This window comes from Balaenoptera musculus, chromosome 16 (genome assembly GCF_009873245.2).
Source record: "Balaenoptera musculus isolate JJ_BM4_2016_0621 chromosome 16, mBalMus1.pri.v3, whole genome shotgun sequence".
Taxonomy (NCBI): Eukaryota; Metazoa; Chordata; class Mammalia; order Artiodactyla; family Balaenopteridae; genus Balaenoptera; species Balaenoptera musculus.
In genome coordinates this window covers 12,350,115-12,494,293 of record NC_045800.1, presented here as the reverse complement: position 1 = coordinate 12,494,293, position 144,179 = coordinate 12,350,115, and the positions used below count along the sequence as shown (strand labels likewise).

The following is a 144,179-nucleotide window of genomic DNA, read 5'->3' as shown; positions in this document are numbered from 1 at the left end:
TTCTCTACACCTACCAGAATCCTACAGTCAGTGCAGGGCTCCAGGATGCCCCAAATAGTGCCACGGGATATAAAACAACATCTTTGCCTTAAATAAGCTTTACCTGGAACTGATCCCAACTGATCTGCTGTCATTGTAAAGGCTGGGTGAGTGAGTGTGTGTTTTCAATAAATTCTTTAGAAAAAAAACCCATCAATCAGTGGATATTAGGACTTCCCTGGTGGCACAGTGGATAACACTCCGTGCTCCCAATGCAGGGGACACGGGTTCAATCCCTGGTCAGGGAACTAGATCCCACATGCATGCTGCAACTAAGACCCAGCGCAACCAAATAAATAAATAAATTTTTTTTTTTAATCAGTGGATATTAGCTATTCAATTGCCTGCCAGTTGCTCTATTCCCATTGGCTACTTTATTCTTAATGTGTCTGAAATAAGCCTGATTCTGCATAAACTCAGTGACATGCTTATAGAGCTTAAGAAATCACTAATATGTTTCCATTTCTTCTTTATACTTTTTTGTATTGTTTAACCATAAGATTTTTGTATTATTTATAAAATCAGAAAAAAACTTTTTTAACATAATTGAAAAAGAATCACTGAAGTATATCCCTGCTGTGCCACCAACACAGGCTGTGTGGCCTGGGAAAAGCCCCACACCCTCTCTGGACTTCAGTTACCTTAACTGTTAAAGGCAGGGATGAGCCCAGATGCTCCCTCGGGGTCCCTCTCACGGTCTTGGACTCTACATGTGTTTCAGAGTCTCTCGCCCACTGGAATAGGGTATTTTCTTTTGCAGCACTACCAGCCAGTGGGCAACCCTTAGTCTTTTCCAAGTCACAGCTGGCACAGCTGTAGCCAGAGTTCTGTAATGTGGGCAGTTCTTGGACTGTCCCAGAGTGAGAGGTTGCAATCAAATCCAGAGACAAGCCTTGTTCCCGTGATGTATAAGGCTACGCCTGCCCCTTTTAGGGTCTCTTTCATCTGCTGTGGGTATCAGGCACTTGGCCTGTTCACTGAGTCTGGTTTGCTGTTGAAAGAGAGCATAACAAGCTACTGTTCTCTGAGCAGGTGTGCTGACTGGGGGAAAGGGTGATGAGTATGCTTTGTGAGTATTAAATGCACTCAAAACAAAATCACCCTTAATGAATGGATTCATTAAGACGCAGGTCTGAACTGCCTTGACAATAAGCATGAGAAATGAACAAATACTTCCTTGCCACCATCTTTCCTCTCTTAATCCAGGAAGGCTGTTTTCTATTCAGGCTTCAGCTACAGTCCCAGAGTGTCATTACCTCTTGATTAGCATAATGAGCACCTGAGTAGTAATGGCCTGACAAATTGCTCTTGTACTTTTGTATTTAGTAGGGCACCCATTCAAGCAGCCAAAGCAACCTCCATCCTCGCATCCAAGTAGAAAATCACCAGTATCAGAAGAACAAAAATATGGGCAATAAATGTTTGCAGGCAGGTGGGAAGGATGGAAGGGAGGGAGGGAGAGAGGAAGGGAGGGAGGGAGGGAGGAAGGGAGAAAGGAAGGAAGGAAGGAAGGAAGGGAGGGAGGAAGGAAGGGAGGAAGGAAACAAGGGAATTCCATCCCATGATAAAATTTCAGACCTCACTTGGTCAGCATCCAAAGAGGGCATGAGTTTGCTTGGAAGACCCACTGTGGGTTTGGGCTTTGTCTCAAAGCCAGCCTCTGCACAACAAGAGAACAGTTATCTGAGTGTCAAAGAATACTGCAAACTTGGAGCAACATGGATGGACCTAGAGATTGTCATACTGAGTGAAGTAAGTCAGACAGAGAAAGACAAATATCATATGATATCGCTTATATGTGGAATCTTAAAAAATGGTGCAAATGAACTTTTATAAAACAGAAATAGAGTCACAAGATGTAGAAAACAAACTTATGGTTACTGGGGGGAAGTGGGGGAGGGATAAACTGGGAGATTGGGATTGACATATACACACTATTATACATAAAATAGAGAACTAAAAAGGACCTACTGTATAGCACAGGAAACTCTACTCAATACTCTAATGGCCTATATGGGAAAATAATCTAAAAAAGAGTGGATATATGTATATGTATAACTGATTCACTTTGCTGCACACCTGAAACTAACACAACATTGTAAACCAGCTACTATACTCCAATAAAAATTGAAAAAAAGAGAATATGGCAAACACAGCGCTAATGGGGGCAGAGAGAGAGCATGTTCAGGACAACCTGTCACCCTGTCGGGAAACACCTGCTTCTTGAGAGCGAGCACAGTTTAGTGAGGAAAGAATCCGGGCTTTGGAGCAGTCTGCCTGAGTTTGAGTCTCAGCTTTGTGACTGACTGACAAGCCGTGTGATCTTGGACGAGCTACCTAGCCTCTCCGGGACTTACTTTCCTGCCCTATAAAATGCGGAGTAGGTAGACTGCAAATGGCCATGAACACCCTGTAGCTCCTTCCATCAGGAGGTGGGGATTTTCATGCCTCCTGTCTCACGGTGTTACTATCTAGCTATAAAATTCTAGGCTACCTGGCACAAAGAAAACTTTCCATAAAATGTAGCAATAGTTATTATTATCATACTGTTATTTGTCATTATCATGTCACCTGTGTGGTGCAAGACAATGTGACAGGAAGGGGCTTTGGAACCAGACAGGCATGGATTCAATGCCAGTGCCACTCACCGACTTTGGGTAAATGACTTCTCTGAGCTTTAGTTTCTTCACCTGTAAAACTGGGACAAGCAATGCCAGCCTTGCAGGGCTGCGGTGAGCTTGGCACAGAGCGGGAATCTCACGGAAGAACACGACTGCCACCACGCCTGCTGCTTGGAATACCCAGGGCGGCAGGACCTGAGCGCCCGCTGTGGGCACCTCCCCAGGCCCACCTGGAGCTCCGAGGGACCTGGAGAAAACACAGGTGCACTGAGGCCCCTGTGGGGCTGCCTTCACCCTGATAGAGTCCTCATTTCTTGCTAGAAGTTGGACGCAGAAAATAATCAAAGGAGACAGTACCTCACATGTTCAAGGCACCTGAGAAGCACCCTCCCCGATCTCAGCCGATTGACTACGAATTTCAGTTCAACAACAGAGGGATGTGTTTCCTAGCAAGATTTTTTCTTTTTAACACGTCTACCAGAGCAACACTTTTCTTTAACTGATTCCCAAACACCATTTTTTAAATATATGGTTCCACACCAAGAGGCTCTAATACAGTAGGTCTCAAGTAGGGACCGGGCCCTGTGTTTTCTAAGAGCTGTGCAGTGATGCTGAGAAGTGCCGTAGCTGGCTGAAGGCAGAGGCAAAGGGAGGGGTGATCCTCCACCAGGCCTTCTAAACCGTTAAGGGCAGCATGGCGTGGCGGGTGAGGGCCTAACTTGGAACCAGGGGATCTGGATTTGAATCCCAGGTCCCCACTGCTCACCTTGGACCAGGTGAGTCACTTCCCTTGCTGCCTTCACTAATGAGGATAACCCCTGCCCTACTCACCTCCAGGTGCTGTGGTGCAGGTCAGATAAAACCATTCTCGGGCTTCCCTGGTGGCGCAGTGGTTAAGAATCCTCCTGCCAATGCAGAGGACACGGGTTCAAGCCCTGGTCCGGGAAGATCCCACATGCCGCGGAGCAACGAAGCCCGTGTGCCACAACTACTGAGCCTGCGCTCTAGAGCCCATGAGCCACAACTACTGAGCCCGTGTGCCACAACTACTGAAGCCCGCGCGCCTAGAGCCCATAGCTCTGCAACAAGAGAGGCCACTGCAATGAGAAGCCCGCACACCAAAATGAAGAGTAGCCCCCGCTCGCTGCAACTAGAGAAAGCCCGTGCACAGCAAAGAAGACCCAAGACAGCCATAAATGAAAAATAAATAAAAATTTTAAAAATATATATATATAAAGAGGAGACTGTCCTTTGCTTTTTCTGGCTCAGGTTTCCTCGCTATAGCCCCAAACATCAAAATGAAACACATTTGACCTTTCGTTATTAGGGCCCTCTTGAAAGCTCTGCATGAGATTTATCATGTCTGGGGCCCTGCGGAGATTCTGTGCAAACTCCTGTTATCCACCTTTGCCTGGCGCTTGTCTGTGAAATATTAATTGTATGAGCTCCAAGACCCCACAGTGAGCAGGAAATTCAACAAGCAGCTGCCCTTGCCTCATTTGTTGCAGCCTGCCCCCCACAAGGGGATTAACCAGGGTGTCTCCCCAACATGATTCACCAGAAAATAGACGCTTGAATCCCACCACCTCCCCTTCACTGGGGTGGAGGGAGCTTCAGATCAGAGGTATTTATAGATGATAAGGAAAAATAGAACTAAAAAAAGGCAGCATAGAAACAGTGGGAAATGAAGAGGAATTGACTCGGAAAACAGAGAAGAACAATTCAAAACCTGTTAGAAGTGTACACGTTCAATTTTCAAAATAAGGCTTTCTACTTCCAAAGACTGACTGAGAATGTACAGTCTTTTAACAAATCAAGATTGCAACTTTCATCCATCCAAATAAATATTTTACATTTTCAACATCTGTATACTGTCTTCTCTCACTTTGCAAAAAAAAATCCCTGGAAAGGTATGCATAATCCATTTTTAAGTCTTAGTTTAGATGTACCAGAAAATTCTGTTTACGATGTTATCATGAAGGTTTTGGAATGTACATGATTAAATTTTGTTTATAGACCCACGTGTTCAATGTTTTTAAATTTCTCAAGTCGTAGGTGGAAGTGGGTGATTAAATGCTAACATTTAAATGATTCAGATTTATGATGATATAGAAATTAAGCATGAAATTCTCCACTCTCCCTCTGATGGACCATCGGATTTAGACACCTGCAGTCTTGGAGAACACAGAGCTTGGTGCGATGTACAGAAATGCTATCACTACTTAGATTGGGGCCAGGGGGTCACAGGCCCCAAATGAACAGTTCGTTCTTGGAATTAGCTGGAATTGACAAATTTAGATTGAGTAGCATGTTTTCCTTGGCATGATTTATCCTTGCTTTGATCCTGGCCATCCTAAGGTTGTGTGGTTACACTGTGTGTGTAGCTGGCTTAGTTTATTAATCCCACAGCTGGAGACTGTTCTACTGATTTAATGTTTATTGAGAACCCACAATGTGTGAAACACAGTACAAGCCCCAGCCTGAAGAGCTTCACACAGTGAGTCAGCCACAGATACATCTCATGCACATAACAAAGACATCAGTGCCTGAGGGGAAATCAATCAGGGACTTACCTTGGGGAATAAAGGTGCTCCTAACCTTTCATCTGGGGCGGATGGACCCTGGGTTCACTCCCAGATCTAGCCACACTCTTGCCTGGGTCCCCTTGATGTCAGCTCCGTGCCTTATATTTGCCAGACTACTAGGTGTTCAGGAATGCAAGCCACAGGACAGAGGTGGTGAACTAGCCTACCTGAGGAAATAAACCTGGAACTTAGCACCCCCAGTAGAAGAGAAAACTGAAAATCCACAAGAACAAAAATATTCAGGAACGTTACATCAATTGGTATTGTTACCTTAGCATCTCTCACAGTTGCTATTTCCAGGTAACTGTGGCCAACACATATTGAAACAGCCCCCAGCCGATTTAGTGAGATAAATCTTTTGGTTGACTGCCAAAAGTAAGACTTGGTGACAACACTTGCAAAGAGGAGTACAGAACCTCCCATCAGCCTCAGAAAGGGCTAGTGCCAAGTACCAGGCTGGCTCCATTCCCAGCTTTACGACTCCTTGCAGGAAAAGGGCTGGATACTTGGTATTAACTAAAATGAACTACTATATTAAATTAAAAGTTCTAGGGCTTCCCTGGTGGCGCAGTGGTTGAGAGTCTGCCTGCCAATGCAGGGGACACGGGTTCAAGCCCTGGTCTGGGAAGATCCCACATGCCGCAGAGCGACTCGGCCCGTGAGCCACAATTGCTGAGCCTGCGCGTCTGGAGCCTGTGCTCCGCAATAAGAGAGGCCGCAATGGTGAGAGGCCCGCGCACCGTGATGAAGAGTGGCCCCCACTTGCCGCAACTAGAGAAAGTCCTTGCACAGAAACGAAGACCCAACACAGCCATAAATAAATAAATAAATAAATAAAATTAAAAAAAAAAAAAAAAATGCTCTAAAATTAAAAGTTCTACCTCAACCCTCTGCAGATTTCTCTAGGACTCACTTCTGAGAGATTTGTTTGATCAGTTCGTTTTGTAGTCAGACAAGTCCCAAATAGATTTCAGATAGGGTAAGAATTAATTAGTTGCTGTTCAGTTGCCAACTTGCATAATTTGTAAAGATGTTTATAAACACAATTCTCCAGCCTCTTTAGGCTCTCCATAAAGTCCACATAAATGTTAAAAAAAAATTTTTTTTTAACTTAAGCTGTAGGCATGATAGAAACTGCTGGGAGCTTTTCTAGTAATTAATGGGGACGCTTTCCTCTCACGGTTGACTTAAATCAAACTATCAGGGAACATTTCAATTTTTTTAACATGCCAGCAACCAGGATTTGGAATAATTCATGGTGTATAACTTTATAACGCCATTGACCTAAAACTGAATGACAATACTTTCAAAAAAACAAAAACTGATTGGACTCATACAGAGCCTTACACGTAGATGTGTAAGGAAACTGTTGAATGGATACCTATATATTCTGATTATAGGATTTACCTCTATGTGCTCCACCAGGTATTGTCTAAAGGCTAATAGAGTATTCCCAAAGCTTCATTCAGATGTTTCTGAGGTTCATTAGAAAGAAAATAATTCTTAAGACATTTAACCTTGGATGCATGTTAAAATCACCTGAAGTGCTTTGAAAAATGCTGATGCCCAGTCCCCATCTCAAATCAATTGGACTCTCTGGGGATAGGTAGGACCTAGGCACTGATGGTTTTTGAAAGCTCCCCAGGTAATTCAAGGAGCAGCCAGGGCTGAGAACCAGTGACTTAAACCCTCCAGTGAAGAGACCACAATTAATCAGATTCCTCCCCCACCTACTTCCACCCCTTCCCCCAATCCCTCCCGTCTCCACACACACCCATCCAAAGAATGATCTGAGGAAACAGGAAATGTCTAGCCTTGAGTCTCCCAAACAGTAGAGCTGCTGGAAGCACAGGAACCAGTCCCTGGGATGCTGGGAGATGAGCTCATTTGGGGCGGGGGAGTGACATCAATAATGTGCGTGGGCCACATTATTAGAGCACAGGCTCTTTGTTCTCTAAATCCACAGACGAAGCTGAAAGTTAGTTTTAGCGCCATTGCCAGAGGTAATGGCATCTCCCAAGTTCACCTGCCTTTTCCTTTCTCCAGCCTTTTCCTGCCCTTCCCCATGCTGTGAAAAATCTACTCATATAAGTACTAAAGACTCATATTGCTAAATAGCCCAGCGATGAATGGAACCACTCTTCCATTGTGGTTACTGACATCAGGGTAAAAGGATATAATCCTTGTCATCCCCAAATCACCCCCTCTTTCCCTTCCTTTCAGGGCACACTTTAACGAGTGAATGAGCTCACTGAGAGTAAGAGAAGGGGAGAGATGGGAAAACACTGCTTCTGCTGTTTAGTGCTGGAGTAGTACTGGAATCTTCCAGTTGGTAACTGAATGGCTGCAGACACCAGTCCATGGCTTATATGCCACAAGGGCTAATCTGACAGCTGCATATCATGTGTCATTTCCCAAGACTCCTGCCTTCACTGCCACTGTCATTATTGCAACATCAATGTGGAAACCCTTGTCCCAGGGCTCTTCTCCTCATTTAATGAGCTCTTGGGATGTTAAGGTAAGGATTAGCAGCCTGGTATCATGGCCCAACAGTCTTCACCTCTTCCCTTCACCCTGAAAGGAATTAAGTGCTTGATCTGTGCATCCTGTAGGTGGCAGTTTATTTTTCTGTTCTGGATTTAAATAAGCTTCTCCCAGTCCTTATATTCTGAGCTGATTGTGTTCCAAGTGTGTCACCACAGAGCAGGTGCTGAGCAGTCAGTTGACAGCTGTTGATCTGTTGCGAGATCGTGAAAGAGCATGCTATGGCACACAGCTTACACTGAGTATCCAGAAAATCAAATATTTGAGTGCCTGCCTTGTGGCAAACACTGGGTGTGTATATACAAACATGCACACGGATAGGATGTCTGTCCTATGCAGTTATGTATCCCCTTAAACGATTTGAACCTTTTCCCCTTTATTCCTGTTTATCTGTATCTTCATTGACTAACTCATCTCATCATTTTCAAATAGAAATTGGGGGATAAGGAGGAGGGAAAACAGTAGCAAAACCTCTTGAAAGGTGGTTTGTAAGTATTTTTGTACTATACATTCAAGTGGATTTAAAATTAAAACCCCTTTGGCATATAAAGGTCTTATTCAGGAAGTGCTGAAATCCTAGATGTAGATTTGTAGTACATATTTCCCTGGAATCCCAGAAATTAATGGGTTCAAATTGACTAAGCAATTGTATCTCGGCTGCGCCCCTTTTAAAAGGCAACCTGAAAAGCTCTACCAACCCCAACAAAGCCATTTTAAACCCCCTGTTCATTGTTCCTTCATCTCCCCATTGAGCAAGCAGAAGAGAAAGCAAGGAAGACAGCTACGGTTCTGAAATACTGTTCTGAACCAGGAGAAAGAGCTTTGTTTGGCCTTCAAGGGCAAACGGAGGAAATAATAAATCCTCCTTTCCTCGCCCCGGCCTCCTCCAAGCAAAGCACAAGACTCTCAACAAAGCCCACTTGGCATTTTACAAAGACACAGGACAAGGAAAGACAGCTGGACGAGAAGGCTGGGCTGGAAGCTTTGCCCCTTCTTGGCTTAGCATTAGCTTAGCTCTGGAAGAAGCTCTCCAGTCCGGCCTCGGGTAGGCATCCTTGGAGACAAGCGGACATGGAGCTCCCCCAGGCCTGGCGCAGCGGCATCAGATGACCACGCTGACTGTCATGCTCTGGCCGCGCGGCGCGATCTTGCGGGGCCAGGTGAGCAACAGCTTGCGTAGCTCCTCGCGGAAGCTGTCGTGCAGCCAGGCGTAGATGAAGGGGTTGTAGCAGGCCGAGCTCATGGCGAGCCAGTGGCACAGCAGCTGCACTAACCCGAAGGCATAGGGGTCTATGGCGCGCGGGTCGAGATCCCGCAGCAGGTTGAAGACGTGCAGGGGCAGCCAGCAGACGGCGAACACCACCACCACCACCACCAGCAGGCAGAAGGTGCGGCGGCGGCGCGCGCGATCCCAGTCCGCTTGGCTCGGGGTCACGCAGCCCGGCACCACGCGGTTGCGGAGCTTCACCGACACCCGGACGTAAGACAAGAGAATGACCAGCAGGGGGAGCAGGTAGGTGACGAGCAGCAGCCCCCAAGCGTAGAGCTGGCGTTGGCGCTCCTGGGACCCCCAGAACTCCTCGCAGAGGCGCACGCGGTGTGGCTTGAGCTCGACGTGGTAGGTGTGCACGGCGGCCGGCAGCGCCAGCACCGCGGACAGCGCCCAGATGGCCAGCACCGCGTAGGCGCTGAGGCGCAGCGAGATGCGCCGGCGCAGAGGGTGCACCAGCACGACGTAGCGGTCCACCGCGATGGTGGTGAGCGTGAACACAGACACATAGACGGTGACGGGCTGCAGGAAGAAGACCAGGTGGCACAGGCCGCCGCCGAACACCCAGCCGCGTGGCTCGAAAGCGTAGGCCAGCGTGAGCGGCACGCAGGCGGTGCACATGAGCACGTCCGACAAGGCCAGGTTGCCGATCAGGAAGTTGGTCACGTTGTGCAGCCGACGCACCCGTGCGATCACCAGCACCAGCAGGCAGTTGCCCACCAGCCCCACGACCACCACGATGCTGTAGAGCAGCACAATCAGCCCCTTCAGCTGATGCACCAGCTGCAGGCTCTGGAATGGCGTGATGGCCTGAGCGCCCGGACCAGCCGCCGACCCATTGCCCACCAAGGCTTCGGAGCTCTGGTTGGCCGGCGTTGAAGCCGCCGGCAGCAGCCCAGAAAAGAAGTCAGGGGCCCCGGGACCCTGAGTCGGCAGTGAGGCCATGGCCACCTGTCCAAAGAGAATCAAAGTCCGTCACTTCCCATTCTCTCTCCGCCCCCTCCTACACCAGCTGCGCCCCCCAACACACACACACACACACTTCAGTGACCCAAGTATTTCTCTGGAATGACTGGCCACAATAAATAACAACAAAATTGTAAGTGCCGTCACCCCTACCTCTGTAAAATTAAATCTATGAGTTAGATGTGCACAGGTTATTTAAATGCCTTCTACTGTATTTAGAGCCCTCGCTGTCCCCACAGGCCAGATCCAGGAGCACAGTCCTACCTGGTGACTGGGGCTTGGCGGATGGAAAAGCGCTCCGGGGAACGAGGGGAAGAATTCTGGCTGTCCCTAGAGGTCCTCCACCCAAGACGGCCGTGCAAGCTTCTCCGCTTCTCCGCGGAGCTGAAGAGATTCAAGCGTTCCCAGTGGGCTCGCGGCGCCTCCCCTCCGCCCCGCCCCCCACTCCATCGTGCCCTTGTACGGAAAATAGGGGCGGAGCACGCACCTCCCGACTTGGTGCTTAAGAGAACTAGAGGGATGGATAGTGTGGGGAGAATAGAAACAGAAGAGGAAGGAGCGGCCGGAAACCTGGGCCGGAGGGGCGAGGGAGACCCTCTGCTGCGGGAGCTTGCCGCGCCCTGGGAGAGTCCCGCTCTGGAGGAGAGCGCAGTGGACTAGGGAGAGGAGGGGCGTGAAGCCCCGGGCTCTCGGCAGGACCTGGTGCTGTTTGAACAAGGAAGGCGCAGGGGAGGAAGTGGGTGGGAGTTGAGATCCACGACGGGATGCAGGGGAAAGATGAGGGACTCGCCCTTAAGCGCTGGATCCTGCGTGGAGTCCTGGCTTGCGCTAACAGGGTCGCACAGAGGGTTCTGTCAGGGATCTAAATCTTAGAGCTTGGAGCTCGCCGCAGGCCTTCGGGCGCTCGCGCTCCCCGGGATCCACTGAGCCCTCCCTCCGCCTAGGCTGGCGACGCGATTCGAGAGTCGCGGGTCCGACCAAACCCAAGAAAGTGTTCAGCACCACGGACAGCTCCCACGGCCCGGGCTGCGCCGCGCGTGAGTGCCTGCCAGCGGACGATTAGGGAGTGCAGCCCCTCTCTGTGTCCTATGCATTTGGAGAAGGAACCTGGTCCCTGGCCTGGTTCAAAGAGCTGCCTCGCCGCCTGCTTCCTGGGTCGGAGCTGCAGACTTCAAGAGCTGTAGGGCGGAGTGGAGGAAGATGGGCCGGGGTCTCTGGGGGTCGGAGGGTGGTGACTTGTTCTCCTGCTACGGGTCACCGCACATAATGCCAAGGACGGCGCTGTCTTTTATCTCCCTGGGTCAGAAAATGCAGCCTTCGTGCCATTTACCTTAGACAGGCACACTTCAATACCTGCTCCCTGCTACTCCCTTTTTCTCTCCCTCTTTCTGGGCTACCAAGCTCTAACCCGTATCTGCCTGACAATACCAGTAAGGAATGTCAGTTCTGAGACCCTACCCTCTCCTTCCTTAAATAAACACCCTTAGGCCGCCTCACCACACATACACACACACACACACACACACACACACACACAGATATGCAGGATTTCTACCAGGATAACAAACATTTGAAAAACTTAAAAGTTACATACAATCTTTAGTAGTATTAAGTCATCATTGAAATGTAAATTTAACCTGGACCAAGTTGGGGAAGGCAGGAAGGAGACTTTGTAGCCTCCCTCCTTTGAAGCTATCTCCTCCCTTCACATTTTCTTTCCTTTTCCCAGAGGATGGAGCTTCATTGTGCCCTCTCTCATAAGCCCTTGTACTTTGTCTTCTGGCTGCAGATATTCCAGTTAGGCTGGAAAGAAGTAAAACGATTCTACTCTCCAAATTTAAGTGATTCACCACTCATACAGGGAGAAAAGTCAACACTGGAACAAAAGCAATCCAATATTATGCACCTGTATTTATTCTAAACCCACGTGTTCTGGGTTATAATCACTTTAGCTAAAGCAAGTATGATATTAAAAAAAAAAAAACCTCAAAATAAAATACAATCTGTGCCTGCCTAATCCCTTACCCAGTGATTTTTCTCATCATGTTCACCAACAGGGTTATATGTACCCAAGAGTAGAGGCACTCTTTTGCTTCAAAATATCTTTAACAGTGGCGCAGTGGTTAAGAATCCGCCTGCCAATGCAGGGGTCACGGGTTCTTGCCCTGGGCCGGGAAGGTCCCACATGCCACGGAGCAACTAAGCCCGTGCACCACAACTACTGAGCCTGCGCTCTAGAGCCCGTGAGCCACAGCTACCGAGCCGGCGAGCTGCAACTACTGAAGCCTGCGCGCCTAGAGCCCGTGCTCTGCAACAAGAGAAGCCACCGCAATGAGAAGCCTGCGCAGCGCAGCGAAGAGTAGCCCCCGCTCGCTGCAACGAGAGAAAGCCTGCCCGCAGCAACGAAGACCCAACACAGCCAAAAATGAAATAAATAAATTTTTTTAAAAAAAGAATTCTTTAAGAAAAATATCTTTAGCAGAGGAAATTGTGGTAACATAGTTGAAAAGGATTCGGGATGTGCAGTTAGGCCTATAACTAGAGCCATCACTCTAGTCAATATCATTGATTATATAATATTAAAAATAGTAACAAGACAAACTTATCAACAACTAGAGGCCATGTAAATGTCAGTATTTGAAAGTTCAATATTGGGGTACCCTCCAGAGAAGAAAGTTGACCATTTGCCAAGCTCCTGATAAAATCTGGTAAGGGTTTCAATGTTTTGAGCTTTTGCAAGATGGAAAGAAAGTGAACATCTCAGAATAGAATAGCCCATTTTAGATCGCTATTCTCTCTGGTCCTCACTGGAGTTAAGGCTAGTGTCCCTCTCAGCTAAGACATCACAATTAAACCATACTAATGTTCAGACTTTCCTGTACTAAGAGTGCTCCAGAAACCTGAGAGATCATGAATAAACAAAAGACTTTTAGGACAAATGAAGGAAAGATAGTACTTCACATAGTAAATAGCAAACTACAGGATTGTATTACGTCCTCTACCCCCAAAGTCTTCAATAGCCCATCAAACAAAGACCAGAGCCTTTAGCATGGCATTTCCAATCCCATGCCCCCCATTCTGATCCTCCCTCTTTTTTTTTTTTTTTTTTTGGTCTGTCTTCCCACCTCTGTCTCAATCCTTATATTCAGGCCACACTAGACTGTTGGACACAGACATGTCCTCAACATCCAACATCTCTCTTGGGGTTTATTCCCTTTCTCTAGAATACTGGTTGCTTCATCCCCACGCAACTTACATTCTTCACATCCTACGGGGCCCAACTCAAAGATTACCCTGTCTTCAAAGCCTTTTCCCTTTCATGATATTTCTGTCCTTTATTACATTCTACCTTTGAAATTCTGGAAGTGTTTCCTCCGGAGCCTCCACCAACCATGATGTAAACTCTTTACAGGTAAGAGCCAATGTCTTGAAGCATTTTTGTACCTACAACATGCCTGAACCCAGCAGATACCAAATAAATGTCCCTTTTGATTGAATGGATAAAAATAGCCCCCATTTATTGAGGGCATTTTACATGCCGGGCACTGTGCTAAGTACTTCACACACATTATCACATTTGATCCCCTCAAAACTATTGTGTTGTTTTTGGCTGCGCCACAGGGCTTGTGGAATCTTAGCTCCCCAACCAGGGATTGAACCCAGGCCCTCGGCAGTCAAAGTGTGGAGTCCTAACCACTGGACTGCCAGGAAATTCCCCTCAAAACTATTATTATGCTTATTTTACAAATGAGGAAAGTGGTACTTCAAGGCTAAGTAACTAACCATAATGGCACAACTAATAAGCAGTGGGGCTGGAATCTCAACTTAGATTTGCCTGATTCTGCAAGCAAACACTCCACTACTGTACTTTACTGCCTCTGAATCCATGACAGATGCACTGAAAAATACAAGTAGGTTCTGATGGGGTTGAATAAATATAGGGAACCCCTCCCCCACAGTGGTTTATTACAGGAAGCTCTAACAAATTTGGTTACAACTCTACCTTTATTGTATTTAAGCTAAACAGATCTTTAGGAACTTCCCTGGTGGTGCAGTGATTAAGAATCTGCCTGCCAATGCAGGGGACATGGGTTCGAGCCCTGGTATGGGAAGATCCCACATGCAGGGGACATGGGTTCAAGCCCTGGTCCGGGAAGATCCCACATGCCGCAGAGCAACTAAGCCCGTGCGCCACAACTACTGAAGCCCGCGTGCCTAGAGCCTGTGCTCCGCAACAAGAGAATCCGCTGCAATGAGAAGCCCGTGCACTGAAACGAAGAACAGCCCCCGCTCGCCGTAACTAGAGAAAGCCCGTGCGCAGCAACAAAGACCCAACGCGGCCAAAAATAAAAATAAATAAAATTTTAAAAATAAATAAATAAATAAACAGATCTTTATGCCTCACCCAAATGTCCCTTGCTTATATCCCATGTAGGAGACAAAACCTTGGGCTGTATGAACTTCAGGAGGTGGTATTATGCTTTATGAGGACAATAAGCAACAGGACGTAGAGAACAGAAGACAGAGACAACAGAGGTAAAGACTGCAGTTAGGAGTCTGAGAAAACTGCTTAAGGTCTCTGAAGATTTTATGACAGCTAAGTGCATGCTGATACTTGGCAATGAGCCCAAACTTATGAGAAACCACTAGACGTCATATTTTTAATTACTAGGGAGGAGAGAGCAGTTTTTGAAACTTACGTCCAGGCAATGACAGAATAGATGCTCCCCCAGACATGAGTTTTGTCTTCTAAGCCTGCCCTGTGTGTGTTGCAAAAGCCAGGCACCCCCTGGCTTCTCAGACTGAGCCAACTCAGTGTGGCAGGCTGGCCACCTACGGGAGAGGAGAGCCAGTGACAGGCAGTGTGAGAACGGACACGGCATCACAAGCAAACACGAAGAAAACCCCATATGCTTCCCTTAGACGACTTTGGGAAAATGCTTTATTTCATCTCATACTCCAGACATACTAATTATTGCTTCCAGCTCTGTCACACACACACTACTTGTTTTTTAACTCTTCAATTCAGCTTTGCCCAAACACAGAGTGGAGGCTTCAATGCTATTATTCTGACCAGAAATCATCTTTCTTTGGTTGGACTTTTCTTCTCACCCCATCAAAAATCAAAAGGGAGGGAATTCCCTGGTGGTCCAGTGGTTAAGACTCCACCCTTCCACTGCAGGGGCGCCGGGTTCAATCCCTGGTTGGGGAAATAAGATCCCACATGCCACGTTGCGCTGCCAAAAAAAAAAAAAAACTCAGAAGGGAGCCCCAAATGGCCTTGTCTTCTCTAACCCAGATCATCTCTGAAGCAGCATGCAGGGTATACATCTTGCATCTGTCTCATTTTAATCTGAGCCCCATTGTGGGTCCCCACTCTTGGGCCTGGATACCTAGGCAACCTCTGGGCTTTCTCTAGTCAACCTTGTGTGAAAGCTCTTGACCATGCTCTTAGCTCTGGAAGGGTGAGAAGGCACAGAAACTTGCTAGAAAGAAAACTTACTATTAGATGATCTCACACACACGTGGAGTTCAGAGGATAGGGTAAGGCAGCCCTTTATTTTTCTCACTCGTCACCTGTCAGGCCATACTTATTTCGGGCAGACTTTGGACGGGTCCCAGGGAATCACTAGATGACAGTGGTGATCCTTGCTGGCAAGGTCTCAGAGTAGAACATCTACAAGTCAAATACACTTTCCTTTTACAGTGTAGATTCCTGCTAATTACATAACTTTTGTAACCAGACTAACAAAGTCTTGTCTTTTCTCTACCTTCACCGATCCAGAAGTTAGGCTATCTCCCCAGGAAAGGAGTGGGTAACCCCCCAGAGTAACATGAGGAGTTGGGGTGTGGTAGGAAACTTCCCTGCCACATGAGAAAAGGGAATAATAAAACCTGCTAATTCAACAGCTATTTGTGATTCATCTATATGTGACAAGTCCTGGACAAGGTGCATTGAGTGAAAGATGAGTGAGTATGACACACTCCCTGCCCTCAAAGAGCTCACAGTCTGGGGCAGAATTTTCTAGAAACAGAGTCAGCTAGCAGAAGGAACTATGAAAATAATCTCAGGGTGCTGCTACTCTAAAAAACCCAATGTTAAAACTGAAAAGCCCTGTGGCTTTAGTAAGTTAGCAATCTCTAGGAGTCTTGATTTCCAATTCTTTTCAGACTTATATATTTCATTAGAGCTGTTTCTCTAATTTCTTTTTCCTTTTTTTTTTTCATAATGGTTTATACATGAATTACCCACTCAGCTAGAAATAAGGAAATAATACCTTGAGTTAGCAGTCAGGGTATTAAGAATAAAGAGGTGCACACAAGCACTCTATATTGATGGGCACATTTGCATCAATCCTGGCTGGTCTATTCCTACACCCATCTCTGGACAAGTTTCTTCAGTATCCAAACACTTAATGAAATAAACACAAAAGATGTTTTCAAACACAAAGCTCCCCACCTCCAACACACATTGAAAAGGTGATCAATATGTTAAAATAAAACATAAAAGTATTCTCTAAGCCAATCTTCTGTCACAGCAAACCAAATGTTAATCTGCTTGCTCTTGGCTGGAGTGGAGCAGGTGCCCTCAATCCTTCCTGTTCTCTTTTAACCTCTTCTAGGCCCAGAATGTAAAGCCTTCCAGTTGCCTCAGGGAAGAGCTGCCTGATGTGATCTCCCTCTGCCCGGTCTTTTCCCTGCTCCCAGAAGTTCTAAAGCCCCGCACCTAGAGCCTGGAAAGAAAGGAGGACCTTCAGTCTTTGGTTCTAGACTGAATATGCACAATGTTACTAGATGAAAGGAGACTTTTTAAAGGACTCTAGGTTTTAAAGAACTTCACCACTGATAAACCTCGTGCATCAGTTAGAGCTCTTCCTTGCAAACAACAGAACCCACTCTGGCTGGTTTAAGTAGAAGAGAATGGCAGCTCACCCCTGTAACTGCCGAGAGGACTGCGGGATCAGCCTCAAGACCCAGCTTCCAAAACCATCCTTGATGAAGAAGTCTCCACCCCACATGCAAAGTTGCTGCCGCTGCTGTCACCTCCACCAACGTCATTTTGCATCAGGAACTCGATCTTGCAGCCATCACTGTTCCCCAAAGCCAGGCACCTCTGCAGCCACTGTGTCCAACAAAATGGGGCCCCCATTTCCTGAGGTGTCCTCAGGTCCTGCATTTCTTTTTTTTTTTTTTTTTTAATATTTATTTATTTATTTGGCTGCTCCGGGTCTTAGTTGCAACACGTGGGATCCTCGTTTCAGCATGCGGGATCTTTTAGTTGAGGCATGCGGGATCTTTTAGTTGAGGCATGCGGGCTCCAGTTCCCCGACCAGGGATTGCTTCCCCTGCATTGGGAGCACAAAGTCTTAGCCACTGGACCATGAGGGAGGTCCAGGTCCCTCATTTCTAAATGAAAGTTTCACTCAGGTGTATCTGAGGGGCAGAGCCTGGATCCCATACCTGAGTTCTAATTGCAAAATATGCTGGGAATTTGGGTTCTGACTTCCACTTTGATGGAAGATGATAAGGAATTTCTCCAAACAAGAGCAGATGACAACCAGCCATGAGTTATAACAAATATTCACTGTACCCTATTATCAGTCTTGAACATCAGTTTTAAAGACCAAAAGCTATGAGGAGACCCATATGCTCTCTTAATTTGCTACCCTGCTTCTCCATCATTTTGAATGAAAATGTCAGAAAAAGACATGAGAGAATTAAGGATGTAAAAGTATTATGTATATTTTAGAGCATATTAATTTAGTTTACCCTAATATATGTAATAACTGTGCCCCAATTTATGAGAAAAACTCCCCCCAAAAAACAGCTTCCAAAGATATAAGAAATGTAGCAACACCTTATAGCAGGGTTTCTCACGTTCGGCACTAGTGACATTTTGGACAGGATAAATCCTGTGTCGTGGGAGGCTGTCCTTTACATTATGAGATGTTTAGCAGCATCCCAGGCCTCTTCCCTCTAGATGTCAGTTGTACACACACCTAGTTGCAACAACCAAAAATGTTTCTAGCGTTACCAAATATCCCCTGTGGTGGGGATAGGAGACAAAATCACCCCTGGTTGCAAAGCAGTGCCCTACACCAATACAGCACTTTTAAAATTCCCAAAGTACTCTGCTTGGGAGTGCTACCAGCCTTCGTAGTTGGCTCTCTTCAGACAGCAAGACCCCAGAGTTGTGTTTCAAAAACATTGAATTTTCTCAGCTTGTCCTCTTACTGCTTCTTAAAATAGCAACAGGGCAAATGGAGAAAGATGATGTTTAAGACAAAAAGAAATCCCTACGATAAGCACAAGTTGATTGCCAACAGGAGGACAGAAATGGTCCCAAAGTCCAAATAAGGAAGAGCATACAGCTCTCGGGCTTGTGTAACGGCGCCGCCACTACTAAGCGTGAGTTGTCCTAATCCCAGAAGAATCCCAGTTTTGGAAAATATAAGAAATTCATAATAATGCCCATCTCTGAAGAACGTTGAGAAGATCCAATACGTGTGAACAAACTGGCACACAGCTGGCTCACAGTAATGGGGGCTACTTTGGGAGAACCCTTTGTCCTGCCTTATGTCACCACCTCTTGTCAAGAGGTTTCTGGCGTGCAATTCCAACTCTTTCACTTGAATGTTACTCTGGAAGATGTCTTTGTAATGAGAAGAATTTGCTAGTTTTTAGTCTAAAGGCTTTCCTTCATTTCATCCTTGTTTACCAGGCATGCAAAGCCCAGGGTGAGATATTGCAAGAGGAATCAGAGACCCCAAGAAAAGGACAACATTGTCTAGAATTTTGCAGTCTAGTAAGAGAGAAGTCTACAAAAATCACTATGCTGTATGATCATGATAAATGCTACTACCACCACCTGCTGTGAAAGGGGGACATGAATGCTCACTGGGAAATTTACTAATTGCTTTAGTAAATTAGAACTGTGTTTACCCTTATAGATCATATTTATTTTAATGCACAAGAGTCTTCAAAGTGTTCACAACATTTGTTACTCAACCATATCAACATTGCACAGGTTGCTTAAACCTGTCCCCTTTCTTATGTTTATGTCAAACATACACAACAACTTAGGGACCATTATGAATGTTAAGTGTTCAGGTGGCAGGAACTGAACAAGAAGTGAGTGTTCACTATGTCTTTCTAATTATCAAAATGTTCTTCAGGCTGAAGCTTTGTGTCAGGAATCCATCCCCCTTCTTTCCCCAGCCACCGCTCAGCATCATTTCTTCCCAGGGGAGGTGCTCCCAGTGATCCCTGCATCCCTAGCAGGCCCTGGTGTGGAGCACCTGGGTGAGGCTGCTGCATGGCACAGCTCCTTCCTCCTCCCTCTGATCGTGTATGTCTTTGAAATGTATGTCTTTAACAATATCCCAAGAGGTCCATGACTGATGCTGCCAGGGCTGCCTATTTTTGATGTGATTATCCAGGGCTGCAGGGAGGTCCAGGCTGGCTGAGTTGCTGGACCTGAACTCTCTGAGACATTCTAGGGCAGCTGTAGTACCTGCCCTTGACTTATCTAGGGTCTCTTGCCACAGGCAGTCTCACTGCAACCATCCCTGGACTTCACTGAATTCCTGAAGATCCAGGATACAGTCAGGCCACCTTCTTTAGTGACACTCTGTACAAAAACCCCCTTAAAAGACATAAGGCTTGGGGCTTCCCTGGTGGCTCAGTGGTTGAGAATCCGCCTGCCAATGCAGGGGACACGGGTTCGAGCCCTGGTCTGGGAGGATCCCACATGCCGCGGAGCAGCTGGGCCCGTGAGCCACAATTACTGAGCCTGCGCGTCTGAAGCCTGTGCTCCGCAACAAGAGAGGCCGCGATAGTGAGAGGCCCGCGCACCGTGATGAAGAGTGGTCCCCACTTGCCGCAACTAGAGAAAGCCCTCGCACAGAAACGAAGACCCAACACAGCCATAAATAAAAATAAAATAAAATAAAATAAAAATAAATTTTAAAAAAAAGACATAAGGCTTGGCCAACCTGCCCAAGTCAGGATCTCAGCCCATTTTATTTTTCAACTTTTGATTGGACTCTTACCAATAGCCAGATATTAGCAACATGGATGGCATACCTAATCCTAGTCTATTAGAAGTAGAAAATATATACAAGTGCATAGATAGATAGATAGATAAATGATAGATAGATAGATAGATAGATAGATAAACATGGAGACCAAAACAAAACACTTGAAAGCCATTTCTATTACATTCTTTTCCTAAGGCAGGGACAAGACAATTTGCTTTCCCATTTTGATTCCTATCCCATTTCATTATTGACTAGAAATGGCTTTTATGGATGGTAAAAATCATCTCACATCTGCATTGTGCCATTTAGCAGTGAAGGGCTCTTTGTGGTCACATTTACATGGAAACCATGACCTTATAGAAGCCCCTCATTTGGGTTTCCATTAATATATGTCTCCTGACAAAACACACTGATGAGCCTAACTGCCGTCCACCTCCGAATTATTACGTACACATATCTAAGTTCGTTCTGGTGTCGCTGTCTAACGTGATGGCCCCTTCTTGTGTTTTTTTTACACAAAGCACAGAACTGCTATGGTCCTCGCAGTGTTTTTCAAGTGCATTGTTCATGTGCGCTCGTGTGCGCGCGCACACACACACACAGCTTTTAGGGATGGCAGTCTAGCAGTTAGAATGTCTAGGATGGGTGTGCCTTCCCTGTGTTCTATCTTAGCAAGTGGGTCCTTGTCACCAGGGAAACAGCCCTGGCTTTCATCTGTGAGGACATCATGAGCAGTGTCTCAGCAAAGGGGGAAGAACAGAAATGTATTATTCTCCTCCCAAAGACTACCTTCATCAGAATCAACTCTGGCCCTTATTAAAAATGCAGATTGCGGGAATTCCCTGGTGGTCCAGTGGTTTGGACTCAGTACTTTCACTGCCTTGGGCCGGAGTTTGACCCCTGGTCGGGGAACTAAGATCCCGCAAGCCCGGAGGCAGGGCCAAAAAACAAAAACAAACAAAAAATGCAGATTGATGGACCAAAAGACAGACCCATTAAATCAGAATTGTTGATGGTGAGACCTGGGAAAAAGAAGCTATCACAAGTACTGCGGGTTCTTCTGATGCACACTCAAGTGTGAGAACCACTGCCCCACAATCTGCCATTAGTAATCCTGGCTCCCTACTTCCCCAAACTTGATGAAGCAGCTGCCAAATGCAGCCTGGCTTTCTGCCACAGAAGCCCAACACTGGATTTCAGCCCTCACACTCTCCTTATATGACAGATACTGGAAGACAATTGTATTGTACTAGCTCAGTGGTTCCTCTATATCACATCTTTTTCAAGTTACTTTTAATGACATAAGTAGCATCTGAACACATTCTCCTGTTTAACAGACATAAAACAGAGAAGCCTAAAATCCCACTCTCTCCCTCAGAGGTTATACGTGTCCTTTCTCTGTGCATTTACATGCATATATCTGAACCTGGAGAAAAGTATTGATGGACATTTAGGTTGTTTGCCACTTTTTGTTATTACAAACCTCACTATAATAAAGATAATAAAGATGTTCCAGATGTTGGTCAAAGAGTACAAACTTCCAGCTATAAGATGAATAAATTCTGGGTGTCTGATGTACAGCATGGTGATTATAGTTAACAATACTGTATTATATACTTGACAGTTGATAAGAGGCTAGATCTTAAATTTGTTCTCACCACAAAAAAGAAAGGGTAATTATGTGACGTGATGGAGGCGTTAGCTAACACTATAGTGGTAATCATTTTGCGATATAGGAGTATAGCAAATCAACTAGTTGTGCACCTTAAACTTACACAAGGCTGTATGTCAGTTATATCTCAATGATGCTAGAAAAAAGATTCCATATACTTATATTTGGGTTGAGAATAAGGCACCTTGTCAGTGATGATGTTTTCTAGCTGACCAACGTATTCTTATATTGCTCTATATTCATTAGTTATTTCGCAAAAACTCGAGATTCAAATTCAGAGAAATTAAAGTAAAATAAAATAAAATAAACATGTTCCCATATACCATCTTAGAGAGATTTCTCCAAGGGGCCATTCAGCAAAGGGAAATTTATAAGTCACAAGATATGACCCAACTCAAACTTATCAGCACTGCAGGGGACTCTCTTTTGCTTCATGAATTGTAACAGCTTATTAACTACAGCATGAGTTCTTATAATGGCCAGGTGAGGGTGGAAAGGAAATGCAGCATTTTTCATGGATGTTGGGAAAACCCCCAAACACCCCAACCTGGTTTTTCCTGCATGTTCCCCTTCCTACAGCCCATGGCCAACAAGGGCCTCACGGTGACTGCTGGGAAGGACAAATTCTCCTGGGGCGGGGGCGTGGTTGGGGGAACACTGGCTCAGCCGGCAGGAGCTGTGTAAAGTGCACACATTGGCCTAAGTAAGGTACTGCTTTCCACTTGGGTCTGGGCTCAGCAGAGGGACCTCTATTTTAATATGTTGTTGAAATGAGGCACCCGTGGGGTACATCACTGAAGCTCATAACCCCATGACGAATAAAATGTCTGAGGCCAAAATCTCAGCCAGTGGACCCCTGGACCTGATGGAGTCCTGGTGGAGGGACCAGGTGGAGGGACCATCACCAGCCAGGATTTTGTAGGAGTGAGCTAGGATGAGGAGGAGCAGACAGCTTGAAGAGATATAAGAGGAAAGCCTTATGTTCCTGGACCCACGAATCAGGACACTGGGTGCAAATTCCCGCACTGAAAATAACTGCCGGAGTCACCCAGAGCAAGCCCTACCCAACTCGGGATCTCCGTGTCCTCATCGGTAAAGCAGGTTGGGGAAGGAGAACTAGACAATCCCAAAGGTCTCCACAAGCTCTGAGAGTCCAGGAGCCCAAGTCTGTGGTCCTGAGAGAGTCATGTCAACTATCTACACACCTGGATGCCATCACTCACTTGTCTGCACACACCTGGATGACATTATCTGTCCACACATCTGGATGACACCACTTGTCCCTGGTTCCTCCTTAATGAAAGATGGTCTACCTTCTAGCCAATGCACCTGGACATCCTTTTACAGCTTCACTTTAGTTTTCCTCTCCACCCACTGGTCTTACAAATCTAGGAAATAACCTTAGGCCCTTGGAGTCAAACTTCCCTGAGGGAAGATTCTCTGAAGGAAATAATTTAGTCCATGTGTACCCCTCACAACATTTCAGCTCTCAAGACGTAAGCAGCATGAGGAAAGTCAGCCTGTGTAATTGCTGCAGGCTTCAGAGTTTAGGAAGTTGCGTTTTGTTTGATTCTCATGATTCACCAGATCCAATCAAAAGAATTACGTATTCATTCTCACTCTTCATGCGTTTTCCGGCCGTGTGAAGGCTCTGCCGGTTACGATCACGCTTTTGCATGCAAGAGTTTTTAACAATCGTAATAGTCTGTCTACTGTTCTCCCCGCTACTTCCCTTTCTTATCACAAATTTCAAAAACACACTTAAGGGATATGCTGGGCTTTTTTCCCTTAAACCAAACCCACAAAATTAAACATAGTTGGAGAGGTCCCTGAGATATTTCTTATGCAAGTCTCCTCATTACCAAAAAACAGAAAACACACAGGACACAAGGCAATAAGGTGTTTTCCTAGAAACTGTCCTGCCATAAATCAAATGCTCAAGCAGCTGACAATCCTGGGAAAATATTAGGACTTGAGACCTTCTTGCTTTCATTTCTTTGTTTTATTTTTTTCAGTTCTATTTACTGATCTGTCAGACATGGGTTTAACTATTTTGGAGGCTTTGCTACTCAAAGTGTGGTCCATGCACCAGCAGTGGCAGCCTCACTTGGGATTTGTTAGAATTAGAATCTCAGGCCCCACCCCAGACCTCCCGAATCGGAATTGCATTTTAACAAGGTCCCAGGTGATCGGTGTGCACGTTTCAGTTTGAGAAGCACTGTGCTAGAAGCTTCTCCATCTTGCCTTCAGTTGGGTTCTCAGAATCATATCCCTCATTCTGCATCTGAGCAGATACACCAGTACCATTTAGGAAAACCCCTCTATGTAGCTCAGGCCAGTAATCAGGCCCTGAAAAGACCGGAACTGTTTAGAGTTTCCCCTGACTTTGTCCTGGTCTTTTGAAGGGAAATGTCTCACCCGCTGCAGATCCCACACAGCATTTTGTGTCTCACTGCTGACAGCACCATGTCCCTGGGTCACCGACTCCACTCAACCAAGCTCTGGTACCGCAAAATCCATCCAGGGCACCCAGGTGCTTCCCAAGGAGCCCAGGAAAAAAGACAAACATGGAACTCAGGGTAAAAGGGGTTTTTACAGGTGAGGAGACTGAGGCCAGGCTGAAGGACAGGCCAAGATCGCCCACTCAGTAGCACAGCGAGGCCATGCCCCAGCTCTCTGGAACTCACACTCAGTGCTTTTTCCTCCGGGTGGAGGGAGTTCTCGTGACACTAATGACCACCTGAAAGAGGAACCAATTCATCTGGTTTTCCAGAACTTTCTGATCTGTCTCTTCATTCAAAATTGAAAACCACGCTGGCTGTGCAGACACAGTAATAAAAATAGAGAAAATGAGCTGTGCTCAGAGGCCAAGTTTGTTCACTCCCAACTCATCGCCTTTGCCTGGGCTGTGCCCTGCTCCCCGCGCCCCCCCCCGCCCCCCCCCCATAAGTAAGGGCATCCTCAACCATGTTTATCTTCTAAAATCCTGTTTATTTTATAAAACCAAGAAAAAATGGACCCCTTTTCCCCATTTCAAGCCCACACTGACCTCTTCCTCTTCCCAACTCCTGCAGCTCCAGCTGCCCCTCCAGTTCTGGGTCCCGCTCTCGCTTGCACGCGCTGCTTTCTCCTTCCCCCGGGTTTCATTTGTTGGGCTGATTGCTCCCGTGAGACCAGCCAGGGACGATGATTCATCCTTCCGCTCCCCACGGCATGTGGTAGGTTCTGGTTAAGTTACATCCAGATGAAGGAGACTGACAACTTCCCAAATCAGCTGAAGCAGCGTGAACAGGAGCAGACCGGTAAGACACGATGTTGGTTCCAGCCAGTGGGGATGAGACAAGAAAAAAAGTTCTCCCTGGAGATAGAGTGAGACAGGATCTTGTCTGCTTTATAAATTTGATCTTTGCCTTTTTTCCTTCGATTCCTCGAAGGCAGAGCATTGACTTTACAGGAGAAAGAATGGATTTGTACAATGTCTGTTCACCTTCCTTTTTTTTTTTTTCACTGAAAATGGCCTTTGAGCTGAAACACACTACTGGGGAGGAGTCCAACCTGGAGCAGAGAGCAGGTGGGCTTTGCTTTCCCTGAGACATTTAAAGAGAAACTAGAGAAAGCCTGCGTGCAGCAACGAAGACCCAATGCAGCCAAAAATAAATAAAATCAATTAATTAATTTTTTTTAAATCCCTCATTTAATTCCTTCATAAATTGAAAGGATAACTGCTCTCATGCTGTACAGTTTGGGGTTAAGAGTGTAGATTATGGGGCTTCCCTGGTGGCGCAGTGGTTGAGAATCTGCCTGCCAATGCAGGGGACACGGGTTCGAGCCCTGGTCCGGGAAGATCCCACATGCCACGGAGCAACTAGGCCCATGAGCCACAATTACTGAGCCTGCGCGTCTGGAGCCTGTGCTCCCCAACAAGAGAGGCCGCGATAGTGAGAGGCCCGCGCACTGTGATGAAGAGTGGCCCCCGCTTGCCACAACTAGAGAAAGCCCTCGCACAGAAACGAAGACCCAACACAGCCATAAATAAATTTTAAAAAATTTAAAAACAAAAACAAAAAAAAAAACTGGGGCTCAGCAAGGAGGCTTCAACAATTTAAAAAAAAAAAAAAAGAGTGTAGATTATGGAGCCAGACTGCTGAGGTCAAATAGAGGCTCCACTACAGACCAGCTATGTGACTATGGGCTGTTACTTAATCTCTAGGTGGCCTCAGTTTTCCTGTCTCTAAAATGGACATAGTAATTTTTGTACCCATCTCAGAAGATTGAATGACTCAAGCGCTTAGAATAGCACCTGGCACAGAGTAAGCACTCAGTAAATATTAGCTCCGACTAGCCACAGTTTACAGATGAAGAGTGTGAGAGGGGCAGAAACTCGAAGCTCGGTTTCTAGAATTCTCCCCATCTTCCCTTAAGAGCCCAGCCCATCTGCTCAAGGCCAGATCCACCCGGCTGGAGCATCTCAGTGCCAGTGTCAGCCACCTGCCCAAACATTCAGCCACCTCCGTCTAACTCAATCCACGCATAACGCCTTCTACTATCATGGGATTCTTTTAAAAATATTAACTAGATGTATCTTTATTTCCTGAAGCCTTGTTGCTTTTTAGCACACAATCAAGAAATAAAGCCTCCGGGGTGAAGAGCAATGTAATTATGACAAAGATTAAACCAGTATTTAAAGGCTAATTTTGACGTGTACCTTGAGCAACAAAAATCAGAATAATATAAGCAGGTTGAGAGCGTGGATGAAAGCACACTCTGATTCTAGACCACAATGGGAAATACTCTCAAGTTCAGGTGAAAACACTGTCTGGAAACATAATATGCTTTTCTTTTCTGTGGTTAAATAAAAATCTAATTAAGTCATAGAACGTGCCCTGGAGATCTCCAACGATGCCATGATGTGATTTAATTAAAAAGGAAAATGTGTAAGTATGGTAGGCACACACAGATTCAAGCCATCAAGACATGGCGTTGCTGGGATTAACATAAAACTGGTAACGAGCACATTCTACACACTTTAAGACTATTGCCAAACTGTGTAAAAAGACCAATGCTTCTGGGACTTCTCTGGTGGTGCAGTGGTTAGGAACCTGCCTGCCAATGCAGGGGACACTTGTTCAAGACCTGGTCCGGGAAGATCCCACATGCCGCGGAGCAACTAAGCCCACACACCATAACTCGCCGCAACTAGAAAAAGCCCGCGCACAGCAACGAAGACCCAGTGCAGCCAAAAAATAAATTAATTAATTAATTTTAAAAACCAATGCTTCCTAAACAATTTTAAAATACCAGTAGCACAAACACTCATTTTCAAATGAGGTCAGATCTCAGTTTTGTTTCTTCCCACTCAAAGATAAGGGAACACAAATGTGGAGAAGCATATTACTTTTCAAGGCCCCCATTTCTAGGGTAGAGAATCTTTTCCTCAGGCTGGTGGCAATTTCAGAGAAAAATGTGGGAGGGGGGTTTTCTGGCTGCAAGCCCAGCCTGACTCACTGTGAGGGGTAGTTACCAAGAAAATGAACACCTGTTGGACAACATTAATAATAATTATGAGGAAGAGGAGGACGATTAGTGGAAGAACAGGGTGTGAGTTTAAGGAGATGGTTGTCCCACGAACTCACTTATTTACTTAACACTCAGCCTGACCTGGAGCCAGCCTGGAAGAAACACAGGGGGAAAAGTAGTGTTTATACGATAAAAAGAAGGCACATCTAGGAGGAAAAGTTCATGGCACTGAGGTCCTTTAGGTTAAAGAAACAAAGTAGCAATTAACAAGGCTTGGGGCAGAGAAGGGGAGAGACTGAGGGTGTTAACGGGAGTCCAAGCTCACTCTGCTTGCCACACGACAGGCCAATGTGCCAATAAATCGGAGACAAGGTGTTGAGACAAGGAATATGACTTTATCTGGAAAACCGGCAGACCCAGAAGATGGCAGACTAATGTCTCAGAATAACCATCTTCTGGGGTTTGGATGCCAGTTTCTTTTACAGCACAGAGAGGGGGAGGAGATGAGGAAGTAAAGTAAAAAGGCCATAAGTTTTGCAAATATCCCCTGGAATGGCCAGCCTTAGGGAGGGGATGTGTTAATTTCTTTTTCCTTATAGCCATCCCCAGGTGGAAAAGGGTCCGGATGTTTCCCTGAACAAAGGCACTTTGGTTTAACTTTCAGGCAGAGGGGCGGGGTTCCCTGAGGCAGGCCATTATGTACAGACAGTATCCTTTTAGTAAACAAAAGCAGCAGAAAGCAAAGGTTAAAGAAACAGATCCAACACATCGATTTGGCTCTTCCCTGTTACACGGGGTCCAAGAAAATACATTAATAAGATTATCTTGAATATGAAGGTTCCTACAAATACACTTGTCATTGACATATATTTATTCATAAGAATATAGCAAGCAGAATTCTTTTATTCAAGACTATTCCTTTTGCATGTATTTTCCTTGAATATATTTTTGAATGAGTTAATTTTATTCAATGAATAGATCATCTTAAGGCTATAGTCTTAGGAATATGTTCTTATAAATATATTCATGATTCCTCATCTTCTTGTCTTTTCCTCTGGGGTCCCCAGCTTTCTTCCCTCATCATTAGTCTCTGTTCTTCAGGCTCTGGCTTTGCTAACAGGGAGTTGAAGGCAAAAACAAACTGAATAGTCCTTAAAATACTTCCGTGAAGACAGAAAGAAAATCAGTAAATTAAAACTACCATGTTTCATCTTTCTATTTTAATTTTTCAGTCAATGTGGTGGATTGACAGTGGCCATTCAGCAAATTGGTTGTCTGTGAATTAACCTGATGGCAGGTCAGGTGGAAAAGATACAAAGATGCGAGAAGTTTCAGTCAAGTCTCAATGAACTCACTGTGTTAGCTGGTATCAAGGTCATTAGAAGTAAGTTAGTAGTGGACTAATTAAAAAGCTACATATATTTAGATGACATTATGAATAATAATAATGACCCTTCCCACTGACCACGGCTGACTGAGTCAGAGGTGACCAGCTGACCCAGCAAGGCCAATCGGAATTCTCTCCTGAGACTTTCCAAATTGAAATTGAGAAAGCGATTGCGCCCTCTTAAGATTGAGCCCTTAAGAAGTAACACAGGCGTAGGGGAAGAAGAAATTTTCCTCAACCCTCGTAGGGTCCCTGGCTGGGTCTAAAAATTAAACTGACAAAGATCAACAGGACAAAAACGTACACATTTTACTGAATTTTTACATGTACATGGGAGCCTTCGCAAGAGAACGAAGACCCAAAGAGGTGTCCAGAGCAAGAAGCTTTTATACCTTTTAGACAAAGAAACAATAAATTTGTGAACAATTGACAAGAAAAAAGGCTTGGGTTAGGGCTGATAAACCGTGAGGAAGTAGCTAGGAAGATAAGGGTTGGTTTAACAAGGTTTGTTTGTACAGATTTCTCAGCCCCAAATTCCTGTGTCGGGTGATAAGAATGTCTCCTTACTCCTGGTGCAGGGAGGGTACCTTCCACTTGGGAGATTTATTTGTTTCAGGGAAGAAGAATGAAGGTGGAAGGGGTCAGAGTGACCTTCCTGCTTCTGTCCTTTTTTTGTTTTTTAATTCCTTCAGCTTAAGATATTCAATATGCCAAGGATGCATATCTTGGGGTAGTGTGTCCTGAATGAACTCCATCACAGGGAATCCTGGGCAGGCCTGTTTCCCACTAAGTGAAATAAGACCCCAACTGAATGGAGCTGAGTGGCAGAGAGTAGCTAAGAACTTGGAGCAAGAGAGAGTCTTGACAGTGTCCAAGCACCTGGATCCCACTCTTCCTGAAGCCCAGATGCACCCTGGCCCTGCCCACAGGAGGAAGTGGCTAGTTCCAACCTGAGGGGATGGGTCAGGACATGCTTGGAATGAGACTTGGAAGATGAGAAAGACTGAGAGAGAAAGAAACATAAAGACCTGGAAGATCAGAGTCACCCAGCCCAGAAGTGCCAGTGGTGCAGGTGGCTGAGCAGAGTTTGGGCGAAGAGGGTCAGATGTACAGAAAAGGCAGGCTGGGGAGGCAGGGCCAGATCTGGAAGGAACCTTTAAGCCAGGCTAAGGAGTTGGAGCTTTATTCTCTAGGCACTGGGACCCAATGACAGGTCTTAAGTAGGGGCATGAAGCTCATTCCAGTGGGAGTACGGAGGGAAAATAGAAGGGGGGATAGGTAGGAGCTGGGGTGCCCATTGGGAGGCTGCTGCAGAGGTACAGGTGAGAGGGGAGGAGAACCCAAGCAGGGTGGGAGAGCCACTAACTCCCAGTACCAGCCCTTCAGCCCTTCCCACAACCGAGTGTGGCTGCGGCTGAGGGAAGAGGGGAATCAAAGGGACGGGGACTATGTAGCAGCCTTCTGGATTGTTCCACATGTTACCCCGGGGCACCTAGAGCACACATGCCCACCCTTTGCCCATCTTGGGTTCCTCAAATGCTAGGTTTCCTTCCAAACACACACAAGGTAGCAGGTGGGGCTCCATGACCTGATATTTATTCCATGGCCTCTATCGGGGTCCACAGGGGAAATAGCAGCTCCCAGGAAGGTGCTCCCTCTCTCTCCTGGACACACGGGCTCCTAACCTATTAATCGCCTTCATGATTCCCTCTTTTGTCTACTCCACAAACCATTCCAAATTCCTGTGCCCAGGCAGTCCTCCCAAAGTGGAGACACCCACCCACGTGGGGCCCTGCCCCTAAATACAGCTCACTTCCCTGTTTATCCTCACTTGATGCCAAGTGATAACATGGGGACCTGTTGCCAGGACGATGTAGCACGGCGTCGGGATCCATTAACTCTGGGACTTGCTCTGATTTGTGCCATGTCCTTGGCCACCGGCAGGATGCAAACCAGTGCCGCCATCCCACCAGGACCGTCTCCTCTCATTTCACCTCCACTTCCTCCAGGTTCCCTCTCTCCTTCCCCTCAAGATCTGATGGACCAGTGCATTCCTCCTGAGTTTGCTAATTCATCTCCTGTATCTACTGGCAAACCTGACTCCTCACAAACCACAGCTGCCCCCTCTCACCCATAAGTTGTACACAGCACTCCCCCCCTTTTGACAAAAGGCATTCTAAACTTACCTGTCAAAAAAGGGAGCTCAGAGGTAATTATTTCTCCCATCTGCCCTTCCTGTTTCATTTTTCCCTCATGTTGCTCTGCATGAAAACGTAACACCGATAAAATAATGCCATCCCCATTACTGTAATTCCCCTTATTATGCTATATAACCAATTCCTAGGCCCCTTCTTCTGCAGAGGGACACTCCCCTATCCAGCCCGATCGCAGCATCCAGGAGCCCCTTCTCCCCCACTGCAGATGGAGGGCTTTGACTTGCTTCTTTCTCCCTTTGTTCTGTGTAGCTGGTAACCCACCCACGTGGGGCCACTTTTTGCAATGGTTTCTTAAGTGCTGTGTTGCTCATGGTAAAGGTAAGCTTCTTTCAGGACAAAAACGCAAATTCCCTTTTTGACACAGCAATTCGGGGCCTTCTGTGATGCCAAGAGGTATATCCTTAAAAGCACCTGTCGCTCAGGACGGGAAGAGATACAGCCGATTGTACGGACGCCGACTCTGTGTCAGCTCTTCTACAAAGAACTCGTCCTCATCCCTGAAGTCCTTCCACTGGGGCCCCTTCAGGATCCCCCCAGGCGGAGTGTCGGTGGGTGTGGCGCAAAAGAACCACGGCAAACTGACCTTCGGAACAAGGGGCTTCCGTGCAGCATTGAGGAGACTTGACTGTCTGCCCTCTCAAAGGGATCTGAGCTCTCTCTCCAGAGGATGCTGTTTCAGCTCCCCATCGAAAAGCAGGATGGGCTTCCAGTTCTCCAGCAGGGACGTGGGACACAGCTTTCCCTACAGCATGCTCAGAGCTGGGCAGGACTCGGCCCCACAGCTGCTTCTGGCCCAGCTCACCAGGAATGGTCCCAGACGATTAGTGGGGACCCTGCAGCACTGCCCGCCTCAGGGCTGGCCACCAGCTCCGCGCAAGAGGCTCACAGCAAGCGCTGGACAGGTTACTCAGCGACCCTCCTCCTTTTCATGCGTCCTTCTACATTTGCACCACCCTGTTAAAAATAATCCACCGGCCTTCCCTGGTGGCGCAGTGGTTAGGAATCCGCCTGTCAATGCAGGGGACACGGGTTCGTGCCCCGGTCCGGGAAGATCCCGCATGCCGCGGGGCGGCTGGGCCCGTGAGCCACAACTACTGAGCCTGTGCGTCTGGAGCCTGTGCTCCACAACAAGAGAGGCCGCGATAGTGAGAGGCCCGCGCACCGCGATGAAGAGTGGCCCCCGCTTGCCGCAACTAGAGAAAGCCCTCGCACAGAAACGAAGACCCAACACAGCCAAAAATAAATAAATAAATTTATTTATTAAAAAAAAATAAAATCCACCTTCCCCATAAGTACTGTTTTCTTTGTTTTTGTTTTAATTTATTTATTTATGGCTGCGTTGGGTCTTCGTTGCTGCTCGCAGGCTTTCTCTAGTTGCGGCGAGCTGGGGCTACTCTTCGTTGCGGTGCGCGGGCTTCTCATTGCGGTGGTTTCTCTTGTTGCGGAGCATGGGCTCTAGGCGCTTGGGCTCCAGTAGTTGTGGCTCGCGGGCTCAGTAGTTGTGGCTCACGGGCTCAGTAGTTGTGGCTCACGGGCTCTAGAGCGCTGGCTGAGTGGTTGTGGTGCATGGGCTTAGTTGCTCTGCGGCATGTGGGATCTTCGCAGACCAGGGCTCGAACCCGTGTCCGCTGCACTGGCAGGAGGATTCCTAACCACTGCGCCACCAGGGAAGCCCCCCATAAGTATTGTTAATCTCCTAGCTAAATAAACAGAATTTGTGCTTAAATAACTGTGTTTCCTGCAGGGTTTGCAAATTTCTGTTTTTGACTCTTGGCTGAGCTTCCTGGAATTGACTGCAAAGTGTGTAGGTGTGGCCCTGCCCTGCCCTAGGGCATCACTTGAGATCCAACTGAGAATCTGAATAGAGAAACTCAAGCCTCTCCCCAGGGAAATACCAAACAGCCCTAAGGTACAGAGCACCCAGTGTCTTTTTTTTTTAATGTTTTTATACACTTAAAAAAATGATAAAAACGAAAGGGAGAGAACAACAGAAAATATTAGCTCCTGAGTGTTGTTTTTAAAGCCTCCTCTAATTTTCTCCACTGGAGTTTCATATATGAATTTGTTTTTGAATAGGAAAAAAATTCTGTTTCTCCTTTACTCTCATATGCTGCTTCTGCCATGCTCACACTTCCGTGACCAGACGCGTGGGTATTTTCCCACTCCAAGCAATTCTGTGACTCCAGCTACTCGTCCTACAATTTAACTCCATTCTGACACTGTCTACCTGAAGTTAGCCTCAGATCCCACAGGTTAAAGGCTCAGCCCCACAAGACCGTCCCCATGCTTCAGACGCCATTCACAAGTCCACGTTATCACCTGTGCTTCGGACTGACTGGCTATAAGTCAGAGGTTCCCACCATCCCCACCTTGGGTTTGATAATTTGCTAGAGCAGCTCACAGAACTCAGAGAAACAGTTCACTTACTAGATTACAGGTCTGTTATGAAAGGAACATTATACACGTCTATTATAACTCAGGAACAGCCAGATGGGAGACATGAATATGGCAAGGCATGGGGGTGAAGGCTTCGTGCTTCCATGCCCTCTCCAGGGACACCCCCAGCCCACCCCCAGCACCTCCACATATCCACCAACCGGGGATTTTTACAGAGACTTCATTATCAAGGTGTGGTTGATTAAATCATTGACTACTGGTGATTAAGTTGATCTCCAGCCCCTTTTTCCTCCCAGGAGGTGGGGCTGAAAGTTTCAGCCCTCTAATCACATAGTTGATTCCCCTGGCACCCAGCCCTCATCTTTAGGGCTTTTCCAAAAGTCATCTCATTAATATGAACTCAAGTGTGATTGAAAGAGAATTGTTATGAATAATAAAAGACACCCATTTTACCTTCATTGCCCCGGAGCTATTTCCGGAACTGGGAACAAAAGTGAAACATTGTAACAAAAGATGCCCCTATAGCTCTTATCACTTAGGAAATTACAAGGGTTCTAGGGGTTATGTACCAGGAACCCTGGAGGAGGACCAAAATAAATATACTAAGTGCTGGCCAATGGAATGCGGGAAGAATTGTTGAACACCACTTCCAGGTCTGAGCTCTAAAAATCCTCCTTCATGAGCTTTCATTTCCTTTCTGCCAGCTGAATGTAAAGAGGACAAGATCTTAGAAGATTTAAGACCCACATCATGGAAGAAACCTGGGTCCCTAAATAACAGAATAGAACAGACTAAGCCCAGCTGCCCACTTCCAGTAACCAGTATGAGACCTCATTGGACTGTGACATGAGCAAGAAGTGAAATTTTACTGTATTAAGCCATTGAGATTGAGGGGGGTTTTGGTATCAGTCTACCCCATTTGCCTAGTAAAATAATTTTAAAACTTCCACCCAGAAAGTTTACAAAACAACCTCCATATCTGATATGCCTTCCACCATATTGACTTATACTGTGCAAATCAAGAATCAACCCGTAAAAGGCAAAGACACAATTTGATTATTATGTTTCAGTTTCAAGGCCATAGTGACCTTACATTTAGATATTTCCCAGTATCATTACAAATAATTACCATATTTTTTCTCCCATCCCCAGGAGTTTGGAGAGCCATACTAAAAAATAAAATTCAACAAAATTCAACAAGTCACAACCACAGGAAGTTTTGGTGCAAATACCTAAATTTTAGCATGAATTAATACACGTTATGCGCATACTCATAATGTACCTCCATTCAGAGGCCTCCTTATTGGGAGGGGAGGGCTTTCAGCTGACACATTCTCTCCATCCAGCTCCCCTGGTCCTTTTGTTCAAGGCTGCTCAGTGGTAAGACGTCTCCCTCACCCCCCAGTCTGCACTCACCCAGCACCTTTCTGGCTTGTGCTCTCATCACAGTTAGTGAATGAACGTTGATTGGTACTTTCAGTTTGGTTCATTTTTCTAATTGACCATCTTGACACCTGGCAGCTCAACAGTTTGTTCTTAACTGCCGGACTTTGTCTCAGCTCCCACCCAAACATTCCCAGAAACTCAAAAGTGTTAGATTCGAATGCATCTTGGGGCTGAGGCCCAGCCTGCTTTTTTCTTGCCGACTCCGCCCTCCCCACCCCACCGCCCAACACACACCCTCTCTCTTTTCTTTCTCCTCCAAATCCTACTCTCCTCAAGATCTGGCTGGACCACAGAGTTTCTCCTGAATTTATCAATTGAGCTCCTATTTCTACTCGGTAATGTTGATGCCTTTCGATCATGCTATATAATGGATATCTTCCTGATCAACAGTTATGTCACAATATCACAATCGTGTACTAGATATGTGCCCAATACACATCACATACATGATATGTACTCAATCCTATTGTGAAAATAGATGATGGCCGAGGGGAGGGGAAGGATAGCAGGCAGATTCCAGGGGATCTGACTTGCGTGATGGAAAGAGAAGTGCACTTAGGGGAAGATGATTGTTTCACTTTGGGACATGCTGTGTTTGAGGTGGTGTCACCCAACCAGGTGAAGATTCGCATGGGTTTATGAATAGGTTTGCTGGGCCCTCTCCTGTGCAGATGCAAGATAAAGCCGTGGGTGTGGACCCGCTGCCAGCCATGCTGTTATAGGGGCTTCTGTACCCTGGGAGCAATTGGAGCACCTGAGTCGTGGGGATCAGCCAATTCTGGGCAAAAAAGGAAAAGAAGAAGCATTTTGCCATCCAGCAAAGCATGAGGGCGGTCAGCATGTTTTTACCAGGGAAACAAGCTCTGCATCTCACCCTGCTACCCTTTCAGGGAGGAAATACAAGCAGAAAATCGCAGGCCCCAGCTCCCCCTTGCTGAGTCAGAGTGGCCTCACTCAGGCTCTTTTTTCCCCTCCACGGTAAGGATGGAAACATAATTGCCTTCACAGGGCCAGCATGGAAACTCTGTGACAAGCCTTGGATGGGAGGAAACAGGGAGGTCACAACAGAGCCAGCTGCAGGTCAGTGGGGTCTGTGCCTTCTGCCCTCCCTGTAGCGAGAAGGAAGCTCTGAGCAATAGGGCCACTGCTCAGAGGGGAGCAGGGGGCTCAGAGCTGGCTTACAAATCAGCTGCACTGAATCGGGGAGCAGAAAAGAATCTGCTGTGGCGACAGCAACTCCCAGGACCAGTGCACTCCCTCTCACTCCTGAGAATCCCCAGGCTTGGGCTGGGTGTGGCAGAAAGGGCGGCCCAAAGAGACAGTCATTTCTGAACATGCAGCAGGAGAAGGTCAGAAAGGGATGGGGCCCACACAAGGGCTTCGGGAACCTGCACGGCCCCCTCAGCCCTCTGCTTTCTGATGCTCCCCAAAGCTAGGAGACCCTCCAAGATAGTGTAGATAGATTCCCTGCACTAAAGAAACTGGGGAGCTGACACCACATCTACTTCTGACTTGCTGTGTGACCGAGGGAAAGCACTGCCCTTCTCTGGGACTTACTTTCCTCACAAGACACATAAAAGGCGATTAGCACAGTGAGAGGCTCATAGCAAATGCTCCATGAATATTAGCTATTTTGATGATGATGATGATGATAATGTCAAATGGGGCATTTGGACGAATGACTCATCTCTAAGGTCCCTTCCTGCCTTATAGCCGAACAAGCAAAACATCTGTATTTAGGAAGCTGATGTAATAGTAATCATAGACACTGTTTACTAAACTCCTGTGTGCTGGGCACTGGAGTCACATTATTTCATTTACTTCTCAAAAACACCTTGCAAAGTAGGTAATATTAGCCACTATTTGGAAGATGACAAAATTGAGGGCCAATGAGGTGAAGTAATTTGCCCAAGGTTACACAGTTAACAAATGGGAGAGCTTGGATTGGAAACCAAATCTTTTCATTATACCACTGAAGCCACCTCTGTAAAAAGAGAGAAGACTTATCAAAACGGTGTGGTACTGGCGAAGGACACATAGACTAATGGAACAGAATAGAAAACTCAGAAATAAATCCAGGCATCAGTAGTCAACAGATCTTCAACAAGGGTGCCAAGAATACACAATGGGGAAAAGATTATCTCTTCAATAAATGGTGTTGGGAAAACTGGATGTCCACATGCAAAAGAATGAAATTGGACCCTTATCTCACACCGTATACAAAAATCAACTCAAAATGGATTAAAGCCTTAAACATAAGACCTGAAATTATAAAATTACTAAAAGAAAGCATAGAGGAAAAGCTTCTTGATACTGGTCTGGGCAATGATTTTTTTGGATATAACACCAAAAGAAGAGGTAACAAAAGCAAAAATAGACCAATGGGATTGTGTCAAGCCAAAAAGTTTCTGCACAGCAAAGATAATATTCAATAGAATAACAGGCATCCTGTGGAATGGAAGGAGATACTAGCAAACCATATATCTAATAAGAGGTTAATGTCCAAAATATATACGGAATCCATACAATTCCATAGCAAAACATTTAAAAAAATAATCCAAATGAAAAATAGGCAAAAGATATGAATACACATTTCTCAAAAGAAGTCATACAAACGGCCAAACGGCCAACAGGTATATGAAAAGGTGCTCAGCATAACTAATCATCAAGGAAATGCAAATCAAAATCACAGTGAGATAGGGACTTCCCTGGTGGTCCAGTGGTAAAGAACCCGCCTTACAATGCAGGGGAGGCTGGTTTGATCCCGGGTCAGGGAACTAAGATCCTACATGCCGCAGGTCAGCTAAGCCCGCACACCACAACTACTGAGCTCTCGCGCCTCAACTAGAGAGCCTGCATGCGGCAAACTACAGAGCCCACGCGCTCTGGAGCCTGCATGTCACAACTAGAGAGAAGCCTGTGCCGCAAGGAAGAGCCTGCACGCCGCAACGAAAGATCCCGCATGCTTCAACCAAGATCCTGCGTGCCGCAACTAAGACCCGATGCAGCCAAAAATAAAATTTAAAAATAAATAAATCTTAAAAAAAAATCACAGTGAGATATCACTCTATACCTGTTAGAATGCCTATTATCAAAAAGGCAAAAGATAAGTGTTGGGGAGGATGAGGAGAAAAGGGAATCCTTGTGCACTGTTGGCAGGAATTAAATTGGTACAGCCATTATGTAAAACAGTACGGAGCTTGCTCGGAAAATTGAAAATAGAACTGCCTTATGATCTAGCAATCCCACTTCTGGGTAAATAGCCAAAGGAAATGAAATCAGGATCTCAAAGAGATTCTGCACTCCCATATTCATTGCAGCATTATTCATGATAGCCAAGATATGGAAATAACCTCAATGTTCACCAGCAGATGAATGGATGAAGAAAATGGGAGAGAGATATAGAGTATGGAATATTATATATTATATGGACTATTATTTAGCCTAAAAAAAAGAAGGAAATCTTGCCATTTGTGACAACATGGATAAACCTGGAAGACATTATGCTAATTGAAATAAGCCAGATGCAGAAATGCAAACGCTGTGTGCCTTCACTTATATGTAGAATATAAAAGAGTCAGAGTCATAGAAGCTGAGAGTAGAATGATGGTTGCCAAGGGTTGGGGGTGGGAGTAGAAGAAACGGGCAGATGTTGGTCAAAGAATACCAGCTTTCAGTTATAAGATGAATAAGTCCGGCTATCTAATGTACAGCAATGTGACTATAGGTAACAATACTGTATTGTATACCTAAAATTTGCTGAGAGAGAAATCTTGAATTCTCACCACCCCTCCGAAAGAGGTAACTAGGTAAGGCGATGGGTATGTTAATTAGCTTGATCGTGGTAATTATTTCACACTGTATACATTATCAAAGCATCAACTCATACACCTTAAATATATAAAATTTTTATTTGCCAATTATACCTCAATAATGCTGAGAAAAAAAGACAGAGAGAGAAAAGCCCTGTATCTAAGGTGACACATAACTTATAGTCTGAACCCAAACATTTCAGTGGATGACCAACTGTCTTGGTTTGCCTGGGACTAGGAGTTTCTCAGGACACAGGACAGTTGGTCATTCTACTTTTGAAAATGAAAAGGAATGTGACCATTCATTCAATTTGTGATACTTTCTGGTTTTCCTTATGATTTCTTCTTTGATCAATGGATTTTTTTAAAGATGTGTCGCTTCATTTCCCAGTATTTGGAGATTTTCTAGATACCTTGTTTTTTTATTTCGAGTGTAATTTCATTTTGGTTAGGTAGCATTCTTTATATGATTTTATCCTTTTAAAATTTATTGAGACTTGTTTTGTAGTCCAGTATATGGTCTAACTTGGTGAATGTTCCATTTGCAGGAGAAAAGAATGTATGTTCTGCTTGTTGGGTAGGGAGTTCTACAAATACCGATTAGGTCAAGTTGGTTGATAGGTTTGTTCAGATCTTCCATATCCTTTGTCTATTTGCTCTATCAGTTACTGAGAAGGGGGTAATAAAATTTCCAACTAGAATAGTAGATTCATTTGTTTCTCCTTTTAGTTCTGTCAGGTTTGCTTCTTGTATTTTGAAGCTCTGTTATTGGGTACATTTAGGACTATGTCTTCTCAGAATTGATCTTTGCATCATTATGAAGGGCCCCTCTTTATCTCTGGCAATACCCTTTATCTTGAAGTCTAGGTTAAATAACTCATACGCTCCCTTCCAACTCAGAAAAGGAAAAAGACAAGAAAGCATGTATGACTCTGCAGCAGCCCTGACTTATTTAAAGTCAAAGATAGTCTGTGTTTTTTCCACTCCCTCTCGGAGCCTGACAGATCTCAACATTTAGAGCGTCCATTTATACAAAAAGAAATGGTCTGTTTGATTTAAACCTTCCCAGATGTAATTCCAATTCAGCTGCAGGGGAAGCAGCTGTTTATGTCAGATGGGCTGATAAGGCCCTTTGTCTTGGGAAAAAGCAGCAATTTATCATCTCTCTTGGACTTAAATCCCTGGGCTTTGGGGGGGGCAGATGCTAATTCTGCTCTTTGAAAACCTCAAGAACATAGGTGACCTTCTCAGCTAACAAACTCCTTCTCGGGGGCTTGTCTATCATTTCATCTGCACAGGGATATGCCTGGATGGGGTAGGGCCTCGGGTCATGTGGAATAAAATCAACGGTTTAAGGAAGGGCACCACAAAGCCAGATCTTACAGAGGGACCATAGGGATATGAGGGGAGTAAAAAGAGAAGCCACCGCTATATGCATAGTTTCTAGTTTAAAAGACAGGGGAATGGTGTTCCCAAAGACTGGAATAGGTGCTGGTTGGTACTGTACTGTTTCAGTTTTGTGTCTTCCATGTTCAGCACAGTGATAAGTACCTAGTAGATGCTTAATACATCTTTTTGGGTGATTCAATAAATAAATGAATGAAACTGAAGTCAGAATGTGCTCTCAGGGAAAGTAAAGGATAAGTCAGGGGTCAAACCCCCGCTTCTTTAGGGTTCTATTAGTCAGGGTTCAGTTGCAGATAACAGTAAGCATTATAGCTAGTTGAAGCAGCAATGAATTTAATGCCAGGAATCAAGTGCTTACAGAGTCATCGGAACGGATGAAAGAAAAAATGATCTCTAGTCTGAGAAGAGATTCCCCAAAATGCACAGAACTGGTCCACCAAGGGAAGGGAATTGCTACTTCTGCTACAGTCAGGAAGCTGCAGCTGCAAGAAGCACTTGCTGGCTGGAGGTCTACACCACCAGTGGTCAGGGGTCAGAAGCGGCCCCCAGCACTGCTGGCCGCAGAGCCACACCGTGCCTGCTGGGATCTGCTAAAGCAAACAGATGCTTAATGCAGCTCTGAATCCAAGTGTCAGCAAGTGCATCTGACAGTCAATGGGAATCACTTCTAGAGCCATACCCGCAGGGAGTTTGGGAAATTCAGATCTTAGCTTTCCAGTCTCTGCCATGGAGGAAGTTATCCTAGATGGAGGTTGGAACAGAAGTCTGGGGGTTCAGATTCTAAACTTTTCAAGAAAATCATGCTGGCCAGACAAGACACATCTCAGCCACACCCGCCTCTCTCTGCAAGCATGAGAGTCCTGGCAGAAACACAGATTGGAGAGGCTGGGCAGAGCCTGGGACAGGGAGAGGGGGGAGGAGAAGCCAGCCAAGGAAGCAGGAAAAGCAAGAGTGGGCATGAGGGGGAGAGAAACCAGGAAGGTGGGCGTGGTCGGTGGTCATCAGAGAAGGGGAGGCTGGTCAGTGGCCCTTGGATCTGACCCCAAGAAGCTCCTGTGAGCTTGGAGGAGGGAGCAGCAAGGGAGAGCTGGGAGGGAGGGAATAAAACAACGGTGGCCATTTGGCAGGATCTCATAAAGCTGGAGAAGCACACCCTGAACCCTTCTGGGGGAAACTCACACACATGCTCAGAGAGACAAGTACAGGCACGGGGACACGGAATTAGGGGAAATTACAGCGTGAGGGCTGCACAAAGCACTCTATCTATACAGTGAATACTTTACAGAAATGAAAAGGGAGCATGTGTGTTACCTGTCACACACACCAGTACAGATTTCAAAAACAAAATGTTGGGTGAGAGAAGCAAGAAGACAAACGACATGTATAGAACAATACCACTTATTTCATTTTTTAAAATGCACACACAAAAAGCACTGACCCTGCTTATGGACACACAAATGTATACTCACTGCAGTGCAGAAGGGTCCACAGCAATCTCGCTCGACATAACCGGGGCGTGGAAGAGTGAAAAATGGGAGAGATGGGACCCGACAAGATGGCATCACTGCTAACGTTCACTATTTTTTAAAAAAGCGTGGAAGAAAATAGGATAAGATGTTGACAGCTATTAAAGTGGTGACAATATGGTCGTTGGTATATTCTTTTTGTACTTACTTTTCTGTGCAATTTAAATTTCTCACAAAATAGATTTTTTTTTTTTTTTAAGAAAAGGAGGTGGGTGATGCTGAAGTGGTTTTGCACATTTAATGCAACTCAATGAACATTTGTTTCTCGCTGACATGTCTGGATCTGGTGATTGCTGTCCAGTGGGGCCCAGCAAATCCTGCTTCTCCGAGGTTTAGGCAAATTGATGGGGCTTCAGGCAACTCATCTCCGCATATGAAGATGCAGTTCAAAATCATCACATCTTCCTCTCCTGGTGGTGCGTCTCTCCCCACCCTGCGTAGGCTCAGCAGCCTGGGGGGAGGCGGATGGGAACCCCAGCCCCTGGAGCCCACTGCCCCCTCCAGAGCAGGAGGGAGGGACACCTCAGGATCCGTGGTCCCTCTTCAAACCCTCCCCTGAGCTTTCCCCTCACCTTAAGGAGTCAGAAAAGGATCTAAGGAAAGCAGGAGAATCGAGGCAGGGAAACAGCCTCGCAGCAGACAAATCCTCACCCGTGGGGTGCCCCCCACCTCACGTCTCAGGCTGTTTCCTCCACTTCCAGAAACTCTGCTCTCCTGGGCAGAGACTGAGTGTCCCCTGGCTGAGTACCCACCAACACCAGGCTCTGAGGCAGGCACTTAGTTATGTGAGAGACCGGCTCTCTCATCTCCCAACAAGCCTGTGGGTGACAAGGTTCTCTGGTTACAAGCAAGAGAAATTAACCCTGAAGAATGAAAGCAAAAAGGAGTCTATTGGAAGGAGATTGGTTAGCTCATGGAAGTGACAAGAAGGCTGGAGACATGGGATCAAAAGAGGACCTGGAACCCAGGCAGATCCAGGGGTCTAGGAAGCAGCTCTCGCAGGGATCTTGTCAGGGCTTGGCTGCCAGGATGAGGAGCACCGGTCATCCTGAGGGTGTCCCCATCTGGAGTCACTTTGGCCTGGTTTGGTCACGTGATCACCATGGCCGGGGGAGTGCAGGACACCTTGACTTATGTCCCTCGGAGATTTCACATGGTGGGGAGGTAATTCCCCAAAAGTAAATCAACGGGCTGTTACCAAAGAAGGGGAAAGAGATGTTGAGCAGCCAATAAACAGCTCATTTTTAGGACTGTTATAACCACATGCATTTCACAGATGAGTAGAGGTAATTCTCCAAAAGTAAATCAAGGGGCTGTTACCAAAGAAGGGGAGGTAATTCCCCAAAAGTGGGGAGGTAATTCCCCAAAAGTAAATCAAGGGGTTGTTACCAAAGAAGGGGAAAGAGATGTTGAGCAGCCAATAAACAGCTCATTTTTAGGACTGTTATAACCACATGCATTTCACAGATGAGTAGAGGTAATTCTCCAAAAGTAAATCAAGGGGCTGTTACCAAAGAAGGGGAGGTAATTCCCCAAAAGTGGGGAGGTAATTCCCCAAAAGTAAATCAAGGGGCTGTTACCAAAGAAAGGGAAAGAGATGTTGAGCAGCCAATAAACAGCTCATTTTTAGGACTGTTATAACCACATGCATTTCACAGATGAGTAGATGGAGGCCCAGGGAGGTTAAGTCACTTTCCCAGGGGCACGCGCTTAGTGCAGACTATGATTCCAGCTCCATTCTGTGGGCTCCAAAGGCCATGGCTCCCCACACTGTTCCCGTGACTCCAGAGACCACAGCAAGTCGAAGGGAACAAGCATCGCCCCCAAAGTCAAGGCCCTGCCTGTATTTCACCGCCATACACCGGTCGTCTGAAAGCTACAGCTTCTCAGAATGTCCGTGCATTCTCACCCCAGAAGGGAATTAAGGCCATGACCAAGCTCAGGACTTATTGCTGTGATGCAGCACGTTGCTGGAATAATTGTCTTATTATAGCAGGCCCAGGGATGTAATTTCTCAAACCATCTGGCTGGAGTACGTGACTGGGAAGGACAAATTAAGATGCCCTTGGAGAGACTAATCAAATAATAAATGGCAGACACGCTCCAAGAGCTCAGGTTCATGGAGAAGTAGCCCTGGAAGCTGTTAGGGACTCAGAGCCCAAGACAGCTGAGCCAGCCGGGCCTATGCGCCCGCCCCTCTCTCAGTGAGGAGGCACCACCCTCCTGGCGGGGAGCGGGGAGGGGAAGGAAACTGGGTTCCGAATGGGAAGCTTCAGGCATAAATGAAATGAGCTTGTTTCTCTCTTGAAGAGCCCAGTTGATCATACCCGGGGTAAAACATTTCAGATACAATCTTGTCAACATGATAATAACCAGTATTTAGGCTGTGCTCTTCTCCCAGAGACCCTGGGAAAAAGCAGGGATGGCTACACTTATACAAACATCTTCCATCAGAGAACTGCCTTCTGAACACGGAGCGGGCAGCTTGGAACTGGCCTGAATGTGTTTCAGATGAAGAGGTGGCATCAGGCTAAATGTGAAGGGACAGTCCTCTTCTGCCTGGCTCCCTAACTCGTGTGTGCACGTGTGTGTGTGTGTGTGTGTGTGTGTGCGTGTGCGTGTGTGTGTGTGTGTGTGTATGTCCTACAACGCACAGGACAGCCCCGAACAAGAATCATCCAGCCCAATACACAACAGGGTTTCTCCACCTTGGCACTATGACATTTGGGACTGGTTAATTCTTTGCTGTGCGTGGCCAGGGGCTGTTCTGTGCGTTGGAGGATGTCTGGCTACATCTTGGGCCTCTACCCACTGGACACAAGTAGCTCCCCACCCCTGCCTCTCTCCAGCTCCCTTATCCTTCCCAAGCCCAGTCCCACCAGCAACTCTGATAACCTAGGTCAGAAATTGCTGAATTGTGGGCCAAATTGGGCCTGTTTTGTTCAGTTTGCTAGTGTTTAATGCTTTTAATCAGCTACCTACTGGCAGAGCAAGTCAAACTTCCATCTCATCCTCAGAATTCAAAAAGCGAGAAAAAAAGCCGACTTTCCAGGCTGGAGCAGGGTGGGGAGCAGGGGCTCCAGGTGCCTTGTCACCATGGCAACCCTCCCTCCTGCCCACACTCACTTCCACTCCCCTGAGTGACGGCACCAAGTTAGTCTACACGCATTTGCGGACGTGCTCCTGGTCGGTGCAGGTGCTGCAGCTGAGACCTGGAGCTCTGGGCATCTCTGGAAATCACCTCCTCCCCACCTGAGGCGGTCTTGAGCGTTAGGGGTTCCCTAATACCACTCCCAGCTCTCCTTACCTCTCATTCCAAGGCACCTCACCATTCCCAAGGCCCTCTCACAGTCTCGAGGTCATCTTCTTCATCTTTGTAACAGTCCCAGAAAGTGAGAGGCAAAGGTACAATCTCCCTCAGAGTACAGGAGGGGAAACTGAGGACCTCAAAAAGCTCACGTCACTACACCCAAGTGACCCCACATGCGAACAGAGGAGCTGGTTGGAGCCCAGGGTTTGCTCCTTGTTATGCGCTGGATGTTTGGGTCCCCCCACCCGCCAAGTTCGCATGCTGCAACCCTAGCCCCCAGTGTGGCTGTGTTTGGAGGTGAAGCCTCTAAAGCCCTATTTAAGGTTAAATGAGGTCATGGAGGGGAGTCTGCTCTGATAGGATTAGTGCCCTTATAGGAAGAGACACCAGAGAGGACCGTCTCTCTCTCTCCCCCCTCCCCCCAGCCCCAAACTGTGAGGATCATGTGACAAGACAACCATCTGCAAGCCAGGAAGAGAGTCCTCAAAGCTACCAAATCTGCCAGCACCTTGATCTTGGACTTCCAGCCTCCAGAACTGTGAGAACATAACTATCTGTTGTATAAGCCACCCAGCCTGTGGTTCCTGAGCAGACTAAGATATACCACACACCATTTTATAAACTGCTTCTTTCACTTAATAGTGTAGAGTGGACATCTGGTGGGGTCCTTCCCCGTAAGGGCTACCTTGTCATTTTTAATGCCTATGTTCAGCTTCTACTAAGCGTTTCTGAAATCGAGGCTATTGATGTGTCAAAACAACGCCTTCTTTCTGTCTTGGGGCAGGGGCTCCCTGAGGTCAGGATCCTGAGCCTGGCTGAAGTGAGACCCAGGAAGGGCCAGGACCAGCCTCGGGCACAGAAGTGAAGGCACCACCTGGATAAGAGCCCCGTCACAGCGCCTCCTTCCAGCGGCCAGGGAGGGGCTCCCTGTCCAGTTGCCCTGCGGGCTCCCTTCTCCCCTCCCTCAGCACGCCCGTCACTCTCAAGCTGCTGCCTTGGGAACTCGCCAGGCAGAGGTTGGTGCCTTCTCAGCGTGATAGGGATAATGGTGCTGAGTCACACAAGAGGTCTGACTCTTTTTCAGCTCAATTTTTCAAATCAGGGCTGGGAGAGCGTTCTCACCACCACCCAGGCTGGCTGCTTGCAGCACCCACCCCTCCCCTCCTCCTCCAGGCACAAGTCCCCCCCTCCAGTCAGAGGGCATGAGAGGCCCAATCTGCCCGATGCCGAGGCAGGTCTGCCGAGCTCCCAGGCCACCTGCTCTCAAAGCCCTTGTGCCTATGCCTGGCCCAGCTGGGAACAGGGACCCTGCAGCCTCCAGAGGGCATGCCCGGTGTGGGGAAGGTGCGGGGGAAGAAGAGCAGGCCAGGAAACATGGGATGCAGGGCGTCCCTCTAGCTGAGTCCCTCAGTCCTTGTGATGTAGCTGAGCCGGCAGCCCTACTCCCTTCCCTCCCCTGGGGCTGCCTCTAAGATCTCCCCTTCCTCCCGGTTCCCAAAGACGGCGCGAGGACAAAGAACCACTCCCTGCACAGCTACTGTGCCCACGCATCATCCTGAGCCTTTCTCACTTAATGCTCAGCTTATCTCTGTGCGGCAGGTCCTAATGCTGTCCTCCTCCTCAATGAGGGAAAGGAGATGCAGAGAGCTTGGGGAAATTGCCCAGCGAGGAGGTGGTGGCATTGGTGGCTTTGAGCCCAGCGCACCCGCTCTCAAGCATGGTGCAGTAGAGCCTGGCCGGATGGGTGCGGTGGAGGAGGTCCTGAGGGTGGGCGAGGGCATCTCCCTGGGGTGGGAATGAGCAGCCACTGTCACCACGCCCCAACGCTGCTCTACATAACCATGTCTGACACTTTGATCAGGCCGTGGTGGCCTGAGGGGGGTCCCCACGCTCCTTGTCAGCTCTCGGAGGGCACAGGGCATCGGGCAGACTTGCCTGGTGTGGGTCTTTATACACCCCTTTGAGTTCTCGTGCCCAGATGGAGCATCTGCTGGAGAGGTCCCCAGCCTGATCTTCACTCTGCTATCCAGTGGCAACCAGGGAGGGGGAAGGGATGACGAGATGTGAAAGACACCAGGAGACACTAGTCCAGCCCCAGCCCTCCATCCCCGAATCAGAGGGCAGGAGACCAGGTTTGGGTCTGTCTCCCTCCAATCCTGATCAGCTCTGGGGTTCAGCTGCCTCATCTATGCGATGGACATGAAAGTTACTGACCCACCCGGAGGCAGAGGCCTGGACCACAGGAACCCCCAAAGGTATGTCCTGCTCCCCAACTGTCTGATGGGCTGATCCAGGGGCCTGGCACCCTCCCTCCCAGGTCACAAGTAGCACTGGGGATCTTCAGGTGCACAGAGAAGGCTGCAGGATCTAATCCTTCTCCTGATTTCCAGGGCGGGGCTTGTCTGGCCAGTCTGTGACGCTGGCCCTGGGGTGGAGTTTCAGCAGCCCCTCCCCAGCCAAGGAGGCTCCCGCATGATGAGGTGGGGCAGCCCAGCCCCACAGGAGGGAGGGCTTCTCCTCCAGGTGAGAGGCTCACCCTTGGGCTCCGGGGCGCTGCCTTCACTGCTGCTTTGACGTGCCCTTGCCGCCTTCAGTCCAGCACATGGTCCTTCATCACTGCAGGAGGATCTTCTCCTTTAGGGAACAGGCAGCAGAGGAGCAGCGGACGCAGGCCTCTGTTCTCTGACCTCCAAAGGCCATGACGTGTTCAAGTTTAAGAAAAAGTCTTTGATCCCCCTTTCTTGCCACTGCCGCGGAGGGAGATGGAGAAGGAAACCCTCAGAGGCAGACAGTCAATGCCACTAGGGGAGTAGGGGGAGTGAGGGTGCTGCGTTCAAACTCCTCCCAGGCCCCACCCTCGGTCTGGGCAGTCTGCCTGCTTAGCCACAGGCCAGGCTTTGCCCCTGAGTTGATAATGTAGGGCCTGCAGCATCTCTCTGGTCTGATGGCCTGGCTGTGCAACCTTGGGCAAGTTGCTTAACTTCTCTGAGCCTCATGCTTCTCAACTGCCAAATGCAGCATTTAGATTAAAAAGATTCTGTTTTCAAACACTTAGCAGCAGAGCCCTCCAACGTATAAGAAGTGAAGGCAGAGGCTGATAAATCTGGGGGGTTTTAGAGCAATCGGGGGCTCAACCAAAGACCTATTTTTGTGGTTCCTCTCCCCAAGGCTGGCTGAGAGACTCTTCCATGGACACTAAAAGCAGCCCATTCACCAAGAATCATTTTGCCAAATACCAAATCATCCGAAGGAATTGAAAATATCTTACATGAAAAATTAGCATAAATGCTAAAAATCTCAAACGCAATGCTGGTGATAGTCTTTCTGCTGATGAAATATCTTAAGCAAAAGCAAACTCTCCTATAATAAGCTACTAAATATTGCCTTTACCAAATCAAACAGGAAATCTGATGATGTAGACAAATCGGTCATTTGGCAAATTGATTGGTGAGTTTTCTTAGAAGGCAGATTCTTGGGCCCCACTCCAGACTCACTGAATCAGGGTCTGCATTTTTAAACAAGGTCTCCGGGATAGTCCGACTTGTCTTCAAGTTTGAGAAATGCTAATTTAGAGCAACGATTTTCAGCCTTGGTTACACATTAGAATCATGAAATCATGATCTTGAAGAGATATCTGCATCCCCATGTTCACTGCAGCATTAATCACAATAGCCAAGACATGGAAACAACCTAAGTATCCATCACTGACAGATGAATGGATAAAGAAAATGTGAGATATATATGTATATCTATATACTATACTATACTATACTATACTATATAATATATATAATATATTCAGCCATAAAAAAAGCAGGACATTCTGCCATTTGCGACAACATTGATGGGCCTTGGGGGCATTATGCTAAGTGAAGTAAGTCAGATAAGTCAGCCAGAGAATGAAAAATACTGTATGATACTTATATGTGGAATCTAAAAAAGCTGAACTCGTAGAAACTGAGTATAGATTGGTGGATGCCAGGGGCCGAGAGATGGGGGAAAGGAGATGTCAGTCAAAGGGTACAAACTTACAGTTATAAGATGGATACGTTCCGGGAATCTAGTGTACAGCATGGTGACTACAGTTAACAATACTGTATTGTACACTTGAAGGTTGCTGAGAGAGTAGGTCTTAAATGTTCTCGCCACCACAACAAAAAATAGCATGTGAAGTGATGGACTCGTTAACTACCCTTATTGTGGTACTCACTTTGTGATATGTACATGCATCAGACCATCACACTGCACACCTTAAACTTACACAATGTTGTGTGTCAATTATATCTAGATAAAGCTAAGGGGGAAAAAAAGCAATCATCCGAGGAGGTTTTAAAAACCGTCAGGGCCCAGGTGCCAGCTCCAGAGGGTCTGATTTCATTGGCTGGGGGTGAGGTCTGGGTTCCCTGTTTTCCAGCTCCACAGCTGTCTGGGGCCTATATTTCTCCATCTTCTCCCTCCCCTCTTGTCCTCCTGGGGATCTGGGAGCTCCAAGCCGTGGTAGATGCTCTCACGGGGACCTGATTTCTATCATCTGAAGCTGACAGTCAGTCACAACAAGCCGTCAGCCAGGGAGATGCGCCCCTTTCAAAACAACCCACGAGTTGCATGCTTGTCCACACCGCTTTCCATGGGACTAATTACTGGCAGGATAACAGTCCAAGAAGCAAGCCCTGCAGATTGCAGATCAATGAGACCCCACCAGGAGCTGCGCCAGCAGCAGCGGGGACAGAGGCAGGGCCAGCACTCCCTGACCACTTACTTCCTGGCCTGCTCTCAGGCCCATGAGTAGGTCTGGAAAGGACATAGATCAGGGAGCAGCCAGGGCCAGAGGGAGGCTGCCGGGCTGGGAGAGGGAGTCACGTGGGACCAGGGGAGAGAGCCAGAGCTGCGAGCTCCGGCACAGTTCAAAGCCAGGGTTTTGAAGGCCCCTCGAGAGCGTCTACTTTTTTCAAGCTCTAGTACCCCAGCCTCACCTGGAGGGCTTCTTAAAATGCCAGTTGCTGGCCACACCCCCAGACGACCCCCAGGTCGTCTGTCTCCTGACACAGATCCGACTCTGTTGCTCTAGGGTAAAGCCCACGAGTTTGCATTGGAAACACATTCTGAACTGATGCTGCAGCTGCTACTCCAGGGAGCACACTCGGAGAGCCACCGCCCCTGAGGATGTACTTGGAAGCAGCCCCTCCATCACAGACTGCTTGGCATAACGGTTAGTGGAGCAGTCTCAGGGGTCAACCAAACCCGGGCTGGAAGCCCAGCTCCACCACTTCCCAGCTGTGTGACCTCAGACAAGTTACTTAACCTCTCTGTGCCTATTGTTCTTTGTGCCTATCTGCCAAGTGGAGCCAAAGACAGTAGCTATGCCTTAGGGCTGTGGGGCAGAGTAAGAGAAGGAATACCTGCAAGGTACCTGGAGCACTGAGTGTCCTCCTAGCACTCCTTGCCTGAGCTGTGGCCAGGACAACTCTGGAGAAGTATGTCTACACCTCCTGTGAGCCTGGCCCCTTCCAGTGTTCAAGTGTACTTTTCCAAATTATTTCTTTTAATTTTCAAAACAACACTTAGGAACAGATGCTAGTAATACCCACCCCCACCCCCATCCTGAATTTACAGATGAGGAAATCTGCTCAGAGAGGCCAAGTAATAAGTCCAAGTTCACACAGCTAGGAAGTAGTGGGGCCTGTGTTTGAACCCTGGCTACTGACTGCCTTGCCCTCCTACCATCTGTTCAAAGGCACTGAACTGGTGTGACCTCAGCCTGTGAAGCCTTACTGGGTACAAACAAGTTGTGTCCAACAGGGTCTTAAAATACTGAGAATGGCTCAGAATCTCCTAGAACATGGGGCCCTCCCGTTGTCAGTACTTTCCTTGCTTCTAGAGCCGTGCTGCACAATACAGTAGCCACCAGCCACATTTGGCTACTGACATTTGACTTTCAATTCACTAAAATTAAAAATTCAGTTCTTCATTTGCACTAACCGCATTTCAAAGGCTCAATAGCTACACATGACCAGTGGCTACCATACTGGATAGTGCAAATCTAGAATCTTCCCACCTTCACATAAAGTTCTATTGGACAGCACTGCTCTAGAAACTTGATCTAATTATTCTCTGTACTTTCCTGTAAATTTTTTTCTAAATAAAAAGAGAAAAAGGAGGGGTTGGGGGGAGGAAAGGACAGAGGGAGGGAGGGGCACGAGTTGTGCAGTCTGCTCTGGGGGTCGTCTGTCTCCTGACACAGATCAGGCATTGCTGTGTCTCTTCCTGAGCTAGGCGAGTGGGAGGCTGTTCTGGGGAGGGTTAAGCAAGAGTCAGGCTAAGACAATGAGAGTCCTCAACAGCCCCACAAGCAAGAGCCCAAATACTGCCTGGGGGAGACTTAGAATCTCCACCAGAACAGATGAGAAGCCCATCCACCGGCCTCTGCAGGGACCAGACCTGCCTCTGCTGGTTTTCTGCCTGTCTGGCAGCCTGGCTCAGAGGGCAGCTGGGGGTGGGGCAATCAGGTCTTCCCTAGCAATTTCCCCGTCTGAGCCTGACAGGAGGCCTTTGAAGACCATTCATCTGCCGTGTTCCATAAACTGCAGTAGGGCCATTTACATCTCTGTGTGGCGCATGAGTGATGCCGGCAGAGGGACACTGCCAACCTCTCCAGGGAATGGGATGAGAGGGGTGGGGTGGGACTGACGCTAGAGTCCCAGACGTACGCTCAGAGGCTCTGGGACGCCCATGGGTTTCGAGGACAGTACCTGGCAAAAAATAAGACACTCAACAAAGAATTGCTGAATGAACAACTACCTTGATGGGTGCAGATTCTGGAGCCAGGCCACCTGAGATTGCACCACGCTTGCTGTGCCTCCTTGGACCAGTGCCTAACCTCTCTGAGCCTCACAGAGCTACGGCGAGGATGAGCCAAGAACACGCAGGCAAAGAGAGAGCGTGTGTAATATGGCGCTCAAGAAACGGCGGCAGCTGCGATAAGGGTGAAAGTCCACCTGCCCCTGGAAGATGGTTTCCACCTGACGGGCCTTTGACTTCGGCCTGGTCTTATCATCCATGCTGGGTCAGCAGCGTGTCTACAGAGAGAATTCTAGCAGCTGGTGCGGTGCCTTGACACCTGCCTGGGCTCTGCTTGCCAAAGGTCCCCTTCCCAGTGCTTCCAGGGTCCTGCCTGGCTGGTGCGTAGATGCCGCCCACACTCCCCAGCTCCTGCTCTGCGTGCCTCTCAAGCACGTAGCCTCACTACAGGGAGCCCCCAGGGTGGGGTAGCACAGAGCGAGACTCTGCCCAGGCATCCTGACTCCCGGCCAGGGCCCTTCCCTCTGCCAGGTGGCCTCAAATCCTCTCGGGGTCAGTGCTCCAGAGACAATCCCCCTGTTGTCTTCTAATGTCAGAACAACTGCTGCTGGTATTCAAGGGCCCTAGCCCACTGGCCCAGAACTCGGAGGTCATTGAGTCCACACCAGACCTGCCTTATTTCTCCTCATACCAAGAGGCCAATGGACCCCCTTGAATAACAACCCTCCTCTCGCCATCCCAGAATTTATTCACCAAGGCCGCGTGAGTAACATCCAGGGATGAGAGTTTAAACATCTCTTGGTTAATGGCTTTGGGTCTGCCATATGCAAGAGGTAAGTTCTTTGCCTCCGGTGGGGAAGGAAGCAGTCTCCTTGCTGTTTCAGGCATTGCGTAGAGAGCGCATTGACCTTAACAAATTTAGTGGTTGCAAGATTCTGTATTACCTCATCCAGGCTGGACTGAATGCTCTGCCCACCCCAGACTCACAGATTGCAAAATACAAGGGCAAGAACAGAGATCCTACCAAGCTCACTCCTTCCCCTGGATAACGAATGCAGCCAGGCCTGGTTGCCAGAGCAACAGTTCAAAATCCATTTATTAGAGGAAATCAAGAATCCTGTTTATGCCCATTAATCTATAGTAATAAAGCCTTTGATGGCAGAGGGCTCTGGAGGAAGGGGTCCAAACCAAAGCTTCCTCCCTTCCTGTCCCATCCATCCCAGCTAGCTGGGGTCATCACTCCACTCTAACTGGGCCAGCAGACAACCGGCCCCCCGGGGCTGAGCTGCAGTGGAGCTCACAGGGCTTGCTGGAGACGGGGACCCCAATCCGGGGAGGCTGAGAACGCGCAGGGAGAAAACCATCAGGAATTCCAGAAAATGTACCCTGCCTGCTGGGCCCTCGCTGAAATGCTCAGCTCCTCCCAGCTGCCACCAGGGGCTCTGTGTGTAAACCTACAACACAAGGTGCCCCATCAGCCCCCCACCCCGGGTCCTGGCACCAGCGTGGGTGCCCAGGGCACAGTGACAGAACTGAATAAAAAGATCAACTAAATCTGGGATTCTAATTTTAGCCCTAGATGAGAAACGTTGAAAGATGACTTAAGAATTAGTCTTCAATTAGAAGACTTCACAGAAGTCAGAACCTTAGACTTGGTCTAGCCTGTGTCCCCACGTGGGCTGGGCCCCAAGTGCATCCGAGTCACCTGGAGCGTGAGGCTGAAATGCAGGTTTCTGGGCCCTGCTCCAGACATACAGAATCAGAACCTCCAGGGTGGCGGGTAGCAGGGAACAATCCCCCTGGGCGATGCCGAAGTTCAGGAACGCCCTCTTCTCACCAGTGAGAAGAAGAGGGGCAGCCAGTTGGCCAGGGGCCCCCAGTAAAGTAACGTCAGGAGGAGGCCTGGGGAACAGCTCTGAGAAACGCTGCCATTGCTGAGCGGGGAGAGGGGTGGCGGCCAGGCCTTGATTCTTCGGGAGGCAGGTAGATGGAAGGTTCTGGACCTAAGGGGACTCGGGCTCTGGCAGCTCTTTCAGCCTGGCAGGTGGAGTCTCAGCCCAGGGGGTCTTCGGGAAGGAGCACATCCACTGGCTGGGCTCTGCTGCCGTGGGGCGGCCACCGGGCAGCGGAGTTGACAGTGCAGGGAGTGGCTCAGGTGGGGCTCTGCTTTGGGTCTGGCCACCTTGGCTCTGCCACCCAACAGCTGTGTGACCCTGGGTACTTCTCTGAGTCTCAGCTCCTCATCCAAAAATTGGGACTAGCTGGGGTTCCTGCTCCCTGGGGAAGCTGAGGGCGGGGGTGGGGAGGAGCGGGAGATAATGCAGCTGTTCAATTGCGTTTGCCCTCAGGTCCTTGCTGGTTCCCCGATGCCCACCCTCATCTCTCCCTGTTTCTGAGCAGACAAAGGGGAGGAGGGGCAGACGGGAGCTCCAACTCTGCTCCCAGCCCTAAGCCTCCCAAACCTCCCGCCTGGGGGCAGAGCCCCATCGCTTCCTTCCCGGTTCCTGGCCCCCACCAGACTCCTTGCTTGGGAAGAGGCTCCCCACCCTGCAGTTAAGTGCTAACTCATGCGCTGTTTTATTAATCACATCTTTAACTGCCCATCAGGATCAGTTAGACCACAGTGAGACTGCCAAGATAGCCACTGCAGTTAATAGCGCCCCAGCTGACAAATGAGCCAATCTGGGCAGCATTTTGGGGGTAAATCATTGGTTTCTAGTGAGGGTCCTAAAATGCTGAGGTGGCTCAGAGCCTCGTTCCCAAACTGGGGTCTGCAGTGTGGCCCAGGACGGAGAGCACAGCCTTTGGGGACAGACCCAGGTTGGACCATAGCTCTGTCCCCTAGTAGCTGAGGGACTTTGAATAAGTTACTGAATTTCTCTGAACCCCATTTACCCCATCTGTAAAATGGGGCTGAAAATGTTCGTAGCTCCCTCCTGGACCGCCTTGGGGATTAAATGCCACAGTGTATGTAACGTGCTTCACTCACTGCCTGATGACAATCAAGCTCAATAATTGAAAGCTACTGTTTCTACCCAAGGCCTTCCTTCCGGCTCCCGAAGCCTTGGATGCCTAGGTATGGAGGTACTAAGATGGAGCCACTTCGGATTACCGTGGAGATCGTCTAATCTAATCTGTAGAGGCTGCTCAGTGGCTGCTTATTGAGTTAAAAGAAAACAGGAATCTAATTTTAGCCCAAAGAAGAGAAAGTTAAATGGCAACTTGAGTAATGGGCTCTGGCCAGACAGCATGATAGTAACTGCGGCGGTTTCCAGCACTTACTATGTAATAACTGCTTTCCCTTAAAGAAAAAAAGTCACTTACATTCACTATAATTGTAGCTACTTTCATTTTCCCCAGGACAATTACTAGCCCCACTTCTAGTACAAGCCCAGTGTATCTACAGGTGGGGAAACGCGGAGCAGAGTCACAGCTCTAAGTGGCAGAGCTGAAATGTATCTGCCTTCCTGGAACCATGTTCCTTCCTAGCAAGCACTGTGCACTGAACATCAGGAGGAAAACCCAACGGCAGCTGGCACAGCACCAGTTCTCACACCTCTGTGTCTCCCCTGGGGAAGGCGACAGAGGGATGCAGCCCAAAGCAGCTCTCCAACATCACTTGCTAAGTGAGCGGACACCACGATACCGCCACAGCAGGCGCCGGCAGTGTCCAGGTGCGTGGATGCGGCAGCGTCGGCAGGTGATGGCCCTGTGGGAAAGTGCGGGCACTTGGGTTTATCGCCAGCTGGCTCCCCAGGGCCACCACCTGATGGAAGCCGCTGCGGAGCCAGACAGCCCCGGTCGGGACCCAGGTCTGAGCCTCACGTGGACAACAGGGGTAGTAATGGTAGCAGAGTGAGACGGGGTAGTAATAGTAGCAGAGTGAGGACACGTGACACAAAGTGTGCAAAGCGCCTGGCACAGTGCTTGGCACAAGGCAAGGGCTCGCTAAAGGGGGCTTTATTCCTCAATTGGCCTCATTTCGAGAACAGACACCAAGGCCTTCAATTCAGTGTCCTGCTCAGGACACACTGAGGCCCGGGGCCAGTGGGGTCTCCTTCCAGATCTCGCCTGGCAGAGAATGAGAGTGCCATTAGAGCCCGCTGTGTATGGGGACAACGGTCAACAAACGGTGCCTGTCACCCGCCCTCTCCATCCCCCCCCGACCTGGCTCCCACTCTCCCAGAACATCACCTGTACTCTGAAGCCCAGGGGACCCAGCGCCCGGGACCCAGCCCAGGATGTCAGGTAGTCCCTGTGAGCTCAGAAATGCTGTCATAGAAATACATACACTAATATGTATAAAATAGATAACTAATAAGAACCTGCTATATAAAAAATAAATAAAATAAAATTCAGAAAAAAAAAAAAAAAAAAAAAAAACAAATACACCTACCGCTGCCTGGAGACTGAAAATGCGTTTTTCACTCTGTCAGGCACCAGGGCAAAAGCAATTTACAAACGGTCAGCCGGAGGAGAGCGCGGGCTGGAAGTGTTTTGCAGTTTATTAAACAGTGCTGACCAGGGCTATGAGACATGCAGTGAGTGTCTGGGTGAGCCTACACCGGGGTTTCTCTGCGGGTGGGTGACCAAGGATGGGGCCTCTTAGGGACTGTGTGCCTGGTTACTCCACCCCGGGAACCTTGGATTTGGGATCAACTGAGACATCTCCCATTTCCCTCCAGAGAGGAAATGCAGAGGAGGAAGAAATCATCTCCATCTTTTAAATGTATTAATTTATTTGTTCGCCACTTTGTTTCAGAAAAGCTCCAAAGTGGGTAACAAAGACCCCATTTACAGGGAAGTGATCACACAGAAGCAAGAGCGCCCGAGAGATCTTCTGGAGGCCTTAGGGCACTTGGGCTGCAAGCAGCAAACACTGACCTTCACCCCTTACGGTGAAGGAAGGGTGGTCACCCAGTGGAAGGCAGGGCCAGCCTTCGGGAGGACAAGAGCCCAGCAGCTCCAGGAACTCACCAGCCGGAACGGCAGCCTGGTTCCTGGGGTCTCCACCCTTGGGAAGGGCCAGCTCCTGCCCCTTCAGGCCTCAAATGGCTCTATTCACAATTCCATCTTCAGGGGAGAAAGCTGATTGGCTCAGGCAACATGCCCATCCAAAGGCTGAGGAAGGCGGGACACCTTCACGTGCCCTGTCCAAACGCTGTGCTGAATGGGGAGGAGCAATTCTCTGAAGTAAATTACAGCAGAAGAGGAATGGAGGCCGAGCAAACGCATACAACGGTGGCCCACCATGAGCCAATTTCTTTGTTTTACAGATGAGCCTGGAGGTCAGAGTGGTTCAGTGACTTGCCTGGTGAATGAATGGTGGAGCCAAAATTCCCAGCTGGATCCAGATTCTGGGAAGAGGTTTCCCTACACCAGGGTTCAGCCTCCCTGAGTACCTTTGACCTTGGCCTACATCTCTCTCCCTCCAAACAGCAATGATTAGCCACTCAATTGTGTTTTCTGGTTGTGCTAGCAGGACAGTCGTTTTAGCTAGGGGAGTGTCTCTGGCCCTGCTGAGAGCGCCCACTCTTGACAGACCTGTCGGGCACCTTTCTCTCCGTGTGCCCCAAATGTCCCCCCTTCCCAAATGCTGGGGCACTAGGCCGGGGCTCTGTCTGCAGGCCCAGAGGCCACTCGGAGCTTAGGGGCAGAGAATGCTGCTGACACGGAGACGGGCTGCAGGCTGAGGGCTCAGCACCCATGACGACGATGCTGTCCGGTCTCGAGGTGGCTGAGCTCACACCCCTTGGACACCCCTGCCATCTAGGCAGCTCCCACAGGAGGAGAGGAGCACCTGCCGGGCGCCCACTCTGTACCAGGCCCTGTGTTAGGGTTCCGTCTTGAAGCCCTTACATCAACTCCTGCCGGCGTGTGATCATTAAGGACCAGCTGCTTTGTGACAGCTGGCTGGCCTTGGACAGGTCACTTCACGCCTGTGAGGTCCAGCTTTCTCACTGGAAAATGGAGCTGTCACAGGTGTCAATTGAGACAGAGGAATAGAGTACTTCCCACAGTGCCAGGCACGCAGTGATGACTGGGTCAGTGTAACAGTGGAAGCAGTGTAACAGTAGTGGATGTTGTTATTCTGAGACCTGAGGATGAGAAACATCGAAGCCATGGAAAAAGTGAAGGTGAGAGCACTTTGGTTTTACAGTAGAGGAAACTGAGGCTCAGAGAGCTGAAGTGACCTGCATGGGGACACACAACACGAAGGACGGGGAGCTACTGACCCCAAACGCATCTGAGTCCAGAGCTTATGTCATCTCTACTGCACCACACAGCCTCTCAGAAGTCCTGGTCCATGTCTGCACTTGCCCTGTAGCCAGTCTGTGTCTCCAGGTCCCCCATGTCTCTTGCCCACGAGAGCTCACCCTGGGCCCGGGCCTGAGATGGCCTAATGCGACTGGCAGTCTTGGGCCCTAAAAATGCTTTTACATCAACCCTCCCCAGAGCACCTGCCTTGCACCTGAATTTTCCCATTTCTCTTTCCACGGCCCCCGCGTACCCCCGATAAGATGGCACCCCATAGTGGAAAGCCCTTTCAACGCCTGCTTTCTTCTCTTTGATCTCCTTTCCTATATTAGCAGATGGGTCTGGTGCCTTTAACCTTCTTGCTGTACTTGTAGTTCTGAAGCAATTCCCCACTTCACACTTGATTTAGCACGATTTTCGGTAGACTCGAGAACTCCAGGTCTGTGGGAACTTGGGAGGGTCTGACTCTAACCAGGATATCCTTGGAAAGCCTGAGAGCGGAGAGTGTGAGGAACCCAGAAGAGAGGGGGTCCCTTTAGTGTCCGGGGACGACCTCCAGCTCGGAGACCGGGCGCCCAGGATGCCAACTGCCCCTCCATCAAAACTTCCTCTGATGGGTTGCAATGACATTTTCTCCAAAGTCGAGCCAGTGATACCAATGTCAATCCAATTCTCTAACCCTGATTGGAAGCCAACATTTACCATCAACGACAGCAAGAGGATGCTATGAACAAAACACAAGTGATTCACACGACAGCTTGTGAAGCTCAGACCTTTCCATTTGAAGATGAACACTTTAACTCATCTCAGAACAGACTTTTGATGACAGAGCTTAGAAATGAGCCACCAGCCCCAGTAGCCACGTGCCCATTGAAATTACTGTGGCTCCCTGCACAGCTTCTAAAAGAGGAATTAGAAGCTCAGATCCTGCAAGAACTATTATTTCATGCCCCCTTATAATTCTGAGAAACCCATGGGATTAAAAAAAAAAAAACCAAAACAACAACTCTCCTGGGGAAACAGCTTTAGATTTACATATGCAAGAGTTGCAAAGACAGTACAGCGTTTCTATAAATCCTTCCCCCAGCTTCCCCTAGGGTTAAAACCTCACATAACCAAGGTACACTTATCAAAACTGAGAAATCATCATCGGTGCAACGCCATTAACCAAACCACAGATTTTATCTGAATTTCTCCAGTTTCTCCACTCACATCCTTCTTTGACCCCAGGATCCCACATGGTGTTTAGTCACTATGACTCTGTAGTTACCTTCACCTGTGACAGCTTTTTGGTCTTCCCTGGTTTTTCATGACCTCGACACCTTAGAAGAGGAGCAGTCAGGTGTCCTGGAGAAAGTCCATTTGGATTTGTCTGACTTTTCTCATGTGTAGACTGAGGTTACGGATTTGGGAGAAAATACCACAGAGGTGAAGTGTCCTTCTCAGGGCATCATATCAGGGGGTAGGATACCAACATGACTCATTGCCGGGATGTGAACCGTGACCACTTGGTTAAGGGGCTGCCCCCAGGTGTCTCTGTGATGATGTTAGTATTTTCTCTTTTCCATACTCAGAAGTCAGTCACTGAGTCCGGCCCACCCCAGGGGAAGGGTAATTAAGCTCCATCTCCTGAAGGCAGGAATATCAAAGAATTTGTATACATGTGTTAAAATGTAACTAATAAATATTTGGGGGGTGGGATAACTTTGAACTTATTCAACTATCCTATTTCTCCTTAAACAACGTCCATCCACTAATTTAGCATCCATCAGCAGATCTTATCTATAGCAATTATTACTGCAGTTCTCTAAAGGATTTTCTATTTCCCCCATTCTATTCTATTCCCCCATTTCCCCATGGTTGGTTTAAAAAAAAAAAAAAAAAGCAAGGTATCCTGAAAGGAGCGGTGGGACTCCACAATGCGGAGGACTGACAATGACATCATTCTCTTCCAGAAAATTGTAGTCTGTGTGCTCCCACAAGGCAACCGGACTTCGATTTTATTATCTCACATAAAAGTGTCTTTACAACATTTTATGAGATGGAGAAATTTAAATCCCAAAAGAGGTTTGTTGGTTATAGCAACATTTTAAAAAGTATTGTCAATATTAAATGTTATATTTTTTAATTGATAAAAACACAAACGTCTGCAATTTGCCAACCTTTCTTGTGGTGACATGTCCCTGTCAGTAATATGCAATCAAGAAGGTATTTAAAAAACAAACAAAAGGGCTTCCCTGGTGGCGCAGTGGTTAAGAATCCGCCTGCCAACGCAGGGGACATGGGTTCCATCCCTGGTCTGGGAAGATCCCACATGCCGCGGAGCAACTAAGCCTGTGCGCCACAACTACTGAGCCTGCGCTCTAGAGCCCGCGAGCCACAACTACTAAGCCCGCGCGCCTAGAGCCCGTGCTCTGCAACAAGAGAAGCCACCGCTCCGCAACTAGAGAAAGCCTGTGCACAACAACGAAGACCCAACACGGCCAAAAATAAATAAATAAAATAAATTTATGAAAAAAAAAACAGACTTTAAAAAACAAACAAAAAAAGACTATCCGACCCTTCAAGGTAAAGATGATATACTAACTATGAGTAAGAAAGCAGCTATTTTTCCTAAAGAAATTCATGTTAAGAGCATCTTGAAAATGGCTAGACATATTTCCAGCTTTATGAAAATGTGTTGCCAAAAACTGTCACCTATAAAAACTCGTAAGTGCACACATGAACTTGGGAACTAAAATTCAAAAGTGATGTTTCAGTAGGTTTTGAACCCATTTGTTAACAATAAAAATACCACACACGCAATTATTGAGCCAGAACAAGTTAGTGACAGTGAGAAAGATGGAAATTTATTATAAAGATTTCAACAAACACTTTTTTTAAGACTAGTAGATGGAACTGAAAACTGAGTACTGCTTTTCAGAAAGCAGAGTCATCTGGATCCACAGATCTTAATGAAGTGGCTTTTTCAGCTACAATAGCCATTAAAAACTAGCATTAAAATAAACTTACCTTAGAATCAGACATTAAGTTGTTTTTATCATTAAGGGTTAAAACTAGGAGTTTCAAAAATAATGAAGCATTTTTAATCATATGGCTCTCACTAAACTTTTCAAAAAAAGTAAAAGGTTGTTTTTTTACCACAATACACACAAAAAATATTTTAAAACATTTTCACCTCATCTTTTTTCTTTTCTATTTTTTGTCTTACACGTATTAGTATAGTGCACAGACATTAATTTAAAAATATATATGTATATACAAATACTGGGGGTGGTGCTCTACCTAGTGCAGTCAGGTGACTGGTTTACACAGGGTTCTGTTTTCAGACCATTGCTTACATTCTTAGAACAAACTTCTCCCACCTCAAGAAAATATAAACTGCATCATCTTCTAGTTTTTATAACTTATTTTTCCATTTTTAGTCCATCTGGAATTTCTTTTTGGCAAATGGTGTGACTGAATTTTCTCCAGTTATATCAGCACCTTTTACTGAATAATCCATCATGATCAGAATCATTTCAAAAAGCCACCTTTAATGTACTAAAAATTCTTAAAAGCATTTGAGTCTTTCTATTTTAAACGATCTTCTATTAATTTGTCTATTTTTATACCAGTGTAAAAATTTAATTGTAATTAAAAAAATGTTTTCTTGGTACAGCAAGTTCCTCTTCTTTCCCCCCCCTTTCGATGAAGACTTTATTTTCTCATCAGCTTATACTTCCATATGAATTTTAAATTTATATGTAAAATACTTTTGGCATTTGGATTGGCTTTGTGCTGAATTTAGATATTAACTCAAGAACTGACATGTTTACAATGGTCAAAATGTTCCTATTCTCAAATGTTTATAAGCCCATGTTCCTCTCCATTCTCATTCCCCTCTACCCCATCCCCAAGGAAACCATGATCTTGAATGTTAATAATTCTTTCTTTTCTCTACAGTTTTACTACTTATGAATCCCTAAACAATATAGGCTGACTGGACTCTTCCGACTTGCTTCTTTTTAACTCAACATGATTTCTGAGACTCACCCACGTTGATGCACAAAGCTCTACACTGCACTTAGGGTTCCACAGAATCCCACTGCACACATATACTTCATCTATTCATTTCACTGTAGATGGACAGCTGGCTCTCTCTTTCCCTCCTTTTTGGTTATTGCAAATAATGCTGTTGTGACCATTCCTGGGCATGTTTCCTGGGTATATACACCTGACATGAGTTTCTCTAAAAGCAGAAATCCTGGGCTATAAGATACACCTGTTCAACTTCATTAGATAATGCTGTTTTCCAAAGTGGTAGTACTGACTGACACCAAGAGTAGCAGATGAAAGCTCCTGTTGTCATAATCTCTCCAATTTTTGGTATTTTCTGACTTTTTCCCGTTTATTTTTTTATTGTAGTTAATTTTCAATGCTGCATTACTTCTGATGTACAGCAAAGTGATTCAGATATATATATATAATATATATATATTATATATATATATATTATATATATATAATATATATATTATATATATATATATATATAATATATATATATATACTTGTTCATGTTCTTTTCCATTATGGTTTATTATAGGATAATGAATATAGTTCCCTGTGCTACACAGCAGGACCTTGCTGTTTATTTTATATATAGTAGTTTGTATCTGCTAATCCCAAACTCCTAGTTTATCCCTCCCTACTTTTCTGACTTTTTAACTGTTGCCAATTTGGTGACTAGGAAATGGTATTATATTTATGGTTTCAATGTGCGTTTCCTGTTCACTAATAAGGTTGGACATCTTTTCATGTTTATGGGCCATTTCTGTTTTTTTCTTCTGTGATATGCCTACTTGTTTTTTTTTTTTTTTCTATTTCTCTCCTGAGTTCTTGCTTTGTTACTGATTTGCATTCTGGTGCTTTTTAACAGTTATGTATACATCGTGATTATCTGTATCTTATTCCAGTTTGGGCTTATTTTTTCACTCTGTGGCATGTTTGGTAAACAAAAGTACTTACTATCAATGCAGCTAAATTATTTATCTTTTAACTCATGGTTTGCACTTTCTATCCTCCCTTCCCCAAAGTCATAAAAATATTCTTCTGTATCATCTTCTAAGTTTTATAGTTTTAACTTTAATCCAGTAAATCTTTAATCCACTTGGGACTGACTTCTGTACCTGGTGCAAGGCTGAAGTCCAATTCATTTCTTTCCTTTGTGAAGAATTACTGAAGCCCCATTTATTAAATAATCCATCCTCCTCCCCACTGCTCTGCAATGACTACCTTTAAAAAAATTAGGTTCTTGCACGTGAGTACGTCAGTTTCCGAGCTCTTTATTCCTGTCCATTCATCTACTTATAACCTCTGTGCCAACTCCACAGTGTTTTAATCACTCACAGTATTTTACAGTAAGTTTTATACTCTGGTAGTGCTAGCTCCCCTCACGCTTCACCTTTTTTAGGAATATCTTGGATATCCTTGGTCCTTTGCTCTTCCATTTATATGTTAGGATCAGCTTGTCAAGTACCATTGGGATTTTTGGCTGGAATTCCTTTAATCTATTAACAAATTTGGAGAAAGAGTTGGAGACCTAGATGATCTTCTTACCCATCTCTCCATTTATTTAGGTCAACAAAGGTGCTTCTTTAAAATTATCATTTTCTCATTAAAAGGCTTATATACATTTTATTAAGATTTTTAGGTACTTTATGACTTTTTCATTCCTACTGTAAATTCTATTTAATAACATTAAAAAAATTTAAAGCCATTACTGCTTGTGGCTGCTGCATGAAAATGTAATTAACATTTGGATATTGATTTTGTTCCAGCAACCTTGATAAACTCATAAGTCTTCTAATTTGCCTTGTAGATATTTTGGATTTTCACAGATAATCTGATCATACAACATCAATCTGTTAATAGATGAGTCACATTAATTGATTTCCTAACATTAACAAATCTGCATTCCTGAGATAAATCCAATTTGGTCATCACTGATCATCATCATCATCACACACACACACACACACACACACACACACACACACACACACACACACTCAGAGAGTTTTTTTTAATCCCTGGTACAGAGGTGAAGATGGACACTCATCCTGAGGGCTAACTGACCGTGGCAGAATACTGAGTGTCGTTATCATTTATGAGGCATCACGAATGTACTGTAAGCAAAATCATATATTCTATATTAAAACAAAGTTCTAATAAACCAGGTATCAACATAACAAGGCCAAGGACATCTGTACAAGATTTATTTCATTAACCACAATGTTTTAGAGTGATGGTATGCACCCTAATACAGAAGGAGTGATTCAAAATCCATCAAGAGTTAAAGGTCAGAGCCGAAGTCAGTGGCTTTGAATCCCCGGTCAATAAGAGTTTCATCCACCATTTTGTTTTTCTTGGATTAATAAAAGAGTTGACGTACAGAACACCCTGTTCTAAGCTCCACTATGCTTTCCAACAAACAAGGACCACCAGGGACTAGACTTCATTGCTTCATCCTTGCTCTGGCTACGCTGGTGGGCGGCAAAAGCCTCTTGTCTGCATTTGGCCTCCCGTTTATTCTTAAGCATTCCTGTCTCCAGCCACAGCTCCCCACAACATCACGTCTGAATTGCATGGCTGTGATATTGACAAACAGGACTAATGAGAGCAATTCAATTGCCATCTGTTTAACAAAACATACCCTTCTAAGAGAATATCCAGTCTTACTGCATTTAGCACATAGTCACAACATTGAAATGACATGTGAGAATCAATACAAAACATTTATTTATTTTTCAAACCACAGAATTCACCCCAGAGCCACACCAAAAATTTCCCAGAATTGTAAGCCATTAACATTGCATTTCTAAACAATGCAATCCAACCAGAAATGAAGATAACTTCCAATCAGCAGGGGTACAATATATACTAGGGTCCTAGAAGAATGTACCTCTGATTAGCATTTTCTTTAATTCTCCCACAACCACTCCACCAACATAAGTAGAAACAGTATATGTACTTGTGCCACTTGGCTCTGGAAAGAGGTTCAAAATAGGGTCTTGGCCAGTGGAGGTGGCAAAGTGTCAATGACTTAGTTAATAAACAGTGGGGACAGAAGAGGAATCATTTCCTTTGGAAAGAACAAGGGTCCTTTCATATATCTTGGTGGCCAGAAACTGGGGCAAATTTCAACAAGGTAATGAAAATAATAGGAAAGCCATTTCTCCACAAACTCCTATGACCTCTATTTTAACTTCTGATAAACATGAACTTCAACTTATGCAATCTTATTGAAAACAGTAATCACAACCAAAAAGGTCCTTATAAACCTCTTCCAGGTGTCAGTCAAGGGATTCATACTCCGATCTTAAATTTTCAAGTCCCCTTAAGAGGCCTAAACCTGGTTTAAAGTAAACATAATACTCTGAAGCTCAAAGAGACACCATAAAAAAAAAAAAAAAGGAAAAAGAAACCCAAAACATCGAAACAATGACTGGATAGCTCATGTAGGGGTTCTGTTTTGCTTTTTAATTGTAAAGTTTTTTTAATATCTCAGATTAGTGTATATTCATAAAACAATGTTATCTAATAATAGCTGCTTTATTAGACAATTGAATTTTAGCTCAAGGGCAATGCCTCTTGCATAATAATCATGGAAATAATAAACTGCAATAAAACAGAAGAAACATAGAAGAAAATAGAGCTAGTCTCAATGAGAAGATGACAAAATCTGGAAGGGTTACCCTGGGAGATTAAACAGGCTTATTTAAATACTATGATACAAGTGCTCCTGTTCACTTTTTAACTCCAGAAACCAATCGTGTTTGTCAGATCACCGTTACCTTTGCTAGTACATGGGCACAGACCACCACTCTGAAGTTCTCCTTTTGTGCTGAAAAACTTTCAAATCCCTTGTTCGGTCAGTACAGAATATTGCGAGGTGATGCATGTGCAAACTCTTCCTGAGGAATTCTTTATGTGTGCAAATTTGCAACCTGACAGAAAGCATGGCATGTAGCACGGGGAGTGACAGCTTTACGGGGCTGTAGTGCTGGAGATGCACGTGCGGTGTCCACAACCACTGGGCATCCAGTCTTCCGCAATCTCACTTACTCACAAATTGCCTTTCATCCCATGCCCCCAAAGAAAGGGAGGGGAACCTCCTCAAACTTGCAAAAGGGACAGGAAAAAAAGTAACTTTTCCACAAAATTTAATAATGCACAACTCATGCACCCAGGTTTTTGTTTCTTCTCACTAACTCTACCTAAGAACTAGCAGATTAAGAATCACAACACTAAGTTTTGCTCTCTGCCCCACAGAAAACAAAGCAGTCGGGTTAGGGTGCAGCTGTGACAACAGAGGATATGAGATGACACTGTTACTGAAGCTTAAGGCCAACCTTGAAAATAAGCACCGTCTCTCAAAACGACAATCATCTACTGACGTTACGTGTCATCACTCCAAGGTGAGTGAACTGGCTTTCTTTGGAGGGTCTGGTTTCAGGCTGCACACACACACCAGTCAGTATGGCCAAACCACCTGCATGTGTTGACTCATGAGACAATCAATCTGCTTTACAATGTTCTGCCTTCGATGATTTGGACCCCACAAAAAGCCAGTGTTTAACTGGAGTGCAGAAACTATATACTGCACTGGCAGGGAGAATACAAGTAAACACGAGAAGAAAATACTTTTAGGCAAACAGTGCTTAGTCAATACAAAATGGAGGCAAATCTTATTCCCCTCATGTTGCAAACTAAGAATTTTGTTAAGAATCCCAATTTAATAAGCAAGGTCAACAATGACTTAAAGGAATAGTTTCTTCATACTGCAATGTACCTCAAGGGGCCAAAATGAGTAAGAAGCAGGTCGAATGCACTGGGAGGATGTGTATATTCTTTCTACAGTGCCTTCCAATCACAGCTTTGTGCCACTAAGCCCTCACCCACAGCAAGCTGCAGCCACTGTGCAAAAATGTACAGAGAAACTAACTTCTGCAAACTTTACTCTGCCCACTTTGTTAACACATACATAATAATAAAAAGAAGACAATATAAAATATCTCTCCATTAACTTAATAATGCAAAAAGCATCCAAAGATTTTAATGCCTATCCATATCCTAATACAATGCTTTTAGAGGGAAAGTTCCGTTGTTGGCCAAAGAATACTCCCTTCCCAGAAAAAGCATTTGGGTATATTACTAGGATACTGAAGAATTCACCCACATTTAAAGAAACATTCCAATTTCATTCCTTTCAGAAACATTATTAAAACTGCTCAAGAGTTCAGTTGCAGGTGTTATTTATAAGCCTGCAGCAAGCATTCCATCAAGTAAAATTGAACTTCTTGATAAAATTGAATTCTTCCTTGATATCAGAATGTTACTGGTGTAGCAAGTCAAACTGTACAGGGCACAGTGAGAGCCTGTATTTATTCTTACAGTAATTCAGTGTTTCTCAGTATAACCCAAGATGCTCACAGAGTGAAATGAGCCCAATTCAAAGTCCTCCTCAAAATCCACCAACCCTGGTTGATAAGTACTTAAAAAAATAAATCTGATGACCTTACTTTTACTTCTCTGAATACTCATGTTACAAAGGACTTCTTCTATAATATGACTGACTTGCTCCTAACACTTCAAACTCGCCCCCCAGCCTGCTCCCCCCAAAAAAGGACCAAGTGAATTGGCAGAGACAACTCTATGAACAACCTGCAGATCAGAAGCGTGATGGTCGGCACCCCTGATGTGTCTTCTTTTTTTGCCCCTAGTCCTCTGAAGAGGTAAATATTAGTCTAACATAGCTGACACAGCCAAAGAGGGTCAAGCACATGCTCAATTTAGATTTACGCAAAACTGAGAAGAAAAACATTTTTCCCTTGCCACATCTTTCTATTTTACTCTGCCTTTCATAAACAACTTAGAATAAGCTTCAGAGTCTTTTACAAGGAACTAAGTAGCACTGTGGGTGTATGGAAACAGAAAATATAGCTTGGCCACAGGGGAAGGGGGCCTTAAAACAGCAGTGCTACTTTTTCTCTATTATACTCGAATATGATGTTTTAAAAGATGCAGACTGCAAACTTTTTTAAAGTACTTATCTCACCCATTAAAAATGAAATCAATCAGGACTCCCACACCATTGACTATGTTTGAATTTAATTACCATATCTGCTTCCTAGAGCATCACAGGAATCAGCTTTTACCACTGGGTAATTCTCAACAACATTAAAAAGGGAGCGTTAGTGCTAAAGTACCGGCCAGCCCTAAACTAGCGTAATGCCAACACTCCAGCAGCCGCTGAGAGCATGTTAAGTGACGGAGGGAATGGAAATGGTCTACGAGAGTTGGTCCCCAACATTAACATGAACAAGCCACGGTGAGGCAGGAGGAAATCTGACCAACGTGCAACATGTTTCTATTTTCCCACTTATTGAGCATCCTGCTATGAAGTCACACCTGACATCTTGCCAAGTTAGTCTGTGATACCATCAACTTTTTCAGGAAGCATTTGTGAGTTTGACAACATGGTCACAGAGCTGCAAAGTGCACAAAGCTCAAGGCACAGAGTAGAAAAGGATTGTGAACTGATGGTGCGGGCGGGGGTGGGGGGAGAAGTTACACTGGAAGCAGAGTTAGCGTCTTCCTGTAAGAAGACTTTCTAATGCGAAACAAAGACCAACTCTTTTAAAGGGGTTTGTTTTGGTTAGGGGTGAGAAATACTGTATTGTAATGATCTGCTTGATTTTAAAGCAAAAGATATCTTGCTGTGTGAAACCAATATGCCAAAGTGCCAGGTCCGCAAATGAACAAAACAAGTGCTTTAAAAAAAAAATAAAAAAGATTCTTCTGCTCTTATATTTTTGGAGGAAGCTGCTGACTTTGGCTGCTGGATCTCACTTAGCAAGGGTCACTCTTCATGACGCTTGTTCCTCACGGAATCTGTAGATAAAGTCATTAGAAGATTGTCCCATTTCAAAATCATCCCCAAGTCTAGCAGCAACTGTTTTGTTTTTGTTTGTTAGTTTTTTGTTTTTTAAAATTACAAACCAAAGTAAGAACTCCAACATCCTCTTCCAAGAACAGCTTGGTGACAGAGCTCCTGAGTGTCTGCAGGACCCCGCTGTGCTCTGAATACAGTCTCTGCAGCTCCAGTGTGTCCTCTTTTCAGGAAGGAAAGTACATTCAATACATTCACTATCTGTACCCTCTGGAACTTGCACATGCTGATGAGCTGTCTGAAAAAAACATCGTTAAAGTATCAACAGCAGACAGCATTTGACAATGGTAGGAATCTGTTTATTTGACACATATTTCTCACCCCTCTCCCAATCCCCCAAAAGGAGATCAGAGAAAACCTCAAAACCATGTGGTTTTGAATGAAGTGAAAGGGGACCAAATCATCAGGAGCTGAGTCTGGGCCCTTATCTCATTCTAGTGGAGACTAAAGAACTGGCAGCCTCTTGACAACTGCCTGAAAACTGCCACCAGCAACTGGGCTTCAGAGCTGCCACAGCTTACAGAACAGTCTGACCCTGACCGCACACGGTGCCCTTGGAGACCACAACCAAGAACACTGGATATCATTATAGCCAGTGGCTGCCTTACATCACAAACCCATCAAGGATGGTAAGGAACATCATTACTTACTATAAGCCAACTCATCCCCAGCTCTCTTCCGGGACTGGTCACCTCTGGGGATTAAAAAAAAGAAGAGGGAGTCAACAGAACTGACTGACAGCTTCACACAACAAAGTAGGAGAAATGAATTGGCATAATTGACAATGGAAGTAGAGCAGGTATTTCAATTCTAACAACTTATTTTAAAACAGACATTAAACTTAAGCAGTAGCTGAGTCATTTATAATGACTATTCTTAGCTAAAAGGTGCTATCTTTTAAATATAGAAAGCTATTAAATGAAGGAAGGACTATCTATAAAGATGGTTTACCCTGGGTCCTAGAAATCGATTGACTAAAACATCTTTGAAGACACATCTGGCTCTACTATCGACATCCCTGGTGACCTGCATATAACAGGGCAAATTTCAAATATGGAATAGAAAAATTCAAAATCTTCCGCTAAAAGCCGTATTACGGGACCAAAAGCTGCTTAAAGCTTTTGAAAAATCTCAGAATCTTAATGGACATGAATACCCTTCTTGCAGACAGAAGAACGTGAACCTTTACAGAGAATAACCAGTTCTTCTTAAACACCCACAGAAGTTCTAGTTCTACTTTAGAGATAATAAAATAGAGGTCTGATTAAGTCCTATGCTGTCTGTAAATCCTATTTTTGTCTCTCCAGGTTCTCAGACAAATGACTAAAATGCTTAAGTAATGAGTAATAATAACCAATCCACTAGCTTTTTCTTCCCTGGTCTCTTAGCAACATTTACACAGTTGACCTCTTCCTTCCTGAGACACTCCAAGCTCTGCCCAACACTCTGTCCTTGGCCACTTTTTCTTCTCCATGTAAAATTCTCCTTCACCTAGGACAGCAGTCATATCAGTCCTGTGACTTGAAATACGATCCATATGCCAATGGCTCCCAGATTTCTATCTCCAGCTCTGACTTCCTCCTGACACTTCGGACCTGTAGGTCCAACTGCCTCCCAGCCACTGTCACTTGGATGACTTGCATGTACTGCAAATTTACCACGGCCAGAATGCACTCCATCCCCACTCCTTCCTCAGACTTCCTCAATAAATCACACCACCACCCGTCCAATTACTCAGGCCAAAATCCTAGCTCATGCTTGATTCCTCTCTTTCTCTCACTCTGGAGCATTCTGTCCCAGCACATAATCCAAAACCAACCACTCCTCAGCCCCACGGCTACAATCCCAATCCAAACCACTATCATCTCTCCCCTACACCACTGCAAGAGTCTTAGTATTAGTCCAGACAAGAGCCAGAGCAATCTTATGTAAAAGCATACATAAGATTATTTCATGCCTCTGATTAAAGCCCTTCAGTGGCTTTCCATCATAGTTAAAAAAAATCAATTCAAATTCATTTTCCCAGGGCTTCCCTGGTGGCGCAGTGGTTAAGAATCCGCCTGCCAATGCAGGGGACATGAGTTCGAGCCCTGGTCCAGGAAGACCCCACGTGCCGCGGAGCAACTAAGCCTGTGCGCCACAACTACTGAAGCCCGCGTACCTAGAGCCCATGCTCCGCAACAAGAGAAGCCACTGCAATGAGAAGCCCGCGCACCTCAGTGAAGAGTAGCCCCCGCTCGCCGGAACTAGAGAAAGCCCACGCGCAGCAACGAAGACCCAATGCAGCCAAAAATAAATAAATAAAATAAATAAATTTATATATATAAAAAAAATTCATTTTCCCAGTCCTGTGAGATATGGCTCCTGCCTACCTCTCCAAGTTCATTTTCTACCCCTGTTCATTATACTTCAGCCACTCTGGCTCTCCTTCTGTCCCTTGGACATGTTAGCACTTCTGCACTTACTACTTTCTCTGCCTGCAACACTCTTCCCCCGAGTTAGCCACATGGCTATCGCCTTACTGTTTAGCTGGAATTCTCCTCCTCAGGGGCATTACATCACCAAGTTAGCTGGGACAGCCCCTTGTGCATGCCTTGGTCACTCACTCTCTATCCCATACTCTGTTTCATTTTCTGCCTAGAATTTACTATTACTTGAAATAATCTGTTTACATGTTTGTTACTTATCTCCCAACAGCAGAGCATAAGCTCCATAAAAACAGGAACTCTGCCTGTCTTGTTCACCCAGTACCTAGAGCAGCGTCTAGCACATAGTAGAAAATACAAAATATTTGCTGAATTAACAAATAAGTAAATAATTCATAAATAGCCTCTACAGATGGACTAAAATGCAGCCCAAGTAATTATTTCACGCTTTTGTGTAATCCTCCAGATTATCAAAATTTCCTACTTTCTTTCTCTGGTTACACTCAAGACCAGGACAGAAACCTCTTGCTGAGCTGGGTGAGGAGTCTTAAGGACCGGCAGGAAGAGAACACACCAAAGGGTCTCTGCAGGGTTTTTCTCTAGGCTGAGCATTTAGAGAAAAACTTAGCACAAACTAGCTTTAGACAGCCTAAAGAGCCCTAAACAGATCCACCTTAATACCGCTTTTAAACACCTCTATTGTTAACACAGTATCTGGCCAAAGCCCGCTGAGAGTCTTACACTAGTATCATCACAGTAGCATTCACCAAATATCCTGAAACAAGTAAGTTAATGCTGAGCGAAAAAGGAAGATACAGGATGGATCTTGTATCTGGAACCTCAACTTCTACAGACAGCCTTCATTCCCACCCCCCAAAAATTTTTTTAAAATGGAACATGCAAAATTAACAGGAGAAAAATGCAGATGTGAAAACAACAGGAGGCACAAGGAATGTAAATGTGGTGTATGCATGCGAGAGGCTGCCAGAGATATTACCTAATAATGCCACAAGTCTAGAAAGCTATAAGCTGCCCTCAAAACCAGACCCCTGCTACTAAATGAAAAAGCCCCAATCCTGGAGTGACCCTCTCAGCTAAAAGACCAATAATACTCCTAACAACGTTCTATTTTGTTCCAGAAATCCAGGTAACAATCACTCAGCAAGAACATTTTACTTGCCTTTAAAAGCTATTTGGCATATCCTCTGAAGAGGCCCATAGGCTGGTTTGAATGAGGATGCTCCATCTGAGGGCCTGCACGCTAGAAGTTCCCAAATGAGCTCATCTTCCATAATGTAATCTCTGACAACAAACACCGACCTGCCCTTCCCCCAATAAGCAATTCAATTATGCAGGTAACACATAAAAAGAAAATATTGAAAATATTGCTCTTAGCTTGTATGTTACTTTTAGCTTTGAAATAACCCCACACTATATTTCCATGAACCTAAAGATGTTTCACATAAACTCCAGCCCAAACAAGAATCTGTCCATTAACTGCAAAAGAGGATATATTTGACAATATTCACATATTATTTCAAAACATTTCAAAGACTTTCTCTGTGCCATCCACATTAAAGCTGTGTGCTGCCTACTCCCTACATCACATAAACGGAACACAGCCTTGAATAAAAAAATAGTTCGCAAAGCTGAACAGGAATCATGTGATAGGCTAGACACAAACCATAAAATGACTGCTCATATCAGGACAGCCAGTAACAGAATTTTTGTTAGATAGCTTAGACTATATTTTTGCATCAGTGGACATCATTTCTTCCAAAACAATCCTAGCCAAATAATGATCAAAGGCAGCATCAAGTTTGGCAGGGCAGAATATGGAAGGTCCATACACAAGTGCTGGAAGCAGAGGCAAAATGTCTTCAGCTGCTAAGTATATGGTGCGGGCACACCCTTTCTGACCCGTCTGAGCTAGTCCAGCACGAGTCCAGAATGTCAGGTAAAGCGGGGCCTACTCTGTGCAAAGCACCCATCAGAATAAGTCATGAGGCAGCCTTTAATCCTCACAGTAAATGTATAATAATTTGTTAGCTTAATTCTAGAAATGGTTCAATTCAGTTTGTAAAATAAAACATTTTAATTTTATCAAGTTTTGGAATACTAGCATTTAAATTTCATATGAAAGAATTCCACTAAGAGAAACAAAAATTCACATTTACACCAAAAATCCAAGGCATTTCCCTGAATATGACCAACTTGGCCTTGTCAGAACAGTGCTAGGCTAGTCCTTCAAAGGCAATGTTAAATGAGACTATTTATGGAGTCAGTCATCCCAAGCAACTACACACCAAACAGTCCTGCACCCTGTTCTCTTATTCCAGTTCCAAAATTAGGATTACAAAAATATCTCTGGATATGTTTAAATAGTTCCACACACTCTTCTGGAAGGTGAATTCAAGGTGTTCAGAGAAATCTACAAGAGCTATCTTCCTACACTGCTTCACAGAAATAAAAGTTTTCAGAAGGCTGTTTATTTGTTAAAGGCATCAGTAAGCTCATCTCTAAAATTAAAAGCAAACATTCAAATAAAACATGAAAAAAAGCATAAAAGACTTCAAAATTATGGTGAGCCTAGGCAAAAACATAAGAGGTATACTCAGTCTATTCTGCATTTATTTAAAAACATTTAAGGAAAAACTTTTAACTATAATTCAAAATACATAAGCCATACAGAAAAAAACCTGATAAAGTTAGCTACATAAAGTAAAAAACTTCTGCATGACTTCAAATAAAACAAAAAACCACCATAAGCGAAGTCAAAAGAAACTGAGAAAAATAACTCTTATCTTGGGCAAACAATCAATCTCCTCACTATAGAAAGAGCTCCTAGAAACCAAGAAAAGAAGACTAACAATCAAATAGAAAAATGAGAAAACCAGAACAGTTTACAGGAAAAGAAATACAAACATGAAAATATGCTCAGCCTCACTCATATAATAAGAGAAATGCAAATGAAACCAACTCTGACTAATTATTTTTCACCTGCCAGATTGGCAAAAACTCAAAGTGTAACAACATACTCCATAGGCAAGGCCATGAAGAACAGGCACTTTTAAACTTTGCTAGTGGATATGCAAAATGGCACAATCCCCTATGGAGGGTAATTTGGCAATTTAATCAAAATTACTGCTGCATTTACTCTTGACCCAGCAATCTAACTTAAGGGAGTTACTCTCCAAACATACTGACAACAGGTACAAAGTTACGCACGCAGCGCTCTCTGTAACAGCAGAAGACTGGAAATAATTCAGGTTGCCGTCTACGGGGGACGGGTTAAATAAGTTATAGTACATCTACACAATGGAATGTGTAAGAAAGGAATAAAAATAAGAATATATACTGCGTTCGCTTATATCTGTATATAAAATAAGCACTGGAGGGAATCATAAGACAGTAATTAAAACAGTTGCCTAAAAGCTGGGAGCAGACAAGGAGACAGGTGGGAATAAAACTTCTCAGTATGTACTTTTTATACCTTTTTAAAAAAACCCTATAAATAAATATATCAGCTCTTCAAAAATGAACGAGTAAAATTACTATAACATTAAATGGCCTCATTCGGTGTATGAAAATAATTGTTAGAAATACTACAATTGATGTCAGGAGACCCCTGACCACCGGACATTGGGGAGAGAAGTCAGCTGTTTACATGCAGAATCTCCCACTGGCCTTTCCTTGCCACAGGAAAGGCACGGTTAGCAGGCCTGTCTACACAGCTTCCCTGTGATGGCTGACTGAGCCTTTCCAGTGTGAGCTGCCAGTGAGGAGGGTAATGAACCATGGATTACTCAGTGCCCCCTCTACCACATGAATAAAGATGCCACCAGGACAAAAGGGGAATAAATGCCAATCCATGGGCCAACAGAGAACAAATTATCTGCTTTCTTTCCTAACCTGTGCTGAAATTAGAAACTTAGAACAGTGATCTTGATCAAGGCTGGTATTCTGAGACTGAGCATGGCCTCAGAGTCTATGAAAGACAGTGTCCATCCTCTGCCCCAGCCAGGTAAGTGAATCAATACCCAACCCACTCCTTGTGGTCACAACTATGCCTCAGTGAGGAACCCAGGTGTCTTCCTTTCCACAACTTTCTTCCTTTAATGCGAGGGATTCAAATAAGAGAAGATAAGTAAAAGTGCTAAGTAGAGGGCCAGGATTATGAAAATATAAAGCACTACTTATTCCAATAAAGATATTAAAAAAACAAAAAAACAAAAACAAACAAAAAAAGTACTACTGTACCCTTTAATGATTTGGTGACAGAACAGGGTGCTTTCCCATAGGGAATCACAAAATTTTTACATAATTTTGGTTGAAAATATGCACTTTGAAAGATTTTCTGGGATAAAGCCATGATACTGAATTGCAAATTTTAGAAAAATTAGCAAAGTGTTTATATCAAAATCAAGGGAGGGTGGACTTCCCTGGTGGCACAGTGGTTAAGAATCCGCCTGCCAATGCAGGGGACATGGGTTCGATCCCTGGTCCGGGAAGATCCCACATGCCGCGGAGCAACTAAGTCCGTGTGCCACAACTACTGTGCGCACGTGCTGCAACTACTGAAGCCTGCGTGCCTAGAGCCCGTGCTCCACAACAAGAGAAGCCACTGCAATGAGAAGCCTGCACTCTGCAACAGAGTAGTCCCCGCTTGCTAAAACTAGAGAAAGCCCGCACGCAGCAACGAAGACCCAACGCAGCCAAAAATAAAAAATGAACAGGAGAAAATAAAAAAAAAATAAAAAATCAAGGGAGGCAAATTCTGTGGACACATGTAAGTGATAACCTACTTTTTAAGAAGAAACAGCTAGAATTTAGGGGAAAAATGGAAATATGAAAAACAGAATCTGAAGGCTCTTTACCAGTTTAGTTACAATATCATTTGTTAGTTTAGTCAAAAATCATTTGCTAGTTTAGTCATAAATGTACATCATAACCAATCATAAAATTTCTACAAGGTTTTTCCAAATATTCAAAACTAGTATAAGCAGATCAAAGTTGGAAGAGCTCTTTGGAGGCTGCCCAGCCTAACTGCCCACCCAATGAGAAATCCCTTCTTCAAACTCCACTTAAGTGAAGAGCAGCTCCCATAAAGTCAAAACCCAGCTTCAGCACTTCCACAGAAGGGAGCTCACCACCTCTCCCAGCAACACCACCTTGACTCTCACACAGCTGTCTCCCATTCTAAGAATGCTGGCATCCCTCCCCTGCCAAGTCAAAGGAAATGGACATATTTTGTCACAAAAGGAAAAGAAAACTTGCCTTGCAAAACCATTCTGTATAAGTTCTCTTTGAAGTTTCTGATCTTGAGCAGCATATTCAGAAAGTTCAGACTCCACCGCACGAGGGAGAATGTTTGGAATAAATTTAGAAAATAGAGTCGGAGCCATCTGAACCCACTCTGTGAGGGAAGGAAAAGATTCATTAAGGAGACCGTATAGACAAATTAAATTAAATAGGAAAGGGAAAGTTTTCTTCCCGAAGAACAAGATTATGTATTAAACCAAACTTAAAATGGGGATAAAAACTAGTGCAACCCCTTCTGATAAAGAGATTAAGTTTCCTTTCTAAATAGAATTTACAGAAAGTGGATATTTTTATATTTTTTATGATTTAACAACATTAACAAAAATTCCTAGAGAATTTTTGAAGGAACCTTATCAAAAATTCTAAATATGGAAGAAAACATGAATGAAATAACCAAAGAATTCTGAGCAGGAGGGGGCTTGGAGGGAAGGGATTTGGTGGAAATACTTAGCCCTATAAAGCATTAATTAAAACAATACACTAGCCTAAGAATAGAATAGTACATGTGGTAGTAAGCAGACATATAAAAAAAGTACCACAAAAATGCGGAGGGAGATGGGAGAGATAACTGGTAAGTACTTTAAAAATATAAACCTACTTTGACTCATATTAAATTATAGCAAATTAAACATATATAACAGTGAAAGAAAACAGAATTAAATGGTTATCAAATTATTAAGGAAAAGATAAAAGATCAACAGAATAATCTACAGAAAAATAAACATTCATTCATCAAAATAAAAAGACAAAGAGAAGTCTAAGGAAAATATCTGCATCAGACATGACAAAGATAAATTAGTATCTTTATTATAAAGCGTTTTAACAGATCAGATACTCTTCCCCTAGTCAGTGAACACTAAATATAAATACTGCCCATCTCTATGCCCTCTGGATTCTTTTAATCGAGCCCTTTCAAGTTTTCCCTTTTGGAAAACATCTTGGCTGTGTGTGTGTGTGTGTGTGTGTGTGTGTATATATATATATGTGTGTGTATATATATATATCTCAAAATCCATAAAATGTCAATGCTCTATGTAATCCAGCATGCTCATTTTAAAACCTGTAATCTAAGTAAATAATTCTAAATCTGAAAAAAACACATTTAATGCTATGCAATGCTGGGTCACTGGCAAGTTAAAAAAAAAAAAATGCCCAAAAGAATAGCTAAATTAAAGATGGGGAAAGAAAAAAACAAAAAAAACCCCAATACCACAAACACCACCAAGGCCAATCCACTCACCCTCTGTACAAACTCATGTCAAAATGTTCTCAGTAGTGTCCCTCCTTCAAGCTCAGTTCAAATATGGCTTTAGAAAGAGTCTCAATTCAGTGCCCTGGGGAACCACTAACCCACCAGTCAGAGTTGGCAAGGAGTCAAACCAGTCTGACATTTTGTGGAACTCCAGGCAATCATTAAAATAAAGATAAAGAAACAATGAAAAGTGTGTGTATTAAATGAAGAAATGCAGGATGGGATGATGGGAACTATTCCTAGACTGAGCTTCTAAAGACTAGGTAGAAACACATCTAAATAAGAGATGTTATCAGAATCTCCAAGGATTAGGGCCCAGGAATCTACAGTTTAACAAACTTTTTTGGGTGATTCAGATGCATTCATTATACAAAAATCAGCACTTAAGAACTACTGCAATGAAAGAAACTTTTACATTTAAAATTCAACTTTTAAAATATTTTAACCTTAATCTGTCAAGTGAATAAATCTGCTTTAACAAACTAGGAACACAATGGGTACGAGCAAGGCAAGTAAACATCAAAATATGTTTAATAGTATCTCAGAAAATAGCTAGGACAGCAAAAGGTTAGTCTGTGATAAAATTCACCTTTTCAAAAGGACAGTTCTCAAATACAGATTTCTCCTCACAAGTAGTATGAAACCTATTACAAGAGCTCAAACCTGGATAAAAATAGCATTTAGATAAAGAAGTATCTACAAGTTTTTCTACCCTTAGTGACTGGTTTTATTCTGCAATTTTGTTACTTATGATAAAAGCCAGAGCTGATAAAGCTGCCCACTTGGGAGGGAGAATTTAGAAATCTGTCATATTGTATTTGGATGTCTTCCAAAAGAAAAAGAAAAAAATCATTCATAACCCAGCACTAAAAGAAAAACTCATGAGCTATTTTCATCACATTTAGTAAAATGAAATTCAAAATTCTAAGAAACTGGAAAAAGAAATATATCAGTTTATTGGACACATGCAATATTTTTGCAACTTTATATAATTACTTTATAGGAATAATTTGTCTAAAAATTATGAAGAATAGAGCAAGAACTGATCCAAATTTAAGTAACATTACATTTGACTCCTCTAGAAGTCACTAACTGCTGAAAGAAGCCTGAGAAAGATGGTACTTCTGGGCATCACAGACTACCCCTAGTATCAGTTTTTAATTGGTTTCCATTTTAGCAAGCTAAATTCTGATATATCTTTTAAATTAAGTAAGTAAACTATCCAGACATCAATTAATTAAAATAAAATAACCACTGGACCCAAATGAATAGTAGTAACAACAGTTAATATTAGCATGCTCATTACATTATCAGGTACTACATTAAGCTCTTTAGATCACATTTTATTTCATTCAATCCCCAAATGACAAAAGAATTTCATAAAAAGATAATTGCTGTCAAAAAAGCAAACCTTAAGTTTCTACATTGAAAAACGATTTTCTACCCTGAACTTCTGCAATCTCTCTCCTATGGACATTTTTTAATTGGCTAGACAACTGTATGTTAAGTTTGAGGGTCTGGGTTAAAAACAGAAAGAAACATACAAAAGCATCTTGAGAGTCCTTTAAATTCACAATGTTTTTTTAAAATTTATTTATTTATTTATTTTTGGTTGCGTTGGGTCTTCACTGCTGTGCGCGGGCTTTTCTCTAGTTGCGTTGAGCGGGGGCTACTCTTCATTGCGGTGCGTGGGCTTCTCATTGCGGTGGCCTCTCTTGTTGCGGAGCACAGGCTCTAGGCGCGTGGGCTTCAGTAGTTGTGGCATGAGGGCTCAGTAGTTGTGGCTCGCGGGCTCTAGAACACAGGCTCAGTAGTTGTGGCACAAGGGCCCAGTTGCTCTGCAGCATGTGGAATCTTCCCGGACCAGGGCTTGAACCCGTGTCCCCTGCGTTGGCAGGCGGATTCCCAACCATTGCGTCACCAGGGAAGTCCCACAGTGTTTTTATTATAAGACAGATACATTAAGATAATTTACAAACCATGCCTTTGAATACAGTGATCTTTGATTTTTGGTTCTGCTATTCTGACTATCTTTCTCCTCAAACTATCGTTATGAAATGATTGTAACTTTACCAACACTTCTAGATTCCTTGTAAGTTACATAATAGGCCTAACAAGATGGAGTTGTGAATGTGTATGCCCGTGCATATTTGCAATATGGGGTAGAAGTGAAGAAGAACCTCACAACAAAAAAAGAGATTAAAGCCAGACATAAGATTCTACTTTATCTAAAGTGTCTCCTACAAACTATTTCTTGTATTCCCCAAACTAGTTGGTTTTCACTAGCATAGAAAGATTTCCAAGTGAGGTCCTGAGTTTACATTTCACAATGATGAGTATCTACTCAATTTTTTTGCTATAACAAATCCAAATACCATCAGGCCTCAGAAAACACAAAGAAACACTATCCTCTCGCAGATAGGGCTGGAAGTGCCATAAACAAACAAACAAGTCCAACCCCTAAAGAAATGATGAATGTTTACCTGGTCTGAGAGTGTACAGGCCTTTCACAATATTTGCCATAGTTGAAGGTGTGACCTGAAATGGTGTTGACTGGGCTTCTAAAAGTAAAGCTGAAATAGAGAGAAAATGGGTTATAAAAATGATACAACATTTTATTGATTGTCAAGGTTTCACTGTCTATCACTATTTCTCCCAAAAACTGAAGGGTAAACAAGGGCAAGAAAAGAACAACCCAAGAGGGCAAACCAAGTATTTGTACAGTAAAGATTTTTTTTTTTTTAATCCAGTGCAGTAGAGCTCAATCCAGCAAGTAGATATGTGCGTATCTGTTGAAACACTAACGGAAATGATTCAATTGATGGAGGTTCTGAAAATAAGTAAAGCTTTCTAAAAGCAACAGTATTCATGGTACTTAGTGAGTGAGCTATAAATACTTCCCATTAAGTTCACGATTCAAAAGATTTACATTTGGGGAATGAAACATTCTCTAACTCCCTCCATCATTTCCCTTTCCCCCAAATCACCCATATATGAGGCTCTTGGAATTTTTCTGAAAGACATGTTATTAGTAATTCTAGTAACTGAGATCAGAGTCAGAAACTCACTTTCCCAAATGCTACAACTGCAGGTACTTTTCCTTACTAAAGGTAAAGGCAAGACATCACACTGCCTAACCATGTGACCCTGACTAAACATGACAACAGAGTCAGTTTTCTTTTAGGTTATCTATGGTCACACAAAAAATCTTATTAAAATATGTTAAATGGATACAAATACTTCCTCTAGACAAAACATATACAAATGAACTCCATCATTTAATGAATAGGACAGATACTACTGACTCAAAACGGCTCATTTTTAATTCATCTCTCACAGACCTGTAATTTACTAACCAAATACCCATGAAACTTGGCATAATTTTCATCTAAGCCAGCTTGTAAAATTATATAAGTTGTTTTCTTCTATCCCCACCTTTTTAAAAATGGAAACACCATCTCACTTGGCCAACAATGATTTCTGTACTTTCAAACATGCAATGTGAGTTACATTTGCAATGCTAGGCATTGCAGAAAAATTTTAAATGTCATGTTTAAAAACTGAAATTCTAAATTTTAGGTTCTTAGAGGCTCTTCTACTCAAGGTTCTCTCTAATTTCAACATGTACCCCAAACCCAGGGTCTATCTCTATTAATCCATCTTCCTCCTACTCTTTGACCGATCGTTTGGTTTTCAGTAAGTGTTGTTTCCACCAACTCTTCATGTTCAATCACACATTCATTATGTGGTCAAATATATACATTTGCAAACAACTTCTACATAAGTATAACCACCTATGTCAAATTTGATAGCTATAAGGAAATGATAAATTCACAGGTTAAGTTATACATAAAATGTATATAAATTAATTTGGGATGAATTAACTGAAAAATAATCACATTCAGCAACAAAAGGTAAGGTTAAGAAGGTATAACATTTCACTAAAATCCTCTCCACTTAAAATTCGTTGTAGGAAAAGTCTTTCCTACAGGTGCTAGGTACTTTACAATATGTTTAATTCTCATATGCTTTATTTAATTTAGGATTTACTTTCTCACAAGCTTAATTGTCATCTATCTTTTTTTAGTACAAATAAGGAAACTGAGAGGATACTGTGCTACCATTTCAAAGATATTAACATTGCACTCCTAGAATTACCAGTAACTAAGTTATGGGTGAACTTCTTAATATTTCCCCCAATGTCAGAGAAAAAAAAAAAGGCAGCAAGTATCATGCCAGATACGAAGGCACTGTCCAGTGACCTGGCTGCCCCCAGCTCACTGGGTGATCTTCAAGTCACATTTTCAATTCCTCAGTGTCTCTCTCTATAGAATTGGGCTTTATGATCGCTGTAAGATTCAGAAGACATCAACATTGGGGTTTAGATGCCAATGCTCTTTGATTCAAAAAAAAAAACCCCCAAACACTGCTAGTGTTATGCCATCCCTGTAAGTTTAATTACTTACGCATTAGGCTGTAAATGTGCTTTTCTGCAACATGTTCCGTAAACAGCTTAATAAGGTCATCTTTTAAGTCTCTGTTAAGCTTGGTTTCGATGTAAAACTTATTCTGAAAAAGAAAATAAGTTATTTTTCAGTGCATCAATTAGAGAGAAATGATTAGTCTGATGAACTGAAGCACTAAAAAATAAATAATTTTAGGAAACAATTCATAAAGGCATCAATTAAAACATAAAGACCCAACATCAGAAAACAAAAGCCCTGCCACTATTAGTTATAGTCTTCCTAGCATGGGGTTAAAAGCACGTCAAGATAAAATGCTATAAATCATACAAAAGAACATGGGAAGATACTCAACATTAACTAGACAGGGATGCAATGGACCATATTGTATGACAGGCACTTAATGTGCCCTTTTAAATGACTACATCATCATCTAAAGGCAACACCAGGAAACACTAGTGAAAGGTACCCTATTTATCAATGAGCTAGGCTGAAAGCATGCAGTGGGCATGCACTGGTTGACTCCCCTACATTTCACTTTAATGATTAGTCTAAGTCATTCAGCTTATGGCATTCCTTAGGGATGGATGGTCTTTGGTTCAAAGGTAGACAAGTGATCCAAGGTAACCCAATCAGACTAAGGGAAACCTAGGCTTGAGTAAAAATCATCTCACAACCATGAGGAGAACAAGATGAAACAGATGTATAAAGCAAAGAGACAAAAAATACCTGAGACTTTGGTAACATTGTTGAACCACGGATTCAACCAACCCGGAAACTGCCGTATTTCTGGAGTTTTATTACAAGAGATAATACCTTTCTCATTTACAAATCACTTTGAATCAGGTTTTCTGTTTCTTGCAGCCAAAAGCATCCTAATTAGAATGACTGGCAAATCAAAAAGATTGAATTTGTTCATGTTTAAATGTTAACTCAATGTACAGGAGTGGAAAATACAAAGAGGAATGAATGTCAATAAGTTGCTCACTGATTCTCTCAATTCTTAACATGTTTTTTTCTCTCTAAAAAAAATCATAAGGGACTTCCCTGGTGGTGCAGTGGTTAAGAATCCGCCTGCCAATGCAGGGGACACAGGTTCATGTGCGAAGATCCCACATGCCGTAGAGCAACTAAGCCCGTGAACCACAACTACTGAGCTCACGTGCTGCAAATACTGAAGCCCGCGCGCCTAGAGCCCATGCTCCACAACAAGAGAAGCCACTGCAATGAGAAGCCCGCGCACCACAATGAAGAGTAGCCCCCTCTCGCCGCAACTAGAGAAAGCCCACGCGCAGCAATGAAGACCCAATGCAGCCAAAAAAAAAAAAAAATGATAAAACTAACATGCACATAATTACAAAATAAAACCATGCAAAAGGGTATGCAATAAAAAGGAGTCTCCCACAGAACACTTTCTGTCCCATTCCCAAAGGTCCCATTCTACACTGCAAAAACTTTTGTATACTCTTTCTAAAATGTTCTTACATTTTTTTGGATATGCTTTTTTTCCCTCTAAAATGAAGAAGAAAACACTTGCTAATGAAGAAATATAACACACACCGCTTTACATCTTGCTTTTTCACCTAACATTGTATGTTGAAAAGATTCTCTCCAAAATAACATACAGACATGTCATTATTTTTAACTGTGTATTTTTCTACCATAAATATCCTCCACAAATTATTTAAATAGTAGTCTCCCACTGATAACACAGATTCCTCCCAATGTTCTGTTTTTTTCAGTAAAGCATATCTGATGGAGAATAAATCATTTTGAAGATTGGTATTATACACATAGTTTATCTCTAGGCTACAGAATGTAGGATCAACCTAAACAACCCATTCCCTAATCTAATCAACAAAGAGAAAGTGGGACACTGGTTTCTAAGGGCTCTTCTGTTCAATAGGAACACTAACATTAAGATCCTATAGCTTTATATATTTAAAAGGTGGGGGTGGGGGACAGGGCGGGGACACCTCAACAAAGTCAACAGACTACAAGATGGCATACTCATGGCATAATTCTCCAAGTGAAAAAGATTATCACAATGAAAGCAAACTTTACTGTTCTACTTTTTATGGAGTTACTTCCTTGGCATTTATTATACATCATGTTTTTAGATACATGTCTTAAATCTCTACTTTCTGAAGGTAAGAAATCTTTCTGATATATCTTTATTTTCCAAGCACAGCATCTTCCATATGGCAGAAACAAAATAAATGTTAATTGGGTGACTGCTGATTATTAATGCCTAATTGTCTGTTTCAGCAATGGTATTTATGAAATTTTAAAACAGTGAAAGGCTAAATAAGTCTTCTATGCCAACACTATCAACACTGCTGAAATAGATTAATTTCCATTTCTAACATAAAACATAGTAAAAGAAAAATAGAATATGCTTAACTTTCTGCATCTATCTGCACTTAGACCAATAAACCGAGGTATCTGGAAAGGGGAAACAGCTCTAACTTACCATATATATGAAAAGAGGCACAATGCTCTGCAATGCTCCCATATACTGTCCAAGAGCTATATTAAATCTTTCAATATAGAGATCTGGAGGGCTGGCCTGTGAAAAAGAACATAAATGTGATCATTCCAGGAAACCAGAAGATCTTCCGGCACAATCTAAAATGCAGACTTAGAACTCAATCAAAGTTCACACTGAAATTCACAATAAAGAAAAAGAGGAGGCTTATATCCTGAAGTTTAGTTAAGATTTCTAGCTCTATTCCAATATCTGCTATGCAAAACTGAGGTTTGATTTAGCTGCCTTTAAAATGTGTGTAACCTTACCATGTCAGTTAAAAGGCTTGCTCTGTTAACAAGTAAAAAGGTAAATTTACACTTAAGATAAATGATATGATTTTTTAAATCACCACTAAACTACAGACATTTACTATGGGAATCAAACTATATTTGGGCTTGCAATAGGGGGGGAAATTCAAGGAAGTGATATAGGCTTAATATACTATGAGAATGTCTGTTGATATGTTAGAATTACCTTAGGTACAGTAATATTCTAAGTTGATACTAACTTGGTTGTACCACTCCTGTAGCTAACCAATTATAAACCTATTGGCTAGAAGGCAGGACTCAAATGGTCCATATACATCTGCAGCTCTGGAGAGCAGTTAAAATAAATACAATACATGACTGGCATTTAACTCATTGTTACCAAATACCATGTCATAAAGCCATCAAAAGAGAACACTTCCAATTTAACTGCACATCGTGGAATGAATGTGAATGTGTGTATCCCCACACACAAATCCATATGTTAAAACCCTAACCAGTGCAGCTCTATTTAGAGTAAGGAAGTAATTAAGGCTAAATGAGGTCATAGGAGTAGAGCCCTTATCCTACAGGATTAGTGTCCTTATGAGAAAAGACACCAAGGGGCTCATTCTTTTCCCCTTCCTCTCCCTCCCCTCCCCCAAAGCACACTCAGAGGAAAGGCCATGTGAGCACACTGCAAGAGGATGGCTGTCGACAAGCCAGGAAGAGAGCTCTCATCAGGAACCAAATCAGCTGGCACCTTAATCTTGGACTTCCCAGCCTCCAGAATGGTGAGAAATAAATTTCCGTTGTTTAAACCACTCAGTCTGTAGTATTTTGTTATGGCAGCCCAAGCAGATTAAGACACTGTGGTTTACAAAAACGTATCATGTACTATTTCATTTTATTCTCTAAAGCTAAATTAATTAAGTACCATTTTAATGTTGAAGAAACACACAAATGGGCAAGGATTTGCCTAAAATTAGAATGACAGATCCAAGTCTTCCAGCTATGAACTCATTCCTGGGCCAGGGAGTTGGGGGAATGGCATGGCACAAAACATCACACAAACTAAACTGATTCCACACGAGGGCTAACGCAGGAACAGTCTCCTCATCTGATAACCACATCGTATACACAAAGTCCGGCTTTCAAACGAGTATACAAAGAAACACCACGTTGAAAGACTCCTAAATATTAAATTTAAACATTGAAATATATAAAACTATTTCAGCTAAGCTGTTTTAGAAATGTCCAAATAGTCCAATAATATTTAAAAAAAAATTTTTTTTTTTAAACTTTGGGTTTATTTATTTATTTATTTTTATGGCTGTGTTGGGTCTTCGTTTCTGTGCGAGGGCTTTCTCTAGTTGCGGCAAGTGGGGGCCATTCTTCATCGCAGTGCACGGGCCTCTCATTATCGTGGCCTCTCTTGTTGCGGAGCACAGGCTCCAGATGCGCAGGCTCAGTAATTGTGGCTCACGGGCCCAGCCGCTCCGCGGCACGCGGGATCTTCCCAGACCAGGGCTCGAACCCGTATCCTCTGCATTGGCAGGCAGATTCTCAACCACTGCGCCACCAGGGAAACCCCAATAATATTTTAAAATAAAATTTAATTCATTTTTTTCGGTTCTACTTAGAAGCTTAGATATGTGCAGCAAGCTGTCCTTACTTCTAATTCATCTTTCATTACTGAGTTTTTACATACAGGTTTGGTGCACATTTGGTGCTTTTTTTTTTAACATTTATTTTTCTTAGTCCTCCTACTGCAATAAATTGAATGTTATTTCCATTTAACATCTGAGGCAACTGGGGCTCAGAAATATTTAGTCAACTGATTACAGTCCTACAGCTAATAAGCCCAAGAATTAAGATTCTAACCTTGTTCAAACTCAGTCCTTCCAACTATTTATAATCAATTTTTAGCACCCTGAAACTTTCAGAAAAAAGTTCAGACTTCCAATTTAGGCCACTATCTACCTCTCTGCTATCACATCCTGCTCCTTCTTCCATGTAGCACAGTCATCACATGGAACTACTAACAGTTCCCAAACAATGTCTGTGTGCTGCTTAGGCCTCCTTGACTGTATCTTCCACCTGACGCCTTTTATCACCACCCCCAACCAGACTCACCCTGGCTAACTTCTACTCATCCTTCAAGATCTGTGTCACTTCCTCGAAACTGAGATATATGGCCCTTCAACAGGGCACCACCACACTTATTCACTTCTCCACTGGGTAGTCTCTGTCACTAAACTTTCAGCCCCTAGAGGGCAAGATCTGTGTCTTATCTTTATATCTCTAGTGCAGACCACAGAACCCGAACATAGTAGGTATAGATAAATGCTTTTTTTTTTTTTTTTGCACTTAGGACAGTCTTGCTTAAATCTAAACTTGTTTAAATCTAAATCTAATCTAGCCTTGCTTAAATCTAAATTGCTATTTGATCATTTAACAAGGCTATACGACAATTCATTTAGCCCTCTGAATTTCGATTTCCATACATATAAAAAATAAGAAAAACACTAATTGTGCCATTTCCAAGATGTGCTGAGAATCAAAGAAAATAATGTGTGCTTAGAAAAATGTCAACTATTACACATGCACATGCAAGTAGCAAGAGTAAACTCCTTTATGAATTAACTACCTATTTGTTTAATACTTCAGAAAAACCTATTAACATTATTAAAGGCATTCTTTGTTAACTAAAAAAATTGGGGAAAATAGTTCCACATTATGGGCAAACTTTTCACTATAACTAATGAACAGAATCATATGTAATATCTTTCTCTAAACTGCTTCGAAGAACTCTGGAAATGATATTTCAATATTCAAAGAAATAAATTTTAGAAGTATGGTATGAAAAAAGAAAATCTGAAGAGTTTTTGCATTAAAATAATTTTCCTTTTTCATAAAAGGATACTGTATCTATCCAAAAGTTAAAAGTATGAACATTGATCAAAAGCCACACTTAAATTTAATAGCAGACAGAATAAATAAAATTGAATTCCTTAGTTATTCTTTTCAAGACTTCCCAAAGCCGCAAAGGTTATGAGTATTAAAAAGTACTTTTTGTACTGAATCAAATGTCAGAACATTTACTTAGCTTTTTTACTTCCACATTACATGTAGCACTTATTCAAAACCTCTTAAATGACAGACTACAAATTATAATAGTCTTCTAAAATAAATCCATTCTCTTTACTAGAAACCTAGAAATACCTGTTAGTAAAAAAGCTAATCGAATTGTTCCTCCTTAAAACTTAAGTTCAGTATACTTTGGGTCCCATTGGGGAAATTGCTACCTATTTGATTTACATAATTTCACCATGAATGTATTTGGATTGGACATTAAATGAAATTTTTTACCCCTAAAATAAGCTTCATTTTCTTCTCAAATAAAGTAAGAAAAAAGCAATTGGCCAGAAAAATAACCATTACTCCAAACATGCTCCAACTTCTCATAACAGACTTAGATTCCCTGAAATTTGTAATATAGCTGGTAGGAATGTTTTAATTTCTTCTTCTTCTTCTTTTTTAAATCAGTAATTCATTCATCTGGTTTAAAATTCAAATTAGTTCAAAAGGGTTTAGAGTAAAGAATTTACCTTTCATTCCTTCCGCACTGAACAAACCAACACTTAATTCCTTTATAACCTTCCAGAAGAATTTTACATATATACAAAAAAATAAGAATCCCATTTATATCCTTTTTCACACAAATGCTAACTTACAATCATACTAATCTGCACTTTTCCTAACAATGTATCTTGGAGACTGTTTTATTCTAGTGTTTCTCAAACATTTTGATATCAGCAACCCTTTATACTCTTAAAAATAATTGGAAATTCCAAAAAGCTTTTATTTATAATGTAGGTTGTATCTATTAATATTTACCATATTAGAAACTAAAACTGGGTTTTAAAACTATGTATTAATATATTCTAAAATGACAATAATAAGCTCATCACATTTTAACAATTTTAATGTTAAAATACAGTTAAATATTTTATATTATAAACTAAGTTATATGTAAATAACTATATTTTCCCCCAAAAAAATTAGTAAGAAGAGTGGTATTGTTTTTACAGTTTTGTAAGTCTCTTGAGAGTGGCTTAATAGAAGACAGCTGGATTCTCATATCTGCTTCTGTAATGAATCAGTTGTGATGTGATGTTTTGGTTAAAGTAAATGAAGAAAATCCACCTTCACACAGATATGTAGTCAGAAAAGGAAGGCATATTTTAATAGCCTTTTCAAATAATTGTAGATATTCTTCTCTGAAACTTGACAAGTGGTAGTTTCTTAAAGGTTAGTTGGGATATGAAATCTGAAACTATCAATGAATTCTTGATACCCTATTACATTAAAACCCATTGTTCTATCTTCTACTTTGAATGGGTCTTTTACAGATACATTTTATAGCATTACAAACCGGTCATTTGAAAAATACTGACTCACTGAGTTATGTAGATCTAAATGATGACACATTTCACTATACAACATCAAAAAAAAATTATCACCATCTATCTCATCAGAAAAGTCTTTTTAAGTATTGGGATGTTATCAAGATCATCGTTGTAGATACAGGTTTTCCAAAATTCTAATTTTCACTTCAAAGCTCAAATTTTATCATTGGCAACAAATACCATCAGTTGTTTTCCTTGAAGTGACACACTTCTTTCATTTTTCAGAAAATGTCTATTAAACACCAGTCTAAATAACCATAGTTTGTCAGTCATTCTTTCAAATAAAAGGAGTGTTTTATAGGGGAAAACACTAGCTTAATAGCTAGTTTAGCTCAAAACTCATATAACCACAGAAGTGCTATTTCTCAAAACAATCATTGTTACTTTAGTATACAGCTTCCCATTTCTTCACAAAGAATATTTTTCTAAGTATACGCAAAGTCACAATTCAATAAAATTAATATTTTTCACTGCTTCATCTAGGACATTCTTAAGTGAAATGCTTTTGTTTTCTGCTGTGAGTTTGTAGAAGTGAAGATTCATGCTAAGGCACCAAGCAGTTTTACCCACCATTGCTTTTGCACCATCAGACCAAATATCCACATAGTGAAAAGGGAAACTAAGATCTTAGTAGTATTAGAAAAACAGTTTTGATTTTACAGACCCCCTGAAAAGATTTCAGGGACCCTTAGAGGTCCTCAAACCACTTTTTAAAGAAATCTATTCTTTTAAGTACAATGTTTGAATGTACTATTTATTTAACCAGTCCCCCATTTGATAGCTTGTTGCTAATCTTTTATTACCACAAGATGTTGCAATGGATTACTTCATACAGATGCTATTTTGTAGAGAGTAATTTTAAAGAAAAATTAAGTTTAAAAAAAGTAGAATTAGATGATAATCATGTATCATCATATAAAAACAAAATAATTTTGGTACTTAAGAGTTTTATAGAACCAACCTGCTAAATATCCCTTAAAAATATATATACATATACACATATATATATATTTGCTTACTAAGTATATTCCTTAATTACCTCTAATTTTGAAAGCTAGATAAGGAAGCTTGGTCAGTTACTCTAATTAGACATATATTAATTTTTAGAACAGCATGACTTGTTTAAATAATTTTACTAGCCAACAGACAAATATACTATGGTCTAGGTCAGTACTGCCCAACAGAACTTCCTGTGATGATGGAAATGTCCTATATCTGCACTGTCCGATAAGGCAGCCGCTAGTCATGTGTGACTACTGAGCACTTGAAATGTATCTAATAAAACTAAGAAAGTGAATTTTTATGTCATTTTAAAGTCACATGTGACTAGTGGTAACCAAACTGGACACTGCAGATGTAAAATACAAATAAGTTCCACAATTTCATAATTATATCCCTCCTCTTCTATCTACACCCTATCCCCATCCCACCAAAATGAAACATGAAAAAAATTTAAGAATATATGCTTTTATGTTCACAAAAACGTTGTAGTTGTCTTTAAATAAAGAGATGACTTTCATATGTTATAATGAAATAGGGAGGAAGAAAAGACGGGAAGGAAGGATCTAATAAACATAACAAGGCCACTAACATATATCTTTGTGGAAGTAATACATGTTCACTGAAATTTTTAAAATTAACAGTGCAATTATAGGAAAACAACCACTACCAAGAATGGTAGATAACTACCATCAACATTTTCTTCTGTTCTTCTGTGTGTATGTTTTATAACAAATATGGAATTATTTTGTAATCTGCTATTATCACTCAGCTATATATATCATCGACACCTCACAGACCAAATGTATTTCAACAACGTGATTATAATGACTGTCGGGCCCCACCACTATCTACTTCATCAGTCCCTCTTCATTAGATACTTAAAACCAAGCTCTGCTGTCTGCATTATCCAGGTTTGCGTGGTACTTCTACTCCAGATTAGCACTTCAGTGGTGCAAATGTGTTGCGTGTCTTCAGCAACAATACAATCTTATGTTTAAACAAAAAATGACACCACTCGTTGCTTGAGAGAGACCAGGTTCGGGAACTATGGTACATTTGCCTAGGCCAGTGAATTTCAGAGAATGCTGCTCTCCAAGTCACCTGAAGGGCTTGTTAATGATGCAGATTCCTTTGCCACAAAGTCCAGACTCAGAAACTTTCCAGAAGTGTATATTTTTAAAGAGAACTTCAGGGGATTCTTTAAACAGCTGGCCCAGCAGCTGTTAAGCATTTAGAAGCCTGTACCTTAGACCACTTCAAAGGAAAGAGAGGTGCTCTATGGGAAGGAAGTCTAGAGGATCCAAGAGAGGGCAGAGCAGTAATTACCCACCCTATACAAGGCATTTATTGCATGACAATAGTGACACTGCAGCTGCAAACTATACTGAAATCAATAAAAATATGATACACTAACATTTTAATATTAGTGTTAAGACTATAGGTGAATTGTTCTTTTTAATTTAACAGCTTCTTGATTATTATCAACTTCAGTGATTATGAAGTTATTAAAGTGCAACGGTGAAGTTCTAACTCCATTTAGAATGCAGAAAGCCACCAGAGAACATCAGTCCTGCCCCGATGATAAGAAAAAGCTAGTTAACCTACATAATCAATTTTCTGAGCTCATCAGAGACCTGAGGTCACTACATTTTACAACTGCCATGTCCAACCAAGTGAACTGAATTCCAAAGAGTGACAAGCTCTTCTAAGGAAAGAAAGGACACGTGAACTGTTTCTCTCTGGTGACGGCAGCCATAAAAGCTGGTACAAGAACAACAGAAGCTGAAATAAACCATTAAAGGCCCAGTGTGAACTAGCAGTATAGAACCCCTGGGAGCCTCGACACAAGGGCAGTCCACACCTACTCCCCAGCTCTTTTCCATGGGTTTCCACTGGGCCTTTGAGACGAATACTTGAGGGCAGTGAAAGAGATCAGAAAGCCACCTTCTATGGCACAGATGTGCTAGGCCTGTCAAGGTTTGAGGGTGGGGCAGGAGTCCCTAAGGAAACCCAAGCACACTTCGGGGCCCATCAAGAGTAAACAGCTGCTGATTAGCTGCCAATGGAAGACATGAATGAAAACTGCCTGTGCGCTGGACCCTACTCGCCTACAAAGCAAAAGCCATTTGTTGAAGGGAAGGGGTAAGAGATCCACCTGCACCCTGGTGACCCTTCTTTTACCTGAGGCAAAAACTGTCTACTATGGGGGGATGGACAGGGAATCCTCTAGCCCTCCTGTCACAGGCAAAGGTCAGCAATCAGCGGGGAGGGAGCAGAAAATCCATTCACGCCCAGGTTTCTGCACTACTACAAAACAGAAGCATCCTGCTGCTGAGGGAAGTGCAGGAAACCTGCTCACTCCCAAAGCCCCCCATGGATGCAAGGCGAAATTTGGCTGCCACAGGGTGTGGGGGACAAGAGGTGCAGGAGTAGGGAGAAAGCAAGAAGCCCTCCGGAGCTCTAGACCAGGGGTCAGCAAACCAGAGCCTGCAGGCCAAATCCAGCCCACCACCTGTGTTTATAAATAAAGTCTGACCGGAACACAGTCATGTCCATTCATGTATGGATTGTCCACAGCTGCTTCCATGCTGCAACAGCAGAGTTAAAGATGCTGCAATAGAGACCACAAGGCCCGTGAGGGTAACTACTACCTGGCCCTTGGCAGCAAAAGTTTACCAACCCCAGTTCTAGACCTTGAACTGAGAAGGACAAGGCTATCTGCAAATGGGGTGAGGAAGAGGGAGACGAGAACGCTGAGAAAGCCCCACTTCCGAGGGTTCAGGTGCACGGGGACTACCTATGACTGAGGCAGGAGCAAGAGAACCAGGGAAAAAAACCCAAACGCAAAATCCTGCTCCCCACCCCGAAGCCTTGCACCAAGAAACAGGCAACGGCCATCCACTCACTGCTGGGAGAGGGCCACAGTGCAAAGAAAGGCCCCCGCCACAAAGGAGGGCCTGCTAAGGGCTGAGGCTACAGCAGGAGCACTGGAAAAAACCCTCCTGATTCACACTAAGAACAGAGCAGTCACCGTCCACTGCTAGAGAATCTAGGCCTTACTGTTTACTGAAACGACAAAACGCAAACCCACGTCAACCACTAATACGACTGACTCAACTCCTCACACCAACAGCCCGACAGAAGAGGGGCAGGCCCATTACTAAGCATAAATATTATTTATGTCAGTCTCTACTGATGTTTTTATACAATGTCCAGCATTCAATTAAAAACGCCAAAAAGGAAGAAAACACACCCACTGTCAAGAGTTAAACAGTCAACAGGCCCAGACACAGAGATGCCCACAAGCTGGAACTATCATACAGAGACTTTAAAATAACTATGACTAATGTATGTTATGACCCAGTAGAAGAGGTGGGCAACATGCATAAAAAGATGGGGAATTACAGCAGACAAATGAAAAGGTTTTTTTAAAAGTCAAACGGAAATGCTAAAAGTTTTCAAATAGTTCCTTCATAATCTTTTAACATTTTAACATTTATTCCTATATTACCAAGTATGACTTCCGCATTTTGGATACGATACAAATGGACCTGAATGCTCTCTTAATATCATTTTCTATATCAAACTGGAAATTACTTTTTAAAAAAAATTTGCCTCTACATGACTAACTTTAGCAAAAATGAATAGCGTGTAATATACTTTTAGTCTAACCAACTTATTCCATGACTTTCCAGAGCAATACCACTCTGCCAACAGACAGATTTATCAAGGCTCCAGAAGCAATACTAATTACACCTAAGGCTGACGGAGATGCTACATAAAACTGGAATTTCTTTCCAAATAGACAAATACATACATCTGGCATTACATTCTTATCCATTCCCATTCCTGCTGTGCAGATATTGTTTCCACAGTAAAGTATCCAAAAAACATAAGTTACGTAGAAGGTAAATGAATCTCGGGAGCTGGTAAGAACTATAATGTACACATTAGATGCTCCTAATATAAGTTGTAAGGATGATTTTCTAATTAAAAGCAACAATAAAAAAGTCAAAGTGAGTCTAAAAGACAGCAGAAGACATTTCTCTCTTAGGTCTCTTAACTTTCAAAGTTAACTGCTACTATCATTACTATTACGCTTATTTCTAAGATAAGACTTGCCTCCTTTTCCAAATACTATTTGGACTTGAACACTAAACATAATTAAAGCCAAGCCTCTGTGATCCTGGATTCCTTTAGCTTATCCACATAACAACGAGATAAACCTAGGTTCTAATCTCAGCTTTTTAACAGACAAGCTAGGTAACAAAGAACAGTTACAGAAGGTTCAAGATTACTTCATAAGAGAAAATATCCAAAGTCAGATGAACTAGGATGACTTCTCAATTTCCTATACACCTCATCTCTTTTACCACTGAGCAAAACTTCCAATTTAAGTACATAACTCTGTCTCAAAATAAAAAGTTTATTTTAAAAAGAATACAACTCCTAAATGTACTCTTTACACTCTGATTAATAAACAACTGCAAATAATTATTCATTATTTGAGTGATTTGACTCTCCTGCTCATCATAAATTCCATTTCCTGAGTTAAGGATGCTGTTTTAACTGGAATAAGTAGATCGTTCTAATAATCTCAGCTGTAAGGCAAGCATATGGTTTTTATTTTTGTCAACTAGTAAGTACTTTTACAGGATCTCTTTGGGGCCTGGCACTATGTTAAGTTCTATAAGGACACATGAAAAGAAAACACAGACCCTGCCTTCAAAGGATGGTAGTAAACTTATTAGAATTATGGTCTGAATGGAAGCCTATAGACTGATAGAGGGTTAAGGCGTCTCACTGGCAAATTCTCTAAGAACAACTCTGCTATAACAACTACTTTAAGTTCTAGTTTGGACTTAAAAATAGATCTCCAAATAACTTATTCAGAAGGACTTTCTGGGGACTTCCCTGGTGGCACAGTGGTTAAGAACCCACCTGCCAATGCAGGGGACACGGGTTTGAGCCCTGGTCCAGGAAGATCCCACATGCCGCGGAGCAACTAAGCCCATGTGCCCCAACTACTGAGCCTGCGCTCTAGAGCCTGCGAGCCACAACTACTGAGCCCACGTGACACAACCACTGAAGCCCGCGCACCTAGAGCCCGTGCTCCGCAACAAGAGAAGCCACCGCAGTGACAAGCCCACGCACTGCAACGAAGAGTAGCCCCTGCTCGCCGCAACTAGAGAAAGACCGCACGCAGCAACAAAGATCCAACACAGCCAAAAATAAGTAAATAAAATAAATAAATTTATTAAAAAAAAAAAGAAAGAAAGACTTTCTGTGAAGAGATAGTTACCAGTTGGCAATGATATTTACCTTACTTGAAATCTATGTAAAAAGGATAACAGACAATCTTCTCACTATCTAAAAATCTTCCTCACTATAGCACGGAGTAAACAGCATTATTTTGGGAGAATGAAAGATTTTTAAACACACTTTGTAGCTCAACAGATATAGAAATTGTAGCCTTTAAAAAATATACAAGCTTTCAAATGACTGCATACAACTAGTTGAATTATGCTGCCACCCACTGGACAAAACACAAATAGCAAAGCAATCCATGGCTCATTTTAAACACGAAGATAACCTGGTTTCATTTGTTGGCAGTCTGGCAATAAAGCTTTTACAGGTAATCTGGGGTCTACGAAGACTGAATCAAAATTAAGTCATGTTGACTGATTATGATTTAGTTTCTATTAATTTCCATTATTAATTGGTTTGAGAGTCAAATTATATTTAACTCAACCAAGATACATTTAGCTTAAAAGACATTAAAATTACTCTAAATTCATTTAAATGAATGGTTTAAATGCAATTAGTTAACTTCCTTTAAAAGAGTTGACAAATACTCATTTAAACTATTCTAAATTCTGCCTTATTTGAGAATAAAAATCGCACCATTTTCCTTTTCTGCTTCTGTCTTTGTGGTCTCTCCTCCTTAGGACCCTGCACTCAGGTTAGTATTATCAGTGCTGTTCCGAATAACATTTCAATGTTATTGTCCTGGCCTGGGAGCCAAAATCTCTGTTTAAACACTGTTTCTTGGTGGTAATGTACAGTGTAAGTTCCAAACCACTGACAAAGAAACTGTTGGAAGAAACACACTTGCTAGTGGGTTCCCGACTATAAAGCTACTAGATCAAAATATCAGAATATTTTTATTTGGCCAAAGTGAAAATATACTCTCAATTTAATAAAGTATATTAACATATACAATAAATGTATCAACATTACGTGGGGAGAAAATGCCTCCCAACTGCTCTAGTGGATTCCAGATTCAGATGTACACAAAAATAATCAAATTGTCTAAGTGTCATTTAAAACAGTTTTAGGGCTTCCCTGGTGGCGCAGTGGTTGAGAGTCTGCCTGCCAATGCAGGGGACATGGGTTTGAGCCCTGGTCTGGGAGGATCCCACGTGCCGCGGAGCAGCTGGGCCCGTGAGCCACAATTACTGAGCCTGCGCGTCTGGAGCCTGTGATCCTCAGCAAGAGAGGCCGCGATAGTGAGAGGCCCGCGCACCGCGATGAAGAGTGGTCCCCACTTGCCACAACTGGAGAAAGCCCTCGCACAGAAACGAAGACCCAACACAGCCAAAAGTAAATAAATAAATACTTAAAAAAAAAAGAAAGAAAGAAAAAAGAAAACAGTTTTAAGAGTAAAGGATGTTATATCCATGAAGTTCAATTATCCAAATGGTAGTGGGATAAAACAGAATCTTCTAAGTATTATCAATTCAAATACTGATTTTAACAGTCAACGTCCCCCCAAAATCTCAGTGACTTAACAAAACAGAGCTTAGATAAACAAAATGTGGTATAACCAAACAATGGAATGTTTTTCAGCCAAAAAGAAGAACAAAGTATCATACTATAAACATGAATGAACCTTGAAAACATGCTAATAAGTTAATTAAGCCAGATACAAAAGGTCATATATTGACTAATTCCATTTCTATGAAGTGTCCAGAATAGGCAAATCCACAAAGTAGATTCGTTACTGCCAGTGGCTGAGAGGAGGGGAGATTAGTGAGTGGCTGCTAATAAGCGCTGGCTTCTTTCTGGGGTGACTGAAATGTTCTGAAATTAGTGATGATGGCTGCACAACTTCATGACTGTACTAAAAACCACTGAGTTGTACACTTTAAAAAGGTGAATGTTAGGGTATGTGAATTGTATCGCAATAAAAAAATAACAAAATTTTTTAATGTGTTTAAAAAGAAAAAAATATATAGCAAAGTTTTCTTTCTCCCATGTTACATGCCCATCTTGAGGGTCTGCTTCATGTTATAAGCACTCAGGGACGCAGGTTAAGGGAGCCTCTACCACCTAGAACACTTGGCAGAGAAAGGGAAACATGGAAAATTGCACTGCCGATCTTAAAGGCTTCAGATCTTTGGGTATATACCTCACCAAACACACTTCACTTTCTCTTAAAATTCACAGGCCAAAGCACTTGACCAAGTCTAACTTCAATGGGATAGAGAAGTACACTCCTGACTGGAAACATTTGGTTAATAGCATTAAGACCAGCATATTTACCTAATGAGCACTTAGTTCAATACCACACAGGCCAAGAGAAACAAGTAAGTCAGGATTCATGCCCTTAAGAAGCTCCCATGGGCTTCCCTGGTGGGGCAGTGGTTAAGAATCCACCTGCCAATGCAGGGGACACGGGTTCGAGCCCTGGTCCGGGAAGATCTCACATGCCGCAGAGCAACTAAGCCCGTGCGCCACAACTACTGAGCCTGCGCTTTAGAGCCTGTGAGCCACAACTACCGAGGCTGTGTGCTACAATTACTGAAGCCCGCGTGCCTAGCGCCCCTGCTCCGCAACAAGAGAAGCCACTGCAGTGAGACCCGCGCACCGCAACGATGAGTAGCCCCCGCTCACCGCAACTAGAGAAAGCCCGTGCACAGCAACAAAGACCCAACGCAGCCAAAAATAAATAATGTGTTATTTGTGTCAGTTTATAATAAATAATTAGTGTCAGTTTATTATAAATAATGTGTCAGTTTATAATAAAATAATAAAATAAATAAAAATAATAAAATAAATAAAATAAAATAAAATAATAAAATGTGTTTATTATAAATCATGTGTCAGTTTATTATAAATAATGTGTCAGTTTATTATCTTACTATTTTTCTATTTGTCCCATCTGTTCTCTGTACCTTTCTCTATCCTTTCTTGACTCCTTTATTTTCAAATTATTCCATTTTCTCTATTATCTTGTTAATTACACTTTTTACTATTTTTTTTAGTGATTACCCTAAGGTTATAGACTGCAACCTTGTCTTACCATAGTCTGAAATAAATGAGTACTTTTACCTCTTCCTCAACAATGCAAGGGCCTTAGAACATTTAAAATCCTTTTACCTTCTTCCTCAACAATGCAAGGGCCTTAGAACATTTTAAATCCTTTTACCTTCTTCCATCTTCCATGCAACTGTCATGTGTTTGAGTTATTTATATTATACCCTATAAGACATTATCACTATTATTATTCTACACTTGCATATTTATCTTTGTTTTCCTTCATTCCTACTGATTCTCCAAATTTTCATCTAGGGACATATTCTTTCTATCTGAAGAACATTCCAGTATTTCTTTAAAGTTAGAGACTACTGGTGATGAATTCTCCCAATTCTTGTCTAAAAAATGTATTTCTCCATTTCTCTTGGTTTTATGATCACCTCACCTCCTAATATAACTACATATTTCTGACTGAACGTCAGACACTGTTTATGAAAAATTATGGAAACAATTTGATGTCTAGGATAATGTTCTTTCTCCAGGAAGAATTTACTTTCGCTTCTGGTAAGCAACTAGAGGAGCTAGCAAATCCAGACCATCTTAATCCAATCAGGAATCAAGTGCCAGCTACAACAAGCTAGTCTGTAACTTATTATTCTTACTACACCTGGGATGTGATCCTTTAGGTTTGGTGGGACCTGAACTCCAATTTTTATTACCCTATCCCCATCAACCCATCAAAGCTCTATTAAATTTCTCAGCCTATTAGCCTCCTCTTCCAGAATAAATAGGTGCCTCTAGTAGAGAAATGGGTCAAGTGCTAGTCTCCCGTCTCTGGATTTCCTCCTTTTCCCAGGTCTTGGTCCTACAATTCTTCATTTTTTTATTAGCTCCCTGGCCCATTTAAAAAATTGTTCTCAGCAGGAGGGTTGGTCTAAAATTATCTAGCCTTATCAATCATATGTCTACGGCTGTACCTAACAGAGTACCTTGCATAGTTATATAGGAAAGAGCTAGCTATATTAGGTTCCCCACTAGGAAGCCCTGTAACCAATCAACCAGCTCAGTTGTTTTTATACTGTCCAAGAAATCAACTGTGATTGAGAAAAGCAACAGGGAGTCCTTAAGGTTTTGGAACAAGAAAGTATGCCCATCAAAAATTTGCATTTTTAGAGGATTAGTCAGTCAAAAGAACAGACTGCAGAAAGGCAGACCAGTAAGGAGAGTACTGCTCTAGTGCAGGCATGAGCCAATAATAAGGAAAAAGGTGACAGCAATGGGAATGAAAGGGGACAGAAGCAAATGAAGTTACCGTATTCTATCAACCTTGACTATCACCTGGAAATAACAGGTAAGGGAGAAAAAAGGAGTCAAAGGTGAATATAAAATCTCAAGTCTGAGAGTAAAACTGATTTGAGAGAAGAGGAATTTAGACTCAGACATGAATATGAAGTATCTGTAAGAAGAAATCCAAGTTGAAATGTCCAATAGGCATTTGGAAAAGCTGGTTTGAGCCCTCACCAAAAGTATAGTGATTGCTAAAAGTTTCAACAGAATTTGCCAAAACTAACCAGAATATTGTTCACTCAACTAATAAACCAATTTTGGTATTTCAAAAAATCAGAACTGGAAATTCACATTTTGAGGCTTTGGAGACATGGAAAAAGGAAAATAAAATAGAGATGTTCATTACCACATTTAAAGAACAGAGGAGTGAAGCACAAGCGGAGAGAACGGTTTAAAAAAAAAACTAAGGCAAAACATATGTCACAGTTCAATCTAGTAGTAAGTAAAAAGTATAGATATACACGTAATAAAATACAAGAGTAAGCAGAATACTAAGTAGGTTTAGCTATATAAGTAGTTTAATAAATTTAACAAAAAAAATTTTAAAGTTACCGAAGTGGTTGAAAAATCATTGTTTCCAAAATGAAAACAATATTTATTTTTTTAAAAGAGGAAGCAAGTTAGATTACGTTGTTATATTAAAGCATTTAGGTTCAACAAATTAAAATAATCTTTTACAATCTCTAAAAACCAGTATTCTCTAGCTTTTAAATCAATAACTGGGGAATAGGAAACATTATTTCATACACTCTTCAGTCCCTCCAACACTGATATGGCTTTTGATAGAGATAAGTAAGTCACTCTGGGCCATGTAAACTATACACACACCAGTAGCTATTTTAAGATGCCCTTGAGAGATAAGAGGCTGATGCCCTAAAGGTTCAACTCATTGATTTTATCAACCCCAACACTAAATTTCTGATTATCTGCCAAATTCAACTAATCCCACACTCCTGTTTTAGCTCATAATAACAATATTTCATTACTAAAATCAGAGCTGCAACTGCAAACAAAACACTCCACCCAAATAAAACTTTTCTGGCTCATGGGGCCTGGCATACACTCTTGTTCTGTCCCCAGTGAAAACTGCCCTTAAGGTCTCTATAAGGTAGAGATTACACCAAGATTATGCCACATACTTGCAACACTGAATAAATTAATGTACTGGATTAACTGAACAATGAATAAATTCATTGCCTAAGCATCTAGAGACACAAAGATTAGTGGTCATACGAGGCTAATTATGCTACTCTGCCCACTGGTCAAATTTGATGCTGAGCATTCATTCAACTTCTGCTGAGCTGTAACTGTGCCAGGCACTAAGGATAAAAACACAAACAAGCCCTCAAAGGAGGACAGGGCTGTGAGGTGGCCACACGTGGACGCAAAAACAATACAGAGTTGTTATTGCCAAGACGCTACGAACGCACACAAGAAAAAGTTCCAATGGCCTTTTTGTTTGTTTGTTTGTTTGAGGGGAGTGCGAGGGTTCTAGGAAGATTTTACACAGGTGGACACAAATGAGTTTAAGCCTGAGAAAAGAATGAAGAAGCATTTGCCAAGCAGGAAGCAAAGAAAAAATATCTTAGAACTGAGCTTAAAGCAACCAGATGTTTCAGTAAAGCCACTTCATTTCAACGTTGAGAAAATTCACAAGATGGTATTAGCATGTTTAATCAAGAGGCACACAGTTGCTGAGTGGCAGAGTTGAGACCAGAGCCCAGGTCCCCATGTTTTTATCCACTTTACCCTGCTATTTAATAATGGTTCGAGTTTACACTCTTTCACAAAAAAGATCATTTCAAAGTAAGATTTTTTTATAGTCCCATATTGCTGAACTCAAAGTAGGACATCTATTGAGTCTAAAAACAAGCTAAATTCCCTGGTTTTACATCGTATATTACCTTCACATTTATCAATATGGTTTTGTAAATACTAGCATCAAAAGAGCTATCACCCTTATCTATGTTATTTTTATAAAAATTATTCCTATTATTAGTATAAAGCAAAAATTCTTTGGTTACCTAATACGCTGTATTAGTAATGGTAGAGAAAACAGGCACTCTGAAACATACAGAACCAGTGGGAGCATATAACTTGGTACAACTTTTGTGAACCACAAAATATGGACATAGTAAATGACATGACAGGCAGACCTCGGAGATACTGCAGGTTCAACTGCAGACCACTGCAATAAAGCAAATATCAATAAATCGAGTCACATGAATTTTTTGTTTCCCAGTCCATACAGACGTTATATTTACACTATACTATAGTCTGTTAAGTGTGCAATAGCATTATGTCTAAAAAAAACAATGTACATACCTTAATTTTAAAATACTTTATTGCTAAAAAATGCTAACCGTCATCTGAACCTTCAGCAAGTCACAGCAGTAATAGCAAAGATCACTGATCACAAATCACAATAACAAATACAGAAATAATGAAAAAGTTTGAAATATTGCGAGAATTACCAAAATGTGACACAGAGACAAGAAGCAAGCAAATGCCATTGGAAAAATGATGCCGAAAGACTTGCTCAGCACATGGTTGCCTCAAACCTTCAATTTGTAAAAAATGCAGTATCTGTGAAGTACAATAAAGCGAAGCACAGTAAAAGTTACAAGATTGATTATTCACTGTAGCACTGTTAGTAACAGCAAAAGACTGGAAGCAACCTAAATATTCATTGATTAAAAAGTGGTTAAATATATTGAGGTACATCAATAAAGCAAGGTACAATGAACTATTATGCATTCCTGATAAAGAATAAAGGAGCTCTGCACACGATGACAGGGATCACTCTCCAAAACCTCAGAAACTTACTCTCTGAACCTCAGTGACTCTCAAGTATTAGTACCCTGTGCAGCCCATCCTGGGCAAGTAACAGGTTACCTTTGTATTACTGACAATTGATCAAGCAAATTTATGCCAGAGAATGTAGCCAAGTGGCCTTCCAAAACTGCCAATTAGATATGAGCTTGATAACACAGTACTATAGTGCCCTCTAACTTTAAAAAATATCTTACAGTAATATTCTAATTGTAAGAATGAAATGTAGTCATATAGTGCTTACAAAATTAAGTACAAGAAAAAATTCTACTCAAGCAGAAACTGCAATATGACAAATAACTAGCAAATCACAATTCTATCAGTCAAATTAATGACTCACGTGTGATGGCAAAGCATACGTGTAAAACATATTATAAAATTTCCAATTCACATTTCATAGATAACTTTTATAAGCAGGACGAGTAATTATTTTATCCTTATAATTTGAATTGAACTGGTTCCATTTCTGTTTTAGAATATTTAATATTATTTCAATAATAGCAAAACAGTATTCATAAAACAATCCTTTTTGAGATGCGTTCTTTGTTGATCTAATGAAATCTCTGGTACACTCTGCACCCCAAAGACCACCTAGACTTCAGGTTAAAAAACGAGATCAAACTCGGATTTCTACTAGAAAAGCTTTCACTATCCAACAGAGAGTAAATATTTATAAACATTCATTTGCTATACATTTCATTCAGCAAGTGATGCTTAGTATGTATGAGATACTGGGCAAGGTACTAACAGCACAATAATGAAAACAGACATGCTCCTCTGCCCTCTCAGGACACAATACTGGGGTGGGGAATGTGGGGAAGGGGAACAGCTAAACCAGAAATTACACAATGAACTACCATGATGTACTGGGTGTTACAGAAGCACAGATGAGGGGCTCCCAAACCTGACTTGGGGAACAAGGTATCAGAGAATGTTTCCCAAAACAAATGATGTCTAAGCGGCAGCCTAAATGGTAAGTTCACACTGACTGAAAAAATAAGAGGGCAGAGGAAAAGGAAGAATGTTTCAGGCAGTAAAGTTAACATGGCAAAAGCCAAGATGTGAGATAGTACCTAAAATGTTCAAGGAACTGAAATAAGTTCAGTATGCAGGAGCAGAAAGGTAAGACATCAGGCGCAGAAATAAGCAGGAGTCAGAAAGTGAAAGGCTTCCTAAATCATATTAAGAAATTTAGACTTTATTCTAATAGGAATATGATAATCAGAGCTGTACTTTAGAAACAGTCACTCTGATTGAAACGCAAGATTCTAGTTAGACGTGTTAAGACTAGAGACAGAGCACCAACTAAGATGAGCATTTTAGTAAAACTTGAGATGATGTGGCCTGGGCTGGGTGGTGGCCGAGTGGACAGGAGCCAAGAGAGAAATAGAACATAAGTAGGATTCAGCAGTAAATCAAACATGGGGATTCAGAGAGAGGGTAGAGTCAAGAATTAGTAAGCAAATCATTCAAAGCTACAATGCGCAGATCTTAGGTTTCATCTACGGTTTACATACAATGCCTAGCACTAAATATATTTGTTAAATGAATAAAGATTTTGTATTTAACGGCAAAAAGATGAAGAAAACAATTTACACTAACAACAGGAAAAAGATATATTTGGCTATGATAAACACAGCTCTGGCTATACTTTAAAAAAAAAAACAAAAACACAAGGTAAGTGAGGAGAATATCCAAATATTCTCCAAAATAGCAACCCAGCACTTGCTAGAAACTGTGGATATCTTAGAATTGCTGGAGCACTTCCTAACTGTGGTGTGGACCCTGGTGATCTACTGCTGAGTGACTTTTCTGCACATCTTGTAACTTCTACACCACAACTAAAATGTGATCTGGTCCTGGAATAAAGATAGTACCTGACCTTCAAGCACTGGAAACTTTACTGAGGCAGGGAGGGCCAGAGTAGGATCAAGAAGCCAAGTGCTTCCTTAAATAAAATATTTCCTGCAACTTGCCCCAGATTTTACAGCTGGGATGATGTTCATCTGTAGAGGGTTTATCAACAAAATGCTGACTTCAGTTGTTTATATTAGCAAATATTAGAAACTGGTAGGCAAATAACACTTTAAAGATAATAATTTTAAAAAAAGTTCCAGAAAAAAATTAAAATATACACGTTTATAATATAAAAGTCACCAAATACTGAAGTAAACAGAACAAATAAGGTTTTACATAAAAGAAATATTGCATGGTAATAAACAGGATTAAAATCGGAAATACATTTAATCCAAAAATGTCCACAGTTTATGTCAAATTTTCAAATTAATCTAGTCCAAAGATAAGACAATTTGATCAATATTTATCTATAAAATATTTATAAATTTATATCATAATCAAATGAACAAGCCTCCAAAGGTATACTATACAAGCTAATTCCAACCAGTCAGAAAATCCCAAAGAAGCTAAAATCAATACCATAAGTTCTTTACCTGCAGCTCCTTTGAGACTCTTTCTAAGTGATTAGTTATCTTTTTAATCAGATCACTATACATCTGTTCCGAGTGCTGCTGGCATACACATTTATACACACAACTGTGGGGAGGAGGGGAGACAGAAAAACCAAGTTAATGATTTTAAGGTTGAAGCACTTAATTCAACCTAAGGTTAAGGCATACCCTCAATATGTAACCACTGGTCAAACAATTAATTCAGGCCTCAAAAAGTGACCAACTGCAACTCTTAAAACAAAAATTTATCCTGCCCCAATCAGTGCTCATATGGCAGAGACATTATCACCAGCTACAAATAATCTTTTTGAGTATTCTATTAAATTTTTTATCAGTATTAGATAATCTAATATTGGGTGATAATCTGAGAGTCTGACTAAGATAACTACTTATAAGCCAGTTTCTCTCTCGTTTTCATGAATGTCAAAATAAGGAAGAGAGAGTGACAATCAGCAGAAGGTTTCTAACTAACAAAAACGTTTGCTATGTAACCTCTTTGTGCATCACTTGTGTAGAACAGCACAGTTGTCACTTCCTCCTCTTGTGCTGGGCTGATCTCACAACCCACCCCAGTCCTCACTAATTTGCTACTTCCATCTACCAGGAGCTGGGAAACAAAATAACCAAAGATAGTTAAACTTGTGTGCCACAAACATCAGCAGATTAAGCTAACATCTCCCTGTGATACTAAAACTACATATTTTTTGCCTTTTTCACTGACCTCTATAATTTCTGCATTAGGTATGGCAGGTGTGGCAGGCTGAGGTAGGATTAACACTATCTTCATTTGAAAACCAATTCTGAAGCAAAAAGTATAAATCAAACCCCCAATCCACAAGTATGGAACATATAAATAACTTACAGAGCCTTAATGTAGGTATCATATATTATATGCATACATACTGTCATAATTCAAGTTGCTGTGAACTTCAATATACCCTCTAAAACCCAAGCAAATTAAATCTTGACTTACCTGTATATCTGTTCATAGGATATGGGGATATAGTCACCAGGACTCTGAGTTAAAAGCTGATCTATGGCACCATCCAATTTTGGCCAGTATGTGCTCTTATAATCTTCAATAGTTATAACATTCATTACTAAAAGTAAAAAGTAAAATTAATATTACTATGTGCCACATGTAAAATAAACACAAATCAGTTTTGCATTCTCAAATTCCTCTCACTTACTCTCTGATTTTACATTGACACTCTGTCACCTAAATACAACTCAATTATTATCCCATTTCCAATTTCAAAAAACCCAACCTGGCAAGGGATTTTAAGCAGCCATTAATTATGATTTAAAAAAGAATTACTATGAATCTGTTCATCTTTAAAAATAAAAACAAAACAAGCAATTATCTCTGGTTCCCTTTCCCGGTTTCCGTTATCAGCGGAGAGTTCTTAACACGCACTGACCCTCAAATACACATTGCCAATGATGTGACAAGACGGCCTACTCATGAACCACGATGAAGTGCTGGGGAACTATGACCTCCAATCAATCTTTACAGACAGCTCTGGGGAATCAACCTAGGGAAAGGACTATGGAAATTAAATTCCAAATGCTACGGTGCTAAAAACTCACAGAGATTTTATGGCACCACCAGTACCTCCTGGACATGACTACAGCTCTTGACTCAGGCTCTCCCTAGCCTACCCTTTAGATAAGCCCAACAGAAAAAAAACGTGGATGAACTGGAGCCTTACATTGAAAAGCGTACCTCATTCCTAATGGCTGGCTCTTATTCCTCCATGATAGGTTTAATAAAGCATTTGTAACAGGTTGTCCTAACAACTGTGAAATCCAGGGGTGATGGGTGCTTCACAACAATGAAATGCTAATGTTAAGAAGAGCTACCCCAAAGCACCTAAGATACCCTGTGTCTTATGAACCATGGTAGGAGCTAACAACTACTAGATCAGCCATTTTACTGTTTATTTTTATCAGAAACTCAAGAGCAGAAGGTTGGCTTCCCCGAGAGCACACAGCTAATCACTGGCAGAGGCACCAGGCAAAGCAGAGCCTTGACCTCGCATCTTTCTATCACATTACTCATTTCCAAATTTTAGTCACTCAGGTTCAAGACGTTTCTCATATCTATGTGCCACCTATATCATGTTTGTTCAATATTTTCTTTAAATCAGTTCACTTGTTTGTTTTTTTTTTTGCTTAAATATACTTAAAGGACACTTGAGGAGTGAACTATTGATTTACACAACACAGAATAATCTTAAATGTATTCTGCTAAATCAAAGAATCAGACCAAAAAAGGCTACATATGGTAAGACTCTCACTTATTTATAAAGGCATAACTACAGGGAGGAAAACACATCAGTGGTTGCCAGGGACTGGAAGGTGGAAAGAAGGACTGTCTGCAAAGGGGAAGCAGGAAGGAATTTTTAAGACAATGGACTCTTTTGTATGGAACCGCGGTAGCGGATACACCACTCCATGCATTTATCAAAACCAACAGAACTATACACTATAAAAAGTACATTCACTGTATGAAAAAAAAAAAAAAATTTCACCCAGGATGTAGTGGTAAAGATGGAATGGCAAACTGTGGCAAATGAATCACATAACCCACACTACAAAAAAAAAAAAAAAAAAAAAATAGGGAAGAAAATGGAGAAGAAAGGAATGTTTTGACTACATATAAGGCTAAAAACAAAAAGAACTGTACATGCGTGTGCACACACAGGCACATACACAAAAGGTAGAAGGAGGCCAGATGCTGGAGGGCCTTATGGGCAATGGGAAGACTTCGCCTTTCACTCTAAGATGAGGGCATGTGGAAGGTTTTGAGCAGACAGTGATGTAATCTGACTTTGATTTTCTATGGCTCAATCCAGCTTCTGTACTAGCAATAAACTAAGTTAGAAGGCTGTGAGATGATGGGGGATTGGAGCAGGTGGTAGCAGTGAAGGCAAGAGGAGAGGTCAGATTTTGAATATATTTTAAGGTAGAGCCAACAAGATTTGCTGATGGTTTGGATGTGAGATGTGAGAGAAGGGTCAAGGATGACTCTGAAGTTTTTAGCCTTCAGCACCGAAGGATGGGGTTGCCGTTGACTAAGATGAGGAGGATGTAGGAGAAGCTTAGCACGTCTGGGAGTGAAGCTGAAACTGTTGGTACCCCACCCATTTACAGTGATCCACAAAGGCCACTGTCAACACCTACCATTATTTGCCAGTGTTCTCTCTGGCTGCCGGGGTTGCTCTGCCTGAAGGAGAGGTAGGTTGGAAGTTCTAGAGAATTAACACCCCCAGGAGCCACCATCAAGTAATGACTAATGAGAACTCAGTGTAAATACCCAGCGTCTCCCTTTACTCTGGGTGAGTATGCACTGACTCCCAAGTCCCCACTGGGATTCCACTCCAGTCCCGCAGTGCTGCCTTCTTTACGGCGTCCTTACCATCCCTGTCTCTGTCTCCACACTCCTGCAGGTGCTTCCTAGAATCACCCCCTTGTGCATAAAACTACTCGCACTTAAAATAAGAATTGATCAAAAACAGAAAAGTAGTGTCATTTGCAATACAGAAATAAACACAGTGTTATTAAATTCTAGCTAGGTCCTACTGCCTTTAAAGGTTCTGAGTGAAGCTTGCTTTCCCTGTGAATAAAGGAGATCGGCAGATGCTGAGAAGTGTTACACACTAGCTCCAAAATATCACCTTTCTGCTTTCAGAAGGATTTAAAAAAATAAAATAAAATTTTTTTTTAAAATAACTGAAAAACAAAGAACTTTCTCACTATGTGATTCTAGGTTATTGAACCTCCTATCAAGTGTTTATCACCTAAACCACATCATACACCTGCTCTACGCCAAATGCTGGGAATTAAGGAACGTAAGTGACAAGCTCAGAAAGAAAACTTTAAGTACTGAAAGCCAAGAATGAACACACCAACCCCATGGGTTCCTGGACCGCTCGGTTCAATTAACTCCACCCTGCGCTGAAGGTGGGGAGACACCTTCTTTCCAAGCACACGTTTCACACTTCGGCAAATCTCCAAGTCAAAGATATGACAGAGGAAAAAGAACCTAAGGTGTGAAGTCCCGCAGCTGTAAGGACAGAATGAAGTTCCACAGAAGCAATGATTTCTGATACCTCTCAGGTGTCTTTCATGTGGCATTAAAAAAAAAAAAACAAAAAAACAAAAACTGCTCTGGTTTTAAATATCTTTGAAAACAGACTTTCAAACCAAAACGAAAAAGGCACAAGTCACAGTAGAAAATCTTAAATCCTATTTCCACATCTAAAAAGAAGCTATATCTATTTCCACATATATTTTGCTTGAAAAACAACAGAAAACCAATTCGCTTACATGCTAGCTATTACGGAGTGAATGTTTGTGTCCCCCCAAGACTCCTGTGTTGAAATCCTAACCCCCAATGTGATGGCATTAGGAGGTGGAGCCTTTGGGAGGTGTTTAGGTCATGGGGTGGAGCCCTCACATGAATGGATTTAGAGTCTCTAGAGAACTCCCTCACCCTTCTGCCATGTGAGGACCCAGTGAGAAGATGGCCTTCTATGAACCAGGAAGCAGGCTCTCTCACCAGACTCTGAATCTGCCAGCGTCTTGATCTTAGACTTCTCATCCTCCAAAAGTGTGAGAGATAAATAAGCCACCCAGTCTGTGACAGTCTGGTACAGCAGCATGAACAGACTAAGACACTAACATGACTTTCTTCTCAGGAGCCACCCAATCTTCACCATAGTAGCAAAGGAAAGCAGAATACAGAGAAGCATCTGCAGAGCTACAGGGAGTTTGAAGAATGAGCACTAGTTGGTATTCATACACTTAGCCAAAGATTAGGAAGGTTTTTCATACCAATCTGTGGCCAACACTTAAAATGACAATCCAGAAAATTTTAAGATATTGAATTCCTTGCTAACCTCAACCCAATCTCTGACTTAAAACAAACAAAATATATTAGCTGTTTGGTTTATCTAACATTTGACATGCACAGCCTCAAAGTGTGTGTGTGTGTGTGTGTGTGTGCGTGCGTGCGTGCAGTCCTGAATTCTAAAACTAGATCCTCTAGCTAGAGAAATGTAATCAAGCGCTTTCAACTTTGCCCACAGAAACGTTCAGACTAACCAAAAAAAAAATGAAACATGGAACCTAAACAAAAATGAAATTACCATTAAATAACTAAATTTTATCTAGGTTAGATTTTCCAGCTTGAAAAAAATGCACTATTTTTTAAACTGTTTAAAGAAGGTATTCTAAACTCAAATGCCTACAAGGCCCAGGCCATTAACATAAATGAGTAAAACAGGCCTGGTATAAGAATAAAAAAGAGCAGTGAGCATTTCAATGAGCTGGAGAATGCATATGCCCTCTAGAGACATTCAAATTCACAAAATGTAAAAACCCTCAGATTGCCCTCAAAACACAACGCCACAAGGCTTAAACCTTGAAACTCATAAAATAACAAGCTCACATAGCCTCAGTTCTATTGAGAGAGTACTACAACTGACCTTTACTAAAATAAAGTGAAATAAAATCTAAAACACATGGAATAGCTGGAATCTAAGGTTCAGGAAATACTATCAGGTTGCTAATAAATGAGAAACTATTAGGGATATGTAATTCATACCAGGCAGGAATAAATATGTTCAACTCTCATACTTTGTTATCCAAGTAACTTATCAACACTTGACATATTATGTGTTTATTATCAATCTTCCTCAAACTAGACATAAGCCCCTTGGAGAAGGAATTCAGCACTAGAGCCCCAACTCCAAACTATCATATGATTAGGTATTCAATAATGTATGTGAAGTAAATTAATTTAATGGAAGTCAAAATAAATGTTTAATATAAAAACAGTCCAAGGCATACTACTTATTAGTAGCTCTGGAATTAAAAATTGAAGTGCATTTGGTTTCACACAGGCTAAAGCAAACCAGGTAAGTCCTACCAGATATTCCTTTTGAGTTTCTTTCTTGTTACTTGTTTGTAAGGGGAGGATATACTCAGCAACTACAGCAGGTATTATTAATTCATCCTTGGTCTACTGCGAAGACTGGCCACTACCTTCTATCAGTGGCTCTCAAAATCTGATCCCAGAGCAGCATCAGCATCACCTGGAAACTTGTTAACTTAATGTAAATACAACCTGCCAGGCCCCAACCCAGACTCACGGAGTCAGAAAAGTGGGGAGCGTGTAACACATGATACAGAAATCCATTTGAGCCCTCCAGGTGACTCTTATGCCTGCTACTTTGAGAACCACTGCCTAATGCTCCTATTCAAGCTCAGGACAGCCAAGGGTCACAGTGCTCCTCTGTTCTCAACTGCTAGCACATGGTTGTTGGTTCCGAACAACTCGAACTGGAGAGTCAAATAAAGGTGTAAATGTAGCACAGAAAAAAATTTAAAGGGCAGCTAGGAACTGTTTTATGTCAAAAAAGCATTAAAGTTCTACTCTTCCATGTCCCTTCTCCCCACCAAAAAGGCCACTTTCATTAAGAATTGGCTCCTTAAGAAGAATACAGCATTGGCAATTATGAAATAAATGATTAAGCCAAATTAAACAGGCTAAATTGTGTCTCAAACATAGTGACCTTTTAGATTAATTGTAACTAATTACAATTAGATAATCTGACAAATGGACTAGGAGAAAAAAGCTCTGGGCTTTGCTTTTAACTCTGGCTAGGGTATGTGATCTAAGAGAAAAATTACGACTTCTTGTTGTCACAGCAAGCCCATCTATCAATAACAGTCTTGTAAATCTGTGTGGTCCAAAACATTACCACCTGGTAGAATATTATTCTCCTTCCAGCACAAGGGGATGTCTGAAATCTTTCAAGTAATGGACAGAGAGAAGTTGAAGGCCAAGAACAAAGCCTGCAGAATGGGGAGAAGCCTTTGGGAATAAAGAAAAAGATCAGTCAGAGTGGAAGAGAATCAGAATCAGAACAAGGTTGTGTAGTCTAACAAATAAATGGAGTTTTACTCTTTATTAAAAAAAAACAAAATCCCAGTTACTTATTTCTCTCAAAAGGAAAATAATTTGATCCTGGCAAAGGAAAGAGTAATACTTAGCTGCTCCTAAGAGAACTGCCAAGTTGGGAAAAAAAAAAGTAATAGAAGTGACCAAATCCTTTAAAGATCCTTTTCCATATTAGGAGGAAAAAAACAAAAGCTGTGCCAGCTACTTGGGTATATTTTGATTCGCCAGTAAAAGATGATAGCTAATGTTAAGTCCTAATGAAGCAATTGTTTCTGAAGTAAGCTAAAAACTTTTAAAAGTTATTTGCTCTATGGGGAGTTTCTAAGTTTTAAGTTCTAAATTGCATGTGTTTGGGAAGTTTCTAAGTTATAGGGTTTGGGGTTTAGGGTTACATTTATATAAACAAATAACTAGTAACATTTTGGTCCAGATAAGGCTTATAACATACTAACTGTATGAAACCATATAACCTGCTTTGCCTTGTTTCAAATGACGTTTCTTTCCCCCAAACACTGAAAAACTTACATAGAAAACACACTCCATTGTTGTTTTACTGCTTAGAAATAGACACATTTCTCAAATTGAGGAAAAAACAGAACAGTAGAAACTTCCTTCATCACTACTATCTTAAAAACAGAAAGTAGCTGCAGTGGCCTACCAGCAAGATTGAAATCTATCAACACATTACTTTAGAATAGTTACTGCACAACATTATTCTACAATTACAACATCACACTTGAGCCCGTGACACAGTTCTCACTATGAACATGTTATGAAAGTACGTATATGAAAAGGTCAAGTGCTATCAAAACATCCATTATGGCTCCAACTCCAACTAATCCAAAATCTCATGATATTCAAATAGAAAGTATCTGCTCAACTGTGATTACATATGTGCAAACCATGCTAACTGCACATCTGCCATAGTTTTAAAATTCTGTTTTTCCTGCAAGATTTAAACAAGTCAAACTCTCCATGGCATTAAGACCAGGAAAGTAACTGAAGTAGTAGCATAAGGCAGTGTGTGCTGAGGTGGAAACACCAATAGGTGAGCTAATCTTGCCCTGCAGGACCCTGAGAAGTTCAGGACCTAAGGACAGGATACAATGAGCGAGGTTTAGAGGCAGAGAGTTGGTGGCTGGAGTGGGAAGGGTGAAGATTGGTTGCAAGTCTGTAGACTAAACAGTAAAAAAGAAAAGAGTTATTCTGCACAGAAACTGAAAGGTAAAAGCTTGGGACTCCAGGACAGATACATGGTGGGTGGGTGGGTGGGTGTGTGGGAAGCACAGGGCTGGCAGATTTAAGTAAAGTCAAAAGTCAAAATAAGAAACGTTCAAACATCTAACCCTGCTCCTTTTCTTTAATTCTAGAATGCCATCGGCCAGGAGAAGTGTCTTTATTTCCTGCCCCACCTACCCAACCCTACCATTCTCCCAGAAAGGAAGAAGATCCTTCCCTAGAGAAACGGAACAGTCCCAAAGAAAAGACATTCACATACTATGTGGCAGTTCCCCAAGAAATAGCAGCTTTGCATCCAATTAACCCCAAGTGAAGCCCAACACTTAAACTTGGCAAGGTCCCTTGTAAACACAGAACTACCAACTAGCCTTTTTCACTTTTAAATACGAATAGGCAGCTAAGGATCACCAAAATTTGCAAAGTCTCAGATATCAGAGATCAAAACAAACAAAAATTGCAAAGATAAATGCAAACATAACTAAAAGAACAAAAGAAAACGTTTTAAAAAACCCAATAATTACTATGCTGAGAAGATAAAAATTAGTAACAGTAATGAAAAAGGAGAATTCCAAATGCTCTTCAAATTAAAAATATAGCCATTGTTAAAAATCCAAAAGAAGGGCTTCCCTGGTGGCGCAGTGGTTGGGAATCTGCCTGCCAATGCAGGAGACACGGGTTCGAGCCCTGGTCCAGGAAGATCCCACATGCCACAGAGCAGCTAAACCCATGCGCTACAACTACTGAAGTCCGCGCATCCTAAAGCCTGTGCTCTGAAGAGGGAGAAGCCAGCGCAATGAGAAGCCTGCACACCGTAACAAAGAGTAGCCCCTGCTCGCTGCAACTAGAGAAAGCCCGCATGCAGCGACGAAGACCCAACACAGCCATAAATAAATAAATGAATGAATGAATGAATAAATAAATAAAAGCATTTATCTCATCATAAATGTCTTTATCATAAAAAAAAATCCAAAAGAAAAAAGTAAACATCTAGAAACTCTCCCAGAACATTAAGAGAAATAGAATATACTAAAAAATAGTTAACAAACTTAGAAGATCAAAACAGGAAATTCAACATTTGACTACCAATAATTCCAGAGAAAAGGGAGAAGAGAGAAAATGTAAAGGGAGAAAAACACTGACTCATGAACCTAAGAAAACATCCCAATAATTTTCCAAAGGGGAAAAAAGATCACATGCAAAATAACAAGAATAAAAATGGCACCTGAATTCTCCACTGTAACACTGCAAGCTTAAAGTCAATGAAGCAACACTTTGAAAATTATTTAGGGGGCTTCCCTGGTGGCGCAGCAATTGAGAATCCGCCTGCCAATGCAGAGGACACAGGTTCGAGCCCTGGTCCAGGAGGATTCCACATGCTGCAGAGCAACTAAGCCCGTGCATTGCAACTAGTGAGCCTGCGCTCTGGAGCCCGCGAGCCACAACTACTGAGCCCATGTCCCACAACTACTGAAGCCTGCGTGCCTAGAGCCAGTGCTCCACAACAAGAGAAGCCAACGCAGTGAGAGGCCCACGCACCGCAGTGAAGAGTGGTCCCCACTCGCTGCAACGCGCAGCAACGAAGACCCAATGCAGCCAAAAATAAATAAAATTTTAAAAAAAATTATTTAGGTAAGAATTCTGTACCCAAACAGTCAATCAAGTGAGTATTTTTATATAGTCAAGAACTGATATTATTATCCATACACATTTTCCCAACAGACTGCCAGCAGATATGTTCTGTACATACACACACATACATGGGAACACACCAGTAAAAAGAAAGACATGAAGTGGCCAAGACAGCAGAGTAGGAAAACCCTGAACTCACTCCTCCTCCCATGGATACACCAAAATTACAGCTACTTACAGAGCAACTATCTATGACAATGGCCTAAAAACTAGCAGAAAAGATATTCCACAACTGCATACCTAAACAAGGAACCACAACGAGCTGAGTAAGAGGGGTTGAGATGCGGTATTGTCAGGACTCACAACTCCAGGTCAGCGATCCACAAATGGGAGGAATATCACAATCAAAGAGGTTCTCCCCAAGGAGTGAGGATTCTTTCTGAGCCCCACATCAGGCTCCCCTGCCCAGGGTTCCTGCATCAGAAAGATGAGCCCCCAGAACATCTGACTTTGAAAACCAGCAGGGCTTATGTCCAGGAGAGCCAGAGAGCTGTAGGAAACAGACTCTGCTCTTAAAGGGCATACGTTAAATCTCACACACTTCAAATCTCAGCACAGAGGCAGTAAATTGAAAGGAGCCTGGGTGAGACCCATTTGCTGATCTTGGATAGCCTCCTGGGGAGGCAGGAGGCAACTGGAACTCCCCCTGAGGATGGAGATGCTGGCAGTAGCCATTTTGGGGACCTCGTTCTACCAAGATAACACAGCACTGGCAATTGGAATCCTCCCCGTAGATTATTAGCACTGGGGGCTTACCCGCCCACCAGCAGGCCAGCCCCAGCCCCAGGGCCAGGCAGACAGCTGGGAAGCCTACCCCGCCCTCCAGCAGCCCTGCAGCCACTGCATGAGGCAGGGCCTCACAGCCAGGCTGGGGGCCAGCCCCGCCTACCAGCACATCCACCATAGCAGCCCTGCCATAAAAGAAGGGCACAGGCAGCCCTACGGGGGCACCCCTTGAGCATATAGCTCTGGTGACCAGAAGGGAGTGTGCTACTGGGACCCACTGGATGTCTCCTACATGAGGCCACTTCTCTAAAATTGGGAAATGTAACCAACCTAACACAGAAAACTGGGCAAAATGAGCAGACAGAGGAACATGTCCCAAACAAAGAAACAAGACAAAACCTCAGAAAAAGAACTAAACGAAGTGGAGACAGGCAATCTACTCAACAAAGAGTTCAAGGTAATGATCATAAAGATGCTCCCTAGCTCAGAAGAATGGATGAACATGGTGAGAATTTCAACAAATAGTTGGAAAATACTGAGAACCAAACAGAGCTGAAGAATACAATTAACTAAAATTAAAATTACACTAGAAGGAATCAACAGTAGATTAGATGACACAGAGTAACAAACTGTGATCTGGAGGACAGTAGTAGAAATCACCCAAGTTGAACAGAAAAAGAGAAAAAATAATTTTTAAAAATGCGGATAACTTAAGAGACCTCTGGTACAACATCAAGCATATTAACTTTAAAGGGGTCTCAGAAGGAGAAGAAAGGGGAAAAGAACTTATTTGAAGAAATAATAGCTAAAAACTTCCCTATCCTGGGGAAGGAAACAGACATCCAATTCCAAGAAGCACAGAGACTCCCAAACAAGTTGAACTCAAAGAAGTCCACGTTAAGACACATAATAATTAAAAATGCAAAATTAAAGATAAAGAGAGAATCTTAAAAGCAGAAGAGAAAAGCAACTAGTTACATACAAGGGAACTCCCATAAAGACTCACAGCTGACTTCTCAGCAGAAACTTTGCAGGCCAGAAGCGAATGGCATGATATTTGCAAAGTGATGAAAGAAAAAACTTACAACCAAAAATACTCTACCTGACAAGGGTATCATTCAGATTTGAAGGCGAGATAAAGAGTTTTACAGACAAGCAAAAGCTAAGAGTTCAGCGCCACTAAACCAGCTTTACAAGAAATGATAAAGGGCTTCTCTAAGCAGAAAAGGCCACAACTCAAAATATGAAAATTGTGAAAGGAAAAATTTCACTAGTAAAGACGAACATATAGTAAAGATAGTAGATCAGCCACTTATAAAGTTAGTAGGAAGGTTAAAAGACAAAAGTAGTAAAATCATCTAAAACCACAATAAATAGTTCAGGGATATACAAAACAAAAAGATGGAAAATACATCAAAAAACATTCAACATGATGGGGGGAATAAAAACGTATCGTTGTTAGAAGGCATTCAAACTTAAGAGATCATCAACTGAAAACAATCACATATGTATATATGTTGTACCATATATACAGCTTAAGATATGTGGTCAATAATATTGTAATAACTTTGTATGGGGAGAGACAGTTACTAGATTTATTGTGGTGAACATTCATGATGTATGCAAATGTCAAATCACTATGCAGTACACCTGAAGCTAACATAATATTGTACATCAACTATATTTCAACTTTTAACAAAACTTTTAATAAATAAATAAATAAAAAGGAAGACATCAAGTAACAATCATTCCACCTGTTGGGAAGTCCATGAGTGGCAACTGTGGGCCCTAAGAAATAGACAGGAACAAGAAGATTAACAGCTCCACAAGCAGACAAAAAGAAAATACTGATTAACTGAGCATTTCAAAAACACCAGTGACAGGTATATGGTGGATGTGATAAAGATGCTGAAAAACTTTAAGAATCAGTTTTTCAAAAACTATGCAAGTATAAACAAGGCAACTTAACAGCAGAGTTCTATGTGAAAGAAAATGTAATCTGAGTACACTCCTGGCCCTTCAGTGAATATTTAGTTGTAATGTAAATATGGTTTATTTTGAACCAAAAATTGTGGTATTTAAAGAATTAAAGAGGTAAGGTGTGTAGAGGTATAAGAGAACTAAAACGTCGTGGAAATAACAGGTCAACAGGTAACATAAAACTAATTAATCAATAACAACATTAACAGACTGAAATGTGTGGATAAATACCAGAAGAGACAACTAAATGAATTAAAAATAATTGACTCTGGCTCACAGGTCCAGGAATGGGAAGGAACAAGGGAAGGAATCACTGATTTTCATTATATATCTTTTCATACAGTTTAAGTTTTTAAAGTATAAGCCTATATAAAAGCAAAGTTCTGTGTTGTTTTGTTCTAAGGCCAAAGAGTTTGGTGAAACTCAAATCCTCAGAAAGGGAAAAACAAATCTGGTGAAACTAGATTTTTGTTTCAGTACTTCCAATATTCTAAGGCACATAAAATGAGAAAGCTCAGTTTACCCACTGCCTACTGGACCTCTCCACCCAAATGTTCCACAGATAACTTAAAAAATACACACACACACCCCTACCTATATACGCTTACCAAATCCTTATCCTCCCTTCTTCCCACCCAAATTTTACAGACTGTAGTCCCCAAATGTTTCCAAAGTCGGAAAGCACCTCTCTTCCAAATGCTTTATTTGTTCAGGCTGTCATCTCTTGCCTAGACTACAATAATTAAACCCCCTAACCAGTCTCTATGCCTCCATTCTCTCTCCTTTCTAATCTATATTAACATGCTAAGACAAATTTTACCAAGTTGACTCCCTTAATTTACTTCAGTGGCCCCTATTCCTGCAGAAGAAAATCCCACCTCTAACCTGGCATGCCCTTCGCATCTAGGCCTTTCTATCGATCTAGGTTTAATTTGTGCCACTCCCTCCTCACACCCTATGTTCCTACAATAATTTCAACTCTGGGTCTTCCACACAGGCTTCTCCCTCTGCAAAGGAAGTCTCTTCAAGTCCAACCCTGCCACCTCAGTCCTCCTAACAAACTTTTATTCATTTTCAAAGATTCTTTTTCCCTCTATGCTACCATGTACATACATAACTTTACCACAGCATTTAATTATAATGTATCACAATCATCTGTCCATCAGCCACCACACTAAACTCTGTCTCATTCATCACCAGAGGCTAAAATATTACCTCGGCATACAGAAGACGATACATAAGTATCTGTTTGGATAAAATGCCATTCTAGTCAGCACACCTGCAACTACAAATTACTTATCTATACTCTTAACTACAGAGGTTAATAGCCAAACAACTACAAAAGTAGGAAGAAAAATGGAAGGCCAGTTTGCTCTGCCAAGGCATATTATAAAAGAATATCCACAATCATTTTTTATATAGCATTTAACAGTTCACAACGTGATTATATATGGTCTGCGGCTTACAGAGTTACAGTTTAAAGAGAAAGTAAACAGCATTCATTTTCTTTAGGGATTTGGGACTGGGCCTTACATAAACATTACAATGGCTTTCTCTTACAGTTTCATCACCGTCACTTTGTGCAATTCATGTCAAAAAACGGCAAGACAAGATCCCCAATGAGATCCTGAAATTTGGACAATCGATCGATACCATAGCGATGCTTGCTGCAGCACAACCCCACTAAGCTGGAAGGCAAGATACCAAATAACCACCACGGATGCTGCGAACAGTGCATATTTTAAGGCCTGAATACATTAACTGATCCACTTGTAAAAGAATCAACCAATCTGGAAACTGGCAGATAGGACCTGATCAAGTAGAGCAACTTTATTTAGGATTTACTAAAATCAGTTAACACTTTCACTAAATTCAAAAGTCAATTTTAACATACTTCTGAGTCATTAATTTAAAAAAAAGAATAATTTCATTGAGTTCAATTAAAAAATACTGTGAAGCTTTTATTCATCTGGAGAAGCTTTTGGTGCACTGGATTCATAATTATCCTGAGATCATGATGGCACAGTACCATCAGTCAAGGCAACATCCCACCCACCCCCCTCCCTCCTTCCATCCAGCCATTCAGTGCCTTTTATCCTCACGCTCCAGTCCCACCTGCCCCAACACATTCAGACAGGGAACCATTCTAGCTTGTTTAATATATCTGGAATGTAAACAGATGTGACATATGCTACATCTGAGCAGAGGCTTTAAAAGCCATTGTGTGTTGCTGTCCACTCTCTTCTCTTTGTCTCTGCCAAGAGTGACAGGACCCAGAAAAGAGCTGCGCTTCAGAATGAGATGACATGTGAAAAGCCACAACCAACTGTCAGCCACTAACATAACATGAGCAAGAAATAAGCCTTTGTTGGTCCATAAGCTCCTGAAATTTGGGGGTAATTATCAAGCTGACTAATGTGCAATGAAAAACTAAACTAAATAATTACACTTCCCAAATTACATTCCATCAATGACATACATTTGAATGCGATTTGGAAGGCCAAAGGGAAGCAAAGGACAGATTACTGCTGCTGGTGGTTCTGGCAAGTAAGGTTAGAGACGTCAGAATTCGTGGCAGCCGAACTCCAAGTTCCAGTGTCTGGTCACCAACTTCAAGGATGAGGGAGGCAAGTGTGACGATGTAAGAACGGCGGTAGTGGCAGCAGCAGCCTGCCCTCTGGAATGCAGCTTTAGTCGGGCAGCCTCGCTGACTTCATACCTCTGACCTTTCCAACAATTTACAATGGACCCAATTTCTGCTATTAAATCTCCTGTTGCTTTAGATTAGAGTGTTTTCTTGCGCTGAACTGTGACTGATAAAGTATTTGGTACCAGAGTAGTTACAGGACACAGACTCTTGAAAGCTAGGAACCTGGCTTTGGTTTTCCAACCTAGTTGGATTTAAAGGCAATGATGACGTTGCCACCATTAGATAACATAATACTAATAGCACATGGCGTGTAGCAGCAAAGAATTACTTATCACCTGTAGATACCTGGAATAAAGTTCTTCTCGAAGAAAACAACATGGCAGACTGCTAAGTGCATTATGATGGAAACAAGAAAGACAAGGACTGTGGAGTGGGCTGATTCTGAGGACAGGTGAAAGCTTTAAGAAAATGATTAACTCAATAAACAAAGGACCAAAGAGCATCCATGAATGCATAAAAGAACCTCTTAATTCTTACAGGCACAGGGTTGATATAGCCAAAAATCAAACAGTGATTCTGCAAGTTACAGAATTACCATATAAAAATAATTCAAAGCCTAGACAGATCTCTTAAGTAAAAGTTTGGGCACTGATTGTGAAATGATAAGACCCTGAGGCCTGAAATGGGGTCAGTTTGGTGGAGTTTGATCAATCTGAGAAATCTGACCTCACAAAACTCACTGAGCCTTCCATACCTGAGAAGCACCCTTCCCACCCAATATGAGGCTAATCTTTCCTTGACTGAAGCCCCTGCTCCCCTGCTGTAATATTACCTGCAGCCTTGCAAGGGAATGCAGATTCTCCTCATGCCTTACCTCCAAGCAGCTCTCACCGCCTCTAAACCTCCAACTATTATAAATCAAATTTCCCAGGGGGAGAAGCACCAAATCTAAACAAACAGGAGCCAGCCTTCATTCCAAAAGAACTACAGGCATACCTCGTTTTATTGTACTTTGCAGATACTGCGCTTTTTACAAATTGAAGTTTTGTGGCAACTCTGAGTCTAGCAAGTCTATCGGTGCCATTTTTCCAACAGCATTTGCTCACTTTGCATCTCTGTCACATTTTGGTAATTCTCGCAATATTTCAAACCCTCTGCCAGCGAAAAGATAATGATTTGCTAAAGGCTCAGATGATATTTAGCATTTTTTAGCAATAAAGTATTTTTCAATTGAGATATGTTCAATTTTTTTTTTAGGCATAATGCTATTGCACACTTAACAGACTACACTATACTGTAAACATAACTTTTATACGCACTGGGAAATGAAAAAATTTGTGTGATTCACTTTATTGTGATATTCACTTTACTGCGGTGGTCTAGAACAGAACCCATAATATCTCTGAGGTACACCACTGTGGACTTTCGGAAGACTTTAAGAATTCTAAAGACTGAAACATAACTTTAGGTAAGACTTAAGTTATCAAAAGGAATACACTTACTGAAGATTCTTTATTCACTGCAGTATCTCAAGAAACTAGATATGGTTATAACAATTTGCTCAGTTAACTGACTGAAACCCGGACTCAATGACAGTCTATGTTAAAAACAGTTGGAACTCTTGCTGATTAAGAGTGAATTAACAACAGATTAGACACCAGAGACAACACAGCGATAGAAACTATCTGAACTGAAGCAGAGGGGGGTGAAAAAGCTGAAAAAGATAATGAACAGAGCCTCAGTGATTTAGTGTACAATAACAAGTGGCGTAACATATATGCAACTGAGGGGCATGGGCAGTAATTCTGAAAAAATATAAAATGAATGATAATGTTCCAGATTTGACAAATTCTAGAACCCCACAGATCCAAGAAGCTCAAAGAACACTAACAAGAATAAACCTAAAGAAAACTCTACCACAAGGAATATCACAATCAAATTAAATTTGATTTAGTGAAAGATAAAGTGAAAATCTTAAAAGCAGCCAGAAAAAAAGGACACATTACTAGAGAGGAACAAAGATAAGAATATTCAGACATTTATTAAAATAAATAATGCAGGCCAGAAGACAACGGAAAGACATCTTTAAAGTATTGAAAGGAAAAACAAAAACAAAACAAGATTATCAATCTAGAATTCTATATCCAGCAAAAATATCCTTAGAAAATGAAGGTAAAATGCTTTTGGGGACAAACAAAAGCTGAATAAATTCAAGGCTAAATCCCTTGGCAATTTTGGGCACTGCAAATATCTTCCCTAATTCTATCATCTGTCTGTCACTGAATGAAAACCTTTAATTTTTATATAATCAAACTCATTACTTTTTCACCTTTATAAGTTTTAGGAGATAAAGCTTTCCCTAGGGAGAGAGCTTCTTCAACATTGTCTTCTATTAATTTTATAACTTTTCCTTTCACATTTAGATCTTTAATTATCCATAGTTCATCCCATCTGTGGTGTTAGGTTTTTCTCCATAAAGTGAGCCACTCTTCCTAGCAACATGACTCCTTTCTCTGATGATTTATGATACTACCTTTATCTTAACTTCCTGAACATATAAGTAAGTCTCTGCTCTCCAATTTGTTCCCCCAGTGTATTTTTTATGTTCTTGCACTTACACTAGTTTTTATTACTATAGTTTTAAAACAGTATCTTAACCTCTGGTAAGGCAAGCCCCCACGAAAGCAAATCTTTAAGACTGATTTAGCTATTTACAGACTTTATCCCACCTGCCATATAAATTTTAGATCAGGTTATTGAGTTTGTCAGACAAACCAACTGGAATTTTGATGGCAGTTTAATCAAATTTATAGATTAAAATGGAGAAAAGTGACTTCCTTACAACAATAAGTAATCTAATCCCAAGAGCATGGAAAGTTTTCCCATTTATTTAGGTCCTCTTCTAGCTCCTTATTAAAGTTCTCTCCTTAAAGATCTTATGTACTTAGGGTAATTCCTAGAGACTATAGTTTTCTTGATATTATTGTATACAATATTTACTTTTAAAAAAAAATTTATTTATTTTATTTATTTATTTTTGGCTGTGTTGGGTCTTTGTTGCAGCGCGCAGGCTTTCTCTAGTTGCAGTGAGCGGGGGCTACTCTTCCTTGCGGTGCGTGGGCTTCTCATTGCGGTGGCTTCTCTTGTTGTGGAGCACAGGCTCTAGGTGTGCGGGCTTCAGTAGTTGCAGCACGTGGGCTCAGTAGTTGTGGCTCGCGGGCTCTAGAGCACAGGCTCAGTAGTTGTGGTGCATGGGCTTAGTTGCTCCACAGCATGTGGGATCTCCCCAGACCAGGGCTCGAACCAGTGTCCCCTGAATTGGCAGGCGGATTCTTAACCACTGTGCCACCAGGGAAGCCCTACAATATTTACTTTTGATTACCTTTACTAATTGGTTATTGCTAGTGTAGTAAATGCTGCTAACTTTTGTAGGGTGATCTTAAGTCCAGTAACCCTGCTAAACTCTTACTAGTTCTAATAGCTTCTCTTGGTTCTAATGGTTCTTCTAGATAAGTGATATTATCTGCAAATAATGAGTTTTATTGCTTCCCTTCTTATCCTTATACTTTTAATTTTTCCCCCTGTAGTGTTCGTCAGGACCTTTCTTACCATGTTAAACAGTAACAATGACAGAGGGCATCCTTATCTTGTTACTGATCTTTTTATTTATTTTTTTTGCTGTGCCACATGCAGAATTAGTTCCCCAACCAGGGTTTGAACCCGTGCCCACTGCAGTGGAAGCGCTGAGTCTTAACCACTGGACCACCAGGGAAGTCCCTTGTTACTGATCTTAAAGTAAATGTATCTAAAATTTCTCTGTTAAGTATTATTATTTGCTGTAGGTTTTTGGTAATGACCATCATTTAGTTATCCTGCGCTCCAAGCTTGCCAAGAGTTTTTATCATATATGGGTGCTGGATCTTATCAAATAATTTTATGGTATCGAAATAATGATGACTTCTCTCCTTTAGTCTATTTTTTTTTAACTTTTTAATACGGGAATTTTCAAGTACACATACAAAAGTAGAGAGAATGATGAACCCACATACTTTCCTTTAGTCTATTAATAAGATAAATTACATTAACAGATAAATAGATGTTGGACCACACTTACATTCCTAAAACAAACTCTACGGATCAAGATTCTTTTAACACATTGTTGGGTTTGAAGAGCTAGTATTTTGTGTAGGATTTTTACACTTATGCTAATAACGGAAAACAGATGTATAACTTTCTCATATTAACTTTACCTAGTTTTGGAATCAAGATTTCACTAACTTCATAAAATGAGCTTGGCATCTCTCTCTCTCTCTTTTTCCTATTTCCCAGAACAACTTTTACAAAGGAATTGTTATTTAAAAGCTCATTGCACCTCAATTATAAGATTATCTTCATCCAGAGTTTTTGAAAGGGGACGTTTTACTATTTCAGTTTTTAAATATTTATTAGTCAGCTCGGGCTTCCCTGGTGGTGCAGTGGCTAAGAATCCGCCTGCCAATGCAGGGGACACAGGTTCGAACCCTGGTCCGCGAAGATCCCACATGCCGCGGAGCAACTAAGCCCATGCGCCACAACAACTGAGCCTGAGCTCTAGAGCCCGCGAGGCACAACTACTGAGCCCGTGTGCCACAAGTACTGAAGCCCGCACGCCTAGAGACTGAGCTCCGCAACGAGAATCCACCGCAATGAGAAGCCCACGCACCGCATCGAAGAGTAGCCCCCGCTCGCCGCAAATAGAGAAAAGCCCACACGCAGCAACAAAGACCCAACGCAGCCAAAAATAAAAATAAATAAAATAAAATAAATTTAAAAAAATATTTATTAGTCAGCTCAAGTTATCTACTTCTTCTGTTACCAACTTTCATAGTTTGTAGTTTTCTAAGAATTTACACATTTCTTCTAGGCTTTCAAATTTATAAACCCATAGCAATTCATAAAACTCTTCTTTTAAACACCTCATGTTTGTACCTTTTTCCCATTTATCACTTATTGTATTTGCATTTTAAAAATCGGAGGTCCGTTTAGCTTATTAATTTCAAAAAACAATCTTTTAGTTTGGCAAATCTTTCTTTTGTTCCTAATTTTACTAATTTTTGCTCTTAGCTGTATGCTGTTTTTTGAACTCTTAAAATGAACTTGGTTGAAACACTAAAGCAAGCTTCCTTCAGCATTTAGATAAGTCACCCTGCCACTGTGTCCCAGGTCTGGTTTCACTACATAGACTTCAACACACAAACTATACAATATAAACATTATTTTCACACATAATACGGAAAAAATCGGAGACAAATCTTACCAACCATACCTACATATGAACGTCTCTGACTAAAGCAGTATCTTGAAGGCAAATATGTGCTTGTTCCAAAAAAAAAAAATTGTGTAAAGCTATGACTATACATCTGAACCAAGGCAGATATTTTCTCTGCACAGCTAATTGCACAATTACTGGTACAGCTTGATAAAATTAGCAACTAGAAATGAAATCTCCAGTTGCTTTACCAGATGCCATTCAAAACTTGCAGTTATTAATAGGAGAGAAAACTCTGGCTGTGACGGTCAATTTCCACCATCACCAGCCCCCAAAAACACCACTTAAAGCAAACGCACTTTTCTTCCTAGCTGTGGAAGCATACATCCTTGGTTGGAGATAGTTTCGGTTACAAAACAGATTTGGGTCTTAAATCTTTCTGCCTGCAGTTGAGCGTTAAGGCAGATCACTAACATAAAAGTTCAACATTGAACAGAATCTTAGAATTGGACACATACCGAATGGCTTATTCTTATGAGTGTCGGCTTTGAAAAAGTAATTTTATACATTATTAGCTTCAAAACGGATGTCGCAGCTCCCACTGCGCTGCTGTTACTCAAGAAGCAACTCATACATTTCCCTACCGGGATGCAGAAGGCGTGCACTGGAGAAGGGAAAGAACGAAGTGTAGATATAGGTCAACTTTCTAATTCCTGACTTGTTTAACGCAGACTGGCTAAAAGCACAGAAACACAAGTGGCCAGATTTCTTTTTCCCCTGGTTGCAAAAAAAAAACACTGAAGGCCTCTCCCTAACGAAACTCGGACAGCCTTATTTTCCCTTCACGTTTGAGGGTGAAACTTAAGGGGGAACGGAGAAGAAAAGAGCTTCCTGATGCTGAGAGATAGCCAGTCGTGATACGAATCGCGTTTGTAGGCGAACTTGGGGCTGTGTGCGTAACCAGGCTGCTCTTTCAGGCCAGGTAATACAAGAAGCCAGGGCCGCTCCGGCGCCAGCCGCGGACACCGAACGCGGGGGGGGAGGGAGGCGGGGAGGGGAGGAGAGACCCAGGCCTGAAACAAAGGAAGCGGGACGGCCGAGAGGGAAGGATTCGGCGTCCGGGTGGGGAGGAGAAAAGCCAAGGCTTCTGACGAAAGGCTGCACTCACAGAACTTGGAGGTGGAGGTGTTGATGTTGATGCTGGAGGTGGGGGTGGCGGCGGGGGCCGCCTTGGCCACGGCGGCAGCCGCGTCGCAGCTCTTCAACATCATGATCACCCCATTCGGCTCCGGCGGTGGCGGCGGCCCCATCGGGAGCCCCTCCTTGGGGCCCTTCCTGTCCACGGAGACCGCAGGCATCGCCAGCAGCTGACCCCCCGGAGGCTCTCGGGCAGGGGCTGGGATCGAAGAGGGGGGCGGAGGGGGTGGGGGGGGCTGCCGGAAGCCGTCCACGGCGGCCTCCCAGTTGTTGTGGTTCTGGTCGTCCATCATCGCCTCGTAGCTGCTCCCCTCCTCCTCTTCCATGCTTTCCTCCATCCTGCAGGCCCCCAGCACCCGCCCGCCTCACAGGCACCTGCCGCCCGTCTCAACCCCGGGCCGGGGGGCACCGCAGCCTCCTCGAGCTCACATCGCCGAGGGCCGGAACGGGCGCGGCGGAGAGGGCAGCGGCGCGGCGGATCTCTCAATCTCCGCCGGGCCGACTTGTAGAGACAGGGCTGACGGCGGTGGGCGCTCCCGGGCTCCAGTCTGGGAGAGGCAGCCGTAAAGCAGCAGCGCCCCTCACGACATTTTACAGCAGCTTCCAACAGGCAGTTGGAAAGGGCAGCTGGGGGAGCGGCCAGGAGGGCACGTGGTGCGAGGAACCAGCCGCGAGAAAGCTAAGCGAAAAGGGGCGGGAGCTGTGAGCCACCCCAACGCAGTACAGTGGAGGTTCGCCCCGCCTCGGCTGGTCCCATGCAGAGAGGAACTGGGCAACTAGTCCTGAGGAGCATTCGTCGGCTCCGCCCCCGGCACGGCCTCACGTGATAAGGGAGTTTGGCTGCGCACGCGCATTCAGAGTTGGTTACCAGGACTACGGGGAGATGAGCCGGGGAATGAAGAAGCGCTCAAAGCCTGGCCCTCGGTTGGTGTGCTCCAGGCTCCCCGTCTCGGCGGTGTTTTTCTTCCGCTCGCCCGATTTACAGGGTTTCGCACTGCAGAGGGCCTTGCAGCCCCAGCTTTTGCTTGACCACGGAGCTAGGGGGCCAGTAGAAGCTCCGCGTCGCACATTATAAACGGGTGGGACTGCCCAGGGCGGCCCTTGGCAGGATTGCTCTTGAGCCTCAGCCCACACGACCCAAACCCTCAAAATCGAGGAAAACAACCGAGACAGCAGAGTGGCTTAAAAAATAAATGTGTTTGAGCTATTCAAGAACTTTTTAAAAGTTCCTTAACTCCTCTGGACACTGAGGCCAGAAATTTTAAACTTAAAAATGCCTGTCTGCTACATGTAAAAGTATGAAATTAGAACACTCCCTGACACCATACACAAAAATAAACTCAAAATGGATTAAAGACCTAAGTGTAAGGCCAGACACTATCAAACTCTTAGAGGAAAACATAGGCAGAACACTCTATGACATAAATCACAGCAAGATCCTTTTTGACCCAGCCCCTAGATAAATGGAAATAAAAACACAAATAAACAAATGGGACCTAATGAAACTTAAAAGCTTTTGCACAGCAAAGGAAACCATAAACCAGACCAAAAGACAACCCTCAGAATGGGAGAAAATATTTGCAAATGAAGCAACTGACAAAGGATTAATCTCCAAGATTTACAAGCAGCTCATGCAGCTCAATAACAAAAAAACAAACAACCCAATCCAAAAATGGGCAGAAGACCTAAACAGACATTTCTCCAAAGAAGATACACAGATGGCCAACAGACACATGAAAGAATGCTCAACATCATTAATCATTAGAGAAATGCAAATCAAAACTACATTGAGGTATCATCTCACACCGGTCAGAATGGCCATCATCAAAAAATCTAGAAACAATAAATGCTGGAGAGGGTGTGGAGAAAAGGAAACACTCTTGCACTGTTGGTGGGAATGTAAATTGATACAGCCACTATGGAGAACAGTATGGAGGTTCCTTAAAAAACTACAAATAGAACTACCATACGACCCAGCAATCCCACTACTGGGCATATACCCTGAGAAAACCATAATTCAAAAAGAGTCATGTACCAAATGTTCATTGCAGCTCTATTTACAATAGCCAGGACATGGAAGCAACCTAAGTGTCCATCATCGGATGAATGGATAAAGAAGATGTGGCACATATATACAATGGAATATTACTCAGCCATAAAAAGAAATGAAATGGAGGTATTTGTAATGAGGTGGATGGAGTTAGAGTCTGTCATACAGAGTGAAGTAAGTCAGAAAGAGAAAAACAAATACAGTATGCTAACACATATATATGGAATCTAAGGGGAAAAAAAAAGGTCATGAAGAACCTAGTGGCAAGATGGGAATAAAGACACAGACCTACTAGAGAATGGACTTGAGGATATGGGGAGGGGGAGGGGTGAGATGTGACAGGGTGAGAGAGTGTTATGGACATATATACACTACCAAATGTAAAATAGATAGCTAGTGGGAAGCAGCCGCATAGCACAGGGAGATCAGCTCGGTGCTTTGTGACCACCTAGAGGGGTGGGATAGGGAGGGTGGGAGGGAGGGAGATGCAAGAGGGAAGAGATATGGGAACATATGTATATGTATAACTGATTCACTTTGTTATAAAGCAGAAACTAACACACCATTGTAAAGCAATTATACTCCAATAAAGATGTTTAAAAAAAAAAAAATGCCTGTCTCCGTATGCTGTTTCACAAATCTAACTACAAATTTGAGATTATGTATGAGAGTCTTGAGGGGCAAGGAAGAAAGATTATGTAACTCTATTATAATTTATTTGATTCCTCTGCAATAGCAGTATATTATATGAGAATAATGAATCTTTATTTCCACAGATATGCAATTAGTGTGAAGTGAAGAATCACTTCAGTCACTGAGAAATTGTCTCTGATATACTTCAGTGTCCACATTTGTTTCATCTTCTCTACACATTTTTTTCCCAATATATTCTGCACTAAATGAAATGTTTTGACCAATCACTTAGAATGATTTAATTTCAGACAACGCTCCCTCATATTAATTAATGGCATATATTTTCTGAATCAGCACACGGTTTTGATTCTCTGGGCCTGGAACCGTACTAATTTTCTGGCCCTGGGACATTTTAGGAATATGTAAATAAATTTTTTTCAAGTAAAAGACACCTGAGTGAAATGCTGAGGAGGAAAAAAAGGTAACCTTAGAAGTCTATGCCCTGCAAGTAAAGAATGTAAGAGGAAAGACAAATTATAGTCTTTTTCGGACAAACAACTGCTGACAGTTTGTCATCAATAGACTTCTGAGGTGGGTGGGTGGGTGTGACTAGATAACACTCAATACACAAGATATGAGAGTCATAAATGTGTCTCTAATAATATGGTCACAAAATATATGAAGCAAAAGTTGACGGAAGTAGAAGAAGAAAGAGAAATCTATCATCAGAGTAGGTGATTTTTACATATCTCTGTATCAGATTGCAGTGGGTTGAATAGTAGCTCCCAAAAAAGATATCTCCAGTGTCTTAATCCCTGGAACCTATGTGTTACTTTATTTGAAAATAAGGTCTTTGTAGATGTAATTAAAGATCTTGCAATGAGGGTAGCTTCCTGGATTATCCAGGCGGAACATAAAACCAATGACAAGTGTCCTCTTTAGAGAAAGGAGGAGGAGATCTGAGACAGAAACAGAAGAGAAGAAGGCAGTGTGACCACAGAGGCAGAGGTTGGAGTGATGCAGCTACACTCACACCACATGCTTACAGCCACCCAAAGCCAGAGGAGGCAAAGAATGAATTCTCCCCTAGAGCCTTCAGAGGGAAGGCAGCCCTGCCAGTGCCTTGATTTCAGACTTCTAGCTTCTGGAACTGGGAGAGAATACCTTTCTGTTGTTTAAACCCACCCATTTGTGCTAATTTGTTAACAGCAGCCACAGGAAACTAACACACAGATCAAAGGGACCAGAAAATCTTTAAGGGACTAGAGGATTTGAACAACACAATTACCAAGCTTGATTTAATGAGTACTCAACAACTGCAAAATATACTTTCCTTTCAAGAATATGTGAAACATTACAAAAATTGAACATACTGGGTCATAAAGCAAGTTTCTCAACATGTCTAAGGACTGGTATCATAGCAACCACATTCTCTGCCCACTGTGTAGTTAAGTTAGAAATCAATAACCAACAGACAGCTAGTATTTCTAGTCTTCCAGTCAACATCTGGGTCAGAAAATCATGATGGAAACTAGAAGACATTTAAAACTGAAGGGATTGGTACTATCACAGCAATATAACTTCCATCTAGTAAGGCCCTACTCCAGGGGGTTTTACCCAGCATACTGGTGAACACTGAACCCTTTACATGTATACTGCCAAAATAATCTATATAAGACATTTATTTAAACTGTAATTGGTTAAACACACCATTATAAAAAAATCTATATTTAGCAGAATACATATATATGTAAGTTTGTTTATGTAAAGAGAAGACTAATTCAAAACATCAATAGCAATTATCTAGGGCTAATAGGCTTATAGATGGTTTGTATCCTCTTCGTATCTTTCGATCTTTTCTATATTCTCTACAGTGAGCACATATTATTTTTATAATCAGAAAAACATTCTTAACCTTAAAGTTTAAAAAATAAAAACAATATTAAGAATGTATAAATTGGGCTTCCCTGGTGGCGCAGTGGTTGAGACTCTGCCTGCCAATGCAGGGGACACGGGTTCGAGCCCTGGTCTGGGAAGATCCCACATCCCACGGAGCAGCTGGGCCCGTGAGCCACAATTACTGAGCTTGCGCGTCTGGAGCCTGTGCTCCGCAACAAGAGAGGCCGCGATAGTGAGAGGCCCGCGCACCGCGATGAAGAGTGGTCCCCGCTTGCCACAACTAGAGAAAGCCCTCGCACAGAAACGAAGACCCAACACAGCCATAAATAAATAAATAAATAAAATTAAAAAAAAAAAAAAAGAATTTATAAATTGGGATTCTGTACATTAAAATATTTATTTTGGCTTCCAGAAACAGAAATCTCAACTAAAATATTGCTTAAAAGTCAAGGCTATTCATTGGCTAACATACTGACAGGGTCTAGGAAGGGCAAAGGTGAGGCGTGGTTCAGTCAGGTCTCCAGCTCTGTTCTCTGCCTTGTTATTTGACCTGATCTCCTCTTTTGCAAGCTTCATCCTTAGGCTGCCAACAAAATGGCTGCCACAGCCCCAGACCTCATATATTTGGACAACAATGTCCAGAAGAAGAGGACCCGTGACTTCTGGTAGACATCTATTGTGAGCAAGCAAGTTCTTTCACAGAAGTCCTCAGCATACTTCTTTTCCAATGTCTCATTGACTCACTCCTGAACCAATCTACATGGCATTTACGCCTGAATTCCAAAGCCATTTACTGGAAAGGGTATGGATTTATTCCTGGAAAATGAGGCCCACTCCTGGTACTCAGAGTGGGATGCAAGAATAAAATCTGGGGTCAAGTAGGGAGGTTGAAATGGGTGCAATGCCCATTATAGGCCCAAGTACCTAAGCCCCAAAGCCTATCCATTACATTACCTCATCCCAACCACTCGACTCCCTCCCCCTCACAAATATCTCCCTAATAAATATATGTATGCAAAATTGTGTATGTTCTGATTAGAATCAAGAAAGACAATTACAAAATAAATATGTAGCTAATTATCTAAAATAGTTAAAATGGGGGTGGAGGTCGTGGCACAGAGATTTTGTCACTAAGAATTAGTCTTTGTTTATTATGGCTTTAAATACCTTTATGTCGCCTTTCCCACAGAATATGTCATTACAGTTGTTCAACATTTTTGAATGAATAAATGCACGACTACCTTAAATCTACTTGAAATCTTATTTTATATCAATAGTCCTTTTTTCTTTAGTCAGCTCTTAAAACATCATCTGTATGATGAGAGATACATTTTTCCTAAGAGAAAGCAAACTTATTATTGCCATTTTTACATCTTTTCATCCTAATTCTTGCATTGTTAGAAAGAAATGAAATTGCTCAGAGGTGAGCAGGAAGAGGAAAGAAGAGATGAAAAATTATATGAAAAAATCCACAGACCATACATGCTTCTTCTAAGTAGTCAAGTCTGAACTCATTGAATCAGACAAGCTGTGGTAGACAACATACCTATAGATGATGTTTTAATTTTAATTATTTTAATTTCTATTTCATTTTACATTTACTATTAATTTCATGAAGGCATTAGCACAGAAAAATTTAAAACACAACTTCGATGGAGATAGATAAACTATATTAGGATAAAGAAGAATGAATACTTTTTTTATAATCTCCCTAGGAGATTACAATACAGCATTTGACAAAGAAATGACTTGTGAATGCATAAGGCAATTGGAAGTCTAAAGGCAAAGCTATTGGAATGATCTCAGTTAGAAGGTAAGAGGATTAGAGATACGTAAATAACTCAAGCAAGCCTCAGTAGCTGCACACTGAGATTACTGCTTACAGTGAGGATGTGTAGCCACTCGGGGGAGTATTCTCTATTCGATATTTCTTTCCATGTTGGATTTTGTTCCTTCCTTTTATATCTTAGCATCTGAATCCAAATTCCATCCTAGCAGGGGAACAAGGATAATGATGCAGATTCTTTCTGTAAACCTGATGAATCTAGGAGCTGAAGGAAAGGACGTCAGGCTGAAGGAGGCTGTAGGATAAAAGCTTTCCCTACCAGCACCCTGTTGCTGGCCTATTCCTTTCATTCAGTCATTCACAAATATTTCTGTGTTCAGGCACTGTGCTGGGGCTACAAGAGTAAACAGACAAAAAGGGTTTCTGCCCCTCATGGAGTTTCCAGTCCTCTGAAGTGTCCAGGTTTAACAATTAACCACAGGAACCAAAGCCTGACAAGCACAATAAAGGAAAATATTGATACCAGGTGCTATGAGAGGGCATAACAGAGAAAGTTATTTTACTTTGGGTGATCAAGGAGAATCGTCCTGAAAAAAGTGTATTTCTGCCAAGATAAAAGGATGGGTAGAAGTTAGTCAACAAGTTAGGGAGAGAACTTTCCAGGCAGAAAGCGTTTGACATCATCTAGGAACTGAAAGAAAGGTAATGAGACTCTAGTGGCGTGAAGGAGAGAGAAAGGGATCTGGCATATGGAGGAAAGGTAGGAAATAGCCACGTTATGGGTACTCTTGTAAGTCCTGTTGAGGATTCTGTGTTTCTGTTTGAATGGAAAAGAGGTAAGGAAGTGCTGTAAGATGTAACTTACATTTTATAGGAGCATCTCACTGCCCTGAGGGGAGTGGCCTATAGGGAAGGAAAGAGTGGAAAGAGAGACCAATTAGGGGGTTAAAGCAATACTTCAGGAAAGAGATGATGGTGGCTTGGACTATGGGGACAGTAATGTTCATAGAAAGATGTGATAGACTGCAGGTTTCCTTGGGCATTTTAAAAATATATTTATTTATTTGTTTTTGGCTGCGTCGGGTCTTAGTTGAGGCATGTGGGACCTTTCGTTGCGGCGGGACCTTTCTTTGCGGCGGGACCTTTCTTTGCGGCGCGCAGGCTTCTCTCTTGCTGTGGTGAGCGGGCTTACCTGCCCCGTGGCATGTGGGATGTGGGCTCTTAGTTCCCCAATAAGGGATCAAACCCATGTCCCCTGCATTGGAAGGCAGATTCTTAACGACTGGACCACCAGGGAAGTCCCTCTTTTGGCATTTGAATGGACAGGACTTGATGGGTTAAAGTTTGAAGGTGAGGGAAAGAAAGGTTTCAAGGATGACGCAGCTGCTCTGATATAGATGATCATGTTTCTCTAAAGCTGGGGTTTTGTCAGAGGCGTGCAATGGAAGGGGAGTTGGATTAGTTATGAAAAAGATGAATCAGCCATGGACTTCAAGCTGGATAAGAAAATAAAGACAGATGGGGCAGATGGCTAGAGAGGAGGGAGAGTTGTTTAGGGATGAGAGGTCTCCATGATGTTGAAGAGCTACTGCAAGGATGTCTGTCCTTAAGAAACCAGCAGGATAGATGATAACCGAAGGGTAGAATGTTTGAATTAGCAAGTCAGTATTGCTTCTCCCCACCCCACATCCTCAAAACAACAAGCAACAGCTTCCGGATGCCATGAAGGTTTCTGGGTGGGGTCTACCACCTACACACAAGACAGTGACATATTAGAGTGCAAGGAGGATCTGAGCAACTGAAGTGCTTAACTGAAAGAGAAGACAAGTTATAACTCCTGAAATCCTTTCCGCTTGGCATTAACGTGATGGATTCTTGCATAACAAAGTATCATCTCCCAGTTGTGACAAGTGTCCATTTTCGTGTTCTAATTCATAGTCTTGGAGCTACTCCCTATGTTAAAGCCATTTGATTTAGTTGAGACAAGATAGATGAGATACACTTGAAAAGTTAAGTGAAACAATAGAAGATCCTCAAGTATGAGTGAACTGTAGTTTTTAGTGGAAAATAAAATTACTTTTTTGTGTATTTGTATTTGCACCGTCTGCAGGTGTTTGGTGTGAACTGCTGCTTACGAAAGAAAACCATACACAGTTGTTTGTGTATTTCACTTTTTAAAGCATTAATATTTTTATTTTTAAAGAAAAATTTAAGGGAAACAGAAATGTTTGCACGACTGCAGAAAGCCTTGGATGAAATTTCCCCAAACTAGTTTTTTGGAGACTATTTTTGGCCATTATAGACCAAAATGCAATCTGAAGAAAGATTTTAACAAATTGAATAACACGCTGCCATCGTCAATTTTCTTATTCTATCTCAGCACTGGGGAATTTGAAAGGAAGATACTTTAAGATAATGTATGGACAGCGCGGCGGCGTGGCCGGCGGGAGGCGAGTGCCCCGTGCGCACGTGTGGAGAAGAGGCTGCACCAGCGCGGCGGCGGGAGGTACCTCCGCCCCCTCCGGAGACGCAGGGCCGCGCTCCACTCTCGCGGCCTCGGTCACCCGGCTCAGCTCCCTCCCTGCTCTAGGCGAGGAGGCCGGCTTGCCGGGTTGAGTGGCCCGAGCTGAGGGCGCGGAGAGCTCAGGGTGGCGACGACAACGGGCGTTGATATCGGAGGTAACAACGTCCTCAGCAGGCGGGGAAGATGAAAGGCCGGATCGAGCTGGGAGATGTGACACCACACCATATTAATCGGCTGAAGAGATTTAACCAGGTCATCTTTCCAGTCAGCTACAATGACAAGCTCTATAAGGATGCGCTGGAGGTTGGCGAGCTAGCAAAACTTGCCTATTTCAATGATGTTGCAGTAGGTGCAGTATGCTGTAGGGTGGATCATTCACAGAATCAGAAGAGACTTTACATCATGACACTAGGATGTCTGGCACCATACGGAAGGCTAGGAGTAGGAACTAAAATGTTAAATCATGTCTTAAACATCTGTGAAAAAGATGGCACTTTTGACAACAACTATCTGCATGTCCAGATCAGCAGTGAGTCTGCAGTTGACTTCTACAGAAAGCTTGGCTTGGAGATTATTGAGACAAAGAAGAACTACTATAAGAGGATAGAGCCTGCTGACACTCATGTGCTGCAGAAAAACCTCCAAGTCCCTTCTGGCCAGAATGCAGATGTGCAAAAGACAGACAACTGAACAAATTACAGATGAACTTTCTTGCACTTGCTGGTCACCAAATAAAAGAGAGGCCCACTGATTCCCCCCCCCTCCCTTTTTTTCTTTTAAAGCTTTCCCTCTTCCTTGTTCTTGTGTTTCTTCCTTTCAAAACTTCCTTCCCTTTCCTCTAAAAGTTTTAAACTTTTAAGGACTTATTAATCGTGTTTGGATTGTTTTAGTTTTCTTATTTTTGTGAGGTGGTTTGATTGTAGGAAGGAGAAGGTATAGATCTGTTTAGTTTCACAGTTAAGATATATGGTCCCCAAAACTTGAGCGTCAATTTCAATTTTTTTTTTTAATGTCCTGCTTTCACATTGAAGGGCAGAGCCTACAAAATATTGTATATTTCAAAGGCCAAGAAGCAGCAGCAGCAATATCCTGTTCTCTAACTCATAGACAAGTTTAGTGTGTTTGTGGTATTTAGGGTTTTTCAAGATTTTGTGGGCTACTAATCCCTATACATTGCCTTCACTCCACCTTTTGTCCTTCTGAGTATTAGCTCAGGAGTTAGACCACTGTTATCCTTGTAAGAAATCCTAAGCTTATTTTGTTCTGTTAAGCAGTTATTTCTTCCTTCCTCACTGGTGGCTGAGGGTAGGTGGGACAGTCTGAGTAGGTAGTATTATACTTTGGTCTCAGCATTTGAGTTGAGCTGCTTTTTGCTAATGAGTGGTCTAGTTGTTAGCAGGTTTATTTTTCCTGCTGTTGATTGTTAGAAGTGGCATTAACTTTTAGAGTGTGGGCTGGTGAGATTAATTTTTTTTAATATCCTAGCTAGAGATATGGCCTTTAACTGACCTAAAGAGGTTTGTTGTGATTTGCTATTTTCTCTCCTGTCCTTTTTCTTCAGTAAACCCACAATAGTTAGTCAAACCTTAAAAATGGAGTTGATGTCCTTATAGGTCAGTGCCCCTAAATAAACGTGAAGCAGGTGCTGTCTCTTGGACATATTAAAAGATACCTAAAAGGAAGCTTAGATGGACTTGTGGCACAACAAATGCATTTAATGTCAGCTAATGCAGACTGTTAGAAGTGTGGCCACTGAGCATTTGATTTTAGAGGAAGGAATATCTAGACAGTATTTTTGAGAATAACATAGCTGTGCTATTGCTTATCTGTTGAAGAACATCCCAGATTTGGTTACACTCTGTGCTTGTGATATTGAGTTTAAGGATTTGGAGGTGGGGGAATTATTAAACATATTTCTTCTATTCTTGGAAAAAGTAGAAGTCTAGAAATGTTAATAACGCAAATGTCACTGTGACCTCCTCTAGTGACAGGACTGGTTTATGCCAGATCGTTTTCTGGCACATAGGGAGTGGCTTTGACGGGTCGATAACTTTTTGTAAGATAGAAGACATCTGAAATTTTCATATTTTCCTCCATAATCCCATCTCCAATATTTAAAATTTTCTACATTGCCAATATTGCTGGACCAAGAAATGTTTTCATTAGACTTTAAAACAATGCACAGGGCTTGAATTTTCTGTCGTTTGACTTTAAAAGGAAGGTTGCTTCATAATATTTATCCTCTTATGTAAATTCTGGCATAAAAGTTTCATCTCTTCAAATATGTGGAATGGCAAAATTATTTTACACAATGTTTATGCACATTTTATAATCTTAAGTTCTTATTTGAGAATGTAAAAATACAAGGTACAATAGACTTCAACAGTCTTAGTTGAGTGCCAAGAATAATATAGAAAAGGAAGATAGCTGATAAATGAGTTTATAGGGTTATAATCTTAAGGTGGTAAAAATGTAGAAAGACCATGCTGGTTTCTTGGGTATCAGTTTCTTAAGCAGTCCAAATCTAAGCTTAGAAGAAAAGTTTAGCATTAAGCACCTTTACCTTCATGCATAAGCTTCAGCTTGCTCTTGCCAAGAGAAGAGTGCTTGAGTTACAGAAGGCATAATTAGTTTGAAAATTCAGCCTTTTTGTAAACTTCACATATCAAAATAGATTTTGATATATAAATGACTTTTGTGAGATGACACTGCCTCTATTTCTATAACCATTTCACCTGGACTATCTAATCAGTCCTATGAATATATCCCTAAATGTGGTTAATGAAAACCGAATAACTGCCTCATGACAATTAAGTACATATTATTTATGGAGGAAAAAATATCAAATTTTGAATTGAGTGTGTAGGCTCCCTGTCATTTTAGTGTTTCTTTTTCCACATTAGTCACTGACTTTAACCTAACGTGTAAGTGTTTGTAAAGGGTGAATTGTCCTATATCAAACTTACATGAAATAATTCCATCCACTTACGGAGGAGGAGGATGTAGAAGATGTACAAGCTGGGCGCTAGTTCATGTGCCTGTGAGTCAGTAAAGATTGAAATAATGTCCCATGTTGAGTCAGTTATTTTGAAATATGATAAAAATTATCACTGAGGTAAAACAATTCTATTAACTGGAAGATCACAGGATATATCCACCATATTTTTCAGGGCAGATAGTTTTTTCTGCGGGGCAAATAGGTAAAAATGATATTGTATGGTAATTGCATTTAGGTTCTAAAGAAAAGAATCTGCAGAGAAATCTATGCAATATATAATTTGTCCAGGTTAGTTTTCATTTGCAGAAAGAATTCTGAAATATCCCCAAAGTAGTTTACTCATCAACTGAAAGTCCTCCAAAAAAAGAACTATTGGGAAACCATGACATATGGGGTGGAAAAGAAAAGCTCCCTCAGTTTTTTGGAGGGAATAACTTTAAAAACACTTAAATAGCTGAGTTTACTTAGTGCAGTTAAGATTTAAACTTGTTGATTTTAACATGGCTGTTATATCTCAAATAAACTTACATGATGTTCTGGTAAAAAAAAAAAAAAAGAATGTATGAATCTTGATCTTGCTTTTAAGAGAGAGTGAAACTCATGATATTGGTGAAAGAAACTTTCATAATGAAATTAAAATATTTTGTGCTATTTTCTGTAACAATAATTAATCATATACAACCTAACCCCATCAAAATGTTCTATATTAAACATGATGTATTAAACTCATGATAAATCATGATCATATGAACATGATATGTTAGACTCACAGTTCATTTCCAATCTAAGTATTGCTTTAAGAATTTAATTGACAATTCCAGTTGTTCCAACCTCAGCCAAACATAGTTTCTTCATTTTGAAATTAATGAAGAACACCCTAAGAACCACAACGTCCCCAGAAGTTTGCCTAAGTCATCATTACTGTCAATAGAACACAAATTATGCGAAAGTCTTGATTATAACAGCATAATTAATAATTTACTTAAATGAAGGCAAGAAGATTAACTTTCATGGAGTAAATATAATTTATGAATTTTGTATGAGTTCATTTTATTACTTATCCAAATAATAAGGTCATAGAAAGAACACCCAGCCATACACAGAAAATAGTTAGGGCTTCCCTGGTGGCGCAGTGGTTGAGAGTCTGCCTGCCAATGCAGGGGACACGGGTTCGAGCCCTGGTCTGGGAGGATCCCACATGCCACGGAGCAACTAGGCCCATGAGCCACAACTACTGAGCCTGCGCGTCTGGAGCCTGTGCTCCACAACAATAGAGGCCGCAATAGTGAGAGGCCCGCGCACTGCGATGAAGAGTGGCCCCTGCTCGCCGCAACTAGAGGAAGCCCTCGCACAGAAACGAAGACCCAACACAGCCAAAAATAAATGAATAAATAAATAAATTTTAAAAAAAAAGTTAAATTCGGTCATCTTTGAAATTTTACCATCACTTTATACATTTTTTAATCTTGTCATCATATAAAGGTATATTTGTCAAGAAAAGGGGATATGTGTTATTTAATATTCTGTTAGCTGGATGGATAACATGTCAATATTTGGACACAGAGATGAGCCTTCATCTGTACTCTTGCAGCGAATATTAGAAATGGGCCTGGTGAGGAGGTCAGCGACATACAAAGCTAGAGGGGCTGGAAGGGCCGTTCGCACAGAAGCTGGTGTTTCCCTCGTGGGAATGACGGCAGGGGCTGACGTGGAGATAACGGGAATCTGGAAACGAAAGTGACGGGAGTGCTAATGACCAGGAGGTGGTCACTATGAGGAGGTGGGGTAGAAAACTCCAATGGTGTGAGCCTCAGTGGAGCTCAGGCACGGGAAGGAATGGAATGGAACAAGGAGGACACCAAGGCCACCTCCCCGTCAGAGGAACACAGGCAACAAGACATGTGTCCCTTTGGGAGGTCACGGGGAAGCTGAGCTCAGGGGAGAGCTAAGTCTGGGTTAAGACAATGACGTGGAGGGAATATTTGAAGGAAAAATACATGAAAGAATGTGCTGATCATGGAACAAGTATTCTAGAAGGCACAGTGAAAGGGATTATGAAGGAGGAAAGGGGTGAAGGATTGTGTCAGGGGAGAAGATTACAGAGAAGTTTGGAGATGAGAATTAGAAGTTTATTAAAAGTTACCGCTTGCACCTAGAGTGATAAAATGGCATTGAAAGGTCCAGTGCATCCAAGCCCGATGGAGTCTTAGGGGAAGGGAACATCTGGTCCTAACATAGTTCAGCTGTGGCCTGGAAGTAAGGGCCTTCCTGAGACTGAAATTCAGGACTGGCCCTCCGCCATCAGCCAGCACCAGCAGGTGCCATGGACATAAACATGGTTGGCAGCGGTGAGCACAAAACACCTGGTTCTTCATGGCCAATCAATCCAAGCAATTCTCATCAGCATTCCAGGTGGTTGGACCAAGATGCGTCATGATCTTGGGGCCAATACTCAATGGATTAGCCCTGGGCAGGGCCCAGAGCCTTTTAAAGGCCACACTGATCATCTGGTAGCAGCCGACATCCATCTTGTCATGTTTAAGAAGGGACAGACATAAATGGACCTCAACTCCATCTGTTTTGCACACAATTGGCACTTTCATACATTATACCCCAAATTGCCTTTCATATTCTAAACCCAAATATTTCCAGGTTTGGCACAGTTGTGCCTCCTGTCTGCCAACTGGTCAGTTTGGGCAGCTCCCTTTCATTATCTGGTCAACAGTATATGTTTATGAGAATTGCATGTTTTTGCCGTACTGTTCTGTAAAAATGAGTGGAAAATGGAAAACTGGATGAACTGATACTAGTGATTTTTAGAAAGCTGTAAAGTTAATCCCGTTTAGACACAGATGGAAACGATTAGGAGTGCTGCAAGAAGTCTAATCTCTACTGGTCAGTCACTGGACTTCAGCCAGTTACTCACGTGTTTAATTGCAAAATAAAAGAACAAAATGAAATTCAAAAGGCAACAGAATATCATCAAGGAGTGTTAAAAAGGACAATCGTGATTGAGGATTTTATGGTATTTTTAGCTTTCTGAGAATGGAACAGCCTTTTATAACTTTGTGGGTCCAATGTTGAACTTCATGCATACAGTTGTCCCAGCATCTTGAAGAACATGTTTTGTAGGGAAGCGGAGGCTGCCTGGGCTGTCAGCAGAGATTCAAAATGGAAACCTCTCTCCTGGAGCCCAGTGTCTCCAAGGTGATCGCTTAAGCATCATTCTGGAGGCTTGACAGGAGAGACAGGCAGCCTGGTATGGCAGAACAGCAGAGTTTGGGTCAGAAAGATAATACCACCTTAGAGGGAGCATTTCCTGAGGTGCTGAGGGCCAGTCCCATTCTCTCTGATACCCTCTTCCCAAGGCAGAGCTCTCGATATTCCCCAGAGGCAACGGGGTCAGCTTGGCCACCCTCAGAGCCATACGCACGTCTCTCATCCTCCAGTCAGCTTGCCTCCTCCGTCATCTTCTAAACAGTCCTCTCTTTAACCACTCTTTTTTTTTAAATTTATTTTTGGCTGCGTTGGGTCTTCGTTGGTACACGCAGGCTTTCTCTAGTTGCATCAAGCGGGGGCTGCTCTTTGTCCCGGTGTGCGGGCTTCTCACTGCGGTGGCTTCTCTTGTTGCGGAGCACGGGCTCTAGGCGCGCGGGCTTCAGTAGTTGCAGCACATGGGCTCAGTAGTTGTGGCCCGAGGGTTCCAGAGCGCAGGCTCAGTAGTTGTGGCGCACGGGCTTAGTTGCTCCGCGGCATGTGGGATCTTTCCAGACCAGGGCTCGAACCCATGTCCCCTGCATTGGCAGGCAGATTCTTAACCACTGTGCCACCAGGGAAGTCCCTCTTTAACCGCTCTTTTCCATCCTTTTTCCCTGCCTTGCTGTGCCTTATATTGCCAACACCACCTACAAGCAAAACTAAAGCTTAGCCCTGAGGAATACAGAGATAGCAGACAACTGATGGAAAGTCAAGAAGCAATGATTTGCAGCTGGATTCCCTTGATCACAATATTGCAGAGCCAGGCTGGGTCCAGCCAGATCTTCCGTGGGCACACTGGCTCCAGGCAAGGACAGTTGGTAGCCTAACCGACAGCTACTCCCTCTCCCCACAGGTCTACTAAGTGGCTGGCAGGTATCAGGCAACCATGGGCTCTACAAAATGAGTCTTGACTTGCCCAAGCCAATCATGGTGATTCCTTAGGAACAGTGGTTGACTTAGGAATGGGCCTGGGTGGCAGTCCTGCCAAGGAGTCATGATTAATCTACTGGAGACTCAAGGGATGCAAGGAAGGCATGTCCTCTTCTAGGGACATGGGAAAGCTTGGAGATGCAGCAACGGTCACACAACCACAAACTTGAGGTTAGAAGCCAACATGCTGAAGTTAATAGAGCAGGAAGATGGAATGAGCCTGGGTGTTTTGAAAGTAAATTAACTAACCCTGGAACTGCCTTACCTCCATACTTCTTATCACGTGAGACTTTTAAGTCCCCTTGAGGTTCGAGCCTTTTTTGGTTGGATCCTCTATTACATGCAGCTGAAATCACCCTGCTACAACAGCTCAGTAACATCTGGTGGCCCTTGTCATCGATGGGGTACCACGTCCAAATCTGCACCAGGCTGGGGGTGCCCTGGGAATTTAGTCCCATTACCACCACCCTAGACCTGTGGGTAAAATGCAAGTGAACAAGTGGGAAATTATATAATGAAATTTCCCTGAGGCCGGGAAAAGTGTCAAAGCACTTTACAATCAAATCTAATTGAAAACAGCAGCTCTTTAATCTAAATTTACAACATAATCAGCCTTCTGGTTAACTAATTATAATTAAATTAGATGGGCAGTGTATTTCATATTTGCTAATTAAAAGCACCAAAAGAAAAAGCTCCATTTGGAAACTGCTGTGTCTCTTCATTCCCTATGAGGACCAAGTGTGAAAGGAAGCTCCCTGAGCTGTAAATTTGGAAACCTGGGTTCTAATCCTGCCTCTGCTCAAACTGGCTGTGTGACTTTAGGTGAGCCCCTTAGCCCCTCTGAGTCTTCTTATTTGTAGGATTCCAATCAAACACAAAGGGTCGTCAGTGATTCATTTTACCTGTTCTTGAGCATCATGTAACTAAGATCAGAGGCGATGCATTTTTTTGTGTGTCTAGTTTGAAACCTACTACAA

The 144,179-nt window shown here is 42.6% G+C and overlaps 3 protein-coding genes across 5 annotated transcripts; 1 reads left to right on the top strand and 2 right to left on the bottom strand.

Moving 5' to 3' along the window:
- Positions 1 to 8,280: 8,280 nt before the first annotated feature.
- On the bottom strand, positions 8,281 to 24,864 carry PRLHR (prolactin releasing hormone receptor). The gene is made up of 2 exons (XM_036829145.1): positions 24,787 to 24,864; positions 8,281 to 10,010 (listed from the first exon to the last, which is right to left on the bottom strand). The coding sequence occupies exon 2, from the start codon at positions 10,002 to 10,004 to the stop codon at positions 8,892 to 8,894; it is 1,113 nt and encodes a 370-aa protein (XP_036685040.1). The 5' UTR covers positions 10,005 to 10,010; positions 24,787 to 24,864; the 3' UTR covers positions 8,281 to 8,891.
- Positions 24,865 to 64,055: 39,191 nt separating this feature from the next.
- On the bottom strand, positions 64,056 to 127,717 carry CACUL1 (CDK2 associated cullin domain 1). 3 transcript variants are annotated; one of them, XR_005016828.1, is made up of 10 exons: positions 127,096 to 127,717; positions 106,399 to 106,525; positions 105,408 to 105,510; positions 84,744 to 84,839; positions 82,274 to 82,376; positions 80,291 to 80,380; positions 76,511 to 76,649; positions 69,458 to 69,501; positions 68,858 to 69,045; positions 64,056 to 68,749 (listed from the first exon to the last, which is right to left on the bottom strand). XR_005016828.1 is itself a non-coding variant. In XM_036828773.1 (9 exons), the coding sequence occupies exons 1-9, from the start codon at positions 127,460 to 127,462 to the stop codon at positions 69,005 to 69,007; spliced, it is 1,110 nt and encodes a 369-aa protein (XP_036684668.1). In that variant the 5' UTR covers positions 127,463 to 127,717; the 3' UTR covers positions 64,056 to 69,004. The 3 variants fall into 3 exon arrangements, 2 of the variants coding, with proteins under 2 accessions (XP_036684668.1, XP_036684669.1); XM_036828773.1 differs by having other exon boundaries at positions 64,056 to 69,045; XM_036828774.1 differs by lacking the exons at positions 64,056 to 68,749; positions 68,858 to 69,045; positions 69,458 to 69,501; positions 76,511 to 76,649 and adding an exon at positions 79,571 to 79,601.
- Positions 127,718 to 136,199: 8,482 nt separating this feature from the next.
- LOC118883055 (N-alpha-acetyltransferase 50-like) lies at positions 136,200 to 136,766 on the top strand. The gene has a single exon (XM_036829606.1). It carries the CDS (start codon positions 136,200 to 136,202, stop codon positions 136,704 to 136,706), a length of 507 nt encoding a protein of 168 aa, XP_036685501.1. The 3' UTR covers positions 136,707 to 136,766.
- The last annotated feature ends 7,413 nt before the right edge of the window (positions 136,767 to 144,179 follow it).

Bases quoted from the DNA above. Each gene is read 5' to 3' on its own strand.
- LOC118883055 (XM_036829606.1), top strand. From the start codon at position 136,200: ATGAAAGGCCGGATCGAGCTGGGAGATGTGACACCACACCATATTAAT.
- CACUL1 (XM_036828773.1), bottom strand. From the start codon at position 127,462: ATGGAGGAAAGCATGGAAGAGGAGGAGGGGAGCAGCTACGAGGCGATG. The intron at 106,526-127,095 runs GTGAGTGCAGCC...TTTTACTTTTAG, and splicing joins CACCTCCACCTCCAAGTTCT to TAATGAATGTTATAACTATT. The intron at 105,511-106,398 runs GTAAGTCAAGAT...TCCTCCCCACAG, and splicing joins TCCTATGAACAGATATACAG to TTGTGTGTATAAATGTGTAT.
- PRLHR (XM_036829145.1), bottom strand. From the start codon at position 10,004: ATGGCCTCACTGCCGACTCAGGGTCCCGGGGCCCCTGACTTCTTTTCT.